The 144,179-nt window shown below is 40.0% G+C and overlaps 1 protein-coding gene across 1 annotated transcript; it reads right to left on the bottom strand.

Annotated features, from left to right (window-relative positions):
- Window positions 1–77,450: 77,450 nt before the first annotated feature.
- Window positions 77,451–139,016, bottom strand: LOC124606881 (cytochrome b-c1 complex subunit 2, mitochondrial). Its single transcript, XM_047138977.1, has 8 exons — window positions 138,863–139,016; window positions 135,367–135,512; window positions 120,232–120,423; window positions 118,446–118,662; window positions 111,573–111,784; window positions 101,805–102,027; window positions 85,125–85,346; window positions 77,451–77,613 (listed from the first exon to the last, which is right to left on the bottom strand). Exons 1-8 carry the CDS (start codon window positions 138,905–138,907, stop codon window positions 77,527–77,529), a joined length of 1,344 nt encoding a protein of 447 aa, XP_046994933.1. The 5' UTR covers window positions 138,908–139,016; the 3' UTR covers window positions 77,451–77,526.
- Window positions 139,017–144,179: the final 5,163 nt, after the last annotated feature.

Genomic DNA, 144,179 nt, shown 5'->3' with positions numbered 1-144,179 from the left:
AGTCATGTGAATGGAGAGGCACCAGCAATTTCTGTCTCTGACCTAGTTTAATTTCAATATCTGTTTACAGATTATTAACAATCTTGAAATCCTTATACCTGTACCAGAAATCTTACTGAAATGACTTTAATGCAGCTGTACCATAGCTCAATTTCTGAAGCTCATTACAGCCAGAATTCTCTTTAAGAAATATTGGACAATAATGCAACCTAGAACAATGTCACTATACCACTTTTCCCAAGAACAGGTTTATTAAATGCATGTCTGACACATCTCCAACTGTGTACAGGAGGAGCACACTGTGCCACTGGTGGGAGTCGTCAAATTCTCCTGGACACTCACCTTGCCAGACACCCACAGCGCGAATTCGGAAGCAAGTCTCATGCTCAGGTAAGCTCACTTCCCAAAGCAGACAGCACTGCATAGATGAATGGTAGAGAAGGTCTTATCGAGATGTATGTTCCACTCAGAGCAGAATTTGTTTCTGTATAATAAGTAAATACCAATGGTGGTTCACGTGAAAGTGCACTGCTAGGTTACAAAGAACTAGTGAAGAGCAAATAAAACAACTGGTGATAGGGCAATAGAAAGAGGAAGTGCATCAGGTGATGACCAGCACATGGCATTATTCTATCACTTCTGTCTGTCATAGGCTCTTCAGGGTTCACACAGAACATTTAGTGTCATTTTTCAAGTGATTTTCAATTGTTGCGTTCATTAAGCATGACATAAAGTAAACAAAAGAAATATTATATGAATAACTATGAGTAAAAGCATCCCATGTATGAAAATTTTAAATAAATGCACCAGAGGCAGAAACCAAGAACTCTCACAAGTGTGCCCTTGCACTCCCTGCTGCATCTATGATGCACAGTACAGGAAAGTAAGGTGACCACCCGTCCAATTTTTTTTTCGGGACAGTCCCAATTTTTGTGTGTCTGTCTCGAATTTTTTCAGAGGTATTTCAGGACACCTGTTTGTCCTGAAATTAACAATCATGACCCAATTTGTCCTGAATTAGACATTCATTTCACCTGTATCAGTATATTTTATTATTAGTTTTAGTTATGGTGGGAAACTGTTTGACAAGAGGGTACATGAACAATATATGGACAAGTGACAAAACACAGTTGGCTGTAGAAACCATGAAACCAATGTTAGTAAGTAGAATAAATTATGATGAAACTTGTGTCGAGTTTTTTCATATGTTGTTGAAAAATACAGACTTGATAAAGAAAATTCACAGCACTGATAAATACAGTTGCCCTGATCACATTCATTCATCTTAGAAGGTATTAATAAAATGTAAATGTGCTTTTCTTTGTAACAAATTTAATTGATATTTTGTATTTATTACATTCAATTGAAACCTTCTTCTCATATAATAAATAAGTATAGCCTATGTTGCAAAATTTTAATGTGTCCCGAATTTGAGTCTAGAAAATATGATCACCTTACAGGAAAGAGACAGAGAGCAATCAGGCAATGCCAAAATGTTTCTCTAACTCACTCTGTGCAGAATGCAGCACATACTCACCTCATGTCTTCAGCATCATAATGTACAATAACTATAAATGAATAATACACAGAATACTATGAGCAACATACAGCGTGGAGCACGGTAAATTGCTGATTTGGGAATGAAATAAAAAAATAATGAACACTTAGAAACTTACATTTTTATTTTTCTCATATTGGTCAATAATGGAAGTTTCTAATTACATGGTTTAAACAGCATATCTGGTAAATGTCTTCCTTCACAGTCCACACACTGCCACACTCATTTCCTGCAGTTCTCATGCACTCTTTCAAGCATGTCTTCTGGTATTCTTGCAATTTCAGCCTCAGAATTGTTCTGTAGGTCTTCCAGGGTGTTGTGATTATTGCAATACACCTTTGACTTCAGAAGAAAAAACTCACATTGGGCTAAATCTGGTGATCGTGCAGGCCAGTTGAGATCCCTCATCTGAGAGATAAGCCTTCCAGGAACCGTTTGCCTCAAAAAATTCATGGTAATGCCTGCTGTGTGTGCATTGGCACCATCGCATTGAAATCAGGTATCCTGTAATTCTATTGCCTTGAAAGCCAACTGGAAAAACTCTTGCAGCATAGGTAAGTAATGATTCGAATTCACAGTTACGGCATGACGATTTTTCTGGAAAAAGTAAGGGCCAATGATGCCAACTCATAATATGACACACCACACAGTGAGGCAATCTGAGTGCAGGGGTCTCTGGTGAATTTGCCTGGGGTTCATATCACTCCATTACCACATATTCTGTTTGTTTACACACCCACTGATGTGAAAATGTGCCTCATCAGAAAAGAACTCATTTGCATCACAGGGTATGGTTGCAAGCATGTCTTCACAAGATGTTCTTCATGTTTCATAGTCCTGTACTGACAACTGATGGACCACGCACATGATACACAGGCGAAAATTCAGTTCAGTATGAATAATCCGGTGGAGAGAATGTCTTGAAAGTGCGTGTTTCTGAGCTAAGCATTTCAAAGATTGAAGTAGTGCTACTCTAACTCGTTCGACATTTTGTGGTGTTCTAACACTTCTCTCAGGTCCTCTTCATACAGATGACACATCCTCTGCTGTTCTCAATACATTTAACCAATTTAAAATTGATTGTTGTCCAGGAACACGTCCATGTGGGGGAACTGCAAAATGCAAATGAAAAGCATGCTGCACTACAACGATCAAGTGGTAATTCGAGAAATACACTTCAACACAAAATGAGTGATCGTCACGTGTCCACTGTATTATTGCAACTGAACAATGATTGAATACAAACCTCCTGTCGGTCACTATGAATCATGTCCACTCCCTGCTTTATTTGACCAACAGTGCCACCACAACATGAATTCTAAAAAAGCAATATACTGCACTCCACTCTTTACTTACCATATACTGAATGCTTAACATTACTCTCTTACTTCCTGCTAATTTGCAAATGACATCTTCCATGAACATTCGACAATGAGAATACAGCCTTGTGACACTGTGTACACCGATGCTGAATGACTGACGTGTTCAGACAAGTGAGATAATGTTTTATAGTGAAAGTCAATGGTGCTGTGTGAACTTAAATAAGAAACTTGCCATGATGTACAGTAACAATATTCTGGATATGTATGGCTGCAGAGAAGAAGATGGCAGAGAGACTGTACTGCGTGCTTCTGCTGAACAGTGATAGCTGACATCTGTAAACCTTGCTGAGTGGTGGTGGCAGAGCATTGCATTCCCCCCCTCCCATATGGAACACTCTGATATTGTTGTTTTCATACCACCGCTGGCAGTTTCATGAGATAGGTAGACTACTTCTGCACCATGGAACTCTTAGTAACAACTGTATCCTATCAGATACCATGCCGCATGTTGCTTGGTTGCCATAGACTATCACACGTATGCCCACAATTTTTTTTCTTTTTGCTGGCTCCTACATCATCATCATCATCATCATCATCGTCATGATCAAATGTGTATGAATTGCATGCACACCTTAGCCGTGAGACCCTACAGAGCTGCCCAGTGGCTTATACCCAGAATCTCACCTGTAATTATCTGAGGCACACTTAGGTTAAACAGTTCCGTGCAAGGCATACTTGTGAACTTTTTGCTGTTTATTCCCTATATTTGTTTAGTTACAGAATCGCCGTATATAATTTTTGAAATTTACAATTTCTTACTTTCCTCTCTCGGAAACCTTCAGTTCAGTGAGGTACCATTTTCTGCAGAAATTATTTCCCTTGTGTCCATTTTTATTGCTATATAATTTCACTGCGTTAATGTTCTCTTGTTAATTTTTATGTAATGGTGTACTAATCCAATAAAGGAACTGAAAAGTTAAAAAAGCATTCTCAATGTCCTGTTCATTTTTTCCCACTAATGCCCATACATACTAATACACCATAGGCAGCTTACATGTCCAAAGTTAATGAGGAATGCCTTTCCCACAGTCTTTTTATGGAGAACGCTGCCAACGCTGTCATATACACCAGAGTGATAATGCTTTTCTGAACAGTGCTCCTACAGGGTACAGAAAGATTATTTCCCCTCAAATGTGGTATGGCAACTATTATTTAGGCCTATACATGTTTAATTGTTCTGATAAAAAGTTCCTGCAAATTATTTTCAACTAATATCTGCAGAACAACCTGTGCAAGTTCTACATTTTTCTCCTGTGCACAGTATCTAAAGTTCCATTCTTAGCTGACAACATTGCAGGAAAAGTAAAAGAAGAAATTTTTCAGGACCTCTGCAGCAATACATGTAGTATATATGGAAAAAATACTTTTCAGATTTGATTAATTTTCAGAATAGTGAATTAGTTCAGTAATCTGTTATTTGGAAGTCTTGTTAGCGGAGCAAACAGGAAACAGAAAAGAACCATACTCTGGTGATGTCCAACAACATGCAAGGAAGCAAATATTTTAGGTGGATGTGAGTGAAAGTATATGCAAAATATCAGACATCTCCTGCCCAGTCGTCATCATTCTGCACCATACCAAAAAAGCTCGTTCCGTTACAAATAACTGGTTTATAAACATGCTATAATCAGCGGACTGACACTTACTAAATAAAATACATTTGTAATGAGACATTAAGCCAAATTTTGACAAAAAGTCACTGAGCTCAGTATGTTATCTAGGATGGAGAATCAATAACAACAGTACAGCTGAAGTATCTAATTTCAGCTGTGTCTAAGGGACATGTAATAGGGCCATTTCAGAATAGTGTACTAGTTTACTACTTCCATGTTATTATATATACTTATATATTATTATATAACTATAATTATACTGAACAAATAATAATAGCTGCAATCACAGGCTTCACACAGATGATGTCTTCAAGAAGGGTCGTCGAGCAGATGCGCAAAACTATAGACCTATATCTCTGACGTCAATCTGTTGCAGAATTTTAGAACACGTTTTTTGCTCATGTATCATGTCGTTTTTGGAAACCCAGAATCTACTCTGTAGGAATCAAAATGGATTCCGGAAACAGCGATCATGTGAGACCCAACTCGCTTTATTTGTTCATAAGACCCAGAAAATATTAGATACAGGCTCCCAGGTAGATGCTATTTTCCTTGATTTCCAGAAGGCATTCGATACAATTCCGCACTGTCACCTGATAAACAAAGTAAAAGCCTGCGGAATATCAGACCAGCTGTGTGGCTGGATTGAAGAGTTTTTAGCAAACAGAACACAGCATGTTGTTCTCAATGGAGAGACATCTACAGACGTTAACGTAACCTCTGGCGTGCCACAGGGGAGTGTTATGGGGCCATTGCTTTTCACAATATATATAAATGACCTAGTAGATAGTGTCAGAAGTTCCATGCAGCTTTTCGCGGATGATGCTGTAGTATACAGAGAAGTTGCAGCATTAGGAAATTGTAGCGAAATGCAGTAAGATCTGCAGCAGATAGGCACTTGGTGCAGGGAGTGGCAACTGACCCTTAACACAGACAAATGTAATGTATTGTGAATACATAGAAAGAAGGATCCTTTATTGTATGATTATATGATAGCGGAACAAACACTGGTAGCAGTTACTTCTGTAAAATATCTGGGAGTATGCGTGCGGAACGATTTGAAGTGGAATGATCATACAAAATTAATTGTTGGTAAGGCGGGTACCAGGTTGAGATTCATTCGGAGAGTCTTAGAAAATGTAGTCCATCAACAAAGGAGGTGGCTTACAAAACACTCGTTCGACCTATACTTGAGTATTGCTCATCAGTGTGGGATCCGTACCAGATCGGGTTGACGGAGGAGATAGAGAAGATCCAAAGAAGAGTGGCGCGTTTCGTCACAGGGTTATTTGGTAACCGTGATAGTGTTACGGAGATGTTTAGCAAACTCAAGTGGCAGACTCTGCAAGAGAGGCGCTCTGCATCGCGGTGTAGCTTGCTCGCCAGGTTTCGAGAGGGTGCGTTTCTGGATGAGGTATCGAATATATTGCTTCCCCCTATTTATACCTCCCGAGGAGATCACGAATGTAAAATTAGAGAGATTCGAGCGTGCACGGAGGCTTTCAGAGAGTCGTTCTTCCCGCGAACCATACGCTACTGGAACAGAAATGGGAGGTAATGACAGTGGCACGTAAAGTGCCCTCCGCCACACACCATTGGGTGGCTTGCAGAGTATAAATGTAGATGTAGATGTAGATGTAATTATTTATGAGCAAGTGTTTTCAAATGAAACTGTAGTAATCTGCAGATACATCTTGCCTAAGTACTAAATCAGTTGTGAAGTACTGAAATGAGATATATTAATATAGAGAATTGTTGACTTATTACCTGCAGCCAGTGAGATATGATGTATTCCACCTTTCATTCTCCCTCACTTTCTACCATTATCCACCTTGAAATGCAACGGTTATTTTTTTGTGTGTGTGTGTGTTTGTGTGTGTGTGTGTGTGTGTATGTGTGTGTGTGTGTGTGTGTGTGTGTGTTTGTGTAGTCACTACATTCTAGAGAAATGTCACTTTATGTCAGCTGCCAGAATGTGTATTGTTCTTACTAGAATAAATGCTTTTTCCTATTTTAATTAGCATGATGGCATTTTGTGTGCAGGTATTCACACGGTACAAAATGACCAGACGATGAGAACAAGTATGCAACTCCCGCCATCACTGTTCCCTGAAGCAATGACAAATGAGTAACAGCTACTCATCTTTAGTGAAACTTCAGTAACATCTGATGTTTCTCAAGGCAGCAGTCTCACCTACATCTCAATGGATGTGACAATATGAAAAATGGGGTGTAGCATTGGTGTAATTCACTTCAATATCCTAATTTGTATTTTTAAAACAACTTTTGTACTTTGAATATACACATTTATTCTGTATGTAGGTGGAAAAATACCCAAAAAATGAACCTGCACCATTACATTTGTTTTCAACAGCAGCAATATGTGTGCAAGACTAAAAACTTCTCAGGTCTCTGGATATTTCTAATCCACGGATGTAACTGAGATCAATAATGTATATGTATAATTGTAATAAATGTTCTAAATTTTTAATAAAAGATATATGAAATGTTGCTCTTTTTCACCAGAAAGAATATTTATTGTTTGATGAATGCACCACATAAAGAATGTATAAATTCACAAAATATCAAAATTTTAATTAGAATATTTGTTGGCACACTATCATGATCATACTAACAAAGAGATAGAGGGGCTGGCCAGTACTTACCTCAGCTCAGTACAGCCGATAGATACACATAAAACAGAACTGAAAATTTACATTCCTAGCTTTCGGAACTTAGTTCCTTCATCAGGGAGGAGAGAGGGGAGAAAAGGGAAGAAGGGAAAGTGGATTCAGTTACTCACAACCCAGGTTATGAAGCAACAGGGAAAGGTAGACAGGGAGGGTAGCAAGGATGGAGGCATGGTTGTCAGAGGGAAGCCAAAGATATTCTACTGTAAGTACTGTGCCAGCTTCAAACCAAAGAGGATGCATACAGAAGTAAAGAGGTATATAGTATAAAGATAAACACAACTATGTAGGATGAAAAGATGCGTGAATGGCTAAAGAGGAAAGGGAAAGAGGAGAAGACTGAAGAGTGAATGGGAGTGAGGTTGTTTAACGTAGGTTCAGTCCAGGGGGATGGCGGGATGAAAGGATGTGTTGGAGTGCAAGTTCCCATCTCCGCAGTTCAGAGGGACTGGTGTTGGGTGGGAGAAGCCAAATGGCACATACGGTGTAGCAACCGAACGTATCTCAGCTCTGGTAGACCAGCACCTACAACCTATCACCCACCCGCAGACTCCCATCCTACATCAAAGACACAAACCACTTCCTAGAACACCTCAAATCAATTCCCACTCCTCTCCCACCTGAAACCTTTCTTATCACCATAGATGCTACATCCCTTTACACAAACATCCCACATACCCATGGTCTCTCTGCCCTTGAGCACTACCTCTCCCAATGCCCACCTGAAGATCTTCCAAAAACCTCGTTCCTTATCACACTTACCAACTTCATCCTCACCCATAATTACTTCACTTTTGAAGGCCAGACCTACAAACAAATCAGGGGAACGGCCATGGGAACCAGGATGGCTCCCTCCTATGCCAACCTCTTCATGGGCCGCATGGAGGAGGCTTTCCTGAAGACCCAACAGCTGCTTCCCCTGGCCTGGTATAGGTTTATAGATGACATCTTTGTGGTCTGGACTCATGGTGAAGAAACACTCCTTAATTTCCTCCATAACCTCAACTCCTTTTCAAATCTGAATTTCACCTGGTCCTTCTCCAAAACCCAAGCCACCTTCCTGGATGTTGGCCTTCATCTTGTTGAAGCTCACATCCACACCTCTGTCCATATCAAACCCACAAACAAACAACAGTACCTTCACTTTGATAGCTGCCATCCTTTCCACATCAAACGCTCCCTTCCCTACAGCCTAGGTATTCGTGGCAAACGTATCTGCTCCAGTGACGAATCCCTCAACAATTACACCAATAACCTGACCAGTGCTTTCCTCTCCCGCAACTATCCTGCAGACCTTGTCCACAAACAGATTTCCCGAGCAATACATTCCTCCCCGTCCAACAACAATGTTCCTACCCCCAGACCACACAGAAGCATCCCCCTTGTCACCCAATATTATCCTGGCCTCGAAAACATCAACAAATTACTCCGCCAGGGATATGACTTTCTCAAGTCAACCCCTGAAATGAGATCATCCCTTGACAAAATTCTCCCCACACCACCCAGAGTTGCCTTTCGTCGCCCCCCTAACCTCCGTAACATCCTTGTTAAACCCTACAATATTCCCGAACTACCTTCTCTACCCAGCGGTTCCTACCCCTGTAACCGACCCCGCTGCAAAACCTGCCCCATGCATCCCCCCACAACCACCTACTCCAGCCCCGCTACTGGTAAAACATACACAATTCATGGCAGGGCTACGTGTGAAACTACACATGTCATTTATCAACTGACATGCCTGCACTGCACAGCCTTTTACATCGGCATGACAACAACTAAACTGGCTGAGCGCATGAACGGACACAGGCGAACTGTCCGCCTAGGAGATGCCCAATACCCAGTAGCGGAGCATGCCCTCCAGCATAATTCTAGGGACCTAGGAACCTGCTACACCGTATGTGCCATTTGGCTTCTCCCACCCAACACCAGTCCCTCTGAACTGCGGAGATGGGAACTTGCACTCCAACACATCCTTTCATCCCGCCATCCCCCTGGACTGAACCTACGTTAAACAACCTCACTCCCATTCACTCTTCAGTCTTCTCCTCTTTCCCTTTCCTCTTTAGCCATTCACGCATCTTTTCATCCTACATAGTTGTGTTTATCTTTATACTATATACCTCTTTACTTCTGTATGCAACCTCTTTGGTTTGAAGCTGGCACAGTACTTACAGTAGAATATCTTTGGCTTCCCTCTGACAACCATGCCTCCATCCTTGCTACCCTCCCTGTCTACCTTTCCCTGTTGCTTCATAACCTGGGTTGTGAGTAACTGAATCCACTTTCCCTTCTTCCCTTTTCTCCCCTCTCTCCTCCCTGATGAAGGAACTAAGTTCCGAAAGCTAGGAATGTAAATTTTCAGTTCTGTTTTATGTGTATCTATCGGCTGTACTGAGCTGAGGTAAGTACTGGCCAGCCCCTCTATCTCTTTCTTAGTATTTGTTTCACATCTTATATGAGATTTTCCATTTATCATGATCATACAGCAGTTTCAAGAGATGGCATTGTAGTGTTAACAGTACGGATAAAGAGCCTAAAGACCCCTCACCAGTCTTCTGTTGGGGCACTTTTACATGACATTTGGTGATGTTCACAAGCAGCTGGGCCCTTGCCTAAACTCAAACAATGGCGAGTGCCTCTGTACCTGATGATCTGTTTGAAAATGAATTAACTGGGTCATAAACGTCCTCAGTGTGTTAAACAGGACCTTTGAATCTTTAACAATTTCATGATTTTTTTACAGATCTCCCTCACGTTCCCCCTTACTCTTTACACAGAGCAAAAGTGATGAATGATACTTGAAACTGTTGTGGCTTGTAGAATACACCACTTTCTTGTGTGTATGTGGGACATTAATACTGTTGTCCTCAGGTGCATACCCAAAACATTTATGTATTAGCAAAATTGTTGCTAATTAGTTTTTGCAGGGAAGCAAAGTGGCTCCTTCTTCCTTGAAGGGAAAGGAAGAGGGGTGAAGGAGAAGGACTGGAGAGGTTTAGGGAAAGGTGTACAGTTTAAAAAGTCACCGAGAACCCCAGGTCAGGGGAGACTTACCAGACAGATTCCCCCTAGACAACAATAACATCTATATCAAATGCTCATAACACAATATAGTGAGGTCTGCTCTAAAACTTTTTGAAAGATATTACTTGCAGCAGACTCTAAAAAAATTCAAGTTCATCTCAATAACTCAAAGTTTAAGGAAGTTTGCTAAAATGTGCAAATATTTTTGCTTTCTAAAATAATGCAATAATATGAAATTAGTTATGGTAATAAGTAGCAGTTTAGAAACAAGATCAAAACATTTTGGAAGTATCTGGATAATAGTTATATATTGAATTATTATGAAATTTTTTGATGGAACTTAATACTGTACTTGTTACTAAAAATCCCGACTTCAACTGGCTGTTAGGCTTTAGTTATTTATATGCTTATACAGCCCACCTGCATGCAGCTTTACTGTATGGATAAATGATGATGACGTCCTCTTGAGTAAAATATTCCGGAGGTAAAATAGTCCCCCATTCGGATCTGCGGGCGGGGACTACTCAGGAGGGTGTCATTATCAGAAGAAAGAAAACTGGCGTTCTACGGATCAGAGAGTGGAATGTCAGATCCCTTAATCGGGCAGGTAGGCTAGAAAATTTAAAAAGGGAAATGGATAGGTTAAAGTTAGATATAGTGTGAATTAGCGAAGTTCGGTGGCAGGAGGAACAAGACTTTTGGTCAGGTGAATAAAGGGTTGTAAATACAAAATCAAATAGGGGTAATGCAGGAGTGGTTTAATAATGAATAAAAAAATAGGAGTTCGGGTAAGCTACTACAAACAACATAGTAAACGCATTATTGTGGTCAAGATAGACACGAAGCCCACACCTACGACAGTAGTACAAGTCTATATGCCAACTAGCTCTGCAGATGACGAAGAAATTGAAGAAATGTATGATGAGATAAAAGAAATTATTCAGATAGTGAAAGGAGACGAAAATTTAATAGTCATGGGTGACTGGAATTCGATAGTAGGAAAAGGAAGAGAAGGAAACGTAGTAGGTGAGTATGGATTGGGGGGAAGAAATGAAAGAGGAAGCCGCCTGGTAGAATTTTGCACAGAGCACAACTTAATCATAACTAACACTTGGTTCAGGAATCATAAAAGGAGGTTGTATACATGGAAGAAGCCTGGAGACACTGAAAGGTTTCAGATAGATTATATAATGGTAAGACAGAGATTTAGGAACCAGGTTTTAAACTGTAAGACATTTCCAGGGGCAGATGTGGACTCTGACCACAATCTATATTGGTTATGAACTGTAGATTAAAACTGAAGAAACTGCAAAAAGGTGGGAATTTAAGTAGATGGAACCTGGGTAAAGTGACAGAACCAGAGGTTGTAGAGTGTTTCAGGGAGAGTATAAGGGAATGATGGACAGGAATGGGGGAAAGAAATACAGTAGAAGAAGAATGGGTAGCTTTGAGGGATGGAATGGACAGTGTCTTGAAGGGAGGATATAAGATGAACATCAACAAAAGCAAAACGAGGATAATGGAATGTAGTCAAATTAAGTCGGGTGATGCTGCGGGAATTAGATTAGGAAATGAGATACTTAAAGTAGTAAATGAGTTTTGCTATTTGGGGAGCAAAATAACTGATGATGAGTGAAGCAGAGAGGATATAAAATGTAGACTGGCAATGGCAAGGAAAGTGTTTCTGAAGAAGAGAAATTTGTTAACATCGAGTATAGATTTAAGTGTCAGGAAGCCTTTTCTCAAAGTATTTGTATGGAGCATTGCCATGTATGGAAGTGAAACATGGACAATAAATTAGAGAATAGAAGCTTTCAAAATGTGTTGCTACAGAAGAATGCTGAAGATTAGATGGGTAGATCTCATAACTAATGAGGAGGTATTGAATAGAATTGGGGAGAAGAGAAATTTGTGGCACAACTTGATTAGAAGTAGGGATCAGTTGGTAGGACATGTTCTGAGGCATCAATGGATCACCTGTTTGAGGGCAGCATGGAGGGTAAAAATTGTAGAGGGACACAAAGATATGAATGCACTAAGATGATGCAGAAGGATGTAGGTTGCAGTAGGTACTGGGAGATGACGAAGCTTGCACAGGATAGAGTAGCGTGGAGGGCTACATCAAACCAGTCTCTGGACTGAAGACCGCAACAACAACAACATTTTTTAGTTGACAGTGGACTACATACATTGATTGTAGTAGTATTCCATATAGCAAAGGGAAAACATCAGTAGGGCTATCAGCATTTTACAATGTTAAGAGGTACAATGGAAAGTCATTAAAATTTTGGCATTTTTTAAAAATCTGCAATTGAGTGCTAATTATTTTGGAAGACAGATATCATTTCACCAGGCTGTATTTTAAAACTACTTTATTAAATGCTTAATAAAGTACAGCCTGATGGAACAATGTCTTTCTTCAAATTTATTGAAGCTTTGGTGCCCGTGCAGAAGTTGAATTATGTAGTTTCTCCCTTCATCAGATATTAAAACACTTTCAAATTCGGCAGTTTTAGTTCAGTTTTGTCAGATGTTCATGTTTCTTAATACCTAACTTGGTTCCCGGTAGGTAACTTGAAAACAATAGAAAATGTCTTCCTTCACCCATCTGTTGTGGTTATAGTTTCAGGCTAACGTTCCATAGTTCTCTGGAAACACACTTGAGCCATATTTCAGTGTAAGACTTATGCATGTTAGTATAATATAAATTCTAGAATGGAAACAATAAACAAAAGTGATAAAATGTAATTACTCGCATAGAGCTGGTTGATGCATGGTGCTGAGGCATACACAACAGTTCAGAGACCATACTAGCTTTTGAGCTACTACTCTTTTTCTTATTTGGGTACACACATAAGAACAACACTGACACTCAAATGCACCGACCATCTGCTGTGGTGACAGTATCACTCTTGAGTACTGTTATCAGTTTTTATGTGTTTCTATCAACTTTACTGGGAGCTATAGTTCTTGTGTGTGTTTCAGTTTATTGAGAGCTACAGTTTTTACGTTTTTCTGTCAACTTTACTGGGAGCTACACTTCCTGAAGGTGAGAGGAGCCAGTCCATCTCTCTTTGTAGAGTTAAGGATTTATTTTGCAGTTTAAATGTATTTTAGTGCAGAACAAACTTTATTTTAATAATTTTGTCATATCTGTGCATAGATGCAGCAGCAGTGACATGGAGGAGAGGGGGAAAGAGATGAGATTGTCAGTGCCTTCAGTCAATGTTATGTTCACTGTGAAACACACACAGAATGTATTTTATAGCAAAGAATTGTGATTAATTGTATTTGGCAGTTATACAGCCAATGGTGTCTCACTGTGAAATTGATGTGGTCACATATTAAAATAGTGTGCACCGCAGGACAGAGTGATGTGAGAGACATTGAAAGAAGAATTTACTCACTGGAAAATTGTAGGTGGGCTGTTGTTGTTGTGGTCTTCAGTCCTGAGACTGGTTTGATGCAGCTCTCCATGCTACTCTATCCTGTGCAAGCTTCTTCATCTCCCAATACGTACTGCAGCCTACATCCTTCTGAATCTGTTTAGTGTATTCATCTCTTGGTCTCCCTCTACGATTTTTACCCTCCACGCTGCCCTCCAATACTAAATTGGTGATCCCTTGAAGCCTCAGAACATGTCCTACCAACCAGTTCCTTCTTCTAGTCAAGTTGTGCCACAAACTCCTCTTCTCCCCAATCCTATTCAATACCTCCTCATTAGTTACGTGATCTACTCATCTAATCTTCAGCATTCTTCTGTAGCACCACATTTCAAAAGCTTTATTCTCTTCTTGTCCAAACTATTTATCGTCCATGTTTCACTTCCATACATGGCTACACTCCATACAAATACTTTCAGAAATGACTTCCTGGCACTTAAATCTATACTCAATGTTAACAAATTTCTCTTCTTCAGAAACGCCTTCCTTGCCATTGCCAGTCTACATTTTATATCCCCTCTACTTCAACCATCATCAGTTATTTTGCTCCCCAAATAGTAAAAGTCATTTACTACTTTAAGTATCTCATTTCCTAATCTAATTCCCTCAGCATCACCCAACTTAATTTGACTACATTCCATTATCCTTGTTTTGCTTTTGTTGATGTTCATCTTATATCCTCCCTTCAAGACACTGTCCATTCCGTTCAACTGCTCTTCCAAGTTCTTTGTTGTCTCTGACAGAATTACAATGTCATTGGCAAACCTCAAGCTTTTTATTTCTTCTTCATGGATTTTAATACCTACTCCGAATTTTTCTTTTGTTTCCTTTACTGCTTGCTCAATATACAGATTGAATAACATTGGGCAGAGGCTACAACCCTATCTCACTCCCTTCCCAATCACTGCTTTCCTTTCATGCTCCTGGACTCTTATAACTGCCACCTGGTTTTTGTACAAATTGTAAATAGCCTTTTGCTCCCTGTATTTTGCCCCGGCCATCTTCAGAATTTGAAAGAGAGTATTCCAGTCAACATTGTCAAAAGCTTTCTCTAAGTCTACAAATGCTAGAAATGTAGGTTTGCCTTTCCTTAATCTATTTTCTCAGATAAGTCGTAGGGTCAGTATTGCCTCAGGTGTTCTAATGTTTCTATGGAATCCAAACTGATCTTCCCCGATGTCGGCTTCTACCAGTTTTTCCATTCGCCTGTAAAGAATTCACGTTAGTATTTTGCAGCCGTGTCTTATTTAACTGATAGTTCGGTAATTCTCACATCTGTCAACACCTGCTTTCTTTAGGATTGGAATTATTATATTCTTCTTGAAGTCTGAGGGAATGTCGCCTGTCTCATACATTTTGCTCACCAGATGGTAGAGTTTTGGCAGGGCTGGCTGTCCCAAGGCTGTCAGTAGTTCTAATGGAATATTGTCTACTCCCAGGCCCTTGTTTTGACTTAGGTCTCTCAGTGCTCTATCAAACTCTTCACGCAGTATCATATCTCCCATTTCATCTTCATCTACATCTTCTTCCATTTCCATAATATTGTCCTCAAGTACATTGCCCTTGTATAGACCCTCTATATACTCCTTCCACCTTTCTGCTTTCCCTTCTTTGCTTAGAACTGGGTTTCCATCTGAGCTCTTGATATTCATACAAGTGGTTCTCTTTTCTCCAAAGGTCTCTTTAATTTCCCAGTAGGCGTTATCTATCTTACCCTAGTGAGATATGTGTCTACATCCTTGCATTTGTACTCTAGCTATCCCTGCTTAGCCATTTTGCACTTCCTATTGATCTCATTTATGAGACATTTGTATTCCTTTTTGCCTGCTTCATTTACCACATTTTTATATTTTCTCATTTCATCAATTAAATTCAGTATTTCTTCTGTCACCCAAGGATTTCTACTAGCCCTTGTCTTTTTACCCACTTGATCCTCTGCTGCCTTCACTACTTCATCCCTCAAAGCTACCCATTCTTTTTCTACTGTATTTCTTTCCCCCATTCCTGTCCATCATTCCCTTATACTCTCCCTGAAACACTCTACAACCTCTGGTTCTGTCACTTTACCCAGGTTCCATCTACTTAAATTCCCACCTTTTTGCAGTTTCTTCAGTTTTAATCTACAGTTCATAACCAATATAGATTGTGGTCAGAGTCCACATCTGCCCCTGGAAATGTCTTACAGTTTAAAACCTGGTTCCTAAATCTCTGTCTTACCATTATATAATCTATCTGAAACCTTTCAGTGTCTCCAGGCTTCTTCCATGTATACAACCTCCTTTTATGATTCCTGAACCAAGTGTTAGTTATGATTAAGTTGTGCTCTGTGCAAAATTCTACCAGGCGGCTTCCTCTTTCATTTCTTCCCCCCAATCCATACTCACCTACTACGTTTCCTTCTCTTCCTTTTCCTACTATCGAATTCCAGTCACCCATGACTATTAAATTTTCGTCTCCTTTCACTATCTGAATAATTTCTTTTATCTCATCATACATTTCTTCAATTTCTTCATCATCTGCAGAGCTAGTTGGCATATAGACTTGTACTACTGTCGTAGGTGTGGGCTTCGTGTCTATCTTGGCCACAATAATGCGTTTACTATGTTGTTTGTAGTAGCTTACCCGAACTCCTATTTTTTTATTCATTATTAAACCACTCCTGCATTACCCCTATTTGATTTTGTATTTATAACCCTTTATTCACCTGACCAGAAATGTTGTTCCTCCTGCCACCAAACTTCACTAATTCCCACTATATCTAACTTTAACCTATCCATTTCCCTTTTTAAATTTTCTGACCTACCTGCCCAATTAAGGGATCTGACATTCCACACTCCGATTCGTAGAATGCCAGGTTTCTTTCTCCTGATAACGACGTCTTCCTGAGTAGTCCTCGCCCGGAGATCCGAATGGGGGACTATTTTACCTCCGGAATATTTTACCCAAGAGGACGCCATCAAATGGTTCAAATGGCTTTAAGCACTATGGGACTTAACATCTGAGGTCATCAGTCCCCTAGACTTAGAACTACTTAAACCTAACTAACCTAAGGACAGCACAAACATCCATGCCCGAGGCAGGATTCGAACCTGCGACCGTAGCAGTGGTGTGGTTCCGGACTGAAGCGCCTAGAACCACTCACCCACAACTGCCGGCCCAGGATGCCATCATCATTTTTGGTTAGTGTTACAAGGCCAGCTCAGTCCATCATCCAGACTGTTGCCCCTTCAACTACTGAAAAGGCTGCTGTCCCTCTTCAGGAACCACACTTTTGTCTGGCCTCTCAACAGATACCCCTCCATTGTGGTTGCACCTACGGTATGGCTATCTGTATTGCTGAGGCACGCAAGCCACCCCACCAATGACAAGGTCCATGGTTCATGGAGGGAAACTAAAAAATATGTACAATAAACAGAAGAAGAGGTGTTAATACTGAACAGTGGGCGATAAAGAGTGGAACTTCCTAAGTCATTTACAGCATAGTAAATGTTGTCATTGTCTGACTGTGAGGAACTGTTTGTCATTTGCAAATCAACAGTTCTGATCAATATAAAAAGTGCCAGAAAACAAATTTACTACATAAAAAGAATTGCAGTATGGTATAAAGGAGCTAGTTTGTATGATCTGAGAATAGCCCATGCATCAACCTCGTACAAGGTGTGAGGACTACATTCAAGAGAATAAAATCAAGAATTTACTATTGAATACAATAAATTCTTAAAACAAGAATTCTAGTTTTAATGAATACAAGACAGAACTTCTGTGCAGTACTTACCTGCCCCTTTATCTTTGTCTAACCATGTTATCACCAAAGGTGGGTCCCTCTCATCCCAAGATTTGAGTAATTTGTCTTTCCTCTAATCTTCACCTCTCTATCTTCCTCTTCTCCTTGAGGAAGGAACTAACAGTTCCAAAAGACAGGCTAATGTCATCTCTTTTACACTTATTTGTGTCTAAGAACAGTACCATACATTTCACCTTCTGAAGGTAATTTATGGTCAGCAATTCTGTCAGATATTTATTAGTCTTCTCATTTGGAAAATTTAATTTTAGGATGCAGACTTAAAATAAGATGTCAAATCCTGTTTAAAGCTGTTTTGGCAAAACAAATGACCAATTCAGTACAATGTATGGCATATCCAGTTCTGAAACCCAAAATTACCCAAACTATTAACACAACACATAATTTAGTCAATACATTATGAAATTATCTTTCTCTTACAATTTTTCCAGGTCTGTAAACTGAGCGAGGTGGCGCAGTGGTTAGACACTGGACTCGCATTCGGGAGGACGATGGTTTAATCCCGCATCCGGCCATCTTGATTTAGGTTTTCCGTGATTTCCCTAAATCGCTCCAGGCAAATGCCGGGATGGTTCCTTTGAAAGGGCATGGCCGACTTCCTTCCCCATCCTTCCCTAATCCGATGAGACCAATGACCTCGCTGTCTGGTCTCCTTCCCCAAACAACCCCAGGTCTGTAAATTTAGTTCAAAATATTAACAATTTTGATTTATTATGCCCACAGCACCACTTCACTCAATATACAGGGAGACAATTATTGAACTATGTGAAAAAACACATAAATTAGTTACAAACTATACCATGCACACACTTTATTCAACATGTAAACATTACTACAGATATTCGGATTTAGGTTATAACATGTTCAATATGCCTGCCATCACTGGTGACGAAGTGGTGCGGACAAATAGCAAATTCTGCGTAACCCGCTGAAGTGTCAGAACAACAATGCAGTCGATGACCTCCTGAATGGCTGTTTTCAGCCCAGCAATGGCTTTGGGTTTATTGCTGTACGCCTTGTCTTTAATACAGCTCTACAGAAAGGAGTCGCATGTGCTCAGGTCTGCAGAATATGGCGGCAACTCGAGGCTCATGCCAGTGGCCTCTGGATACCCCAGAGCCAGAATGCAGTCCCCAGAGTGCTCCTCTAGGATATCAAACACTCTTGCTTCGATGGGGTCAAGCTGCATCTTGCATGAACCACATCCTGTTGAAATCAGGGTTACTTTGGATAATGGGGACGAAATCATCTTCCAAAACTTCACATAACGTTTGGTAATAACAGTGCCATCAAAGAATATCACACTGATTATTCTGTGACTGGAACTGCACACCACACAGTCACCCATTGTGGGTGAAGAGACTCAGTCCCCCAAATGTGCCAATTTTGCTTATTGATGAACCCATCCAAATGTAAGTGGGCTTCATTGCTAAACCAAACAATGCAGCACATACTAATTCTCATAATGGCCTGCGGCCAACTATGCAGTTTGAAAGTCCTAACGCAAACTGTTCAGAAGCCGGCCACTGTGGTCAAGCAGTTCTAGGCACCTTCAGTCCGGAATCGCACTGCTGCTATGGTCGCAGGTTCAAATCCTGCCTCGGGCATGGCTGTGTGTGATGTCCTTAGGTTAATTAGGTATAAGTAGTTCTAATTCTGGGGGACTAATGACCTCAGATGTTAAGTCCCATAGTGCTTAGAGCCATGTGAACCATTTTGAACTATTCAGAAGTTATGAAGGTTTTATTTCATATAGTTCAATAACTGTCACCCTGTATCTTCAAGAGTTACAAAATCGTTGCCATGACAATTTCAGCTTACATTCCCAATACAATCTCTTCAGGCATGGAGATATAAAAACAAATGATACACTACGGTCTTGAGTGATAATCAGCATCAAATACACGAAAATAAACAAATAGTCTGCAGCTTTTTGTATCTAATTCACTTTTCAGATCTTCCGTGTTTGATCACAATAGAGAAAATTGTCAGTCTTTGTGTTTCAGTAACTACCCATCAGCACAAATGCTAATGCATTATAAATAAATGATATTTCATTTACTCTACATGTATTAATTAATTAGTTGCATTATTTAGCTTTGTTTGACCTATCAGCACATACAGTGAAAGTACCAAGCTCAAAGATACAATGTTGAAGAGTAAAATTTTTTGGTATTATAAAATGTTTCTTTTTATTTGGAATATTATAGATTGCAACATGATGTGGAATTATGCAATAATCACATAATTTATCGGACCAAGGTCCTAACAGAGTTACATTTGATCTACATTGAAAATATGTGGATTCCTCATTTAACAATGGAAAATCCAGGATGAAATAATGACAAGGATAGACCATTGCTCACAATATGGAATAGATGTTGAGTCACAGACAGGCACAACAAAAAGACTGCTAAGCATACGAGCTTTGTGGCTGAAAGCTCATGTGCTTAGCAGTCTTTCTGTTATGCCTGTCTGCAACTCAATAAGTACTCTATACGGTTACTAGCAATCTCTTCTTTTCATATTATTGTCAGGGATTCCTGATTTCCTGCATTATTCATTCATCCAACCACGATGTTCCACAGATCCCATCAACAAGCAGAAACTTATGGAATGTGAGCAAGTCAAGGAAACATTAACAAAAATAGAAATAACTCTTAGAAACATCAACATTTCACAATAAAATAATAACCTGTCACTACACGGCTTAATACTAATCATTCTTATGCCAAGTAAATGAAATGTAATAAATTAGCAGGATAGCTGTTCCTTCTCCAGTTACATTAAACAGTTGCTGCCTATTTAGGTATTGGTAGCCTAATACTTATAGGCATACTTTGCTGATTTCCAAAGAAAATAATTCTGTACAAATGTAACAACAGAAACCCGTTTGCAAAACACTATAAGTTGGCCTAAAGCTTTACAATGAACACTGCTACCTGCCACACTCTTAGTACAAATTTTCAGTCCTTAAATCTAGAAAAACAGATAATTTTTAGGAGTATGCTTCCACTTTCTCTTGTATTAGTTAGGATTCATTATTTCTTACTTTATGCTTTATGGGAGCTCATCAAAGACCTGCTCACCAGAGTTTATAGCTTCACTCTGTGTCTGGGCAAAGAGAGAAAATCTACAAGAAAATTATTTGTGCATCATATTGTTATTGTGGAAATAATAGTTCAGCTGGAATTGATTTTTGTTATCATTAAGGAGTAAACATGAAATGAGTGTAAGAATTTCAAAATCCTTAAAGAAACCTCTGTAATATGTACTGCTTCTCCTTTACATAACATTCTTACAGTTTGCTCCTCCTGGGTAAATATTTTACTTACATTAGATGCAATGCTCCAGAATACGGGGTGTACATAAAGTCCGGGAACACTTTCAATTATTTATTGCATGAGAACCAAACATTGTACAGTTATCATACATATGTCATTTTGAAGAGAAACCGTGAAAGTTTTTTTCATGTCTACCACCACAGCATAGTTTGGTAATATGGCAATAGTCAGCGCTAGTCGCAAACGTGGTGAGTTCAGGTGTTGAGTGAGCTTTCTGTGTGTTAGAGTTTGACAAAAACAAGTGGGCTACAGCTGTTCAGTGGATGTTTAGAACCAACTACAGTAAGAAGCCACCAACAAGGAAGGCCATTTACCACTGGCACAACAAATTCATTACAAAGGGTTGCTTGTGCCCAGCAAAGAGAAGCGGATGTCCCAGTGTGAGAGAAGTGAATGTGGAGTGCATATGAGAGACAGTGATAAGGAGTCCAAAGATATATGTGCATCATGCATCCTGTGAACTTGAAATGGCTCCAATGACGGTGTGGAAAGTCCTGTGAGAGAAGCCGTCTATGAAACCATTCAAATTGGAGTAGCTGCTTGGTTGGTTTGTGTGTTGACTCCATTTCATCTTTATATCCAGCATATGTCCCCCATGAACCATGGACCTTGCCGTTGGTGGGGAGGCTTGCGTGCCTCAGCGATACAGATGGCCGTACCGTAGGTGCAACCACAACGGAGGGGTATCTGTTGAGAGGCCAGACAAACATGTGGTTCCTGAAGAGGGGCAGCAGCCTTTTCAGTAGTTGCAGGGGCAACAGTCTGGATGATTGACTGATCTGGCCTTGTAACATTAACCAAAACGGCCTTGCTGTGCTGGTACTGCGAACGGCTGAAAGCAAGGGGAAACTACAGCCGTAATTTTTCCCGAGGACATGCAGCTTTACTGTATGATTAAATGATGATGGCGTCCTCTTGGGTAAAACATTCCGGAGGTAAAATAGTCCCCCATTCGGATCTCCGGGCGGGGACTACTCAAGAGGACGTCGTTATCAGGAGAAAGAAAACTGGCATTCTACGGATCGGAGCGTGGAATGTCAGATCCCTTAATCGGGCAGGTCGGTTAGAAAATTTAAAAAGGGAAATGGATAGGTTAAAGTTAGATATAGTGGGAATTAGTGAAGTTCGGTGGCAGGAGGAACAAGACTTTTGGTCAGGTGATTACAGGGTTATAAATACAAAATCAAATAGGGGTAATGCAGGAGTAGGTTTAATAATGAATAAAAAAATAGGAGTGCGGGTTAGCTACTACAAACAGCATAGTGAACGCATTATTGTGGCCAAGATAGACACAAAGCCCATGCCTACTACAGTAGTACAAGTTTATATGCCAACTAGCTCTGCAGATGATGAAGAAATTGATGAAATGTATGACGAGATAAAAGAAATTATTCAGGTAGTGAAGGGAGACGAAAATTTAATAGTCATGGGTGACTGGAATTCATCAGTAGGAAAAGGGAGAGAAGGAAACATAGTAGGTGAATATGGATTGGGGGGAAGAAATGAAAGAGGAAGCCGCCTTGTAGAATTTTGCACAGAGCATAACTTAATCATAGCTAACACTTGGTTCAAGAATCATAAAAGAAGGTTGTATACCTGGAAGAATCCTGGAGATACTAATAGGTATCAGATAGATTATATAATGGTAAGACAGAGATTTAGGAACCAGGTTTTAAATTGTAAGACATTTCCAGGGGCAGATGTGGATTCTGACCACAATCTATTGGTTATGAACTGCAGATTGAAACTGAAGAAACTGCAAAAAGGTGGGAATTTAAGGAGATGGGACTTGGATAAACTGAAAGAACCAGAGGTTGTAGAGAGTTTCAGGGAGAGCATAAGGGAACAATTGACAGGAATGGGGGAAAGAAATACAGTAGAAGAAGAATGGGTAGCTTTGAGGGATGAAGTAGTGAAGGCAGCAGAGGATCAAGTAGGTAAAAAGACGAGGGCTAATAGAAATCCTTGGGTAACAGAAGAAATATTGAATTTAATTGATGAAAGGAGAAAATATAAAAATGCAGTAAATGAAGCAGGCAAAAGGGAATACAAACGTCTCAAAAATGGGATCGACAGAAAGTGCAAAATGGCTAAGCAGGGATGGCTAGAGGACAAATGTAAGGATGTAGAGGCTTGTCTCACTAGGGGTCAGATAGATACTGCCTACAGGAAAATTAAAGAGACCTTTGGAGAGAAGAGAACCATTTGTATGAATATCAAGAGCTCAGATGGCAACCCAGTTCTAAGCAAAGAAGGGAAGGCAGAAAGGTGGAAGGAGTATATAGAGGGTTTATACAAGGGCGATGTACTTGAGGACAATATTATGGAAATGGAAGAGGATGTAGATGAAGATGAAATGGGAGATACGATACTGCGTGACGAGTTTAACAGAGCACTGAAAGACCTGAGTCGAAACAAGGCCCCGGGAGTAGACAACATTCCATTAGAACTACTGATGGCCTTCGGAGAGCCAGTCATGACAAAACTGTACCATCTGGTGAGCAAGATGTATGAGACAGGCGAAATACCCACAGACTTCAAGAAGAATATAATAATTCCAATACCAAAGAAAGCAGGTGTTGACAGATGTGAAAATTACCGAACTATCAGTTTAATAAGTCACAGCTGCAAAATACTAACGCGAATTCTTTATAGACGAATGGAAAAACTGGTAGAAGCGGACCTGGGGGAAGATCAGTTTGGATTCCGTAGAAATGTTGGAACACGTGAGGCAATACTAACCTTACGACTTATCTTAGAAGAAAGATTAAGAAAAGGCAAACCTACGTTTCTAGCATTTGTAGACTTAGAGAAAGCTTTTGACAACGTTAACTGGAATACTCTCTTTCAAATTCTGAAGGTGGCAGGGGTAAAATACAGGGAGCGAAAGGCTATTTACAATTTGTACAGAAACCAGATGGCAGTTATAAGAGTCGAGGGGCATGAAAGGGAAGCAGTGGTTGGGAAAGGAGTGAGACAGGGTTATAGCCTCTCCCCGATGTTATTCAATCTGTATATTGAGCAAGCAGTAAAGGAAACAAAAGAAAAATTCGGAGTAGGTATTAAAATTCATGGAGAAGAAGTAAAAACTTTGAGGTTTGCCGATGACATTGTAATTCTGTCAGAGACAGCAAAGGACTTGGAAGAGCAGTTGAACGGAATGGACAGTGTCTTGAAAGGAGGATATAAGATGAACATCAACAAAAGCAAAACGAGGATAATGGAATGTAGTCAAATTAAATCGGGTGATGCTGAGGGGATTAGATTAGGAAATGAGACACTTAAAGTAGTAAAGGAGTTTTGCTATTTAGGGAGTAAAATAACTGATGATGGTCGAAGTAGAGAGGATATAAAATGTAGACTGGCAATGGCAAGGAAATCGTTTCTGAAGAAGAGAAATTTGTTAACATCGAGTATAGATTTAAGTGTCAGGAAGTCGTTTCTGAAAGTATTTGTATGGAGTGTAGCCATGTATGGAAGTGAAACAATGATGATAACCAGTTTGGACAAGAAGAAAATAGAAGCTTTCGAAATGTGGTGCTACAGAAGAATGCTGAAGATAAGGTGGATAGATCATGTAACTAATGAGGAGGTATTGAATAGGATTGGGGAGAAGAGAAGTTTGTGGCACAACTTGACTAGAAGAAGGGATCGGTTGGTAGGACATGTTTTGAGGCATCAAGGGATCACAAATTTAGCATTGGAGGGCAGCGTGGAGGGTAAAAATCGTAGAGGGAGACCAAGAGATCAATACACTAAGCAGATTCAGAAGGATGTAGGTTGCAGTAGGTACTGGGAGATGAAGGAGCTTGCACAGGATAGAGTAGCATGGAGAGCTGCATCAAACCAGTCTCAGGACTGAAGACCACAACAACAACAACATGTCAAAGAGTTTTACACATTTAGTTAGTTAGTTACACGCTCCATAAATCATTTCAACAACTGTTTTATCGAAATGATCTGGAACAAGACAGTTTACAGGATACATATACACGATTCCTGTTAACATTAATGAACACATTATCATTTTATTCCTTCTCATGTCTACACTTAAAAACAAGGTGTTTTTTCTTTATATGTGTGGTCAGTACCATTAAGTGTAGGTACTTTGCTGTCAACTCTGATGCTATCAAATAATTTTTTCCATATTTGTAATTGCATAATATAAGCATCTGTGAGATTAAGACAAACTGTTTGCAATGAACCAGCTGTAGTTTCATTCAACTGTTATCTGCGCAGTATCTCATAAGGCAACAAAACATTAAAGACTTTTGCACCAGAATATACAGGGTGTCCCAAAAAGAATGACCCAATTTTAACTCGTAATAATATTGAGACAAATGTTACTAGGTAACTGAAACAGTGCTAGATGTAATCAGCATGGTCTAGAGTTTCAGAAAAAATCTTCTAGATGTCACTACGAGCGTTGACCTGGAGCGTGCAGCCAGTCTTGCGCAATATGGCATCTGCGCAACAGAAGGCATATTGTGTTACTGAATTTAGTCGTACTCAATCAGTGATCGCAGTTCAGTGGGTTTTTCATATTTGATTTCATGCTAAACCACCATCACCAAAGAACATTCAATGGTGGTATAAATAGTTTGAAAAAGCAGGGTGCCTCTGTAAAGGCAAAAGTCATGGCCAGCCACACATTCCTGAACAAACAGTGGAACAAATCCAATGAGCGTTTGAGCAGAGCCCCCGCAAGTCTATGTGTCATGCTAGCTGAGAACTTGCATTACTGCACATGACAGTGTGGCGTTTGTTACAACGCCATTTAGCCCTGAAACCATACTGATTACAACTGGTACAAGCTCTTCAAGATACTGACAAAATGAAGTGAGTGGACTTTAGCGATGCTATTCTAGAGGACATGGAAGATAACACTTTTATGTCATGGTTGATATTCAGCAATGAGGCAACTTTCCATATTCGCGGTAAGGTTCACTGTCATAATGTGCCTATATGGGGGCTCGAAAATCCTCATGAAACAATTGATCACGAACGTGGTTCACCAAGTGAATGTTTTTTGTGCTGTTTCGCAAAGCAAGGTTTATGGACCCTACTTTTTTTGAGGAAGAAACCGTAGCAGGACAATTATATCTTGCAATTCTATGGAACTAGTTAGTCCCACAACTTGACTCTGACAATTTCATCTACCAGCAAGATGGAGCACCACTGCACTGTCACAACAACGTGTGCAGTTTCATCAATACCAATGTGCCTCAACATTGGATAGGGTGTACAGGACCGTGAGATCAGCCTTTACACTCTTGGCCTCCTAGGTCCCCTGACTTAACACCATGTGATTTCTTCCTGTGGGGATGTGGGGATATGTTAAGCAATGTGCTTATGTTCCTTCCTTACCTCATGACATTGATGAACTAAAAACCAGAATATCAACTGCTGTAGCTTCAGTGACAGAAGACACCTTACGCCCAGTTTGTGATGAATTTGGCTACTGCCTAGATGTCGTCTGTGTAGACAATGGAGAACATATTGAACATTTATGATGGATTTTTATAAACTTCCGTCTTTTCTGAGTAATTTAGTATGCAGTTTGTTTGTGTTAAGCACTTCTTCCTAATAAATAATTCTTTTGGGACACCCTGTACATCATATAACTATGAGTTCTGGATAGCACCACACAATCCATGTGGACTGAATCAGCTTATGCAATTAATGAATCCATATGTGGACACATCACTGTAAAAACTATCAATACATTTTTACATAACAAACTGAGTAGCCTTTGTGCATGTGTAGCTGGCAGTTTCAATGCATGACTTATTGTGTGTTACTGTATAATTGTGGTTTTGTAAGACTACAACTGAAGTTTCTATTTAGGAATGTCTGAGCCTATGTGTGTATAATCTAGGGTACATAATCACGAAGTTACTGTAAGAACACAATAATGAGAAACATAACTTGTACTTATGGCATTAAAATAATCTTGTTTTTAACCAAGCCTCCAACAGGGCTCCAGTAACTTCTATTCACAATAGACTAAGAAAACTAATGACAAACACATAAAAAAGTCTTAACACCACAACTTGACAAGAAATATCATTCCAGAGCAAATGAATGACTATAAGTAATGATAACTGCCATAATTTAAGGAGTAAAGCTAACAAGTCTTCAAATAGTAGAGACACTGAGTTGCTGAAGGCACATAAACAAGAAGACCGAGAAATTTGCAAGGTGGAACAAAACTGTCAAAAAGATAGTAAAGTTATCAGTCTTGTTTATGTGCCTTTTAACAACTCAGTACCTATACTATTTGGTGGGTTGGTAACTTACTCCTCAAATTATTGATAATAACTATTGGAATTCAAATTTGTTAAATGCAAACAATTTTTTTTAATAAAATGCTGAATGATTTTGATAGGTTTTATGGTCTTTTTTTTCTGTTTGACATTTTAATGTGTTATTTCAGTGTCACAACATAATCGTCTCTAGAATCTTCAGTAACATTTCACAGACATGTCTCTGCTGCCCGTCCCGATTAATGAAGCACAAATTTTCACAATGCCTCTTATGGTACGTAATATTCCACACATACAGAAAATAAAACATTAGGTGGACAGCCAAGTGTATAATAATAATAATAATAATAATAATAATAAAGATTTTATTGTCTTTAGGCCATTACAGCAATTGACAACGTCAAATGAAGATACAGTTTATAATACAGTGTGATAAGGTATTGACTACTGAAGTATTATAGCTTATATTACAATAAATGTACAGTGGGTCATCTGTTGGATTACTGCATTTTACAGTTGAAGAATTCATTGATATCATAGAACAGGTGGGCAATAAACCATTCATGCAGTCTTTCTTTGTATGTATGTCCAGGAAGATCCTGTATAGCATGTGTCAGCTTATTAAATAGTTTGTGCCCTGTGACTTCATGGCTATTTATTGATTTTGATCATCTGTGGTAAGGTGTGTATATGTGTTTGATGCTTCTTGTGTTGTAACAATGTACATTTTCTCTATGTTTCACATCTTGTAGGTTCTTCTTCATAAAGATTAAGACATTGTATATATAGAGGCTTATTACTGTCATAATTTTTTGTTTAGTAAATAAGGGTTTGCAGCAAGCCTTATGTGAAGAATTTGTAATTATCCTAATGGCTTTCTTCTGCAATAATAGGATGTCATGTATATGACTACAGTTACCCCACAAGATAATGCCAAAGGATATTACACTTTGGAAAAACGCAAAATAAGATGATCTGATGTATGTTTCAGGTACATAATTTCTGAGTTGTCTTAATAAATAAATTACTCTAGATAGCTTACTACTAATATAGTTTACATGTTGGCCCCAGGATAGCTTTTCGTCTTAATAAACTCCCAGGAATTTAACAGAACTAGGGTCATCAGATAGTGGCTTTTCTCTTAGAGTGAAGATAATGTGCTGAGTTTTATTTTCATTTAGCAGGAAACCATCTGCTTTGAACCAATATGCTGCGTGAGTGAGTGTATTTTCAGCACAGGTTTTAAGATAATTAAGATTGTTACTGCTATGAAGAAAAGTCATATCATCTGCATACAATACAGTGGTGGATCTAATAAACACGAACAGCAAGGTATTCCTTTGTACAATACCATTCAGTTCTTATACAGACATGGCACTGAGCAAAACTCTTTTATGAAAAGCAGAATACAAAAAAGAAAGACCTGTAAAAAATTATCAGAAAATTGTTAACATTTGAACAATACTGTGTATAAAAGCGTTACACAATCAAACATCACATTAATTGTGGTACTGAGAACTACAAGGGCCCAAAGCATAGACACAAATTTCTGACAAAAACAAATTTTGTGAAATCAAATCTGTAGACAAACCACCAGTCTCACAGGTCTGAATTATTTTTAACTAAATTTCAATTACTGTATTTTCTATAAAATATAATGTTCCCACTTTATCTTATGTAATACTAATTAACATTCAGGATTACTAGAACAAAATTTTCACTCTGCAGTGGAATGTGCACAGATATGAAACTGCCACATTAAAACTGCGTTCCAACCAAGACTCGAACTCAAGACCTTTGCCTTTCGCGAGCAAGTGCTCTGCCAACTGAACTATCCAAGCAAGACTCACGATCCATCCTCACAGCTTTAATTCCACCTGTAGTTCATCTCCTACCTTCAAAACTTGACAGAAAGTAGCAGACAAGGTCCTGGCAGAAGTAAAGCTTTGAGAATGGGTGGTGAGCTGTGTTTGGGTAGCTCAGTTGGTAGAGCAATTGCTCACAAAAGGCGAAGGTCCCAAGTTTGATTCTTGATCCAGCATGCAGTTTTAATCTGTCAGTTAGTTTAATATCAGTGCACACTCCATTACAGGGTGGAAATTTAATTCTGGAAACATCTTCCAGTCTGTGGCTAAGCCACAGGAGTGCTATTCCCGCAAGTTTCACAGGAGAACTTCTGTGGAGTTTGGAAGGTAGGAGACAAGCTCCTGGCAGAAGTAAAGTTGTGAGGATGGATTGTGAGTCATACTGGGTAGCTCAGCTGGTAGAGCACTTGCCTGTGAAAAGTAAAAGTCCCAAGTTCAAGTCTCAGTCCAGCGCACAGTTTTAATCTGCCATGAAGTTTCATTCATGATTATGTTTATTCTTAAAGTTAATTCACAAAATTTCCATACACAGTGGATGATTTCCATTACGCATATTCTTTTGCTTCAGATAAAACTGCTGATATACCTCAGATTATGAAGTACTACTACTGCATACATGATAGACACTAAATAATGCTGGCAATCCTAGATAAAAATGGGGCAGAACAGAGTAACCAAATTATGGTTTGTTCTTGGGACTCATATCAAAATGAGTAGCCAAGAAATTGGTGGACAGCTTTTTGTGAATGTTCATATATACAGCGTGGGCCTACAGATACAGATAAATCTGGTTCACCATAAGATGTCAGAACTATTCACACATGGTGCAATCTCAAAATTGATGATGGTGTGCTTTAGAGCCATATGGTTATCAGCATCTCAATTATTAAAGGAGAGTAGTGCTATAAATCAATGAACATTTGTAAAAAGTGCATATGTTTAATTGCTGTTCATTTTCCTGAAAGAGTGGGTTCCTCACAAAAAGAAGTCTAAACATAAGCCTCAATTTTAGGAAGAAATTTCTGAGAATGTATATTTGGAGCACAGCACCATATGGAAGTCGATCATGGACTGTGGGAAAACTGGAAGAGAAGAGAATCAAAGCATCAGAGATGTGGTGTTATAGAAGCATGACAAAAATGAGTTGGACTGATGAAATAATAAATGAGGAAATTTACACAAAATGCCAGAGGACCATTATGCTTTCAAAAGCATTGCATCAGAGCATTTATCTGTGCTTCTGTCTCAGCCAGTGACATAAATAATACAATAATTTACATTGGAAGAGGTGTTGTTTCGAAAGAATAAAAGAAGATAACAACTAATGCCAGGCAGCCATGAAGTTCAGCTGCCTCTCTTTCATAAACACACATGGATATGGGATAGACAGTTGTTTTGCTATATTCAAGTGAATGGCACAATCTGAAGAAAAAAAGCCTTTAGACTGTGCCTTTCAGCCAGATAAAAGACATCTCACCTGTGATAAGACCTGGCATGAATGTGGTACCCTTATTGGCAGTCTATTGCATGGAAATCTAAAATTTTCATGCCCACTGCATTGGATATATTTGGGCAATGAACATCTTGGTAATGGTCATATCAGAATATTTAAGAGAGGAGTACTGTTCAAAAAAATAACAGAATTCCCCCGTGCAAACAAGCATGCATACAAGTTACTAAGATATTAAATGGAATAAGCACATATATCTGGCAGCATATCAAATTTGAATAGGGAAAGATATCAGTTGGGCTATATCCTGGTACAAAAAAGGTTTAGGAACTGTTTGAAGAATGCTAAAGCTTATACAGGAGCAGATATAAATTCAGACCACAACCTAGTAATGGGAGAAATACAAGTGAAGTTGAAAAAAGTCTGGAGAGGTAAAGCAAAGGAAAGACTAAACACAGAAAGACACAGAGAGGTAGGAAAGGCATCAGATTTGGAGAATAGGTTTGTGGAAAAATGGCAAAGAGGTAGCGTTGATGAAAGTGTTAATGACAAATGGATAAAAATGAGGGAAGGACTCATGGACTCTGCCAAAGAAGTACTAGAAATCAGAGTATCCCAAAGCACCAGGAAATAATGGATAACAGAAAACACATTGAAAAAGGTGGAAGAGTGGAATGGCTCCAAGGACTATGGGACTTAACATCTATGGTCATCAGTCCCCTAGAACTCAGAACTACTTAAACCTAACCAACCTAAGGACATCACTCAACACCCAGTCATCACAAGGCAGAGAAAAGCCCTGACCCCGCCGGGAATCGAACCCGGGAACCCGGGCATGGGAAGTGAGAATGCTATGGAAGAGGGGAGAAAGTGGAAAGGTGTAGAAACTGAAGAAGGCAAAAAGAGGTACAGGAAACTGAATAATGAGTTAAGAAGAGAAACTGAAGAAGCAAGGGAAAAATGGATGAAATAGAAATGCGATGAAATAGAGAAAAGGGAGAAAGAGGGAAAGTATGAAATGATGTATAGACTGGCAAGTGAGATAGTTTTTGAACGTAAAAGAATGAGAAATAACGTGTAAATAGAAAGAGCAGATGGTACTCTAGCAGAAGAACCACAGGAGGTTTGGAACAGATGGCAAGAATATATTGAATGTCTGTATAAGGGGGATGAAATGCAAAGCGAAATTAAGGTTGAAGAGGAGGAATATGTGCCGGAAGATGGAAAGGGATTCACCATCTTTGAAGCAGAAGTAGAAAAGGTGCTGAAGGAGATAAAGAATAGGAAGTCATGTGGAATTCATGATTAGCCAGCAGAACTGTTGAAGAGTCTGGGAAACAAGGCAAGAAAAGAAATAGTCTACCTCTGTAACGAGATATGTGACAAAGGGGAATGGCCTGATGACTTCCTTGTAACAGTTATGATACCAATAGAAAAAAAAAGAGAAATACTAAAAAATGTGAAGAGCATAGGACCATCAGTCTAATTTCTCATACAGCTAAAGTCTTGCTGAGAGTGTTGAATAGAAGGCTGTATGGCAAGCTGGGTAGAGGAATTGCAGAGGAGCAGTTCGGATTTAGAAGAGGAAAAGGAACAAGAGATACTATTGGCCTGTTAAGAACTATAGGGGAAAGGTATATGGAAAAAGGTAGAGAAATCTTTGCTGTTTTCATAGATTTAGAAAAGGCTTTTGACAGAGTTCAGTGGAACAAGCTGACGGATATTTTGAAGAGGAAAGGAGTAGATTGGAAAGAAAGACGACTGATACAGAATCTATATTTACACCAGAAAGTAAGGATAAGGATTGGAAATGAAATGTCAGAAGGAAGCAGCACTGGACGAGGTGTTAGACAAGGTTGTTGCCTATCCCCACTGTTGTTTAACGCATACCTTGAAGAGATTATTGCAAAAGGCTTAGATGGGAAAAGAGGAGTATGTATTGGTGGAAAGAGAATAGAATGTATAAGATTTGCTGATGACATGGTTTTAGTGGCAGAAAGTGAGTGGACAGTGAATAACATGCTGAAAGATCTGACTGAAGCTTGTGTGGAATATGGGATGCAAATAAACACAGCAAAAACAAAGAGTATGGTCATCAGTACAAGACACAGACTGTCCAATATTAAAATAAGACAATCTACCATTAGCCAAGTAAGTGCATTTAAATATCTTGGCACAATAGCTAAAGACTTGAGATGTCACCAGGAGGTGAATACTCACATTGCCATAGTGAAGGAGGCATTCAACAGGAACAGGAGACTCTTATGTGGCAAATTAGATAAAGGTCTAAGGGCCAGCCAGAGTGGCTGTGCAGTTCTAGGTGCTACAGTCTGGAACCACGAGACCGCTACGGTCGCAGGTTCGAATCCTGCCTCGGGCATGGATGTGTGTGATGTCCTTAGGTTAGTTAGGTTTAAGTAGTTCTAAGTTATAGGGGACTGATGACCTCAGAAGTTGAGTCCCATAGTGCTCAGAGCCAAAGGTCTAAGGAAAAGGCTTGGCAAATGTTTTGTCTAGAGTGTGGCACTATATGGGGCCGAAACATGGACACTGAGACGAGAGGATGAAAAAAGGTTAGAAGCATTTCAGATGTGGATGTGGAGGAGAATGGAGAGAATAAGCTGGATGGAACGAGTGAGTAATGAAAGAGTATTGGAAAGTGTTGGTGAGAGATGTCTGCTGAAGGTTGTAAGAAAAAGGAAAAAGAACTGGTTGGGACATTCATTGAGAAGGGAGTGCTTGCTAGCAGATGCTTTGGAAGGATTTGGTTGTGGGAGAAGACTGAGAGGAAGAAGGAGATACAAGATGATAGACAACAAAAAGAGAAGAGGAAATTATGCGGACCTGAATAGGATGGCAGAAGACCAGACAGCCTAGAGAACTACCATGTGAAAATCTGTCTTTTGGCAGAACACTGATGATGATGATGATGATGATGATGATGATGATATAATTCTGTGTGTGTGTTTTTACGTGCTCTTCCTTGTCAAAGGACTTCTTCAGAATGCTAACACAGTTTCCATTCTATTTTGTGTGTAGCTGTCAACTACTACATGATTCTGCTACTTGGTGAGTGGTCTCCTTTGCTCCTAAATGAAGTACAGATATTGACAGAGAAGAGAGTAAAATACTAAGTAAGATGATTTCACTGCTTGATTACAAAACTAAAAATGAATAAGCTAGCCCCTAAAATCTCCAATATAAATGGTTAGTCTGGAATCTGCAATTTCACAAAATATAAGGCAGGTTCACACTCAAATTTACTGCTGTCTGCTTGTTCATATAAAACATACACTGTTAAATTTTGACATATTGATACATGCAGCATAAACAGGAGAGTCTCTCATTGGAATATATACCTATAACTCCGAAAAAAATGTCCTGCAAACAGACAGGTTACTGTCACTTCATCCAATCTTTATAACTGTAAAGAGGAACATCAAAGACTGAGAGTTTGTTTTACCAATTGCAACTGATTTTCCACCACTTCCTGCCACTTCTTCTCCCTAAGAATTATGATCTTCTGACTCCACAGTGAACAAACACCTTCCATTGTGACAGTATACATTTTTTGCAACCAGATTCCACATTTTCCTGGATTCCAACATGGCCTAGCACTCATGCTAGTTTGTTTCCGTCATTTTGTCACAGAACAGCAGGCATCACCATCCCCACCCCCATAGAATCTGGAGTATAGAGTAGGTATTCACTACAGAATTATCAAACCCTTCTAGAAGGGATTTTACATGATTCTGCTAAACCTCTCTTTTAGCCAATTGTAGCATTATGTGGCTTGTGACATGACACGTCTCGAAATTGACCAACTCATTTCTATCAAAAATATCAATTGTAGAGTCTTCCCCTACCCCACCAGATAAACTTCTGTGGACATATATGAGCAGAACAAGCATGTGTATAATTACCTACATCACAGTCGGTTTCATTTGTGAAGATGCCAGGAGGGAACTGAGAAATTGAATCAGATGAGTAAACTCTTCTTACTGACATGCCTCACCTACTCAGCAACTACAGTTCTGTGCTGGAAGCAGTGAATGTGTTGGAAGGTAAATCACTGAGGGTGTATGTGGAAGGTTTCATTTGCTTGTTGCACAATGAGGAATTGCTAAACTGATGGAAGAGTGATGATATTCCAGTTTCAAGACAGAGGCTGTGCATGGGAATAAACATAAATTCCTCTGCAGCCAGCCTGATTCTCTCATGGTGGACTGCATCAAGGATCTTCAACTACAATGCCTGAGCAGGATGGTACATTGTGCAGCCAAATGCTACATTTACACAATGTAGTTGGACAAAGGCACTTGAGCCATGCATGGCTTGTGTTCATGCCATATCTCATTTGACATCCTGTTTTTACTGTACTACCACCTCATTATGTTAATTTCAATTACTGATGTCACTGAGTTGCCACCTTGCTGGTCCGTCAGCGACAGCAGCAGCGTTTATCGATATAAGCTCTGGCGTATTATCTTTGCTGACTGCTATTACTTCCCAGTTGTCATGTGTTGTGGGTTACTTCGGCTCTACCAGTCAGTTGGAATGTGCTAGCAGTGGAGTTCGAACCTATCAGTGTTTGAATTATGACATGGCAGAAGTTCAAGCAGGGCACGGCTGCCGTGAGGTCCGGACAGCCATGACTCGCCTGATGGTTGCCGATACATATCACTTGAGTGCAGACCACCTTGGTTGGTGGTCAGTCAGTCGTCTGGTCGGATGACGTGTGTGTTGGCCGGTGATCGCTTATGGGTTGGCTGCATGTGCTGATTCACGTTTCATCCTTGTTATTGCATTATCACTGCCGTTAGTATTGTCTAGTTCTTCGTGCAAGTGTTCGTGAAACTGTGTAGTTTGTGTGGTTTCAACTGACAAGTTATTTCAAATGCTGTCGGTGTGCTGTTGTGTACCGAGTCGGTCAGTTGGTGTGGATCAGCCAGGAAATCTCCGTGCGGTGCAGTGGGCCGGGCCCACTGGCGGTCTCTAACAGTGTCGGAGTGTGTGGGAGCTGTTCCGATTGCTACAAGGTTCATGGCTCACCAACCCAGGACATCAAAGTTGAGTGGTGATTTAATTACCGAAGCCAGTCTGTTCACATTGTGCCACTGGTTTTCATGGTTGGCTGTTGGGGGTATTCCAGTGAGCAACAGCGAGTGTTCAAGTTGGCGAAAGTTTGGCCACCATCCAGTGGAGTTTAACTGTATTTTGGTTATTTTATGTCCAAGTGCACCAGTAGAATTTTTTGCCTTGTGGCCATTAGCGTTCCAGTTACCTGCCCTGGCCACTGACGTAAAATTGAGGCAGTGTACTTTCCTCACCATGTTGTCACTGTCCAACACATGCCTGTAGTTTTGACAGCTTATGCATACTTGGTTGTGGGCGGCTATGCCTTTTACATTTTGGCTTTGGAGTTCCTTGTGTACTGGTCAGGTCGTCTTGCCGGTGGGCCCATTGACTCTCTCTTGGTTGTGTTGCCAGCGGATCGGATATAGTTGGGCCAACTACCTGTCTCCCCTAAGCAAACTTTAATATTTCAAAGTGTAGACCTTACCCCAGAAACTTCTGAGCACATACTGCCTTTTCTTATTGGTGTTTGATTGTGTATTGTAATGGCTCATAGCCAATGGTTTGAATTTGTATGCTTTTAGTTCGGTTTTAAATAAAGGGCCTTCAGCCATTTTAAAATTGAAAGTTCCTTATTTGTCAAGTCTTGCATTGTTTGTGCCTTCTGCCTCATTTTAAATATTATTTATGGATAAAACCCTGAACTTTCTGCATTTTGAAAATTTATTGTAGTTGTGTTTTAAATCATGGGCCTTCAGATGTTTTAAAAATTAAAGAGGTTGTGCCCTTAAGCCATAAGATTGTGTGACATATTCAGTCGATGGTTAAGCTTGGAAATTTACACTGTAATGCTTGGGCAACTAAATAAAGTTATATGTGTTCGAGTGTAACTGACGGCCGCTCATTTTTGGCTCCTTTCCACAATTCCAACTACCTGTTCTGTCCTGTAGATCTAACCAGGCATTTCAGCACTCTTAAATTGCAGCAGATGGATTCTGTCTGCTCTGCAGTCATCTGGCTCACACACTTTAAAATACTGAATGATTTGAGAGACCACATTTTCAGATTATGTCAATCAACAAATTTTGTCATCAAATATGAGACCCAGCTACTTTATCAATTTACATTCATATTGTAACTATTCAAGCCTTCCCAGTGATCTAATGACATTTTGGGTTTAGGGTGTTTCACCAGATACCTGCATCGTACTTGGACAATATTTCTGTAACATAGCTTGTAACCTCCATCAGATGCAACCTGAGACAGCTCCTTGAGTGGGCCTTCCCCCTCCACTGGCTCCATGGTCCGCACATGCTTGCTGCAATCTTCTGGAACACTGACATTCTGTTTCCCATCTGCTGCAGTTCTGGGTGTTCCCTCTCTGGTCCGCACCCACCAGACTCGCTCCTTGGTGTTCCATCTTCGGTCTGGTGCATTTGGAATTCTGTCTGAGGTACCAGGTGTTCCCCCTTCAGTCTGCTCCGGCACACAGCGATCTGCTGTAGTGTTGCTGTTCCACTTTCAGTTCACTGCGGTTCTGGATGTTCCTTTTGTGGTCCACATCCACCAGACCCATTCCTGAACATTCCATCTTCAGTCTGCTGTGCCTGGCATTCTGTCTGGTGATTGTTTTCCATATCACTGCCTTCCGTCCTATTTGTGGAGTGCTGCAGCTGCCCTGTTGCTCCTTTAACAATTCCACAGCACGATCCCAGGCTCTACCTAGCTGGTACCCCATGTCACAGCTCATGAGATTGTCAGTCACTTTTATCTCAATCTATTCCCTTATAACATTGTCCCAAAATCTCTGTGTCTGTGCTAGAATCTTGGTTTCATCATAAGTCATGGCATGATCTACTTCTAGACAGTGTTCATCAATGGCTGATGTCATCACCTGTCTTATTCGGGTGTGCCTCTTATGTTCTTTGCACTTGATATACACTGTTGTCATCTGGCCAATGAAGGACATGCCACGTTGACAAGGTATATTATAAATCCCTAGTTTCCATAACGCCAGGTTGTCCTCTGTAAACATAATATCAAGTGTGTTTTCTGTCCATCCACCAAGATCGGGGGAATGGTGGGGAGTGTTAAAGATGACTTGGGGTCGGCTGCAGCAGATGGAAAATGGAATGGCTACGTTCCAGAAGGTTGCACCGAGTGGATGTGGACCACAGAGGGAATGCCTACAACTGCCGGCAGAGAGAGAATGCCACAGACATATGTACTGGACCAGGTATAATGGGTCACATTTTATTTCCTTTCTTCATTCTTTTCTTATTACACATGAACAAAGCCAAACATAAATTAACTAGTAGCTTTGTGGCAGAGGTAATGTTCTGATACAAAAAAAAGAGAAGAGACACGCTCTTCAATTGATTAATTTCTGTATCTCACCTCTCACCTGTTTGTTTCTATAAGTGGTAGCGGGCGGACATATGACTAGCTCCATCGTACCAGTATTGTTTAAAAAATGTGTATTTGAACCATATATTAAAAGGTGTTATGACTGTTATTAGGAAGACCAAGTTTACATTAATCACAGTCGTCTGCTTATCATTTCGTCCATGCCGAGAATCCTGCATCAGGAGGTTCGAAGCAGACAAGAGGAATTTGCACAACCAGAGGAGGGGCGATCCTGTATCAGCATTTCCGTAATGGAACTAATGTGAAGCAGTATGTAACAAAAAATCTGAATATTGATCTTAAATGTATTGGACATTAAAGGTCTGTTGATATTAGTACCAGTTAAAATTCACCTAGGATATGTCTACAAATTTATAAACTACCTTCCAATTTCTTTCAGTTATTCTGTCCAGTCAAGCTTTTTTTTTATTATTCAAGCAACAATTATTAATCAGTTCCCATTATTTCATCCTCCATTCATATGACACTGTTCACAGGTCCACTCGAGGAGCAGTCTCCGGTCGCACCTGATGATATTTTGGGGTAACTCTTCCCATTCTAGAAGGATATTTTTGGCTCAGAAATGGGCAGTTCGGGCAATAAGTTTGTGTTTGTGAACCTCTTGTCGACACCTGTACATTAGTCTGGGTACTTTGACATTGGCCTCTCAACATATATGTTCTTTACTGTCATTTCTTGTTACCAATAGCAGCATATTCCCAAGAATTAGCAGCTCTCACTCAGTTAATACTCAGCAGAAATCCAATCTGCATTGGATCACACTTCCTTAACTCCTGTGCAGAAAGGTGTGCAGTATACTATCAATAATCTACCACAAGAATTCAAAAATCTTAGCAGTAATCCATGCAAAATCAAAACTGAAGAGTTTCCTCATGGGTCACGCCTTCTGTTCTGTTGAGGAGTTCCTTGAAAAATTAAGCTGATTCTTATGTTATACTGTTTACTGCGTTTACTTAAACTTATGGCTTTTTTTGGGTTAATAAACATTTTACTTTATCTGTTATCCCTTTTATTTTAGTAATTTCATGTACTGACATGTTCCATGACCTTGGAAATTTGCTCCTCAACTTGGTCCTATGGAACTAGAAGTGTAAATAAATAAACAAACAAGGTTATGGGCTAAGTTACCGAAATATTATGAAAGTACAACCCTAAAAACTGGCAAGATACCTGACAACCCAAGATACAATCATGTTCCTCAATTTAAGTTCTGGAAGGACATCATCTTTACGCCAGTGACTGTTATAAGTTCTTATTACACTATTGCAATTTCGGCCTTAGGCCATTATCAAGTGCTGATATTATGGATTTATGGCTTTAACCCACAATATCAGCACTTGATAATGGCCTAACACTGAAATTGCAATAGTGTAATAAAAACTTACAACAGTCACTGGCATAAAGATGATGTCCTTCAAAAAAAAATTTATGACTGTGAATCCCAGCTACAACAAGTTTAAGTTCTGGAAGATCAAAATTTCACAAAAAATATAAATAACATAGGAAAATGCAAAACCAGTATTTTCTGCACATTGCTCCAGCATCTAGCAGTTATTTACCACTATCTCCTTGACCCACACTGAAAATGACAAAGGAACTGCCTGGATTCTAAGAACTAGACGAGGTCACAGTTGATCAGCTTCTCTGTTCTTCCCCAGTTTGTGGAGGGAAAGTGAAACAACTTCTTATTATGGACCAGGGAATTTTTATTCCTCAAAGAAAACCACAAACTCAAAAATATTAGGGGTATTTCCTTTAGTACTGCTAGTGAGGTGCTGTAAAATACTGTAATGGAAGCTGTCAAGACTTTGTAAACATTAACATTCTGAGAAAAAAAGTTAATTCCAGTGCCCACATTGAGAAAGGAAACTTCTTAAACTTCACTGTTGGTAGACCTGAAGACCAGATCACTCCTGTCAATGACCACACAATGGTAATGGAAAGCTGCACCCTAGCTGATGTCAGTGGTTACTCAAGTGAAATGGTCCATCACTGTGTGGACAACATCTCCATCGTTCATCTGGAGAATATCATTTACCATTACAGGAGTAACACAACACCTGCTTGAAACATTTCTGACGATCTCTCATAAAATCAATGGATTACTGAAACAAATCATGACTTCAGGAAATTCTGTCGCAATCTCTTCTTGCTCTCCTCCATAGTATCTCAGCTGGTGGTATGCGCTTGAACCTCTGCGGTGTTGTGCACCTGTCCACCAGGGAAGAGTCTATCTTCCAAGTTGTCCTGAGACACATGGATGCATCAGTGGCATGGATCATGTTGGTAACAAGATAAACCCATACTGAAATGTTGTCTGTATGTTCAAACACAGTTGCCTGTAGACTGCCCAGTTTGCCATGCTAAGCACCTACATTGGTAGCTTTGTTTTGAGCACTGCTCTACATAGCAGGTGTATCCCGATCTGGAACTGGCCACTGAAGAAGTGCACATGGGATGTAGCACATAACAGAGAACAATTCAGTAGCAATTCCATGATATATAAGTCTTGTGTGTCTGATGAAGATTAGGCATAAGGTATGGTCATTGAAATGTTGGAGCGGACCAGAAAGGCACAACAAAAATGCCATTGTGTCACCACATGAACACCTCAACGGAAAGCTAGATGTAAAGACAATACAAAATCCCATGAATAAGAAAGGTCCCATTTCATAGTGGAACATAAAAGGATTTGGGGCACTTGTAGACAGTGTCAGACATCTTAACATAGGTTGGACAATTGTGTTCGAGTTTACAAGACACACTAAATTTTTTGACACACATATGTTATGGGATTATAGGGGCTACGGAAAGGAAATCATGGGGGGAGGTACAAACCACTTCCTACCAACACCATCCTCTTTTACCAGTAGCAGTTGCTCCTGTATCATAGGGTTACTATATGTTCCCTGAATCTGTCCCTCCTCTCCAAGCACCTATTGTTGCTGACAGAAAACTCTACATCTTCTGAATGTGTGACAAAGCATGTAATGCTCCCACCACAAGCACATGTATATGTGGAGATGTTCGTGGTACCTCTAGTTGGCAAAGTTTGCAGTTAGCAATCTGTTTTGGTCTCTGAAAGAAATGATTTGTTTGAGCCATACATATGGCTCAAAAAGCACTTAATCTTTGTAATGTCATTTTCTTTTGCAGCCAAATCACTTATAAGAGTTCAATAAGCAATGCAATACATTTTTTCTTCGGCCAGTTTTGGTTCCCTAAAATTGTAATTTTGTTTGCGACATTCTTAGTTATACTCATGTCATCTCATATGTTTCCAGTAACTCCCAGTAGACAGCAGAACTATAACCAGTCTTCTGAATGGTGTCTGCAACTGAAAGGCATTCCAAGGAAAGAAGAGAACCTGATATTTATTATTTATTTTTTTTTGGCGGGAAACGAGACCATCACAAATATTCACAGGCATTTACAGAACATTTATCGACACCAGGCAGTGGATAAATGCGTGGTAAGTTGCTGGGTGAAGCATCTGTCATCAGCACAACAAGAGAAGGAAGTCCGTCTGATCTCTCATGAGCAGGCCAGCCGCTCATAACTATGACCTCTGGAATGTTGCAATATGCAGACATACTTGTTTGAGGAGACCAATGAATAACAATCGAGTAACTCAGCACTTAACTTGACTTCTCTGTTGGTAGTGTTGACTCACTTGTCCATTTGTTAGTGTATTCAAAGGCTTGTGCCTGCTGGGTTCCTTAAGCACAACTGAAGAGCATAATAAGTGAAGCAGGAACATTTGTGATGTGCTGCTTGGTCATTATGCGGCTGACAGAGGTAGTTTCTTGGGAAACACTGTCACAGGTAATGGAACATAGATCCACCACTTTGAGCCGGAAACAAAACAGCAATCCATTGTGTGGCACCACACATCTCCTTCGAAGAAAAAGCTCGAAGTAGTATCCTCAACTGGTAAAGTCATGGATACAGTGTTCCAAGACTCAATCAATCAACTCCAAGATCTCCCGTAGACTCTCAGGAAATTGAAGAAATGATTAGAGCCTTTTTGTGACCACAAAAAAATGAATGCATTTCTCCACAATAATGCAAGGTCACACACAAATCTGTGCACCCAAAAGATCACAAAACTTCGATGGACTGTTCTTCCTCAACCATCTTACAGCCCAGATCTCACACTTCCATCTTGTTAAGACCATTGAAGGAACGACTCTGCAGGCAGCACTGCAGTAATGATGGGGAAGTTACTGATGCAGCAAGAACTTGTTCAAGATGCACACCAGTAGAGCTTCCAGATTATGGTGGCCCAAGGCCACAGAATTGAATGGAGATAATGCTGAAAAACAGGATTTCACAGCCAAAGAATTGAGAAATAATATGGTGTCTTTAAATCATGAATAAAACCATCCTTCACTGGAAAAAAAGTGTTGCATTACTTACTGAATGACGCTCATAGCTCAGTGCAGAATTTACCAACTGAAGGTGCAATGAACACCTGCACATTCCTGTGCACTTACAACATGGTAAACCCCATATTCAAAAGACCTCTACATCTTCTAGCAGTGTGAAGCCCCATACTAATGGTGTGTGTGGGAGGGAAAGGGGGGAGGGGGGAATGCTTTTGAATACTGTATTCTCCTTCTAAATTTTATTTCTTGAATTTGTTTTTCATTAATAAGTGGTTGATAGTAGTGACTCCATACAGCATGACTGCCTCAGCAATTAACGCGAACTAGTGAAGATATGAGCAACATTTTACCCTTCACACACTTGGTGAAATTTTCTACATTTTGGTGGTGTCTCCATAATGCAGACAATTATTGAAACAGTGCACTGAGTTAGGGATGGATCTAACCAATTTTTATCAGATGACCCCAGTTGTTACACACTCAGGAAACTTTAGAGTACTGAAGGTCAGTGTAAGTAGCAACTATCTTTTCTTTTGCTGTTCATTCATTTCACAACGTTTTGGACTTCTGTCATATCAATTCTGCCCCACTTTCTGGGATCTGTATGTATTAGACTCTTGCATAACAACAACTTCGCTACTGGTAAAATTAAGGATATGGTATCTCCATGGAAAATATAATATTAATCTGTGTAACTGCTACAATGTCTGTTGTACCCTTGTATGGCTCCTATCTAAAGGACGAGTACTCCTAATTAGGCGTAGCGTAACACTGAAAACACACAAGAATTCTGCAGGCAGCATAATTAGGCTAACATCTGATGGTTGCTAAAGAATGAAACTTTCAAAATGCTTGGAGGATTAACACTGAATTTCAACTGTTCTTCTCATTTCGAATACTACACAAGTAACATAAACACAGGGACAAAGGGTAGATATTTTACAACTGCATTCCTGGTTTCCTGTGGCTGTCTTCTTGCTTCTCTCACTGCCAACTAGAAGTGGAATCCTGTAATGTGTACCATTTAATATGAGATCCAAGTTTATCAGACAAGATCCAAATATATTCTACTAATCAAACTCTAGGTTTAGGGCTGCACTGTGCACAGCTAATATCACAAAATCAACATGGCAGATGTGTGTGCAAGTTGCTTTTGTGTGTGTGTGTGTAGTGCTGACAAAGGCCTTAATGGCCGAAAGCTATAATTGTGTGAATCTTTTTGTTGTGCCTATCATGAGTCAGCATCTCCACTATATGGTGAGTAGCAACTTTCCTTCTCTAATATTGTTACATAATCAATGTAATCATTCATACACTTCTGCCACTTAATCCATTGGAATGGCTACTGTCAAAACGTACATCACTTGGTTCAAATGCTTTCATGTGTGTGGAACAAACACACACATACACTGTTAATGTTCACATGGATAATTGTTCAGTACTTGATATTTGTCCTGCGACCACCCTGACGCAGTTGGATTGTTGTTCTCCCAACACAACAAATGCTCTCAGAATTATCATTCTCATATAAATAACCAATACTGAATGATCAACACTGATATGCAATACACAACTCCTGTGGTAAGAATTTTAACCACTTACCTTAAAAGCCTGAGAACACTCAGGATTTTAATTTTTATAAAAAACTTAAAAGCCCAAGAATACTCATGTATCTTCACAATCCTTTTCCCCTCATTTTTTTGTTATGGAGATTGGTGAGTTTGATATGGAATTTAGTAGTTCAGAAAGTAGCACTTACGACACTGACAGTGTTAGCGAAGCGATAACAGATCAAAAAAATTATTCAAGTGATGTTGGTTTTTCCAGGCTCACAAAATGTATTAAATAGACATGACCACATAATTGCCTCCCACACTTCTGGCAATTCCCTTTACCAGAATTCAGATTTCAGATTTTTTTCAAATGTGATAAAAAATTTAAGTAAAATAATTGATGATGAGTTGGTGAATATTGTAGTCACTGAGACTAATAGGTATTCGTGATACAAGAACACTGCTGATTGGAAGGACACAAACAGTGATGATATATGAATCTTCTTTAGCATAATACTGTTACAAAGTATTATGAAGAAGAAATGCTACCAGATGTATTGGTATAACATCTACTACTTTCAACTCCAATATTATGCCAGTTACTTAGCTACAAATGATTTTTGATGCTAAAGAAATGCCTTTATTTTACAGACAACTCTCAGGATATGAGCCTGCTATCCATCCACAGCCAAAGCTGAACAAAATCTGGTCCATTTCAGAACATCTCAATAATAAATTAAAATGACTTTGTACTCCAGAGAGGGATGTTACCATAGATGAGAGTCTTATGTTATATGAAGGGACATTAGGTTGGGTGCAGCATCTAATGCAAAAGGGAACAAGATCTGGAATGAAGACCTACATGTTGTTAGATATACAAGTAAGGTCCCAAAATTAGATAATGAATATAAAGATCTGCCCCAGTCACTATTGACCCTAATGAATTCCCTTTTCTCAACACATTTTGTTGCCTCACAGCTGATAATTTCTACACCTCTCTGCAACTGGCAGGTCTCCTCATTGCTAAGAAAACTGACATATATGGCATTGTGCATTTTAAAAATCTTTCACAGTAAGAACTTCAAGGGAGATATTGTTGCTTTTCAGGGGGGTAAGGTTACAGCAATTAGATGCAAAGACGAGTGTGATGTGTCTATTTTGAGCAATATCCACAATGCAGATATGAAAAATGTAAATAAAAGGGGCAAACAAACACCAAAACCAACACAGCCATATCACATAACAACACAAAGGGGGAAGTGGGTAATGTTGACCAGCAAATAGCAAACAGTCCATTAACATGGAAAAAAGAGAGGAAAAACTACTACAAAAAAAATTTTCCATCCACTTACAATAGCTCTCTGGAATTCATTCAACTTGTACAAGAAACTGGGAGGAACAAAGAATGCTCTCAATTTTCCTGTGGCAGTGATTGAGAAGATGACAGCCAAATGTCACAGGAAGGAATTTTCTTTGAAAGTAGCATGTCAACTATCCATAAGCACCAATCATATTTGTCTAACTGACCGTCACTTCCCATCATTTGTCCCAGCTACTGCAAAGCAGAAACCTACCATAATATGTCCGATGTGCAGCCAAGTTCGGGTTGTAAATGGGAAGAAAAATAGGAGGGAGCTATGATATATGTGTGAAGACTGTGATGTAGCTCTGTGGGGTATTGTACCACGCTTCAGAGCCTTTCACAGAATCACAAACACATGAAGATGAATATTGTCCAAAAGTGTATTATTTAATGCTCACTGTGTATCAAAAACACTACAATCAGATTGGAAAGAGGTTCAACTAAAATATTCTGTCCTAAGACATTTTGTTGTATGTGGAGTTATTTTTTAGTAGCAGTAACTCTACTCAATGGTTTTAACATAACCTTTTCTCAGTGTTCTCTAATTATCCTTTAAGTGAATAATATGTCAAACTACTGTTTGCAATAACCTATAATCATAATAAAGTTTAAAATTCAGCAATAAAAAATTGGAAATTTTTGGAAAAACATTTACAGAAAAATTGCTAGGTTAAGGGGTTAATTACTTTGACAAGTTCAGTGTAATTTGCATTCTGCAGCCGCAGCATCAGCACTGCATGATACACACACCATGTAAGCCATGATTCTGTACAATTACACTCCATCTCACCAGAGAGGCGACTATCAATATCCACATGTGGGGTAGCTAGCGATACTACAATATGCTCACACAGTTCACAGTTCTTTGTGAGTTACAAGCATAGTTAACACTTGGTAAGTAATTTTCCTTTGAATCCACTAATATTGGCTGAAGTCCAGGTCAGTGATGGAATTGCTATCAGGTGGATGCTATGGTGAGCCAGGTGCAGCTCCAACTGATGAGGCACTGGGCACAACCGGCGTAGAACCCAGAGTGTGAATTTAGCTTGGAAGGTGAGTGTGGGCTCTGAATGGTGAGCTCCTGGGCACAGCCAGCATGAGCCTGGAGCAAATGCTTGTTCTCCAAAGAGAAGATCACTGAGTGTGGCCAACGTAAAGCCTGGAGCATAAGCAAATGCTGCCTACTAGTCGCTGAGTGGCATTTCAACAGGCAGGCTGATGGATATTCACATGGAGCATATGACTTGCTTGTAGTGTCACAGTCACTGAAGCACGCTCTGCTGTCGGTGAGACTGGAACCTCATGCAGTGGCTGCAGGGGATACCATGGGCAACATGCCAGTATGTTTTGGTCATTGTCCGGAAAGTTTATATACATGCAGTTCAAGCACCAGCCGGTACTGTGTAGCTGAAACTTGGCAGCAGTGCTTGGAGGGAAAGAGCAACCTCTTGCAGATGAAGTTCATGGACAGGACTGGGACTCACAGAGAAGCACAGGAATGTGACATGCATGGAGGACAGGCGAAGCACCTTGCAAGCAGTAGAGCGAGAGCACCTTATAAGAGCATCTTGGAATGGAAGGTTGAGGTTTGGGCCCAGAGGGCAAACAGGAGTGCACCAGGTGTGCAAAAGCACCTGTGAAGGGAAGAAGGAAGATGGATTCCAGGCAGGTGAAAGGGTGTGCCACATAGCTGCAGGAAGAGAAGCAGCTTAGGGCGTGGCCTCACACAAGGGATAAGGAATGGTGGTTCCTGTAGAAATTACAGAGAAAATCCATTGCTGGGCAACTCTGGTAGGCCATGAGTGAAATTATGCAGGTCAAAGTGTGGAAAATGCTGGGAAGTCCAAAAGTCTGGAGCCGTGCCAGGAGCAGGAAGTTACAGTGATGCTGTATGGAGGCAGCTGGTTCTGAAGACACTCCAGACATGGTGGATAGGCACATCAGAGTTTATGACAGACGTAAGAAGAGTCACATGCTACTGCACCAAACGAGTGGAAAGATGGCTGTACTGTCTAGTTGGGGACTAACAATAAAATCCTGTGGCGATTTTTCAAAAACCTCGGCACCAATGATTGAAATAAAATGTCCCAAACATTGAATTTCATTGCTCATGACAGAAATGTAATGTGGAAACAATGGAGCATCATTGCCTCTTGGTGTATCTTGGGCAGCATTTTCACAGTGTGAAAAACTGGCCATGGCTGCATTGTCGGTGCTTCGAACCAGCAGGACAGCATCAGGCATGACTGGGGAAGGGTGGCAGCAGTAGTGCAGGAACAAAGTGGCTGACATGTTCAGGTGTCATGGGAATGTACATTTTATCGCATCACCATTCTGGGGTGGTTCATGTTTGGAAGGCCAGCCATGGCTGCATCATCCCCCAGATGTCGTAGAGTGAATGGTACAGTGTCGAGCATGGCCAGAGGACGGCGGCAGCTGGGTTGAGGAAAGACTGGATGCTGCAAGGAAATAATTTGATTATCATAGTCATCTTGTTGTGATTGGTATACAGTGCATGTAGAAAACACTGGCTCCCAAGTAAACAAAGAATAATGTACTCTTTATTAGGTGTAGCGTAATGCAGAAAGCCATAAGACTTCTGTACACAGCCTAATTGGTCTACTGTCTGATGGTTACCAAACGACGACACTTCACAGTTCATTGTGAGCTAACCCTTGGCAAGTAACTGTCTGTTGAATCCACAATTCCTGGCTGACGTCAAGGACAGTGCTATCAGATGGGCACTACAATGAGCCACTAGGAGCAGCTGGCATACAGCCCAGAGCGCAAGGGTAGCTTAGAAGGTGAGCACGTGCTCCAACTGATGAGCCACCAGGAATGGTCAGCATGAGCCTGGAGCAAACACTTGTGTACTGAAGGAGAGACTGCTGGGTGCAGCCACTGCAAAGCCCAGTGTGTAAGTGAAAGCTACTTGCTAGTCACTGAATGGTGTTTAAATAGTAAGGCAGACAAATACCTGTATGGCGCAAACGACTACATGACCTGCTTACAACACCATGGTCGCTGGGATATGCTCTGCCAGCTACAAAGCCTCATGTAACAGCTGCTGAAGATGTTGTGGAGAAAAAGCCAGCATATTTCGGTTGTTGTGCAGAACATTTACATACATGCAGCACATTTGCCAGGTGGAACTACCGGTGCATATGCTGATACAGCATATAACTGGAGTATGGCAACCCACCGGTCGCAGTTGTTGTGTTTGGTAATAGAAGTAGTTGGCAAATGGCCATGGATATGGCATCCCATCTTCCTTAGGGAAAGGCTGGTAGAGCCATCTTGGTGATAGCTAAAGGTCTTGCAGCATTTATCAGAGACACTGCAAACCACCTGGTATAAGGTCTGCAGCTGCCTATCACTTGAAGTGGGTGGTTACCATGGTCGATAAAAGGCCAATCTAGCCTCAGCCTGCCACTTCAGTCTTGCCTATGCGAATGTTCTGCATTGATCTCCTTGTACCTTAAGTGGTGAACTGTGCAATTCCTTTATCTACAACAGGTTTTCACCTATTTCCAGGCTTCTGATGCCACATTTAATTCATGTTTTGTACTGACTTTTGTGGAAATAAATGTTGCGTACTATTTACAAAAGATTGTGATGAGAGATTTGTGAGTGCGGACTTCACACAGTATGCTAGGATGTGTCGTGATGTACTCCTCGAATTGACTCAAATGAACTTTTCTTTGGTGAACAATGAAGCCATTCAACATTTACTTTAACAACAATAACATAATCATCATCATCACCATCATCAGTGTTCTGCCAAAAGGCAGGTTTTCACCTGGTAGTTCTCTAGGGTGTCCAGTCTTCCACCATCCTCTTCAGGTCTGCATAATTTCCCCTTCCCTTTATGTCGCCTGTCATCTTGTATCTCCTTCTTCCTCTCAGTCTTCTCCCACAAACTGATCCTTCCAAAGCATCTGCTAGCAAGCACTCCCTTCTCAATGAGTGTCCCAACCAGTTCTTTTTCTTTTCTCTTACAACTTTCAGCAGACATCTTCTCTCACCATCACTTTCCAATGCTCTTTCATTACTCACTCTTTCCATCCAGCTTATTCTCTCCATTCTCCTCCACATCCAAATCTCAAATGCTTCTAACCTTTTTCATCCTCTCGCTTCAGTGTCCATGTTTATGCCCCATATAGTGCCACACTCCACACAAAAAATTTGCCAAGCCTTTTCCTTAGACCAGTGGTCGTCAAACTTTTTTGCTCAAGGGCCAAAAATAACAATATTATGTGGCACATCGGGCCGCAGATTTCCAGGTCTTTTATTAACTGGCAAACCATGTAAATGACGTGTTATGAACCTTCAATAGACTAGCTATAGTAAAGAAGCGAGAGGTTTACCACTGACTTTCTAGCACTTATCGTTAAAGTCGATACCATTCGGACCACTACGAGTAGGATGTTCTCTGTTTCAGGTTGTTGCCACCCTCAATGACCCACAAATTGTAACAGTGTAATTGCCCGACGAAATTTTGCTGCATTGTCTTTGTGAACGGATGGTTAATAACAGCAAATGGACTTATACTTAAATGTATTATGTAACATGAGACACGATCACAACTGTTTTCCATATGTTTTGAAAGTCATTTTCCTTCAACTCACTTGACTGAACTACAACAGCCTTCATTTTATTTCATACTAGATGAGGTACCTGGCATTGGCTAGATATGTATTTACTCCAATCTTATGCTATCCTGTCTCTTCCTTTCCTCACTCTCTGTCATCCATCTCGACTTACCCCTCACTCACCATCTTTAAGATCTAAAGACTAATTATTTCTTTTAACAAATATTTACCACATATGACCATCTCTATAATGCTTATTCGTGAATCCAACACACTTGAAACAATAGCAGATAATTGGTACGAGGCACAAGCACCCACTTGTTGTCAGCACTGGGAAACAAACAAGAAAACATTTATGTTATTATGTCCCCTCCCACTGCAACAACAAATCTATCTGCCCCTGTACCAAGTGGCATCTGTGACGGTGATAGAACAACTTTACGCACTCCTAATTACAATTCTTGGAATATCTTGGAATACTTTTCATTTGACGAAGGTGACAGGTACAGCCAACAGTTGCAAACCATTTATTCTTCACCAGATTTGGATATATATCATTTATCGTACTTCAGAAACTGTAAGCATTAGCACCTGTTAAAATGAAATAGTACTTTCAGAAACAAACCACTCGCAACTGTTGGATGTATGTGACTCCTTTGCCAAATAACATTGCTGTGCAGTTGCTGACAACAATAAGCCATGTTTATGACACCGAAATTCTGCAATACAAGGAAAAAAGATTTTTAAATACCCATCTGCCAGTTCGACAACTATTAGATTATGAGGGATATATTTGTAGGAGACATACAAGTAGTTGTCACGTTGTCAACAATTACATTTTTAGTCAGTCTTCACAGGAGTTAAGTGTTGAGACTGACTGGAATAATTGTTGTGGTAGCATGAGTCAATGATGACGTGCCATTCACAGACTTTCACAGAATGACTGTCACCATGTTTATGAGTTTTGAAAACTGCATAAAATGCTGCTGATCAAATTTCAATAAACTGGAAAAAACATACAGTGCATCTGACTAGTTTATTCCAGTTTAATTATCTCTGTGAAAATAAAATTCACATGACTTGCATAATCTTACAATATTCATGTAGCTAGGCAGGAGTATATGAAGGGTAAAGGGAAGGAAGGGAATCATTAGTAATTTTGAGCCACTACCATAAACAATTCTGGGATCAGTGTATCTTGCTCCTGAAATTTATTTTAAAGTACTTTCATGCAAGATGAGATGGATCTATTATTAAAATATTATATTAAATTATTCAAATGGCCACAAAAACTTTATTACGATTGCATTAATCTCAAACTTTCAAAAAATATAGAAATAAATAAGAAATTTAAAAAGTTAGAAAAGGACAGATGCACTGCACATGCAACAGGCTATATAAAGAAGCTACAGGATTGGGGTTAAGAAATGAAAGAGGAAGTCGCCTGGTGGAATTTTGCACAGAGCACAATTTAATCATAGCTAACACTTGGATCAAGAATCATAAAAGAAGGTTGTATACATGGAAGAAGCCTGGAGATACTGACAGGTTTCAGATAGATTATATAATGGTAAGACAGAGATTTAGGAACCAGGTTTTAAACCGTAAGACATTTCCAGGGGCAGATGTGGACTCTGACCACAATCTGTTGGTTATGAACTGCAGGTTAAAACTAAAGAAACTGCAAAAAGGTGGGAATCTAAGGAGATGGGACCTGGATAAACTGACTAAACCAGAGGTTGTACAGAGTTTCAGGGATAGCATAAGGGAAAAATTGACAGGAATGGGGGAAAGAAATACAGTAGAAGAATGGGTAGCTTTGAGGGATGAAGTAGTGAAGGCAGCAAAGGATCAAGTAGGTAAAAAGACGACGGCTAGTAGAAATCGTTGGGTGACAGAAGAAATATTGAATTTGATTGACGAAAGGAGAAAATATAAAAATGCAGTAAATGAAGCAGGCAAAAAGGAATACAAACGTCTCAAAAATGAGATTGACAATAAGTGCAAAATGGCTAAGCAGGCATTGCTAGAGGACAAATGTAAGGATGTAGAGGGTTATCTCACTAGGGGTAAGATAGATACTGCTTACAGGAAAATTAAAGAGACCTTTGGAGAAAAGAGAACTACGTGTATGAATATCAAGAGTTCAGATGGAAACCCAGTTCTAAGCAAAGAAGGGAAAGCAGAAAGGTGGAAGGAGTATATAGAGAGTCTATACAAGGGCGATGTACTTGAATTACAGAAATGGAAGAGGATGTAGATGAAGATGAAATGGGAGATATCATACTGCGTGAAGAGCTTGATAGAGCACTGAAAGACCTAAGTCGAAACAAGGCCCCAGGAGTAGACAACATTCCATTAGAACTACTGACAGCCACAGGAGAGCCAGTCCTGACAAAACTCTACCATCAGGTGAGCAAAATGTATGAGACAGGCGAAATACCCTCAGACTTCAAGAAGAATATAATAATTCCAATCCCAAAGAAGGCAGGCATTGACAGATGTGAAAATTACCGAACTATCAGTTTTATAAGTCACGGCTGCAAAATACTAATGCGAATTCTTTACAGACGAATGAAAAAACTGGTAGAAGCCGACCTCGGGGAAGATCAGTTTGGATTCCGTAGAAATATTGGAACACGTGAGGCAATACTGACCCTACGACTTATTTTAAAAGCTAGATTAAGAAAAGGTAAACCTATGTTTCTATCATTTGTAGACTTAAAGAAAGCTTTTGACAATGTTGACTGGAATACTCTCTTTCAAAATCTGAAGGTGGTAGGTGTAAAATACAGGGAGCGAAAGGCTATTTACAATTTGTACAGAAACCAGACGGCAGTTATAAGAGTCGAGGGACATGAAAGTGAAGCAGTGGTTGGGAAGGGAGTGAGACAGGGTTGTAGCCTCTCCCCGATGTTGTTCAGTCTGTATAATGAGCAAGCAGTAAAAGAAACAAAAGAAAAATTCAGAGTAGGTATTAAAATCCATGGAGGAGAAATAAAAACTTTAAGGTTCGCCGACGTCATTGTAATTCTGTCAGAGACAGCAAAGGAACTGGAAGAGCAGTTGAACGGAGTGGACAGTGTCTTGAAAGGAGGATATAAGATGAACACCAACAAAAGCAAAACGAGGATAGTGGAATGTAGTCGAACTAAGTCGGGTGATGCTGAGGGAATTAGATTGGGAAATGAGACACTTGAAGTAGTAAAGGAGTTTTGCTATTTGGGGAGCAAAATAACTGATGATGGTCGAAGTAGAGAGGATATAAAATGTAGACTGGCAATGGCAAGGAAAGCGTTTCTGAAGAAGAGAAATTTGTTAACATCAAGTATAGATTTTAGTGTCAGGAAGTCGTTTCTGAAAGTATTTGTATGGAGTGTAGCCATGTATGGAAGTGAAACATGGACGATAAATAGTTTGGACAAGAAGAGAATAGAAGCTTTCGAAATGTGGTGCTACAGAAGAATGCTGAAGATTGGATGGGTAGATCACATAACTAATGAGGAGGTACTGAATAGGATTGGTGAGAAGAGGAGTTTGTGGCACAACTTGACTAGAAGAAGGGATCGGTTGGTAGGACATGTTCTGAGGCATCATGGGATCACCAATTTAGTATTGGAGGGCATAGTGGAGGGTAAAAATCGTAGAGGGAGACCAAGGGATGAATACACTAAGCAGATTCAGAAGGATGTAGGTTGCAGTACGTACTGGGAGATGAAGAAGCTTGCACAGGATAGAGTAGCATGGAGAGCTGCATCAAACCAGTCTCAGGACAACAACAACAACAACAACAACAACAACAGGTCTCTCATTTAATCTGGTTTTTATTCATTACAATTGCAAAACAAACATAAATACAAATATAGAATTCTTCATTAATGTGACTTATGACGTTGAACTTTTTTGGCTAAGTCGTCTATATCTGTGCCGTTTGGGCTGCTTGCAATCCTCATTGCATCTTCTAAATGCCTGGACAATGATTATGATATTTATTTTTCGGGTACTTCATTTTTTAAAATGAAGCTTCACAAAGGTAAGTTGAAGGAAATAGTGTTAAAATGAACTGTGCACAGTCTCATAAATTTTTATAATTGTTAGGCACACATTTCCAAAATTCAGTGTACTGTTGTGTTTCATGATGTTCTATAAACAGAACTATAAGCTGTGTGTAATGCTGAAGTTCGATTATTTCATTTAGCAAATTAGTTTTAGGAAATCCAAATTGGCAGAATAATTGAGATCATCCTGTCCAAAATGCCAAGGGTTCCCTACGAGAATGAAACATCTTTGAATATTTCTAACATCTGCAAATCTGTTTTTTATTTCTTCCAAATAAAAAACAAATATTCTTTCATGTTTTGGTAAATAGTTTCAGCGATAGTTAAGTCTGATCAGAGCATAGCAACAGTTGGCAAATTAGACAGCTCTTTTCCTTTGAGTTCATTTATATATAATTGCAGTTTGGCTTCAAATGTAAATATTTTGTTAGTCATTTGCCCAATTACCTTGTTTGCTCCTTGTAATTCCAAGTTAAGTGTGTTGAATTTTTGTGTAATATCGGTCTAAAAAGCTGTTGGTATCCACCATTGATCATCATCAAGTTCAGGACAATTTTTGCCCCTTTGTTGTAAGAATAAAATAATTTCAGATTTCAAATTGACAAACCATTCCAGCACTTTCCCTTTGCTTAGCCATTTGACAGCAGTATGTAGGAGAACATCACTGTAATGAGCTCGCAATTCCTCCAGAAGTTCTTTAAATTTTCGGTGATTAAGTTCACGGGCACGAATGAAATTTATAACGCTTATAACCGTTTGCATAACAATCTTAAGTTTGGTATTTGAAATTTGACATGCTTAACTTTCTTTATGCACTACACACTGAATGGAGAGTAAATTTGGCAAATTCCATTCCTTCTTCATCAGTGCTATCAAACCATTGTTGATGCCCGTCATTGACGGACAACCATCTGTACATACTGATATTAATTTGCTCATAGATAAGCCATTTTTTTTTTTTTTTTACAAATTCTTTAATTGCATCTACAAAATCACATCTTATTGTGTGACCTTTCATGGTTAAAATTGATAAGAGATCTTCCTCTATTACCCCATCATTCGTGCAGTAATGCACAAATAATGGAAACTGAGCCATCGAAGCTAAACCTGTACTGGAATCACATCCAAGACTGAAGTATTTTCATAGTTTGACTTTATTTATTACTGCCTCAAAGATATATTTAGAAATATCTTCTATACAACGTCCACAGGTAGATTCTGAAAATGTGAGCTTATTTATTTCAGGTGATATTTGTTTACTGTTGGAGAAATTTTGAAACAAAGCTTCAGAAACAGTCATCATACATTGCTTCACTAATCCAGCTTCAGTGAAAGCTTTAATACTTTTTGCCAGAATATTACACATTTGGTATGGTGCTCTTGTGACAGCCTCACTTTGCCCAACTGCTGCTAACATAATGTTTTGTTGATGACGAATGGTAGATTTTAAATGAGCAATTTTTTGCTTTCTTTCATTTGAATTCAAAGGAAAAGCTACTGTAAATGAATTGTGTTTACTTGTGTAGTGGCGAAATAAATTGTATCTCTTCAGTCCCACAATTCTACCCTGGCATATTAAGCAAGTAGCAGTACCTTCTTTATGTCCACTTATAAAGCAAAATTCTTCTTCCCATATTTCATGGAAACTTCTTTTCTCTTCACATAGTTTCCTCTTAGTCACTGTTCTTGAGGGTACATCAGACATTACTCATTCCACTAATAATTATATCACCAAATATGAGCACAAATACACTCAATACGAAACAAACGCTCAGGGGCACCAAAACTTAGTTCACAACTGACACAGTGACACGACAAAGCTAACAATAAGGCAGCTGCGGGACAAGCCTGCCGCAGAAAAATGAGCGGGCATGGGCATGCGGCGTGTTTGATGCACAGCTCAAATTGTTGGCTAGAAGGCCGGTCATGCCTTTAGTGCTGAGGAACACCAGCAAGTGGCACGTTAAATGAAAGTGGTGGATGGTTTTCAGTTACCTAATTACTTTCCCGACTTTAATCACAATTCCTCGCAGTTTCCGTAAACAAAACAACGCTATGCCAGGCAAGTAGATAATTAATGCTACCCGTGCAAAGCCGAGGAGGGTCGCAGGCCGCATGAAAACATGATCTGGACCACATGCGGCCCGCAGGCCACAGTTTGATGACCACTGCCTCAGACCTGCATCTAATTTGCCACATAAGTCTCCTCTTTCTGTTGAATGCCTCCTTTGCTATGGCAATTCGAGTTTTCACCTCCTGGTGACATCTCAAGTCTTCAGTTATTGTGCTTCCAAGATATTTAAATGCACTTACATAACTAATGGTAGATTGTCCTATTTTAATATTGGACAGTATGTGTCTTGTACTGATGACCATACTCTTTGGTTTTGCTGTGTTTATTTTCATCCTATATTCCACACAAGCTTCATTCAGATCTTTCAGCATGTTATTCACTGTCCGCTCACTTTCTGCCACTAATACCATGTCATCAGCAAATCTTATACATTCTATTCTCTTTCCACCAATACATACTCCTCTTTTCCCGTCTAAGCCTTTTGCAATAATCTCTTCAAGGTATGTGTTAAACAGCAGTGGGGAAAGGCAACAACCTCGTCTAACACTGCGTCCAATGCTGCTTCGTTCTGAGATTTCATTTCCAATTCTTATCCTTACTTTCTGGTGTAAATACAGATTCTGTGTCAGTCATCTCTCTTTCCAATCTACTCCTTTCCTCTTCAAAATATCCATCAGCTTGTTCCACTGAACTCTTCAAAAGCCTTTTCTAAATCTGTAAAAACAGCAAAGATTTCTCTACCTTTTTCCATACATCTTTCCCCTATAGTTCTTAACAGGCCAATAGTATCTCTTGTTCGTTTCCTCTTCTAAATCCAAAATGCTCCTTTGCAATCCCTCTATCCAGCCTTCTATTCAACATTCTCAGCAAGACTTTAGCTGCATGAGAAATTAGACTAATGGCTCTATGCTCTTCACATGTTTTAGTGTTTCTCTTTTTTTTCTATTGGTATCATAACTGTTGCAAGGAAGTCATCAGGCCATTTCCCTTTGTCATATAGCTTGTAACAGAGGTAGACTATTTCTTTTGTTCAAATGTGTGTGAAATCTTATGGGACTTTACTGCTAAGGTCATCAGTCCCTAAGCCTACACACTACTTAACCTAAACACACACCCTTGCCCGAGGGAGGACTCGAACCTCCGCTGGGACCAGCCGCACAGTCCATGACTGCAGCGCCTTTGGCCACTCGGCTAATCCCACGCAGCTTATTTCTTTTCTTGCCTTGTTTCCCAGACTCTTCAACAGTTCTGCTGGCAAATTATCAAATCTTTTTCAACATGTTTTCTGTAATCCATTCTTTCCTGGTATTTTGGGATACTCTATTTCCTAGTACTTCTTTGGCGGAGTTCATAAGTCCTTCCCTGAATTTTACCCATTTCTCATTAACACTTTCATCAAAACTACCTCTTTCCCATTTTTCCATAATCTGTTCTCTGAATCTGATGTCCTTCCTACCTCTTTGAGTCTTTCTATGTTTAGTCTTTCCTTTGTTTTACCTCTCCAGACTTTTTTCAACTTCACTTGTATTTCTCCCACCATTAGGTGGTGGTATGAATTTATATCCGATCCTGGATAAGCTTTGGCATTCTTCAAACAGTTCCTAAACCTTTTTTTGTATCAGGATATAGTCCAACTGATCTTTCCCTATTCAAATTTGATATCTATTTATAACGTCTCCTTTTGTGGTGTTTAAATAATGTTACGCACTGCTAATGAATTTTCTTTACAGAAACCAATTAGTCATTCACCTCTCTCATTTCTTATTCCTACTGTAGCTTCATCTCTTCCTTCACCCACCACTGCATTCCAGTCCCCCATGATGATAACGCAGGCATTTCAATTTTATTTCTCGACAAGTTCTTGTATTTTCTCATATTATTCTTCCACTTCCTCGTCCCTATGCTGGCTGGTTGGCATATATACCTGCATTAACACCAAATATTTTGAACTACCCTTCAGTCGTATCATTATCAGTCTTCCATCAATATATTGTACCTTCATTACCTTATTTTTCAGCTTTTGCCCTATCAATATTCCTCCTCCATTTTCACCACTCTTGATTTCCCCTGAGTAAAAGAGCTTATAATCTCCACTCTCTATCTCCCCATCTCATTTCACACAAACCGAGGGCACCTAATCTGTTCCTTTTCATCTCCTGTTTTGCATTCTCTAGCTTTCCTGCTTGCAATAGTGTCCTCACATTCCAGTCCTTATCTTTCCTTCCTTCACTGTCCCTTTCTTCCTTTTAAATATATCTACACTCAATGTGTTTCCCTCCCAGAGATCCGAACAAGGGGAAGTTTTAACTCCGGAATCTTTCACATGGAGAGACATACCATGTACTGTTTGGGAATATAATGTGGTAGTTTCCCGTTACTTTCCACATAGGCAGTAGGATTCCCAGCCTCAAATCAGCCATTCACTATGAGTCGGACACTATCTGTAGCCACCCCTCTGGGGTACAGTCGCTACTTGTACTCTTTTTGTACCCAAAGAGAAAAGGTGCCTCTTCCGCCAGCTTCACCGTACCGAAGTCCATCTTCTCCGCCTTTGCTGCTGTTGAGGTCTTAATAACAGAAGACAGCATTAGTGCTATATTTGCTTAACTCCCCCAGCAAGCTCAACAGTGCATTAGTACTACACTTTCTGAACTCCACTACTGACCATACAGCAGTGACAACTCTAGCCAACCGAGCATTTCCATTGTTTAGCAAAGACAAGGGGGATGCCAGAATGAGATTTTCACTCTGCAGCAGAGTGTGCAGTTATATGAAACTTCCTGGCAGATTAAAACTGTGTGCCGGACCGGGACTTGAACTCAGGACCTTTGCCTTTCCCAGGCAAGTGCTCTACCAACTGAGCTACCCAAGCACAACTCACACCCCGTCCTCACAGTTTCACTTCTGCCAGTACCTTGTCTCCTACCTTCCAAACTTTACAGAAGCTCTCCTGCAAACCTTGCACTAGCCCGCGAAAGGCAAAGGTTTAGAGTTCGAGTTTTGGTCCGGCACGCAGTTTTAATCTGCCAGGAAGTTTCACAAGGGGAATGTATTGTCAAAAGCAACTGAAACATTTATACGCATGTCAAATTATCAAAGTAACAGTCTACTTTTCTGCTGTTAGTAAATCCACATTTTTCCATTACCAGGGCTATCTCCCCTCTTACAGGACAGAATCTGACCATTCACAACAACAAATATGTGTGTCGTCACTGCTATATGACAGCTTCTGTGTTGCAGGACAACAGAAATGCAATATTATGCTACCTAGGTTGTGTATTTACTAGGATTCTGCTATATCCATAATTTCAAATGTGCGTGTGGCAAATCGTCAGATGATCCTTATTTAGAGACACTGCGACCCATTTACCACCCAACTAAGACATTTCTTCTCAAACATTATGCAAGTCAGATCCTTTTCTAGCACAAGTGCTGGGAATCACCACAGTTTTTGAGATTTTATGTATCGTCCAGCAAAATTTCTCAATGGACTGAGATTTTTAAACTTTCTCATAAACCTTCCAGGATTCAAAGTCACCTCTCAGTTCAACAACAAGTCTTTCAAAACAGTATTTCTCACAACCGTTGTCATCTGCCAATATACCCAGTGTTTTGTGAAGCATCTACAAGGTTGCCACAAGTTTCCACAAGTAAAATTCCACGATATTTTCCTGATTTCCAGGTAAGTTTCAGCATTTTTCCCAGACAAGTTTTGAGATCTCAAGGGTGAATAAAGACATAAGTTGACAAAGAAATAAATGTAGGGACTTCTGTATTTATAAACATATAAGCTGGGATATTTTTACTTCCCCTCTTGTTTTGCCATCGCCTCCTTAAAATTCATTTTTTTTTTCATTTTTGAACTAATTACAATTGACATATGTGAGTATAATCTGAATTTTCGTATAAGATAACCTTATCAGGGGCAAATTATTTGTTCACCTGAGTGCTTCGGTAGTAAGATTTTTGAATATTTGCATATTACTAGACACAGTTCATGCATTTTCGTCAGGGTCTACAGTAGAGTTGCGCAGCAGGTGCCGATAGTCCATTTATCTGCATGGTTTAGTTTTCCACGGTCTTTGGTATGGACAGGGACTGCGATTGTTGTGTGCAGATGCGAGCCGAGATGGTGACACTTTGCTCTAAGTTTCAGGCTGTGATGGCTTCGGTTACACAGCTTGAGGCTGCAGTGGATGGGCGCCGCTGTTGTGGGCCGTTCGTGGGGATCCAACGGACGTCCAGTGTGTCAGAGTCCTCCGATCGGTCCTCACCAGTGGCCAACCCAGTTACTGCTCGCACTGAGGCTGACCCCTCACCTGTGGTCGAGTGGGAGGTCGCCCCAGGGCAAAGCAGGCGGCAAAAGACTTCCCAGTCGGACGCACATAAGGCCTCCCCGATTTGTCTGACAAACAGGTTCCGGGTGCTGTCTGTGGCTGAGACACTGTCGCTAAGCTAGATGCTATCACCTGTCCTGTTTCAGAGGAAACTACTCAGCCTGCAAGATCTGGCAATCGCAGACGGTGGGATTATTGGTAGTTGGGAGCTCCAATGTTAAGTGCGTTATGGAGTCCCTTAGGGACTTAACTGACAAGAAGGGTAAGAAAACCAATGTGCACTCCACGTGAATACCGGGTGGAATCATTCCAGATGTGGAAAGGGTCCTCCTGGATGCCATGAAGAGCACAGGTGCAGCCAACTGCAGGTGGTTGCTCACGTCGGTACCAATGGATCTGAAGAGATTCTCTCTGGTTGCAAGTGTATAACAGAAGTGGTAAAGGCTGACAGTCTTGCTTTCAAGATGAAAGCAGAACTGACCATTTGCAGTATAGTCAACAGGACAGATTGCAGACCTCTGGTACTGATCCGAGGAGAGGGTCTGAATCAGAGGCTCAGACTGTTCTGCGACTGTGTAGGCTGCAGATTCCTTGACTTGCGCCAAAGGGTGGTTGGGTTTCGGGTTCCACTGAATAGGTCAGGTGTCCACTATATGCAGGGGGTGGCTACAAGGGTAGCAGGGGCTGTGTGGTGTGGACTGGGCAGTTTTTTTAGGTTAGAGGGTCTCAGGAAAACACAACATGGGCTTCAGTCATAAAAGGAGCAGGCTGAACACAGGAAGAACGTAGATACAGAAATCATTGGCACAACAGTTGTAAATTGTCGGAGCTGTGTTGGGAAAGTACCAGAGCTCCAAGCGCTAATAGCAGTCACTGATGCTCAAATCGTTACAGGTACTGAAAGCTGGCTAAAGCTCAGCTGACATTTTTTTGAAGAACCTAACAGTGTTCCGAAAGGATAGGCTAACCACGGTTGGTAGTGGTGTGTTTGTTGCTGTCAGAAGTTGTTTAACTTATCATGAAATTGAAGTAGATACGTCCTGTGAGTTAGTTTGGGCAGAGGTCATTGTTGGCAACCGGAATAAAATAATAATTGGATCCTTTTACCGACCTCCCAATTCAGATGATACAGTTGCTGAAAGGTTCAAAGAAAACTTGAGTTTGATTTCAAACACGTACCCCACTCATACGATAATAGTTGGTGGTGTCTAGTTTACCCTCGGTAAGTTGGCGGAAATGCATGTTTAATTCCGGAGGTATGCATAAAATATCATCCGAAATTGTGCTAAATACATTCTCTGAAAATTATTTCAAGGAACAAATAGTCCTGAGTTAATAACGAGCATCAAAATCGGTTCAGGGATTAATGAACGCAGGATTGTCGTAGCGAAACTGAATCCCCGAAAAATAAGCGAAAAATATATCTATTCAAAAAAGCAGATAAAAATTCACTTCACGCCTTCCTGAGAGACAATCTCCACTCATTCCAAATTAATGATATAAGTGTAGACCAGACGTGGCTTAAATTCAAAGAAATAGTATCGGCAGCAATTGAGAGATTTATACCAAATAAATTAACAAACAATGGAGCTGACCCTCCTTGGTTCGCAAACCAGGTTAGAACGCTGTTGCAGAAACAACGAAACAAACGTGCCAAATTTAAACAGACGCAAAATCCACAAGATAGGCGGTCTTTTACAGAAGCTCGAAATTTAGTGCGGACTTCATTGCGAGATGCCTATAACAGTTTCCACAATGCGAATCAAGAACAGCTGTCTACGTGAGTAATGTAGAAGTAAATATCCTCAGAGTAGTGTAGCAACTTAAATCACTTAATAAAAGCATGTCTTCTGGTCCAGACAGTATACCAATTAGGTTCCTTTCAGAGTATGCTGATGCATTAGCTCCATACTTAACAATCATATACAACTGTTCGCTCGACGAAAGATCCGTACCCAAAGACAGGAAATTTGCACAGGTCACATCAATATTCAAGAAAGGTAGTATGAGTAACCCAATAAATTACAGGCCTATATCGTTAACGTCGATATGTAACAGGATTTTAGAACATATATTGTGTTCGAACATTATGAATTACCTCAAAGAAAGGTGTGTATTGACACAAAGTCAACATGGGTTTAGAAAACATCGTTCCTGTGAAACACAACTAGCTCTTTATTCACATGAAGTGTTGAGCACTATTCACAAGAGATTTCAGATGGATTCCGTATTTCTGTATTTCCGGAAGGCTTTTGACACTGTACCACACAAGCTACTCGTAGTCAAATTGCGTGCTTATGGAATATCATCTCAGTTATGTGACTGGATTTGTGATTTCCTGTCAGAGAGGTCACAGTTCGTAGTAATCGACGGAAAGTCATCAAGTAAAACAGAAGTGATTTCTGGCATTCCCCAAGGTAGTGTTATAGGCCCTTTGCTGTTCCTTATCTATATAAACGATTTGCGAGACAATCTGAGCAGCTGTCTTCAGTTGTTTGCAGATGATGCTGTCGTTTATCGACTAATAAAGTCATCAGAAGATCAAAACAAACTGCAAAACAGTTTAGAAAAAATATCTGAATGGTGCGAAAAGTGGCAGTTAACCCTGAGTAACGAAAAGGGTGAGGTCATCCACATGAGTACTAAAAGGAACTTGTTAAACTTCGGTTACATGACAAATGAGTCTAATCTAAAAGTCGTAAATTCAACTAAATACCTAGGTATTATAATTACGAACAACTTAAATTGGAAGGAACACACAGAAAATGTTGTGGGGAAGGCTAACCAAAGACTGCGTTTTGTTGGCAGGACACTTCGAAAATGTAACAGACCTACTAAGGAGGCTGCCTACACTATGCTTGCCGTCCTCTTTCAGAATACTGCTGCACAGTGTGGGATCCTTACCATATAGGACCGACTGAGTACATCAAAAAGTTCAAAGAAAGGCAGCACGTTTTGTATTATCGCGAAATATAGGAGAGAGAGTCACAGAAATGATACAGGATTTGGGCTGGAAATCGTTAAAAGAAAGGCGTTTTTCATTGCGACGCAATCTTCTCAAAAAATTCCAATCACCAACTTTCTCCTCTGAATGCGAAAATATTTTGTTGACACCGACCTACATAGGGAGGATAAAATAAAGGAAATCAGAGCACGTACGGAAAGATATAGGTGTTTATTCTTTCTGCGCGCTATACGAGATTGGAATAATAGAGAATTGTGAAGGTGGTTCGATGAACCGTCTGGCAGGCTCTTAAATGTGAGATGCAGAGTACTCATGCAGATGTAAGAGAAAGGTTGGCCCTCAGTTTTAAAGAATTTAACACCAGATCTAATTTTGTGCTTGGTTTTAGGCATGTAATTGATTTTGTAATTTATTTTGACTATTCCTAGTTAGTATCTTTTATTATAGGGCGAAATCAGTAATTGTTTCGTAACTAAAATTCTATTGGCTTGTGTCTGTATATGTGTGGATGGATGTGTGTGTGTGTGTGTGTGTGCGCGAGTGTATACCCGTCCTTTTTTCCCCCTAAGGTAAGTCTTTCCGCTCCCGGGATTGGAATGACTCCTTACCCTCTCCCTTAAAACCCACATCCTTTCGTCTTTCCCTCTCCTTCCCTCTTTCCTGATGAGGCAACAGTTTGTTGCGAAAGCTTGAATTTTGTGTGTATGTTTGTGTGTCTGTCGACCTGCCAGCACTTTCATTTGGTAAGTCACATCATCTTTGTTTTCAGATATAAATTCTGTACTAATTATAAACATTTGGATGAACAACTAAGTTCATTCTTAAAAGATGTATTTGGCTCTATTCGAAAACTTGTTAGCAAAGCCAGCCCTTAATTAACTCTGAAGTAATTAACAGTTCTGCCAAAAGTATTGTTTGTGTAACTATATATGTTACTTTCATGATTTAAACAAATAATTCGGCCTCACCCTTGTAGTAGGAGAAACTGTTAAAAACAACTAAGTTTTAGATGTATAAAGTTAATTTAATAAGTTAAGTTTTAATTGTAATTTCTGTAAATTAAACTTCGAACAATGTATAGCTTCAGCACCTATTATTGCGAGGATATATAAGGACCCAATTTTTGATCCCGAGACAGCCAGTCCTTGGCCGAGTTTCAGATGAGAAACCTGTGTTGGTTAGATCAACAACAATCATCTTAACTGTGAAATAATTGTAACACAATTAGGCCATGTGTTAAAACAATGACAGTATCTGTTTCCATATGTACCTTTTTATTCTTCAAGAAATGTGAACTATGTGGTTAGGTTTTTACTGCTTGTAGATGTACAATGGTAAACAATTGTAGCAGTATGTGGATGTTCGCCTGACGCTTAGCGAAAGTTAAACAATAGTGCACTGGCCATATTAAATGTGTATATGGGGGGTTGTGATAAGTGAAAGCAAACAACTGTGAAATGCAAATGTGCACCTGTTGGCTACATCATTTAGAGTAGACAGTACTGCACTTCAACCCCTTATTTTTTCAACCAGTACATCGACACAGAGGACAATAAATGAAGAAACAAAGAAAGCGAATGTCGTCACATTTGAGGCCCTGACATGAGGAATGTTGTATGTGGGCACAATAAACAAGAAGTCACGAACTGTGACAGTGAAGTGTGAATCGAGTGGTTTACAGTACAGTTTTAACTGGAAGAGATGATACAACCAAACAGCACTAGGATTTCATGTCCACAGTATGACAGCAGCCAATCAGCTAGCGGGTTCTATGGAAGTACCCACTGAGTAAGGAGCAGCCAATCAGTACGCAGGTGGACACAGCTGACCTGAGCAAGACACCTTGCCGGGAGAATTACAACTTGCTGCAGCCGTGTGGATCACGATGACAACCACAACAGCAGCAGAAGAAGAGTGAATGAGACTAAGGTAATTTCATAGCAAAAGCTGTTTTGTATTAAGTGATACATAGTGAGTGACCTTAATGAACAAGAGTGTGACTGAGAAAAAAGCTGTAGAGGTTAAGATTTTAAGTGAACAGAAAGACCTAAGTGGGAATGGTTCTGTACATGATTGCAGTTCTAAATCAGACATGAATGAAAGATTGAATGATGAAGACGAAAGTCCTATTATAAAGAGCGAAATGGATGAAAACAGTACTGAAGTGGATGAGGTCGTTAGTTAAAGAGGAGGAATCTAGTAGCAAAAGTCAGCAAGGGCAAAAGTTTATGGCAGACGGAAGTTTGGAAACGATGTTTAGCTAAATTATGAGTAATAAATAAATAAATGTCGTGTGGCTAGGGCCACCGTCAGGTAGACCGTTCGCCGAGTGCAAGTCTTTTGATTTGACGCCACTTTGGCAACTTGAGTGTTGATGGGGATGAAATGGTGATGATTTGGACAACACAACACCCAGTCCCTGAGTGGAGAAAATCTCTGACCCAGCCGGGAATAGAACCCGAGCCTTTAGGATTGACATTCTGTCATACTGACCATTCAGCTACCAGGGACGAACATTATGAGTAATATGTGTACGAAAGAAGACATTAGTAATATTAAAACTGGCATGACTAGCTTAAAAGATGAACTGAAGAAAGAAATTAAAAAGGAAATTAAGGTAGTTCGCTCTAGTCTTTCAGAATTAAATAAGAAGTTTGATGCGGTAGTTAAAGATTGTGATAATACCAATGAGAAATTAACATTGAGCCTTAAATGTGTGGAAGAGCGAAAGAAGCTTTGTGATGACAATAGTATGAAGGTGGGGGTTTCCGAGAAACAAAGTGCTGAAAATAGGGTTAAACTTGAGAACCAAATCGATCACATTAAAATTTATTTATAAACTGAGGTAGAAACCAAGTGTGTAGTAGTGGAAGAGAAATAACTGGAAAAATTAAATGAAAAATGTAGATTCAAAACTGGCTGAAATTGAGAAAAAGGTGGAATAAGTACAAAATCTAAAGCATGGAGAAAGTGACTGTGGGTGGTCTGATACTCATTTTCATACGCAGGATGATAGTTTTTCTAGGGAAAAGATTAATGAGGATTTGTTGCATGAACAAGAGCACACGGTAAGTAAAAAGGAAATGGGGCATTCTGTAGTAACAGCAAGTGTACAAGGTATACATGTTAAGTGCTCACTGGACAGTAGTAGTGATTTAAATGGCATTTTTTTAATCTATTGAGAACACAGAGGATATAGTAGTGATGCATGTTTCTGGAATAAAAATTATTGGTGCTACTGGTTATCACCACAGAGTGTGACACGAGAGGTACTATTAACAGTTTAATTGGCAGGACAGCTGTTGGAGTGCAATTTCCTGGTGATTCAAAATCTTGGGATTGATGTAATATTTGGAACTAATTTCTTGTGCAAATAGCAAGTAGGGGGTTCACCATTCTGTGCTGGATTCATTATGTGGCAATAATGCTTACCCTAGCTGTCTGTCTCATTTTTCATGTTTCCTGAGGCAATCAAACTCTTCTCCTATCCTATATGTAGTTTGTAAGTCAATCAGAGACATTCTATCTTCGACTTTCATGTGATTTTGAACAGTAGGATACTTACATATAGAAATATTTTAGAAAAGTTTTATCCAGAGTTTTCTATGTATACAGGGTGTTCCAAAAAGTTACGGCCAAACTTTCAGGAAACATTCCTCACACACAAATGTGGACATGTGTCCGGAAATGCTTACTTTCCATGTTAGAGCTCATTTTATTACTTCTCTTCAAATCACATTAATCATGGAATGGAAACACACAGCAACAGAACGTACCTGCGTGACTTCAAACACTTTGTTACAGGAAAGGTTCAAAATGTCCTCCGTTAGCAAGGATACATGCATCCACCCTCCGTCGCATGGAATCCCTGATGCAGCCCTGGAGAATGGCGTATTGTATCACAGCCGTCCACAATACAAGCACGAAGAGTCTCTACATTTGGTACCGGGGTTGCGTAGACAAGAGCTTTCAAATGCCCCCATAAATGAAAGTCAAGAGGGTTGAGGTCAGGAGAGCGTGGAGGCCACGGAATTGGTCCGCCTCTACCAATCCATCGGTCACCGAATCTGTTGTTGAGAAGCGTACGAACACTTCGACTGACATGTGCAGGAGCTCCATCGTGCATGAACCACATGTTGTGTCGTACTTGTAAAGGCACATGTTCTAGCAGCACAGGTAGAGTATCCCGTATAAAATCATGATGACGTGCTCCACTGAGCGTAGGTGGAAGAACATGGGGCCCAATCAAGACATCACCAACAATGCCTGCCTAAACGTTCACAGAAAATCTGTGTTGATGATGTGATTGCACAATTGCGTGCGGATTCTCATCAGCCCACACATGTTGATTGTGAAAATTTACAATTTGATCACGTTGGAATAGAAGCCTCATCCGTAAAGAGAACATCTGCACCGAAATGAGGATTGACACATTGTTGGATGAACCATTCACAGAAGTTTATCTGTGGAGGCCAATGAGCTGCTGATAGTGCCTGCACACGCTGTACATGGTACGGAAACAACTGGTTCTCCCGTAGCACTCTCCATACAGTGACGTGGTCAACGTTACCTTGTACAGCAGCAACTTCTCTGACTCAGACATTAGGGTTATCGTCAACTGCACGAAGAATTGCCTTGTCCATTGCAGGTGTCCTCGTCGTTCTAGGTCTTCCCCAGTCGCGAGTCATATGCTGGAATGTTCTGTGCTCCCTAAAACGTCGATCAATTGCTTCGAACATCTTCCTGTCGGGACACCTTTGTTCTGGAAATCTGTCTCGATACAAACATACCGCGCCACGGCTATTGCCCCGTGCTAATCCATACATCAAATGGGCATCTGCCAACTCCGCATTTGTAAACATTGCACTGACTGCAAAACCACATTTGCGATGAACACTAACCTGTTGATGCTACGTACTGATGTGCTTGATGCTAGTACTGTAGAGCAATGAGTCGCATGTCAACACAAGCACCAAAGTCAACATTACCTTCCTTCATTGGGCCAACTGGTGGTGAATCAAGGAAGTACAGTACATACTGACGAAACTAAAATGAGCTCTAACACGGAAATTAAGCGTTTCCGGACACATGTCCACATAACATCTTTTCTTTATTTGTGTGTGAGGAATGTTTCCTGAAAGTTTGGCCATACCTTTTTGTAACACCCTGTATATTATGTTGTGTTAGTTATAAGTAATGGAGTCATAATCGGATGGAAGTAAGTAAATTGGTACCATGATTCCTAAGGAATTCCTGTCAAACAAAGAAGTAAGGTAAACTGAAAATGAAAGGTGTCCGCATATGTGGAGAATAATTAACATCTGAAGTAAATGGCTCATGTGTGAAAGTAGTAGAATTTGATGCAGCAGCAGAGACAATATGCAGTATAAACCATCTTAAATAGTAGATCTTAATATTAATTGTGGCATAATAGAAGTTTTTGTGTTCAGTGCAATCAGAAAAGGCTGCACCGTGACACAGAGAGATAGTTATCTCCATATACTAATATTAAGGAATTACAACATCAAACATAGTTACCTAGAGTAATGTGTGTGGAAAGAGTAAGCAAGGTTTGCATGTATATCATCCTTCAGGCTAGGATCTTAAGCACTTTGATGGAATACAGGGAGATAATAGATTTTCTGAGTGATAATTTTGTGTGGTCAGTAAGGAGAGATAAGTTTGCCTTAGCATAAGGATCAGTTACTGTGGAGTGTTGTTTTAGTAGAATAAATTTTGCATTAGATAAGCAGAGCAGGTGTTCAGTTATTAGACAATGAAACAATCATCAAATAATAAAACAATGAATAATGTTAGGGTCTTAATGGTTAGGGAGCCTGCCTCTGCAGTAGGGATATTTTTTGAGAATGCAATCCACTAACTAACAAGGTAAGATATGTGAGTGAAATAATGGCACTGACAGACATGATTAATGCAAAAGATAACTGTATACTAACAAATGTGGTGTGACTATCTTAATGATCTATTTTTGAACTAAGCAACCTTGGGTACTGTGTATATTCTGCAATTCATGACACTGCAGCTGGGAATGAGAGCTTAACCGAAAGAGCAATATTTTAGTGAGGTACAAGTCGTATAATGCTGCATCACTGGATCTATAGGTTATCTGAAAACTTCTATTTGTTTTCTGAGGAATTATGAGCTTAAAGTGGTATTACTGGAATGAAGAACAATAAGTTTGCTGATTAACAGATAACTGTGGTGCAAGAGTGGTGTGAATATTCGGACAGGTCAACCATTTGGTAACATTTTGTAATGATTTAATTTTCTGGTTGAATGACAGTAGTGCTCAGAATGGAGTAGAGAAGTGGAGCAATAATTTGGTACAACTTCCATCCCCTTAATTTTGATTTGAATAGTAATTAAGTTATATGATGATGACTATTTTTTTCTTTCAAAATGTAATATTAGTAAATCTATGCTACTGCACATCTTCAGTTTTTACGAGTGGTAATGTACACACTTTAGACACTAAGGTGATATTTTGCAAATGGCAAAGAAACAAATGTCTTTCAAGTTTAACCAGTTTCAGACAGTTATCACTTAAAAGAAATGTTTTGTAGTGTAATGTGCACTTGATTTAAAAAAAATTTCCTAGTCCACACCTTTGGCACTAGTCAAATTTAGTGTTAATTATTGTAATGGTATGAGCACTAAGTAATGTATTTATTTATGAAGCAATGACTATCAATTTTAGTGTGAAACATTTTTTCTTAGACTAAGTTACAAGTAAAAGTAAGTGGTGTAAAGTAGGATATTTTGTCTGATATTTTCATGTTGTGTGACAGAGGAGAACCACCTCTGAGGGAATTGATAGCAGTGCATTTACTTACTAACTGCCACTTGGACCTGTTGAAGGCGTGGAAAACTTGGTGAGGTGGTACGTAAAAGCTTATTAAAAGTGTGAAAGTGCTTGGAAAAATACTAAACATTGAGCAAGCGAAATTTTCTTTGTATTCCAACCCATGAGGATTTATTATTTGAAGCAAGACAGGACTTGTATCAAATGATATATATCTTTAAATGTAATCTTCACTTATCCAGAAAGGACACCACTTATTATGAAGATGCCTAATTTTTTTGTTAAAAATACAACTTGTTGATATTTTGTGCAAATATACAATACACTGTATGTAAATTTCTTGCATGGGGATTTTCATATGGCCACTTCATATAAATTTGAAAAAACATATGTACTGTAGTTTTGATAAGATTTCTTGTGTGTAGATTTTAAACCCAACTTCTGGGGTCACTGAATTGCCCAATTAGCTATTTGCAATATCTATCTGGTCAATCCAATGAGGGGGGGTGATGTGGCAAAGCAAGCTGGGATATTTTTACTTCCCCTCTCATTTTCCCATCGCCTCCTTAAACTTCATTTTTGAATTAACATACGTGAGTATAATCTGCAGTTTCATATAAGAGAAAGGTTGGCCAGAAGTTTTAAAGAACATAACACCAGATCTAATTTCGTGCTTAATGTTACGTATGTAATTGATTTTCTAATTTATTTTGACTATTCTTAGTTAGTATCTTTTATTAAAGGGCTAAATCAGTAATTGTTTCATAACTTAAATTCTATTGTTGATGTGTAAACAAATATAAATTCTGTACTAATTATAAACAATTAGATGAACACCTAATTGTATTCTTAAAGGATCTATTTGGCTCTATTCAAAAATATGTTAGCAAAGCCAGCCCTTAATCAATTCCAAAGTAGTTAACAATTTTGTCAAAATTATTGTTATGCAACGATATATGCTAATTTCATGATTTAAACAAATAATTCAGCTTAACCCTTGTAGTAGGAGAAACTGTTAAAAAGAAGGAAGTTTTCGATGTATACAGTTAATTTAGGTTTTAATTTTAATTTCTGTAAATTAAACTTCAAACATTGGGTAGTGTCAGCACCTATTATTGTGAGGATACATAAGGGCCTGATTTTTTGTCCCGAGACAGTCAGTCCACAGCCAAGTTTCAGATGAGAAACCCATGTTGATTAGAACAACAACAATGCATCATCTTAACTGTGAAATAAGTGTAACACAATTAAGCCATATGTTAAAACAATGACTAGCTGATTCCATACATATCATTATTATTCTTCAAGAAATGTGAACTATGTGGTTAGGTTTTTACTGCTCGATGCAGGTGTTCACCTGAAAACTATTAATGAGGCTTATTGAAAGTTAAACAATAGTGTACCAGCCATATTAAATGTGTATATGGGGGTTTGTGAAAAGTGAAAGTAAACAACTGTAAAATGCAAATGTGCACCTGTCGGCTACATCATTTACAGTAGACAGTACTGCACTTCCACCCCCTATTTTTTCAGCCAGTATGTCGACATCAAGAACAACAAACAAAGAAGGTGAACATCACCGAGTGAGAAAAAATCTGAAGTACTATCATCATTATCATCTGTAATGAACTGTATTTAGATGGAGAAAGCAAGCAAAATGGCATGTGTGTTTCATTGAAATCAGTCAGTATTTTATTTCAATTAAATGGAACACATTTGGTGATAAAAATATGTATTTCCTTTGAATCGCAAGACAGATTCAACATACCTTCACTGATTTCAGATATAACCTCAGAGAAAAGTAAGCCTCTCGAAAGAAATGTATAAAGCAGGCACGAGTTGTGTAAACCAACACTATAACACCAATTAAATGTTCATTCCACTATGTTTGTTATTGCCAATTATTACCCGCAGTGTTATGTCTATTATTTTAGTAGTATTGTGTGTCTGCCTGCTTAGCTGGGTGGTAACGTGTTTGCCTACCATGCAGCAGGCCTAGGTTCTATTCCCAGGCCAAGTTGCAGATTTTCTCCACTCATGGACTGGATGTTGTGTTGCCCTCATGGTCATTTCATGATCACCAACATGCAAGTTAGCCAATGTGGTGTCACCTGCATGAAGAGTTGCAACCTGGTGGCCAAATGCCCCTGGATGGGGCCTCCTGGCCATCAAAGCCACACGAGCATTTCATTTCACAGGTATTGTGTGATTTTTCTTTCAAGAGATATACGAGTATACAGCATACAAACCGCCAGCGACAGGCACAATTTTCTTCTTCTTATTGTTCATACTTTCAAAGTGGCAAAATGTGTTAGAATAAATAAAATGTCTATAAAATGGCGCACTGTGCAATGAATTTGCGATGAGACAGTTTTAATTACTGCCAAGGAGCACCTTAGTCTTGGGTCCATGATGAAAATCCACCGCATTACACCACACACAAACAGGTCTGGCCTGCAGGCATATCGGTCAGACTAGAACCAACAGGCAGGGCCTGCACATTAGTGGGAAACAATGGGCTTCAGATCAGCAGGCCCAATCCATTAGAGATACCTGCAGAAATGTGTGGCCAGTTATTCATGAACCACAGACAACACGTTGATCAACTCGTGCAACAGATACCGTATTTACTCGAATTAAGCCGCACCTGAAAAATGAGACTCGAAATCAAGCGAAAAAAATTTTCCCGAATCTAAGCTGCACTTGAAATTTGAGGCTCGAAATTCAAGGGGGGAGAAAAGTTTTAGGTCGCACCTCCAAATCGAAACAAAGTTGGTCCATTGTAATATGAGACACAATTTAGGTCGAATGAATGACGATACAGCTACAGTAGTTTGGTTCGAGTCGTAAGCTTAGCAGCTAAGCTTTACCAGGTACCCATTGCTATGTGTCAGGCGCTTCGTCCGTATTTATACGTGTGCCCTTCCTTTTTCACATGCTTCATCAGGTTTGACTCGATTGCTTATTTTTCTTTGATCTGATAAGTGCCATTCTCTTTGTTATAGGTATTTACATCACTATAAGCTGAAACTGCATTACTGTACTGTGTCATGCATTGTTTGTCACATTCTGCTAATGAGTGTTTACGGCCTGTCGCTGCTGGCGGCATGGCTTGCTTTTGTACCGCCGCTTAAAAAAAAAATAAAAAAAAGAGAGAGAAAGAGAAAGAGAAAGAGAAAGAGAGAGAGAGAGAGAGAGAGAGAGAGAGGGGAATTGTCTCATTAGCGAAACAATGGCAAGAGACTGCTATTTGTTGTTACTTACACTGCTGCTTTCTTTGATAATGATCAACGAGAACCAAATAATAGACTGCATATGATAGAAGTTGTTCTGAATGAGAGCTTAGCTAAAATTTTTCTCCGTTTGAAAATCTTTGCAGATGCCTCTTTAGTATGTCACATTCTGCACAGAAATTCGAGTCATCTTAGATTTAAAAATCTAGTCAATTGCCGTGCTTCATTTCTGACTGCATCACTGATAGGCATAAGAATAATACGAATATAAACATGACATGATATGTATATTCTTCCGCGTTTGCTGTTGCCTCACTCTAGTTTCGTAGTTTATTAGACAGGTAGAATTTAAATGAGATAGCAGCAAACACGAAAGAATACGTGGCAAAATGTGTATATTCGTATTATTCTTATGGTGAAGAGAATACTGCATGTGATTCACAATTCATAAAAGTTCCTATTAGCAACCATCTCTTCTCACAGGTAGGAAAAAATTCAGAACGTAGAGCTGGCCATATTGACAAACATCCCTAACAGTCTTGCCAGTCAGATTTTCGTAGTACATTGAAATGCTGCAACATTCGAAGATGAACAATACGGAATTTGTATTTACTTTGATGGATAATGTATGAAAATGCATTGGTCAAAACTCAGGGCGGAGGAAAAAAATCTCGTCTTCCACCTTTTTTTTTTTTTTTTTTTAATTTATTTACTGACGCAGAGGTTTTGGCGCCAGTATTTATCTTTGTGCTGGCAAAGCCTGCCTGTGTAGCGCTACATATATTTGATGGCAGAAGTTAGTTGTGGTGGCACCTACCAACATTCTTCAGAACTTCCGCTTACTTTGCACACGATTCTAAGCCGCAGGCAGTTTTTTGGATTACAAAAACCGGAAAAAAGTGTGGCTTAGATTCGAGTAAATACGGTAACTTGTATGAATACTCTGAGAATCAATAATGATGAAAATGTGTAGGGACTCACCAAGCAGATTACTGCTGACTGCAGACAAGCATGTAGGAAAGACAATCACACTCTCACAACTAATTTACAGCCATAGCCTTTGTCAAAAAATGAGAGCACTCACACTTCCACACAATCACTTGGACACAACTCATGCAGGCAGGACCGCCATCTCCGGCCGCTGCATCTACAGTATCTGAGAATCAGATCCAAACAAACCACTTCTCACGGCTCCCTGTCTCTCGTCAGCAGCTGCTAGGCTAGCAGCAAGAAGTGGTGGCAGCACAGACTGCAAGCTGAGGGGAATGGTAGGAAGGGCAGAAGCAGTAAGAATGAGGGAGTAGGGAAGCAGTGCACATACTCTGCTGTGTCCAGCCAGTGACAATGGATAACATCTCAGTATCAAAACCACTTCGACTACTGAGATGAAAAAATATTTTTCCAGTTTTTTTTTTCTTTTTTTCAAATTTCCCTGATTTTCCTGACAGGTTTTAAACTCTCTGATTTACAGAATGCGCCCTCATATGAATCCATATGCTGAACTTGCTTCAAGGAAGGCCATATAGTATAAGTTGGCTGCAGCCAGCCTTATAGGCCTTCTGCCTGGAGCTGCAACATGACAGCACAAATGAAGATGCCTACATATTTACTTAATGACCGACCATGGACTCATGGCTGAATCACAGGAACATCTGCACACTGATTTTCCTGGACCTTTTTTTAAGACCCATGTGCTCATTGTGATACATCAATTATCCCATTTTCTGTATGTGGTCAAGCTACAATATGCAACAAAAGCAGTCACCACTATGGTTCTATTGAAGGTGTTCATTCCTTGTGACTAATAAAGGACCACTATTTATGGCATCCTCCATGAAGTGCATCTACACTCATTATGGCTTCAAATATCTAACTATGTCCATGTTTCATCCTGCGACCAAAGGCACCATGATGAGATCTGGTCATACTTTTAAAACTAAAGGTATATGGTATTGTGTGATATCCCTTCTAGAAAAAAAACTATTTTCTAGCAACATAAAGTTTAATACCCATCAAAGCCCACAGTACAGCAAAGCAGCCTCGAAATCAATTTCATCGGGTGCTCCTCAACCCAACCTATGGTTCTCACTACTGTAGCAAGAGGACATCACCACATTGATATGAGTCATCAATCCAGGAGCACAAAAAGTCAAACTAAAGAAAGGGAACAAGTCTGTAAGACTTCACTTTCTCAACGTCAATCACACTGAAACTGTTGAGTAGCCTGTTTTGTTGAGATACACAATCTGTCACCAGCCAATCACAAACACCACCAGGCTAGTGTTACTTCTGAGCCCTAGAAAAATCACACTGAGGACTTCAATAACTTTTGACTGGTTCTCGTGATGCCTCATACCGAGAACATCTACTCTAGTTAAAGAAGGTCAGCCAACACCTCCAATTTTTTTCTCCTGCGACAGGGGATGATCTGGAGCAGAAGAGAGTCAGCCAGCAACTACCGGCAACCAAACTACATCAAACCGCAACATTAGGAGTGCTGGTCACACACCATGCGTCGTCCTTAGTACTGGCCAAAGGCACTTTCTTGGCAAAGGGGAAGAGGGGGGGGGGGGGGGGGGGGGGGGGCAATAGCCTCACGGCCTTTAGTGTTTGCCTATGCTAGCATTCTACAGTGTTCTCCTCGTTTCTTATGTGACAATTGCTTAGGCTGTGTTTGGTTACTAGTTAGGACTTTCCCTGCATCTGCTTCCACTGGACTTTTGTTTCAGCTTTCAATGTAACAGGTTTTCTTCTCATGACTTGCCTGCATTAGTTGAACCTGTTTCCAGGCTTATGATTTCATATTTTTTTCAAATGTTTTTATCTATTGAATTTTATGTGGATATAAAGTTTAAGTAATGTAAAAAATAGGGTGTTGAGTAACTCTGTCACAACTGGGTTTTCACAAAGTACTTTTGTTTTTATACCCGTTTACCATTGTATCACACAGCTGTTCCCACCACAAGTGTATTATACCTCTAGTACTTTTCCAAGTTTGTGAGTGTAAAAAGATGACAACTTTTCAATACTTTGATCCTGCCCCGTAGCAATGACAACCTCATTCTTGGACACTTAAGTCTCCTCTTACCTATCAGAATTGCATAAAAAATGTGTAACTACTCCATATTTAGCAGTTGATCAGTACTTGTTACAACCATTTCACAGATGTTCTTATCATTGATGTTCAAAATTATTTTTTTACCACTGGACATTGGCAATCTGTGTGGCTTGTTTTGGAAAATAGTAATTACTATTTCATTACGTGGAATGACAAGTCGCAGGTAGTTCACACTTCCAACTGTTCAAAAGCTAAGAAATTTTTTAGCACACATTCTCAAATCTATTAAGTATGTGTCAGATCACATTAGCAGGGATCAGATTTTCCAAAATACACTGTTCTCCTCATATCTTTGTGTATTCTGGAATATCTTTATGATATTCTTTCATTGCAGTTAGTCTCAGCCCCTCCCCAAACATATGAAGTTAAATTAGATAATTTAAAGCATAAGAAATGAAAAAAATGAATTAATACATTAATTTATAAAACTTGGGATTGATATTTTATGCAAACAAATGAGAAATGTATTAAGATGTTTCAAAATGACAGAAGAGGGTACGTGGCAAGAAAGAAAAAATAAGAGAGATGAAAGTGCAAAAATACATGGAGTGAGAGGAAGGCATAGGGCACAAAAATTCAACCAAGGGAAGGGAAAATTTTCAAGATATGTATATCTTTCCTTTAAGATCTCAATTTCTTGAAGTCATTCATATTGGTATTACTGAAATACACAATTTCTGCCCCAATCCTACATTTCTCACCAATCCTACATTTCTCACCAATCCTACATTTCTCACCAATCCTACATTTCTCACCAATCCTACATTCACTGTTCACATGGTCCTTCTAAGTGTTAAATGAAGCTTAAAACAGCTATTCTCAACATGCAGATGGAAATTACAATGTATTTTCTCATTAGTTTCCTATTGTTGTGAAAATTTATCTACTACATTTGGTGAAAGTTGGAAATAGAAGGACCAGAAGGACAAAGACAAAGTTGATGGCACAGCATTCTTACGTGTCACACGAACCTTTTTCAGTGAATAATTTACTTACACGGTGGAACTGGATGGGTGTACACATTTATCGTATCTACATTTTCTGTACATAGAATTACACATAGATATAAATTACACAATATTTTACTTCAGCTCATCAACATATGGAACACAATGCAGCTGACCAGCAGCACCCATTGACAACTTGCCATTTGCAATTTTCTTCGCAACCTGGAAAGAAAAAAAATGTGTAATTATAGGAATAGAATACGGCTAACTACTTACGAACTACTTTCCAGTTGAAGCATGGACAGTGAGATATGTGATTAATAAACAGATTATTTTAGAACTAGAACACTGTGTGTCACTAAACAGTTTGCGTATGAGCAGTTTCACTCCACACCACAAATCACAGCACTATCAGATACATGCATGTGCCATGAAACTGTAATAACCCCATATACCTAACAATGTAAGTACAGTAAAACTGTCCTTTCAAACTACAACAAATAAACAGAATAAAATTCTTTCAGGAATATAAAATAGAGAATAAAAAGTATACACAACAACTAACATAAAATAGAAGACAACAGTTCCTCTAGTACTTTCTTATGGTATTACCCTCTAAAATGTAAAGATAAAAAGTGATGAGACAGATGGTTCAGAACTAACGATACCATGCAGTACACAGAAAATGGAGGATTCGATCATATTATTCATCTGCAGAACTGGTTGCTTCAAAAACTTTGTGTTCTGAAACACAGTAAAATAAATATTCAAACAGCCAAGCAAATACCTGAAGGGAACATGTTGAAGCACAGTTTTTCTTTATTTTCTGAGTTGGAAGAGTATCATATTCTATTGAATCAAGTAAAAGTCACTGTTACTATTTCATTTCTGTGCAGCTTTATCTTCAGTGTTTGTGGGAATGAGATGGGAGTCAACAATGTGAGAGACACTGCATAGTTAAACTGGACTTCTAGTTTCTGCATGGCAACTACAGTCATGTAATCGAAGAAATTACCCCGTGAGCATGCACTTCTGCTACTACGGCATGCAGGTGAGCATGCTCAATGCCAACGTAAAGTACTGTAGAATTGTGTGTAGAATCTAATAAATTAAACGTCTCGGAGGCGTTCAAATTCTAGACACATTCATACTGAATATAACTAGAGGTGGGGAGGGAGAGGGAGGGAGGGAGAGAGAGAGGGAGAGGGAGAGAGAGAGAGAGAGAGAGAGAGAGAGAGAGAGAGAGTTGGCACTCAAACACTGCTCAGTGACAGCCACACCACATGCTTTGACTGGCAATGCCGGAGGCAGTCCTCCTGTGTGTTAAATTTCTGGTTCTGCCGCTGTCTTGAAAAATTTACTCAGAAACAAGGTACAGTGTTGATGTTCTATGTGTAACTCCAGGAGTGGTTCTATAATGTCACCCTTAATTACATTAACTAGAGATCTGCAATCACATGGGCACTGACACAAAACACACAACAAACTGATCAGCTACATCAGGAAATGCATGTAATAAGTGGAATCCTCAGAACGGTTCTCCAGGCTGCCATTTCATTCCAGGCTGCTAAACTGCATCTCCCTACCATTAACCTTCCAATATGAACATTACTATATTAGGTTGGTATTACACCATCATATTTCTTTGTCAAAGTTGATATGTCAAATATTTTCGTCAAAGAAATTTGATAGTGCAATACAGAACTTTGTCAAATCTCATCTTTCGCCACAGAAATATGATCAAATCTAGGATCTCACTGTAGATTTGATCACGAAAGTCATTCGTCTTCTGTTCAGTGTGAAATGTGATCGCTTTGAGTGCTGGCATCGCTACAGCTATCTGACGCTTGTAGTGGGTTTGTAAACATGGCTGCAAAGTTTAGTTGATGTGATCCTTCGACTCTCGACAGGGTGGAGGAGTGAGCAAGGGACACAATGCGTGCTATTAATCATGCGCTGGTGGGTTATGCTGCAGTTGACTTCAAAGCCACCACACAACTGCAGCCATCAACCTCTAAATTGGGAAACACCAAGGCAGCTTTTCAGCGAGCCGGAATAGAGAATGACACATATTAAAACAAAATAAAAAAATTCTTAGTTCTCCATTCTAGTTAGTCTATGTTTGAACTCTGGATGTCACCAGTTAAAAGGTACTTCATCTCTTTCATACTTCTCATTAATTTTGAAGTAGATCAAACACTAATTCTGTTAATTAAATTATTCAAAAATAAAAATTGTTCTTAATATCCACCTAGTGCACTAAACATTTATCTTCAGATATTCCTTCTTCAGTGCTTTATAAATCACTTCGCACATTTGTGGAATTATTTTGGTTAATGTGCACTGTGGTATTCAAGTTCCGCGTAGTAAATTAGAGTAGCTCTCTCCCATAGCAAGAAATCAGTGTTATAGTGAACCTGTCTTCTGCACACACAGCATTACTCAGGTAAGTATTCTGCTTTGTAATATTTTACTGAGAAAATACTGAAATGCACATTCTTCCATTTGTGAGTAATTTATAGAAGACTTGACGTCCCACACTTGCAGCACTTGTAGCAAATTTTGATGACTGCTTTTATTATCTTGACATTCACCCAAGTAAGTTTCCTTTCTTTCCGCCATTGCTCTTTCACATGCATACTCAATGCAATCGTGGTACACGCAACTGCGGCACATAATAACCAGTTATTGTTGTCCACCATCCTGAACTTTGACAGAAAATATGATGACAGTGTAATACCCCTTTTTAGTGTCACGTCAAATATCTTCATCAACAAAATTTGACAAATATTTGATCATATTTCTTTGTCAAAGATAGTGTAATACTGCCTTTACTATGGTACAAAAAATACACATTCCAGATGTCTGGCATACAACAATATGCACATTCTAAGAAGAATAACAATGAGGTCACTGATGGGAACAAATGAAATAGAAGAAGAAGAAATAATAATAACCATCATTACCATCATATGCATTACAACAAGAGAATGATTTTATGTATTTAACCAAAAAATACATAAGTTCTACTGTTTACAGTATCTAAACATCGAATAGCCCATGCAACACACGAATGTTGGGGAACCAGACAAATGGAGTGCCTCATCTGATTCTTCATGTAGGCTCTTCATACTGCCAGGGAAATGTCTTTTAGAACACTCATTTACAATGTGGCTTATTTTCTGGATATCACCACAGTTAAACATAGTGAATGTTGTATTTGCATATAACTTCTCCAGTCCATCATTTACCAAGTTGTACTCACATCTCCCTAGGATGACGTAAGCCTGGAACTGTAACAGTTGAGTTGTCAATAAATTCATGGTTCTGTGTTCTCACTGTTTGTCACTCATTCCATTCAGTGGCCAAGCTGAACCCAGCAGTAAGTATTTGGAATCATTCACACGCTGGTCTTCTGTATTTGAGGTGTTTCTCAGGAAGTGACAGTAAATCTTCAAGAAAAGGCATCGATTCATTTTTAGAAACTTACTGACAAAGATTTCAATCAAAGTGAGCTGGACAGATGTTCAATAGTACCGATGGCCAGCACATGATAATACTGATGGCCAGCACATAAATATCGATCTGATTGTGCCACTAATGGTCTCATAGCTGCATTCAAGTGAATGTCAACTTTCTTCACGCGTGATGTGAAGCAAACAAATTGGTGCACAATAGTTTGTTGTGAAGTACATCAACACAGCAGATGCTCTGCGGAGGGGATGGGAAGGGGGAGGGGGGCGAGGGGGAACTGAAGCTACTCATAAGTGATGGGATAGACAAAATATCAGGCAAAATGGACCTCACTTCAGGTCATGGTTTTAGGAAGTCATAATCCTGTCAAATCAAGGTGGTTATAATTAAACTTTCACCATCTAAGCCAGTGTAGATAGAAAACTATTTACCTTATGGGTACCCAACTTCAGAGGAATGATGTTCCGACTGCGTGCAGCAGGATTTGAATTGTTGGTAGTGTTAGTGGCATTACCTGCTGTTAGGTGCTGGTACTGGAAGGCAACTTAACTGTTGAAACGCAAGAATCAGTGTGCATTACAGCTGCAGACAGTCAACATGGGTCTGAATAACATGAGCAGGGCTTTACTCGTAGTAAAGTTGTTTTTATCACAACAACAGCAATAGTGCTCCTGCTCTTCAAGAGCAACGCCACATTAAAGGAAAAAGAAGAGATCCCCTTTCCTCACCAGGGTTGAGTAACATGATTTGGAAATTCAAATTAGCTGGAGATTTTGGAACTGCTCCTGCGAGAAGCCAATAGTCAATTGCGCCACAAACTGTTGCAGTTATTGTTTCCATAGCTGAGAATGCTGGACGCAATGTGCTATCTTCGAGCAGAGAAAGAGCTGTCACAACAGCAGAACATTACATGATCCACCATTCAAAAATTGCTGCGACCAATCTAGTACAGTTCCAGGCTGTCATGGATGCAGACAGCCATCACACTGAGCAACATTTGTGGCCTGGAATGTACACATGGTATGCAATTAGCACACGTTAACCTTTCATGTGGAAATTAAAATAGATTTCTTTCAATGGTTTATTCATTATTTCTCATCTAATTGTCCTTACAAATGTTTCCACCAAGTTTCCCTGTCCTACAATCCCTCTCAAGTAGTGAAAGTTTAGTTATAACCACGCTGTACATTCAATACCACGACAGTACTGAGTGAAAACTCGACAATAGACTACTACTCTACATACTACTAAACAGGAGAGTTTTCCTTTTTCATAAACAACATACATTCTTTTTCTTTATAAAAAAAAATAATTTATGACTGATCACAGAGGAATTACTTATGCAAATTCGTCACAAATTGGTATTCACACAGGGATCAACATAAATTGCAAAATTGTAAACTTTGGCAGCCTAAGTATGAATGTGTGATGCTGCAGCACAATTTCACCATGCAGATGGCAAGGCTAGTCAACAGTGGGCATGTTGATACCAGAGCATAAAGCCTTTGGGAATTTCATTCTGTGTACTCAGTTGTATAGTAACTATGCCTCAAAGGCAGGCACGTGAATAATATATGCAAATATCAGCATTTGTGACAGGACATGAAGTGGGGCTCCATGAAGCTGGTTGGAGTAATTGGTGAATCATTTAACATTTGAATTGGAGCAATTGGCAGGAATGTGTGAACCATAGCCAAACAGAGCATCAAGAAGGTGACAGCCGACCTAGAGATAGATGACAGAACATGAGGACCAAGCAATCTTCAGAGAGGCACTCAGAGCCCTGAATTATTCATCACCACCACCCCAATATGCAACTGGTTTTTCAGCGATCACACTTTAATAGGCGGCTCAGAGAAAGGGGTCTAACCTCACTGCACCCCTTTTGCAAATTACCACTGACTGTACACCAACAAGCCCATTTTGCACAGGTGTCTGGCGCATTTGGCATAGAATCTCACCGACTGGAGAATTGTCTTCAGTGATGAGTCCCGCTGGGAACTGAGCCCTGCTGACCAGCAAATATGTATCTGGAGACAGTATGGACAGTGGTGAGATACCAACCTGTCTGTCACTGCCTTATGGCCCGACAATCAGGAGTGATTGTCTGAGGCTCCATTTCATTTCATAGCAGGACCCCTTTGGTTGTCATCTGCAAAACCCCTACATCACAGCAGTATTTCAATGACCTCATTTTGTTGACATTCATGGCAAGCTATCCTGGCCTTACATTTCAGCAACATAATGCCCCGCCCACACATGAGAGTTTCTACTGTTTGTCTTCATGCTTGCCAAACCCTACCTTCATCAGCAAGGTTGCCAGATCTCTCAAAAATTCAACTGAGAATGTTTGGGGCATTATGAACAGTGGCCTCCAGCCAGCTCATGATTTTGATAAACCAGCATGTCAATTGGACAGAATTTGGCACAATATCCCTCAGAAGGGCATCCAACAACTCTTGTCAAACAATGTCAAGCTGAATAATTGCTTGCATTAGGGCCAGAGGTGGACCAACACATTACTGACTTGCTCAATTTGTGAAGATTTTTCCTCTTGAAAAAATCATCCAGTTTTTCTGAAGCTGTACTCATTTGTTTGCCCGTGCATTACATCACATCGACCAAATTCTGTCCCATTCAGGTAAGTTCTTCATGGTGTATTGCTTTTATCTCAGAGTGTATAATAAAAAAAACTTCAACACACAGTTAACAACTTCAAACAATACACTGTCTACTTGACAAGTGTACCTCAAATACATTTGCAACAATCAGAGTCACAGTTCACAGCAGATCCTACTAATTTCGTTTGTTCTGCAACATTTTTATGCAGTGTCACCGCAGTCTTCTTCCATGGAGGCTGGCCCAACTCCGAGGCAAGGGTCCACAGCTTTGATGGACCATTAAGAACAGCGAGTGTGGCCAAACACAAGTTGCCACCACATCATCCTGTCTAGTAGCAATTCTGTTTCCATTGCCTTTCAGTTAACATGCACAAACGTGGAAACCTCACACTCAACAGACGTGTTCCACTTTCCGATCTAAGTTAAATAAATTTTCTTCATTTGTTGGTCCTAAATACATTGTGCAACATGTTACTTTAACAAAGTGATTGTTACACTACACTGTCAAAATTTGAGTACTGCTGTTAGTAGATTTAATGTGAGCACAAGTGTGTGGCTGACCCTTAGCAAGGATGAGTTCAACTTCAAGGAAACTGGCATGAGATATGCACCATGTGAAATTTTATTATGACAATGCATTTAGAGATTCCAAAAATTTCAACAGGACAGTATCACTTTGAGTCCACATGGAAAAGGTATCATCACTGTATCTAAACCAAATCAGGAGCTGAAAGCTTATAGATCCCATGAAAGCCTCATGCCAGCAATCCATGAAGAGGTTCACACAGGAAGGAGCCATCCTGGTATCCATGCCACCCGATCTGTTTGTTTGTCTGACCCTCAAAGGTCTACTAGTTATAACAAACTTAGCTTTCTGCTCTTACTATTTCTTGATGTCTTTTCTGGAATCTCTGTGTTGCTTGTTATCATATCTTCCACATTTTTAAGTTCTCAGGTTTTCAAATCACGTCCAGTGCACACGTTAACAGTCAGCCTTTCCTTCTCAGCCCGTCCAGTACATCTTCCCTGACCTGTGGTCCACAATTCTTCCCATTTCCTAAACCTCATCAGTCCTCTTCCTTCATGTCTCTCTCCCTTTCCCTTCAACCCTTCTGCCAGAAGGAGCTCGGGCATTTCCAGATGTTGTGTACGATTTCCCCTGCCGCTAATTTGTGAGTAGATTTTTTTATCAATCCATATTATATTTTCGAACACACTCTCTTTGTTGATTTATTGAAATGTTAGACACACAGCTAGCTGAAGCTGGTAACAACTGGGAATCGGTCAATGATATACAACTATCAATTCAGTAGCTCCCATCAGCCACTTAACAGAGAGTCTCGTTAAAGTGCATGCACAGTAATGAAATGTGTTATATTTGCAACTTGACTGTCGGTAAAAACTGTATCACAAGTTGGAGCATGAAGACAGGAAATGCTATGGGCGAAAGGGTGGGGGGGAGAGGGGGGGTGCTGGGTGAAATGCAACTTTCAGATCAAATGCTGAAAATGTTTTTAGTGAAATCAACATGTCTTTTCCTTACATCTACTAACAAATCTCAGGACTGATCTCAAAATTGTGTGATGGCAGATAGTACACTGCAGAAGAGTTTTCTTTCTTATCAACTAGCCTACTTACTGCTGTAACATCGGCAGGCGAGATGCTGTCTATGGTGGCAGCCAGCTGCTGGCCAGTGTGCACATCCCCCCTGAGTAGAGCCTGATAGCCAATGCTCTCCAGCAAGTTATCTCCACTCTCCTCACTCATCAGGACAGCAGCTTTCAACTGCTTCTTCGCACGGTTCACGTCATCTGCAGAAACGCTTCCTCCTCGGAGTGTCTGCACAGCTGCTTTTACAACCTGGTCAGAAGAAAGATTTTGCAGAAAAATTGGAAAATCTTGATCTTAGATCAATTACTGTAACATAGTAAAACCATTAACAAAGCCAGCCGAAGTGGCCGAGCGGTTCTAGGTGCTAGTCCGGAACCGCGCGACTGCTACGGTCGCAGGTTAGAATCCTGCCTCGGGCATGGATGTGTGTGATGTCCTTAGGTTAGTTAGGTTTAAGTAGTTCTAAGTCTATGGGACTGATGACCTCAGAAGTTAAGTCCCATAGTGCTCAGAGCCATTTGAACCATTAATAAAGTCACGCCAAACTCTAAAAATATAACTAGTAACATTAACAGAGAAGAAATATAGCAAAACTTGTTAACTCAACAACTTAATGTGTAAAGGAGCTGCATAATTTATCTATAACTCATTCTGACATTTCAGTGATATTTCATTTATCTTACTTTGTTTAAATTCTACTGGACCTCTTTGACAGGGGCACAATAGTTTATGACATTCTAGAAGTTTTTAAGATGAAAAGAACCATAAAAATAAAATTTTGAAATGCAAAATTTTAGAACCTAAGTAACTACAAAATAATTATGATAATGATTAATTAAAATAAGTTTTTCAATGAGATGCATTTACTCAATTGGTAAGGTATCAACAGCGCTAAATGAACTGTGTCTTTTAACCTTTTGATGACGGAAGCAATACACACCAATTATCAATAAAGCAAAACAGCATAATACATTATACAATAGTGGCTGTGAAAGACAGGCAACTAAATCAAACATGATGATGATGATGATAAAAATTGTATCCCTCAATTACATAATGGAGATTGGGCAAAAAGAAACTCTTCCTAAAATTAAAACTGGAACAAAATCTTCATTAAGAACAAAATGCCTGGGGTTTGTGGGTAATTTAGCTCTCAACTTAGCAGAACTTTGTGCCCTCATCACCACCCTCCAAAAAATTACCTTAAAAATTGAACTACAAGGATTCTTCAAGTAAACTGAGATCATGCCCATGGAACCACGAGTACAAGTCTTCATAAACAATCAAAAAATTACCATTGTTCCACAGTTTAAACATCCTTGAGAAATCATCAAGTACAACTTAATTGAGAAAGGAACATGTATAAATAGAGCCAACAAAATGATAAATGCTCAATTTCTAACTTGGTCAAGTATAATAAGAAATACTTGTCAACAGACACTAAGGTCCAACATTACAGAAGTGTGACTCTCCCAGAAGCCACTTATGCTTGCAAAGTCCAGTCCCAATTCACAAATTAAAGAACTGATCAATTCCTCAAAACTGAACAACCCTCAGAGCTTGCATAAATCAAAAAATACCACATTGGAAGGCACCTGGCCCTCCTCCCCAGAGAAACTATTGAGATATTGTGCCAACTACCCTCACAACGAAGAAGAATATAACTCTTATTTCCACCAAAACTTGAATCAATTTAAACCAAATTTGGTACACACAACACTTACTGCCTGGAAAGAAGTACTGTGGGGTAAGTTAACATCTAGCTCTCATAGGAGTGTGGGTGGTAAAGGGCTGGTAGGGCCTGACATCTACGCTGCCCTGCACAACTGGCATGCTGTGTTGGTAGTATTGGAATGTGTTTCAGGGCTTATATGTGCAGATGGGCACAGCTGAGCAGAAAGAGAGGGAAGCAGGAGGGAGGAGATGGACAGTAAGAGTGGGGGGGGGGGGGGGAGGAGAATGAGATGGATAGTGTAAGGTGAGGAAAGATGGATGGAGGGAGGGCAGAGGTGGGGGGGGGGGGGAGAGAGAAAGAAAGAAAGAGAGAGAGAGAGAGAGAGAGAGAGAGAGAAGGAGGGGGTGGGGGGGGGGGGGCAGGAGGTGATGGCCAGAGGAAGAGTGGGAGGAGGATATGGAAAACAGAAGGTATGGAGGAGACATGGTTGGATGCCTATGGAACTTCTTACACGTACACATTGGCAAGTATGTAAATGTTAGAGAGTTTCAATTTTCTGTAACAGGTAAAAGTGTCACAGTGGCATCTAGCGTTGTTCCAGCCCCAATAGAGTATGGAAGGGGTGTGCTCAGTGTCAGATTTTGAGTGATCACTGAAGGACATGGAGCTGTCATGTACTCTTGAGAGGCAGCATTATCAGCATCTGACAGCATTATCAGCCTCCGTCAGAGTTTAAAATGGGTCTCATGGTGCATTGCCACTTGGCCAGGTTGTCAAATTCTGCAGTACCTGGATCTATGAGGCTGTGGTCCAATGTTCAAATGCATGGGAATATGGAGGCAGGTACACTCATCAAGGTCTGACTGACCACATTCGAGCTCTGCGACTGCCATATGAGACAAGTAATGGACTACCCACATTATTCTGCATCAACCCGCACCACTAGTCAGAGACTAGCAGCTACCAGACTAACGAAATTACCAACACATAGTTATGCTGCTTTTAACCTCATAAAAGAAACAACAGCATTTCGAGTAGTGCTGTGATTGGGAAGCATGGACTACTGATGAATGGTGTTACATTGTGTTTTGCATGTGTGCATTACGATGGATGAATGTCATCGGTAAGTATGAGGTGATCAGAAGAAAGGTCCCATTCCTACATTATTTTGGACAGGCACAGTGGTGTTACAACAGGGAGCATGGTGTGGGGAACAATTGGCTACAATTTCAGATCGCAGCTGATACTGATTCAGAGAACTCTCATGGCACAACAGTGCATCACATACATCCTCATGGGTTACCTCTCATGTGACTGTATTGGGGTGGCATTCTTCAACAGGACAATGTTCCCCACATGACATGTGCCTCTATGAACTGTCTATGTGATGTTGAAGTACTCCCACAGCCAATAAGACCCAAGATCTGTCCGCGATAGAATGTGTGGGACCAGCTCACATGGCAACTCTGTCCCAGGGATGTATTGAAGATATCAAAGACCAATTACAACAATTGTGGGCAACATTGCTTCAGGAGAGGGTACAACAACTTTATGGCAAGCTTAGTTCACCCACAATCTATGGGTAGCACCTTTAACTAGTAATAAAATCCTGGCCCGCCCGGTTGGCCGTGCGGTCTAACGCACGGCTTTCCGGGTGGGAAGGAGCGCCTGGTCCCCGGCACAAATCCGCCCGGTGGTGAACTGGCCAGTCTGTGGCGGTTTTCCACCTGCCTCGGCAAATGCGGGCTAGTTCCCCTTATTCCGCCTCAGTTACACTATGTTGGCGATTGCTGCGCAAAAAAGTTCTCCATGTACGCTTACACACCATTACTCTACCACGCAAACATAGGGGGTTACACTCGTCTGGTGTGAGACGTTCCCTGGGGGGCCGAACCGCACAATAACCCTGGGTTCGGTGTGGGGCGGTGGAGGGGTGAAGTGGACTGCGGTAGTCGTCGTGGGGTTGTGGACCACTGCGGCTGTGCCGGGGACGGAGCCTCTCCATCGTTTCAAGGTCCCCGGCTAAAATACAATACAATACAATCCTGTGTCCCGTGTTAGTACCTACCCACTGCTTAAATTTTCAATTAAAAATCATCCGCACTGGGGGCCAAGGACTTGTGAATAAGAAGTCATCCCGCTCTGCCAATGGCCTTGTCACAGAGGGTGGAGGAGTTGATGGAGGTCCAGGGCACTCTCTCGCCCTTGGCATGAGAAACTGCCCCTAAAAGGTGTAATCATCTACAATGATCAACAGCATGAGGATGCAGAAGGCAATGGAAACCACTGCATTAAAGAAACAGTTCATCCACAGGACATGTCGTCTGTAATTGAAAAAGTATCATGATGATATCTCCATTGGCAAAAGGTTCCAGATTAGTCCCACATTCAGTTCTCTGGGAGGGAACTGCCAAAGGGGCAATGACGATGAGTAAAACACTGAATAGCCCACAACGGGATAACATTCTACAAGTTGGAACTTGGACTGCCAGATGTTTGAAAGAAATAGGAAACGTAGGAAATCTGAAAATGGAAACGCAAGACTCAATCTAGATCAGAAAATTGTATACCGTGTTTACTCGAATCTAAGCTGCACTTTTTTTCCGGTTTTTCTAATCCAAAAAACTGCCTGCGGCTTAGAATCGTGTGCAAAGTAAGTGGAAGTTCTGAAAAATGTTGGTAGGTGCTGCCACAACTAACTTCTGCCGTCCAATATATGTAGCCCTACACAGGCATGCTTTGCAGGCACAAAGATAAATACTGGTGCCAAAACCTCTGCGTCAGTACATAAATTTAAAAAACGGTGGAAGACGAGCTTTTTTTCTCCACCCCGAGTTTCGACCACTGCATTTTCAATACACTGTCCAACGAGGTAAATACAAATTCCGTACTGTTCACCTTCGAATGTAGCAGCATTTCAATTTACTATTAAAATTCGACTGGCAGGACTGTTTGGGATGTTTGTCAATATGGCCAACTCTACGTTCTGAATTTTTTCCTACCTGTCAACAGAAATGGTTGGTAATTGTGAATCACATGCAGTATTCTCTTCACCATAAGAATAATACCAACATAAACATTTTCCCATGTATTCTTTCGTGTTTGCTGCTATCTCATTTAAATCTTGTCTGCCTAATAAACTACGAAACTAGTGAGAGACAACAGCAAACGCTGAAGAATATACATATCATGTCATGTTTATATTCGTATTATTCTTATACCTAACAGTGATGCAGTCAGAAATGAAGCACGGCAATTGACTAGATTTTTAAATCTAAGATGACTAATTTCTGTGCAGAATGTAACGTACTAAAGAGGCATCTGCGAAGATTTTCAAACGGGGAAAAATTTTAGCTAAACTCTCATTCAGAACATCATCTATCATACGCAGTCTATTGTTTGGTTCTTGTTGATCATTATCAAAGAAAGCAGCAGTGTAAGTAACAACAAATAGCAGTCTCTTGCCATTGTTTCGCTAATGAAACAATTCCCTCCCCCCCCCCCCCCCCCCCCTCTCTCTCTCTCTCTCTCTCTCTCTCTCTCTCTCTCTCTCTCTCTCTCTCTCTCTCTCCTTTTTTTTTTTTTTTTTTTTTTTTTTTTTGTAAGCGGCGGTACCTAAACCAAGCCATGCTGCAAGCAGCGACAGGCCGTAAACACTCATTATCAGAATGCGACAATCAATGCATGGCACAGTACAGTAATGCAGTTTCAGCTTATAGTGACGTAAACACCTATAACAAAGAGAATGGCACTTATCAGATCAAAGAAAAATAAGCAATCGAGTCAAACCTGACGAAGCATGTGAAAAAGGAAGGGTACCCGTATAAATATGGACGAAGTGCCTGACACATAGCAATGGCTACCTGGTAAAGCTTAACTGCTAATCTTACAACTCGAACCAAACTACAGTTGCTGTATCGTCATTCATTCGACCTAAATTGCCTCTCATATTACAATGGACCAACTTTGTTTCTATTTGGAGGTGCGGCCTAAAACTTTTCGCTCCCCTTGAATTTCGAGTCTCAAATTTCAGGTGCGGCTTAGATTCGGGAATTTCCCCCCCCCCCCCCCTCTTGATTTCGAGTCTCATTTTTCAGGTGCAGCTTAGATTCGAGTGCAGCTTAGATTAGAGTAAATACGGTAACCAGAACAGGAAAGTACGGCAGAGTGTGTACTACTGTGAACAGTTCACTGATATGGTTGTCATCAGATTCAACTGCCAACCAGTACCAACAACGGAAGTTCAGGTATAAATGCCAACATTGAAAGCAGAAGATGAAGAGGTGGAGATAGATAGAACATTTGAGGATACTGAACAGGTAATTCAGCATGTAAAGGGAGATGAAAATCTAGTCATTGTGGGCATTGGGATGCGGTTGTAGGGAAAGTATTAGAAAAAAAGAGTACAGGTTAATATGGGATTGACTATAGGAATGGGAGAGGAGAAAGTCTAACTGCGTTCTGAACTAAATTTCAGATGGTAATAGTGAATACTCTGCTCAAGAATCAGAAGAGGATGAAGTATACTTGGAAAAGACCAGGCAACATGGGGGCAATCCAACTGTATTACATCATGTCAGACAGAGATTCTGGAATCAGGTATTAGATTGTAAGGGTAGACAAGATTCCGTCAGAATTTCAAAAATCGTTGGGGAAGTGGCAACCACATGACTATTCAAGTTTGTGTGTAGAATCTGGGACTGCCAACGTACTACCAGACTTCTGGAAAAACTTAGAAAATTATACAGATGAATGTAAAAGAAAATTGAGGATCTGTTAGATCATGATCAGTTTAGATTTAGAAGAGGAAAAGGCAGCAGAGAAACAGTTCTGATGTGATTTCATGCTTAATATTGGAAGCAATACAGAAAAAAAAAAAAAAATTACCACGGTATGTTCATTGGATATGTCAACCTGGAAAAGATGTTCAATAATGTAAAATGGTGCATGGTGTCCGAAATTTTGAGAAACATACCGGTAAGCTATAGGGAAAGACATGCAATATACAACATGTATGAAAAACAAGAAGGAACAGTAAGATTTAAAGGCCAAGAATGAAGTGCCCACTTATTTCCAAGATTGTTTATACTAAGCTGCAGAAATTTCGTTGGGAAGCCCTTACATATCCTCTTTACACTTCCAATCTCTTCCCAAGCTATATCAATATTTTTGATGCCCTGAAGAAAGACATTTGTGGCCGTCAATTTGCTTCGCACTAAGAGGTCCATGACTGGATACAGTCTTGGTTCTGTAGTCGACCGCAAATGTTTTTTCATGAAGGCATTGACTGTCTTTCCTCTCAGTGGGATAAATGCATTAACAGTTACAGCAATTACTTTTGAAATAATGAACAGTTTACTAACTATTGTCTCATTTTCATTTGACTCCCTTTTTAACATCACATGCCCTCTCAACGTGTGAAGTTTCATTTTTTCTTTCCTCCTTCCCTTTTGGGTACTTCTTTGTCAGGCAGTGTAGTTGGCATATTAGTAACTTTTCAAGCAGTTACCACTGTGAAAAGGGTGTATAAAGGAGTGATCCAATAAACAAATCTATTTTATAAATCACAATAATGGTCAAGCAAGTGAGAATTCCGCGCATATCTAAACAATTATTAAATACTTAAGCTGCTGAAAAAAATCTTGTCACATTTCTATAATGATTGCAATGATAAAATCTCCTGGAGTAGACATTACTTTTCAGACTCTAAGCATACAGGATTGTCAAAAAGCTTGGAGTTTCCAAGTTAATTGGCATTGAGCTTAGCCTTCAGGTCATTACACGTGCAAATTCAAGCAGTCTACCAGATATAATTAATGCCAGCTGCTCTCATAGCAAAGATGATAGCGCACGACATTGCTCAGCTTTTGGCTCAGGTTCAATCCTTACTACCATCCCATATCTAATTTTTATATCAGATTCTTGATTGGTTTTAGGAAACCAAACCAAGATAATGTTTAGTGATGGTGCCTCTAGCACATCACTTCAGTTTGCGAGCACAACTTGAGTAACTTCAACGCCAATTAAACCACTGGCTTATACAGCTGGCTCACAGCCAGTCACAAGTTACAAGTCCATTATTACATTGTCAGCTGTGAGAATGGCCGAGCAGCTACAGCTTCTTTTTAGTGTTTCTTCTTCTTTGTTAATAGATGGCATGACGGGATACCATTGGATATCTGAGAAATCAATCTATTTAGCGTGTGTAAAACACTATTTCCTTCGATATTTTGTGACTTATAAGCAGTTGGTTGGTTTGTGGGATTAAAGGGATCAGACTGCAACGGTCATCGGTCCCTTTTCCAAAACTTAAAAACTACCACACAGAGTAAAAAACGGATAATAGAGACAACAGACAACACAGGACAAGAAAAACTCAGACAAAGAACAGACATAACAAATTAAAATCACACAGAGTGTGGCAGTGGTTGGCCGACCATAGAATAAAAAGGGAAAAGCCAACCACGGAGAACACATTAAAAACTCAGTTTAAAACAGTAGGCCAAAGGCCAGAATCAACACAAAACAATAAAATAAAACATAAACACTCATATTAAATGATAAAAACCCCCTGCCCAAATAAAACGTAAAACTAAGCCAGCCATAGCAGGGTCATCAGTTAAAAGGGCAGGGAGCGTATCAGGCAGCGCAAATGTCCGCCTGACCACAGCTAAAAGGGGGCAGGCCAACAAAATGTGGGCCACTGTCAAAGCCGCCCCGCAGCAACACAGAGGAAGGTCCTCCCGACGCAGTAAGTAACTGTGTGTCAGCCGGGAGTGGCCAATGCGGAGCCGACAAAGTACGACTGAGTCCCTGCGGTTGGCTCGCATGGATGACTGCCACACAGTCGTCGTCTCCTTAATGGCACGGAGTTTATTGGGCGTGATCCAATCGCGCCATTCAGCGTCCCAAAGCGCAAAAACTTTTCGGCGGAGGACCGCTTGCAAATCAGTCTCTGGGAGGCCAACATCCAGAGATGGTTGCCTGGTGGCCTCTTTCACCAGGCGGTCAACATGTTCATCGCCCGGGATACCGACATGACCGGGGGTCCACACAAAGACCACAGAGCGGCCGCAACGGGCAAGAGTATGCAGGGACTCCTGGATAGCCATCACCAGACGAGAACGAGGGAAATACTGGTCGAGAGCTCGTAAACCGCTCAGGGAATCGCTACAGATCACGAAGGACTCACCTGAGCAGGAGCGGATATACTCTAGGGTCGAAAGATGGCAACCAGCTCAGCAGTGTAAACGCTGCAGCCAGCCGGCAAGGAACGTTGTTCGGAATGGTCCCCTAGAGTTAGCGCATAACCGACACGACCAGCAACCACCGAACCGTCAGTGTAAACAACGTCAGAGCCCTGATACGTGGCCAGGATGGAATAAAAGCGGCGGCGGAAGGCCTCTGGGGGGACTGAGTTCTTCGGGCCCTGTGCCAAGTCGAGCCGAAGGCAAGGGCGAGGAACACACCATGGGGGTGTACGCAAAGTGGCCCTAAAAGGAGGTGGAACAGTGAAAACCCTAAGCCCGGAGAGAAGCTCTTTCACGTGGACCGCGATCGTACAACCTGACCGGGGCCGATGTTCTGGCAGATGGACGACCGATCGCGGGAACAGGAGACGATAGTTTGGATGCCCGGGCAAGCTAAAAACATGGGCAGCATAAGCGGCCAGTAAATTTTGGCGCCTGAACCGCAATGGAGGGACACCTGCCTCCGCAAGTATGCTGTCCACTGGGCTGGTCCGGAAAGCACTAGTGGCAAGGCGTATTCCGCTGCGTAGGATTGGGTCCAGTACCCGCAGCGCAGATGGGGATGCTGAGCCATAAGCCAGGCTCCCATAATCCAGACGAGACTGGATTAACGCCTGGTAGAGCCGTAACAGGGTAGATCGGTCGGCGCCCCATCAGGTGTGGCTCAAGCATCTCAGGGCATTTAGATGCCGCCAACACGCCTGTTTAAGCCGCCGAATATGAGGCAGCCAAGTCAGCCGAGCATCAAAAACTACACCCAAAAACCTGTGGGTCTCCACCACAGCAAGGAGTTCGTCGGCAAGATAAAGCAAGGAGTTCGTCGGCAAGATAAAGCTGCGGCTCAGGGTGGACTGTTCGGTGCCAGCAGAAATGCATAACGCGGGTCTTGGCAGCCGAAAACTGAAAACCATGTGCTACAGCCCAAGACTGCGCCTTGCGGATAGCGCCCTGTAGCTGACGTTCAACAGCTGCAATGCCAGTAGAGCGGTAGTAAAGGCAGAAGTCGTCAGCATACAGGGAAGCGGAGACAGAATTTCCCATCACCGCAGCGAGCCCGTTTATTGCGATTAAAAACAGGCAGACACTGAGGACAGATCCCTGTGGTACCCCGTTCTCCTGGACTCGGGAGGAACTATGGGAGGCCGCTACTTGCACGCGGAAGATACGATACGACAGAAAATTTTGGATAAAGATCGGCAGAGGGCCCCGAAGACCCCATCCATGAAGTGTAGAAAGTATGTGATGACGCCATGTCGTATCGTACGCCTTCCGCATGTCGAAAAAGACAGCGACCAGGTGCTGACGGCGGGCAAAGGCAGTACGGATGGCCGACTCCAGACTCATCAGATTGTCGGTGGCGGAGCGGCCTATACGGAACCCACCCTGAGACGGAGCCAGAAGGCCCCGAGACTCCAGTACCCAATTCAAGCGCCGGCTCACCATCCGTTCGAGAAGCTTGCAAAAAACGTTGGTGAGGCTAATGGGGCGGTAGCTGTCCACCTCCAAAGGGCTCTTGCCTGGTTTCAAAATGGGGATGACAATGCTTTCCCGCCATTGCGACGGAAACTCACCCTCGACCCAGAGACGGTTGTAAAGGTCGAGGAGGCGTCGCTTGCAGTCCACTGAAAGGTGTTTCAGCATCTGACAGTGGATGCGATCTGGCCCAGGAGCGGTATCAGGGCAAGCGGCAAGGGCACTGTGAAATTCCCACTCACTGAATGGAGCGTTGTAGGATTCAGAATGGTGGGTGCGAAAAGAAAGCCTCCGACATTCCATCCGCTCTTTAATGGAGCAGAAGGCCAGGGGGTAATTGGAAGAAGTGGAACTCAGAGCAAAATGCTCTGCCAAACGGTTGGCAATTTCGTCGGAGTCTGTACAAACTGCTCCATTCAGTGAGAGCGCAGGGATGCTGACAGGGGTCCGATAGCCATAGAGGCGTCGGATCTTGGCTCAGACCTGCGATGGAGAGACATGGAGGCCAATGGTGGACACATACCGCTCCCAGCACTCCTGCTTGCTTTGGCGGATAAGGCGGCGGGCCTGCGCACGCAGACGTTTGAAGGTAATGAGGTGTTCAATGCAGGGATGTCGCTTGTGACGCTGAAGCGCCCGCCAGCGATCTTTAATCGCTTCAGCGATCTCAGGCGACCACCAAGGCACAGTCCGCTGCCGAGGGAACCCAGAAGAACTGGGAATGGAAGATTCGGCGGCAGTAACGATGCCCGTGGTGACCGATTGAACCACCGCATCAATGCCATCATTAGAGAGAGGCTCAATAATGGCAATGGAGGAAAACAAGTCCCAGTCAGCCTTATTCATTGCCCACCTGCACGGGCGCCCAGAAGACTGACGCTGTGGCAGAGACAGAAAGATCGGAAAATGGTCACTACCACACAGGTTCTCATGCATTCTCCATTGGACAGATGGTAAGAGACTAGGGCTGCAGATTGAAAGGTCAATGGCGGAGTACGTGCCATGCGCCACACTGAAGTATGTGAAGGAACCATCATTTAACAGCGAAAGATCGAGCTGTGCCAATAAATGCTCAATGGTGGCACCTCGACCTGTCACCACTGACCCACCCCACAGAGGGTTATGGGCGTTGAAGTCGCCCAGTAATAAGAAAGGTGGCGGCAATTGGGCTATCAGCGCAGCCTGGGCCTGCTGCGCGACATCACCATCCGGTGGAAGGTAAAGACTGCAGACGGTAACAGCCTGTGGCGTCCGCACCCAAACAGCAACCGCCTCTAAAGCTGTTTGTAGAGGGATAGACTCTGTTGTGTCGGTAGCTGGGCCGACACCGTGAAGTTGATGGCTGAAAATGAACTCTAGACTAACGCTGTAGCCGATAGGGCACGCAAGGCTAAAGCAGACGGGCGTGAAGTCTGGAACATGAGAACTTATAAATGAATAAGAAGAAAAGTATGTAGATGCTTATTACTTATCTTTTTATTAGTCCTTGGAATACATCTCTCTTGAATACTCGTAAGCTATAGGCACTGATACAAATGGCGCCTTGCTAGTTCGTTGCCATTAACTTAGCTGATGGCTATTCTGTCTCTCGGCTAATGAGAGAGAAAGGCTTCGTACAACTGGGCGGTAGCTAGGTTCTCGTACAACTGGTCGTTAGCTAGGTTCACGTACAACTGGGGGGTAGCTAGGTTCTCGTACAACTGGGCGGTAGCTAGGTTCTCGTACAACTGGGCGGTAGCTAGGTTCTCGTACAACTGGGCGGTAGCTAGGTTCTCGTACAACTGGGGCGAGTCCTCTCTCGTATCACGAGACCTGCCTTGGTGGTGGCGCTAGGTCTGCGATCACAGTGGCGACACGCGGGTCCGACATGTACTACATGGACCGCGGCCGATTTAAGCTACCACCTAGCAAGTGTGGTGTCTAGCGGTGACACCACAGACTCGCTGTTAAGAGAGTTAAGGAAATATATGCAGATGCCACCAGACACCCTTTCATAAGCTGCCCGGTTCTTATAATAACCCCGATAGCCACGGAGGGCAGGGGTTCGCATTGCTGGAAACCAAGTTTCCTGAAGAGCAATGCAGAAGAAAGGGTGAAGGCTGATAAGTTGTCGGAGCTCAGCTAGATGGTGGAAGAAACCGCTGCAGTTCCACTGGAGGATGGAATTGTCCATGGCTGAGAAAGGCGTGACGAGACTGGGAAGGCAGATTACGCCTCTGGGTCACCTGCTGCCTCCGATGGAGCACCCGTGCAAGTGCTATCCATTGCGTCTGAGGGACCGGCGAGATCGAGGTCCTCAGCAGATGCAAGAATCTCCACCGCATCCTCAGACGCAGAGCTTGTAGGTAGCGGTAGAGTACGTGCCACCGCAGGTGTCTTGGTCTTACGGGTCTTCAATGTCGTTTTCTCTCGCTGTTCCTTTGGTTGTCATTGTTGAGAGGGCTTATTGGAGTCAGTCACCAGGACCGAAGATGATTGCGAAGCTCGATGACCAGCGACCTGTGGCTTCTTCAGCCACTAGTTGTTGTCTGCTGTGCCGCTGGTAGGAACCTGGGAAGGGAGTGACCCAAGGGATCCCTTCCGAGCGAGAGAAGCCGAAGAAGACTTACGCTTCTCCTGCTTAGAAGTGGGGACTGGTGTCCCCGGTGGTTTAGTGGGTGCTGCTCCCGAGGTAGATGGTGTGGGAGCAACAGCGAGAGAAGGGGCCCCCATCGTCAAGGGGGCAGATGAGGTCCTCTGACTCTGAGAACTGATTGTTTGTGGTGCAGCTAAAGGAGCTGGAGCAGGAGTGACAGTTGAGGCATAAGATGCCATCATGCGCACAGGATGTAGCCGTTCAAATTTCCGCTTAGCCTCAGGGTCTTATATCCCATGATTTTGCGTTCTTTCTGTAAGATCCTGCAGTCTGGCGAGCGAGGTGAATGAGGCTCTCCACAGTTGACACAGATGGAAGGCGGAGCACATGGAGTATCGGGATGAGATGGGCGTCCGCAATCTCGACATGTGAGGCTGGAAGTGCAGCGGGAAGACATATGGCCGAACTTCCAGCACTTAAAGCACCGCATCGGGGGAGGGATATAGGGCTTGACGTCACAACGGTAGACCATCACCTTGACCTTCTCCGGTAATGTATCACCCTCGAAGGCCAAGATGAAGGCACCGGTAGCAACCTGATTGTCCCTCGGACCCCGATGAACGCGCCGGACAAAATGAACACCTCTACGCTCTACGTTGGCACGCAGCTCGTCATCAGACTGCAAAAGTAGGTCCCTATGGAAAATAACACCCTGGACCATATTTAAACTCTTATGTGGTGTGATGGTAATGTTAACATCCCCCAACTTGTCACAAGCAAGTAACCTGCGTGACTGGGCGGACGATGCCGTTTTTATCAAAACTGACCCAGGGTGCATTTTGGACAAGCCCTCCACCTCCCCAAACTTGTCCTCTAAATGCTCTACAAAGAACTGAGGCTTCACGGAGACAAAGGATTTCCCATCAGCTCAGGTACAGACAAGATACCGGGGCGAATATGTGTCACTGTCATTCATTACCTTTCGTTCCTCCCATGGTGTGGCCAGGGATGGGAACGATTTGGGGTCATAAACGTTACCTTTAAAATGAGCCCTCGAATGCTTAGAGACTGCTGGTGGCTGGCCACAAGCAAGAGATGATGTGCCACGCTTCATTGCGTGTCATCCACCCTGATGCCACCTACTCCGACCAAGGGCCCTCCCCATGGGCGCCACCCAGTCACAGCAAGGGCCACCTGGCAGGATGGCCATTGCCGGGAGTCCTGATGCCCCAGGGAGATGGGCATCTACTCCTTGGCATACATGGGGAGTAAACGGCGCAGGCATCAGTAGAGCGATCCCTGTGCTGTCAGGGGGCTACAACCAACAAGGTACATGGCGGCCCCACCACAACGGACTGGCTACCGTGCTGGATCTTAGGTGCAAAAATGTATGAGGTTTCATTCACTGACAATATTTTAACTGCATATACCAGGGGTGTCCGACCCACAACCCGCATGCGGGTGAAACAAAGTATCAATGCGGCCCAAGAAAAGAGCATCTATCACACGATCGGTAAAAATATAAGCAAACAAATGAATTTCAATGACATTTCTTTTAAATAAAAGATTGATAAATTGATACAGTCAAGAAAAGATCTTTTATTTTATGGCCAAACTTGATGTTATTTTTTGCTGAACTCTGTATTATTTTTTCCAAATTTGATGTAATTTTTGCCAAATTCACTGTTATTTTTGGCAAATTCATCGTTATTTTGGCAAATTCAGTGCTATTTTTCACCAAAGTCAGTGCTATTTATCTTAGCCTTGAGAATATTAGAATTCCAAACGTAATTTTAACACTTGTAATTTTAACATTTGATAACCATCAGTTACGAATATGGAAAAATTAAAAATTTTGCGATATTTTGTAAAAAGTGCGATTTCATGCTATTTCAATAAAAACTGCTAATTTTGCATTACCCCCTCAGTGGTTATTGTTAACGTTATGTAAATTATGTGCAACCTAAAAACACTTTCCTTCCCAATGTGACGCAGATAAGCTAAAATATTGGATACACCTGGTACAGACCCATAACGAAAGTAAACTCCGAAGTTCTGACACCAAACACTCAGTCTTTTTCTAAAGCGCAAGCCACCATCACTTATGATGATATTGGATTCACCCATGGCCAACTGCACATGCTAAACAAGAGTACTCACATTTAGACAGCAGCCACACTTCCCACATGGTAAGTTCCCTGCCTTGCAGCATTAACATCCAGACTAGCCTATCTGTTTGGATGCTGGTACTTATATAAATACATCACATCTCATCTCTGGTAACATTGCTAGCAATTATCCTGCCAGCAAAGATAACCAACACATTACTCAAACCAAAAACAACTATGGATTGTTTTCTCATTACCCCCTATTGGCCTGGCTAGAATATATTACCCAACTTCTTCTCCAGGGCTACCTTTTCTGAAAATGTTTCCTTAGTTTATACTTCCCTATCTTTGTGACTTCCTCAGCTATGACTTGGCTACACTTTCTTGCACAACTACCTGCACCAGACTTATTCTGTCAAAGGGAGAGCAATCTGTGGAAAAAAGTACTGTCATGTAAGTCACCTTTATTGAAACTACTGTCCAGCATTTACATTGGCATAACAACCATCACATTATCAGTCTGGATGAATCGATACAAACCGAGAGCTTACACTCAGAATGCACACTATCCTGTAGTGACGTACTCCTTGAAACAATATCTGTACCCTTGATCTTGTTTTATCATGTCTCATCCCTATACACCCCCCCCCCTCACCACCACCACCACCACCACCACCACCACCACAGTTGCTCCTCAGAATATCACAAACAGGAAATTTCTCAACACCACGTATTTGGGTTCTTGCCACTATCCTGCCCACAACTTACAATTTTCTTTCTGGTCTCATTTTCCTTTCGTTTCTTTCATTTTACTACCTTTTTTATTCTCTGTAGTATTTTTCCTATTTCCTCCATTTTTTGATCATTCAGGACATATATCCACTTGCATAGTGCCATCTCTATATTTTCTATGTTCTCTGCTGTATAGATCTCATCTGCTGCAATAAACAATTTTCCCACTTTCAAACTGTCCCATAAGCTTCTCTTGATCCAAGTTTTGAGTGATCCCTACACTTTACCAGTATCTTTACCCCTTCAACCTTTTTTCTCTTCTTCCAACAGAAGCTCATGGTACAGAAAGTAAACAAGTACATATAAGTTTTCATCTATTATTGCTTACTCAGTAGATGTTATCTACCTCATGTAAAAAGATCTTCCAGTTCACTAGTCACTTTCATATACTTTAGTCTTATCATAATGTAGCATTTCAAACCTGAAGAACAAAGAAAGAATCTTTCACTACATAGCTGTATGTTGTTTTAAAAATACCTGACAGACTAAAATTGTTTGCCAGACCAAGATTTGAAGCCAGTTTTTCGTGGGCAATGAATATTCTTACTGACTGAGCTATGCGTGCATGAATATTTCTCCACAATGTCCTTTCTTTGAGGAATTCTAGTAAAGTAGGGTATGCAGGAGAGCTTCTATGAAGTCTGAGGAGTAGAGAGACACTGGCAACATCAAAGTTGTGAGGGCAGATCCCAAATCATGTCTGGATAGCCTAGTCAGAGAGAGTATTACCCATCAAAGTTTTAATAGAAATTAATGACTAACCTATGAAAGTGCAAAAGTGATCAGTATCACAAGTAAATAAAATAATCACCAGACACTAAAACAGAAACTTACCACACCAATGACATTTGCTGGAGCAGATGCTATGAATCCAAAGAGTCCAGAATCAGTGAATGAAACATTCAGTGCGTTGACAGCAAATGGATCACTACCTGCTGCAGAGGCAGCAGCTTTCTGCAGTAGAGATCCTGCAGGATTTCCCCACTTTACAGAGGGGCCCACTCCTAATGCATACTGTAGCACAGAAGCTGCCAGCACCTGCTTTGAGTCTTTTAAACTGGAAAAGTAATCCAAGAGAGACACAATATAGCAATTTATTCCATTTCTAACAAAAAATGCCGAAATTAATAATATTAATAATAATTTTCCTGCCTCTTAACTCTAGAAACTGACAATCCCAGGTTTCAAGTAAACAAGGGAAATACTGGACAATCACACGCTATCATTATTTGGGAGAGAAAGGGTGGCATTATCCCAGTTGGTAACCAATCCACCTGTCAAGAGAGAGCAACCAGGCACTCAAATTTTGGGGGACCCAGGCAAACATAAATGCTGAGACAGTCAGAGTTCTCTGGTAAACTTCCATCTAGAATTCACAAATATATTGTGCACCTTCAGCATCAACACACTAACTCAATCCTGAAAATTGCACACCCTAGCTAAACTGACAAGAACTCCACACACTAGCCCTCCAAGAAACATGATTCACCGATGACACTATAGACTAGTGGCTCCCAACAGGTGGTCCGCGGACCCCCAGAGGACCGCGAGCTATGCCAGAAGGGTCCCCAAGATGCTATTAGAATAAAAAATATATTAAATATATTACATATGATAACAAATTTTTTGTTTTGGCCACTTCCTGCATTAGCGAATGCTAACTTCTGCGTCTAGCGTCTTCCTAGAGCCAACTGACACTAGCACACTCTAGCGTAAAACTACAATTAGATAGAGGCAAATAGTTCTGCTGTATGCCGTTAGACAGCGCGCTGTCTCTTTGCAGCTGACAACTGACAGTCACTTTACACAGAAACTCACATTTCAGACGACAATCGGCCATTGTTAATTTACTGCCAGTGCTTTCACAGACCGTGTTGTTTACATATTCAATATTCTGTATTAAAACAGTAGTGTTTGTAAAGCATTGTTTTTCATGCAAGCTACAGTTCGTGTAGTTCAAAATGGACTGTTGGTTAAAAAGTGGTTCGTTAAAACAAGAAAGGCCTACAGATGAAGAGGAAGATAATGCATTTGATGTTCAAGCAAGTAAGTCAGTGACTCTCGAACCAAAGCTGTCAGTGTCCATCGAACCTAAATCGTCCGTGTCCCTTGAACCTAACCCTTCCAAGATCAGTGTTAAGCTTACTGGAAAAATTAGAAAATATAATTCTGATTACTTGTACATCGGTTTTACGTTCACTGGACCTGAGCAACAGCCTAAACCTCAATGTGTAATTTGCTATGAAAGCCTTTCAAATGAATGTATGAAATCAGCAAAACTCCGGCGCCATCTTGAAACAAAGCACTCAAGAGTTCAAAAGCAAGTCTTTAGATTTTTTCAAAAATAAATTAGGAGAGCTGAAAACATCTCGTAAAACAATTACCCAACACTGTGGTGCAACTGTAAATGAAAATGCAACCCTTGCGTCTTACGAGGTGGCTCAGCTTGTTGCTAAATGTGGGAAAAACCACACAACTGCTGAGGAACTTATACTGCCATCAGCAAAAATACTCTGCAAGAGAATGTTAGGTGATGCAGCTGCTAAGGTATTATAGGAACTGTCTCGCTCTCAAATAATACTGTTCAAAGGCGAATTACTGATATGGCAGTTAACATCGAAGGAACATTGCTGGTTAGACTTTACATGAGTGACATGTACACTCTACAATTGTACACTCTACAATTGGATGAAAGCACAGACATGTCAAAAAAAGCTACAATGTTGGTTTTCGCACAATTCTTATGGGAGGACGAAGTGTTTGAAGATTTTCTTTTTCATGTGAACTACTGCATACAACAGCAGACGATATTTTTACTGCATTAAATAAATTATCTCAATGAACAAAATGTCACCAGGAAAAAATGTGTAGGCATGTCGACGGATGGAGAAAGTCAATGGCTGGCTAAAACAACAGGACTTCTAGCTCATGTCAAAGCAGTAGTCACTGAGGTGAAATGGACTCACTGTTGCATCCATCGTGAAGCCTTAGTAGCCAAAAGATTGCCTGAACCTTTGAAAAAGATACTTAACGAAGTAGTTCAAATCATCAAATACATTAAAACTCAACATCTGCAATCCAGATTATTTTCTTCATTGTGTAAAGAGATCGGCAGTGAGCATGAGCAACTTCTTATTCACACAGAAGTAAGATGACTTTCTCGAAGTAGGATCTTGTCAAGATTTTTCGAACTTAGAGACAAAGTTCAAGTCTTCCTTCTTGACACAAAGTACGCGGATTTTCTCACTAACTTCTCTTGGCTTTGCTCAGTTGCGTACTTAGCTGATGTGTTTGAATACTTGAATGTGTTAAACTTGAGTTTACAAAGAAAAAATGTAGACATGTTCAAAGTTGAGGATAAGATCAGTGTTATGGACAAAAAGTGTCAGATCTGGGCATCAAGGACAGAAAACGAGTCACTAACTAACTTTTCTACTTTAAAACAATTCTTGGAGTCATCAGAGATCTCTGCCTGACCAGATCAAGATCAATGTAGCCAAGCATCTACGCAGCCTAGCCACCACTTTTAGAGAGTATTTCCCTGAACCTGATCCTGACGACAGATGGATTCGAAATCCCTTTAGCTGTGAAGAAACAGACAAAATCCAAGGCCTCACAGAAGAAGAGCAAGATCAACTTCTGGATCTGTCCAGCTGTGGTACAATGATAAACATTTTCATCGGTGATAAAATTATACACTTCTGGGCATCAGCACGCAAGGACTACAAGAAACTTGGAGATACAGCAATGAAAAAGATCCTTCCATTTGCAACCACATATCGGTGTGAGCAAGCATTTTCGTCCATGTGTTTCATGAAAAACAAATATAGGAAGCGGCTTGACATGCAGTGGGATTTCAGAGTGAAAGCTTCAAGTTCGGAACCTAACATTCAAGATATAATGGACTGAAAGGTCAGATTGAAGTCATCTCACTGTATTTTTTCAAATAAATAATACCTTGTATGAAATTAGTGTTTTCTTATTTTTCACATGTCTACTCAATGCAATCTCAAGTGTAGTACACTTAAGACCAATACAATCAGTTTTAATGTTTTCCTGTCATTTTCAGTTCATACTCAATTTTTATTTTTTAAGGAGTTTGTTATACTAAGCACCCAGATTTGAAGACAAAGATTTTGAGCAATAATCAGAAATTTAACAATAACAATGATGGCTAAATTGAAAAAGTTTTAATCTCAATATTTTTTCAGTAATGAATATGTCAATGTTTTCCTAAGCACCAGAAATAGAAAATGTATAAAAAGACTCTTAATTTGGTGTTTTTAGGTAAATGATACTGTGATATGACTAGGTACCAATCACGCTCAATGAGGGGGGGGGGGGGGGGGGGGGGGTCCTCAAGAAAATTTTGTTGGGAACCCCTGCTATAGACTGTAGTAACAATTGTATTTTAAAACAGAAACTGAGTTACCAATGGCACTCCAGTTCTGGGCATGGTCTTTGTGACACATAGAAGCCTCCCCATAAACAATCACCTCATGACTATGCGCATACAATATGCCAATAAGAAATTCACATTCATCAATGTTCATGCGCCCACTAACAATAACAACAGAAGAGACCCACAAAACACTGAAAACTCTGGGCCAAAGTCACGAGTGTCATGGCACAAATCCCTGCAGAAGAAGAAGATTCTGCTGGGTGACTTCAATGTGCAAATCAGCAAAGAAAGAAAATAACAGAAAACACATGTTCACAAACAAAAATGGCCCAAAGGCTTGCCAAAAGTACAACTTAGAAATCATATCAAAATCATTGAGAAAAGTTCCACGAAAACAAAAGACTTGGAGCAGAAATTGGTGAGTATCACATTGATCATATACCTGTTTCCTACCCAGCACAGAAAGAAATCTACAATGTTCCAGTCAGTGGAGGGGCAAACATCTGTTACGACCACAATTTAACAAGAATAAAAGTCAATTTAATCCAAAGGAAATGAGTCAGAAAATAATCATACCCACCAAAAAATCTGACAAGCAAAAGAAGAGAAACCAACTGTAAACAAGAAGAAGAAATTTACACCTGAGAAAAATTCCACAGAAATGGCCAAAGAATTAACTACACTGGAAAAGAACTTCAGACATGCCTGACGGGATTCAAAATATGTAAAAGAGCTGAAAGAATGCAAAGAAGTTTTCCTCCACTATAAGAATAAGAAAATGCTAGAAAATATGCAACACCTCTATGAAATCAGGAAACAAGTGATGAAAATCATTAGCCAAACCACGTGAAAATATGTGAAAGAACAACTGGATTCCAGCAAAGAAAATTTTTACCACCTACAAGACACAAGATTTCTATAAGATTTTTACAAGAATAATTTGAGAACATACCCCTAAAAATTTAGGTTTCAGAAGATTAGAGGTAAGGCTAACCCTGACCAATCAGGTAAACTGTCAGGAAATGGCAGAGTATTTTTCTGAACTCCTCAGCTGCTTCTATGAAGTTTGAGAAGCATTAGAGATACTGGCAGATTCCCAAAGGATATCCCCACTTACTTCAACACCTAATCCATACCACCCTCATGAGAAGAGAGCAATTAGGATAATAGCGAATATTAGTAAACGTCAATCCTGTAGAGAATACTTCATTAAGTATAATATACTAACAGTGTATTCATTATGTGTTCTAAGGACTATACTGTTAGTAAAAGAAAATATGGAGCACAGTATAATAAATAGTGATATCCATAGTTATAATACAAGGAAGAAAGAGGATTACCACATAAAATTCAGAAATAAAAAAGCAACCGATCATAATCCATTTTCTACTGGAAGATTTTTTTACAACAGACTGCCAAACAAAGGGTGTATACGGGGACAAGGAAAAAAAATTCCCAGATTATTCCCGGATTTCTCCCGGATATCCCGTTTAAAAAATATGCTTTTTCCCTGGCCAAAATACACTTTTTCCGTGCTAAGTGACAGTAGGTTTTCCCGTAGATTTTCCCTCGGAACTGTAAAACTTATCAATCCTTTGAATGGTTAACGTTTTATACAATCGCATAGAACTTCCCGGAAAAAAAAGAAAAAGAAAGAAAAGACGGGGCAGAAAAGGTTTAGGAGAGACTTTTAATTTAAAAAAAGGAGAGAAGTTTTCGAAAGACCTTTGATTTGCAGTAACATATACGCTGCATATTTTTGTATTACGAAAGTATAAATTCAAATTGCACCAAACCACAATCCGTTAGTTTCCGGAGCGTTGAAACCAAGGTTGCGATGTCCTGTAAGCGAGTCGTGTCTCAAGCCACGAGATCTCACCAGCCGATGACAGCAGCTATTCAGAGCTTAGGACACGTGTTATAGTCAGCCAATAGCAAGATCACTGGTTACATAGCGCGAACACACAAGAGGAAAAGTTAACAGTTTACATTAATGTAAACAGTACCGTATATCTACAAGAAAAGCTAAGCTTTCACATATAATATTGGTCTCTAAGATTAACACGCTACAACAGAAGCTAAGCTTTCACATGTTATATTGATCTTTTTTGCGTGTGTTATGCTTTAAGATACGTCACACAAATGTGCCAGTAAATTTAAAATTATGACATAAATGTCTTGGCTCGAAATTCTTGTAAGTGGCTGGTTCTCAAACTGTTCAGTTTCGAACGCTCTGTGATTTAGATATCTATCCCACTTTCTCATGCGTAACATATTTCATCTTGCGTAAAAAGAAATTTACTTTAAAAGTAATGCTTTTCTAACCACCGTTTGCAGTACTACCCGGAGGCTGTTAAAAATAGGTTCGATTTACCAGTTGCCGGAGAGCGCCAGAAAACAGGCATTATTGTGAGTGTGCAACTGCAGCGTGGTGTAGGAAGCCCGCATGTTCGTGTGCATAAAGCACTAAGAGAGCTTACATTACACCATAAAAGAAACCATACTAAAATGCATAATTCGGCTTGGAAGTGCAAATTGGCTTTTTCCAGATTCGCAATGAAGTAGGTCCCATCTGATATTAAGCTTTTCAGTGTGGTTTTTTGGGATGTAAATTCTCTTGGAGTACCAGTACTCTACGACCTCATTTTTGGTTCTTTATTATGGCATAATGCCATACATGGCAGAAGATTATAACGTGCACTTGAAATTTAGCGAACAGTTGGAACTAGCCAATACTGTAGCACGAAACACTTCATTTCAAATAAAATGATTGCCTCAGCGGAAAGATTAATAATGCCAAATTTCTTTAGCAAACTTGCAAAAATAACTTCACTATTCTGCGAGGCGATTAATGCTTGACTGCTACTAACTTGGAAATAAAATAAAATCAGAAAACTGAAATTAATAATATATTTTTGCCCTCCATAATTATGTGAATGTATTTTAATTCACTTGATAGCTTCCGACCACAGAAATCCGTTTTGTTTTCGTTTGACGTGGGAGCTGTACACGAAGAGAAGCAGCGAAATCACTTAACGTAAACACGGGTCAAGTGGAGGCTAACCCCCTCCCCACTGCAACTCAGACAACTCTGTGCAAGCACGAATCTGACAGCTAGGGCGCGTAAGCAAAATTTTTCTCGTTTGCACCTGGCTGCTTGCTGCTACTACCGATACAGCTAACAGCCAAACTTCAAGTAGCGGGAGAAGGTACTGCTTATATGCGAGTCAAATACGCATCCGCAACAGACCGCTGGCAACTGGTCAAACGAACCTAATGTGAACAGTTGTGACGTCATGCTCATAACAAGCAGTTTATTGTTACGAAGAATTACAGTCTGCGCCCTACGGCCTTTGACATATTTTTGCTATTTGCAGACGCTTGTGTGTGCACGGTGTTTTGTTGTTGTAAATTGCACATTTCCTTTGCCACTAAAGTTTTAATTTTTTTCCCTCTCATTTATATTTTATTGCTGCAGTATCATTCTCCAGTAGCAGGATACAATAACATTCTTTGCTAGAGATCAATTATGCAGTCAAAATTACAAAAATTTAACTGAAAGCTAAAACAATGAAAAATTCCCGGAATTCCGAAAAATTCCCGGGTTTTTCCCGGTTTTCTCCCGGATGAAAAAATTCCCGGGTTTTTCCCGGTTGTCCCGGGTCGTATACACCCTGCAAACACCATAAAAATGTTAAAAGGAAACATATTTTAAATAAAATTAAAGCAGCTGTTAATTGCTAAATGTTTGTACTCCATCAAGGATTTTTAATGTTATATGTACTTTATTACTATTGTACATGTATGTACTGACTGACTATGTCCATGACTGTAAAAGTTATTATGGACAAATAAACCATTATTATTATTATTATTAGAAGATATTCACAGGCATATCCTTAAATTCAAAAATACGAGAGCAAATGGATTTACATAACTATCAAGGAATATCCTTTCTGTAAATTACACACAAAATTCTATGAGCATTGTTCCTCAAAATATTTGAGATGCAACTTTATTACAAAATTTATGCCGGCTTCCACACTGGTTGAAATTGTGTAGAACAAATATTTAATTTAAAAACAATGTTAAGATACAAAGGCCTCAGGGACACCTCAATCATAAACTTCTTTGTGAACTTCCAAGAAAAAATAAGATTCAGTCGATTGGCAATGCCTTTCTATCATCCTTGAAGGACATGGACTTCACCTGAAAATTCTAAACCTCATCAAACAAGCAGTCATCAACACAATCTCCATGGTAAAATTCATGGGTGAGGTGTCAGAACCATTTCTGGTCCAACTCAATCTTTGACAGGCTGATGGTCTGTCTCCTCTCCTCTTTCATCTGGTTTGGACTGTCATCTGAGAGTGGGAAAAAGAACTTAAAAACCAAATCTACTAGAAGACCTAAAACTTACATCCATATTTCTTGCCTAGCTTTCACAGATGTCCAGCAATACTGGGGGACGATAAGGCAACAGCAATTAAATAGGTATAAACTCTTAAGGGATGCTCTGAAAGATATGTCCTTGAAATATCCTTCCAGAAACCCAAGTACATCCACTCAAACAATCTACTGAAAAAGAAATCAGTCCTTTATGAAGAGAAGATATTGGACTCTAAGCTGTGCTAAACTCAAATTGTTTCAGCTAACAGTTTTCTTAAAAATGGATGATAAATATTTCATAGTCGCTGGCAAGCTTGAATGGGTGGAATGGGTCACACCTGAGCATCCGCCTGATATAAAACCCTACATAAACAAAACGACATATTGTTCAGCTCTCAATTTTAAATAAAATTTCAATATCTTGTCTACATTTGATGCACTGCTATATCACATGCAAAGTTTACATGAATTTTTACCTCTGCAACTCTTTACCATTTCATGCACTGTTTTGCTTAATTTGATACAGGGCAGTAAGTATGATGGATAAAAAAAAGGAATTCAGTTTTTATCAAATAAAGATATCAGACTGTAAGATGTGCCAAAACCAAATTTTTTCACCGAATAGTTTTCAAAAAAATCAGCTGATAAGTATTTCATTTCGCCTGGAATGCCATCTCTCAGCACAAGCACTAGCATTTGTCAAACAACACGACATAAGAAAGGCGCCTCAGCATGGAATGCTAGAGCACATCTGTAGCAGTGAAAGGGTTAAAAAAATGTTTATGTCCCTTCCATAGATATGAAGTGCACTGGTCCTCATGGGTGCAGAACAAGTCAAAAAACCTTAAACATTTTCATTTAAGAGTTAATAACTGATCTGTCACTGTAGCCACACATCATCACAGAGAATGTGTTTACAATGCTTATTTACACTGATCACATTACAGCACTGAAGATGGAGTAAAAGGGGTTGGCCACCAATAATTCCTTTAAGTTCCTCTTAAATTGAACTTCAGAGAAACTATTTTATGGCTGAAACTTCCTGGCAAATTATATCTGTGTGCCAGTCCACGGCTAGAACCTGGGACCTTTGCCTTTTGTGGGCAAGTGCTCTACCAAATGAGTTACCCAAGCACAATTCATGACTCATCCTAGCAGCTTTACTTCCTCCAGTACCTCATCTCCTACCAATAGGAACTTCACATAAGTTCTCCTGTGAAATTTTCAGCACTAGCACTCTTGGAAACAAGGATAAAGACATGGCTTAGCAACAGCCCGGAGGATGTTTCCAGAACGACTTTTTCACTTTACAGTGGAGTGTGCTTTCTTCCAGAGTGCTGGTCATGTAACTTTCCTAGAACTGTAAAATTTGGAAGATAGGAGATGAGTTACTGGTGGAAGTAAAGCTGTGACGACAGGACGTGAGACGTGCTTGGGTAGTTAGTAGAGCACTTGCACATGAAAGGCAAAGATACCGGGTTCAAGTCCAAATCCCACACACAGTTTTAATCTACCAGTAAGTTTAATATCAGCACACACTCCGCAGCAGAGTGAGAAATTCATTCTGTATTTTACAGCTGCTGCCAAGTTATTGAAAATGTGTTGCTGAATATCAAAGTCTGTCAAACGCACAATTGTCAAAGACAAAGGTAGTATTTACAAAATCTTTTGGTGTGATGATAAAATACGTTGCACTTTTCTATTATTCTCATTCTCTCATTTTAATGGCTAAGTGCACATAATGTAAACCGTTGCAGCAGCCTTCATAAAACAAAATTACACTGTTAAAATAGATTACAATAATTATTTACCTAACTCCTTCCGCTGCAACAGCAACATGCGCCAAACCAGATGTGTTGTTATGTCTAAGTTCTCCACCATGGTAAGTCCCTGATGACTGGGGACCTTCACCACTTTCCAAACCAAGCGACTGGGCAAATGGGAGGACTGTGTCATGGCTAACTCCAACTCCAACCACAGCAGTTCGATTTGTAGTAAAGTAACACTTTACATAGTGCTGCAACTGTGAGGAAAGGAAGGTAGCATATCAGTTCTGGTACAAAGTAATAGTAACTCACCATATACAGGAGACGGTAAGTTACAGACAATGAAATGAGTGCTATATATTTTAGCTTTCAGCCGAAAGTCATTCTTCTGAAGTAGGGAAAAAAAAAACACACACACACACACACACACACACACACACACACACACACACACACAAATCCATTGTCTCTGGCCACTGTGGCGGTCCCAATGGTGGCACTTGCGTGCGCATGAGCATTTTTACTTCAGAAGATGGCCTTTTGGCTGAAAGCTAAAATATATCTAAAATGTATATATTACAAGGTGTGATAAAAAAGTAACAGGAATTTAATTTAACAGGCTTTATAGATTCATTTTAAAAACTTTTTTATACATGAAATTACAATGAAATACAGACCTTTAGCTGCTTACAAGCATTGATAAATATCAACGGAGACAGTTGAAAATGTCTGCCCCAACTAGGACTCGAACCTGGGATCTCCTGCTTACATGGCAGATGCTCTATCCATCTGAACCATTGAGGACACAAAGGGTAGTGTAACTGCAGGGACTTATCTCTGGCATGCTCCTCGTAAGACCCACATTCCCAACTTCCTGTCCACACACTACATTCGTAGTGCCCCTGCCCACTATACTCATTATTCACAGCTATCAATCTACTGATTCCCATAAGAGTTCAGGCAATGTGAGTGCATCCGCACTGAAGAAGATCATTGGCCGATAAGCCTTATCTATATGTCCGAAGAACAGATACCATCTTCATATAGATAAGGCTTATTGGCCAACAATCTTCTTCAGTGCAGATGCACTCACATTGCCCGGACTCTGACGGGAATCGGCAGATTGACTGCCGTGAGTAATGACTATAGAGGGCAGGGGCACTACAAATGTAGAGTGCGGACAGTAAGTTGAGAATGTGCCAGAGCGTGCCCGAGATAAGTCCCTGCAGTCACACTATCCTCTGCGTCCTCAATGGCTCAGACAGACAGAGCATCTGTCATGTAAGCAGGAGATCCCGGGTTTGAGCCCCGGTCAGGGCACACATTTTCAACTGTCCCCATTGATATTTATCAATACCTGTAAGCAGCTAAAGGTCTGGATTTCATTGTAATTTCATTCTTCGAGAGCTGCAAGATCACCAATGGTGTCTGTTCTTTCGGACATGTCCGAAAGACCAGATCCCATCTTCATATATTTTTTATATATTGTTGGCATACATGTTTCTGATGTACGTCTGCATTTTCAACCATTATGAATATTTGGTTTATTGTTTACAGGTTATACATGTTTTCAAGTGCTTGGCGAATTTTCACTTGTGAAAAACATGGATCAAAGAATTTGCACTAAATTTTGCTTGAAAAACGGAGTGAAGTGCAGCATTACATTCAAATGTTGATTGTGGGTTTCGGTGAATCTACGACAAGTAAGACAAGAGTTTACAAGTGGCATGAACGTTTCAAAGAGTTGAGAAGACGTTGAAGATGACGACTGCCCTAGTACATCAATTAATGACAATAACATGGAAGAAGTAAAGAAAATGGTTCTGAAAAATCACCGTATCACCATTAGGGAAGTTTCTGATGATGTCTGCATATACTCTGGCTCATGCCAAGCAATTAACTGAATGTTTTTGGCATGAAGCAGCAAAGTTTGTTCTGAAATTGTTGGATTTTGTCATAAAACAATATTGTAGACATCGCTCAGGAATTTCTTAATGAAGTTGGTGACAATCCAGAACTTCTTTAAGGTTATAACAAACGACGAATGGGTATACCATACAACACTGAAACCAAAGACTGATCATCCCAATGGAAACTACCTGAAAAGTCAAGATCACAACAAATTTGACAAGTCCACGTGAAGGTTATTCTAACTGTTTTCTTCAATTAGAATGATATAGTGAATCATGAGTTCTTACCTTATTGTTGTAAGGTCAATAAGGAATACTACCTGGAAGTTATGCACCATTTGCAAGAAGCAATCCCAAGAAAACAACCAGAACTGTGGCAAAATCACTTACAGGAAACTGCATCATGATAATACTCCCACTCACACCACAAAGCTGGTTCATGATATTTTAGCAAAAAACAAAACTGTCATGTTCCCTCAGCCACTTTATTTGCTGGACATGCCCCCCTCTCCTCCCCCCCCCCCCCCCCTGCAACTTCTGTATATTCCTGAGACTGAAGAGCAGTATGAAAGGAAGTTGTTTTGCCATTACTGATGGCACAAAAACAAAATTGCTGAAGACGCTGAACACCATAACGGAAAGTGAGTTCCCGAGTGCTTCCAGGATTGGAAAAAGTGCTGGCATAATTGTATTGTATCTGAACGAACACACACACACACACACACACACACACACACACACACACTGTGCCCTTCCATTTCTTATCATCAGCTAATGATTGTGCATTTGGAGGTAGTCTGACTACCACACTGTGAATCCCAGAAGTCAATACCCATAGCTTTCCGGCACAGGAGACCCTTCTTTGTGCATTTTCATCCTTTGTCTAGCATTGTTTCAACTGCTCTTTCAACTCTAGCATGTAATGACGAATCCTTGTTTCATCTACCGTTATGAAATGTTGAGGGATTGGGGGGGGGGGGGTGCCTTAATGGAAATTAACTCTTCTTTTACATTTTTCAGGATTAAACCTTGTAAAAGGAGTACACTAACAAAAATTCTCATTCAATTTTACCATTTTCAGGAAAATTTTATCATCAGATTATTTACACAATAGTAACAAACAAGCAATTCAACATGTGTGTCTCTAGATTTTAGGCAAAAACCTTTCCAAGGTACATAGTATTTAATCTGTAATGATGCCATATCTTTTTTAGGTCAAAAACTTTCAGAATGTCTCTAGTAGAGGATAGATTCACTGATGCATTAATATCTGAATTTCATCAATGGGTCTTCATAAATTACCAACAAGAAGAAGGTGTTTTACTCTGTCACAGAGACTCTAGCAACTAGCAACAGTCACCAGTTCCACTGTGGAGACACTACACATCTAGCCTCTTCTTCTTCTTCTTCTTCTTCTTCAAGAGCCATCAGTAAAAATGATTTCTGCATCTTCATACTGTCAGAAGAGAAAAACAAAACAATACTGAAAACAACAGGGGCGATCAAGATTTTAGAGTCTTGAAATAGGTCAAACTGGACCTTGGGTCAGGGTACACACTAGATGGGCGCACATAGTGGTCACCTCATATGTACCTTCAAGTGAAGAAAGATTAAATCTCTACGAAGACTTCCAAATGAATTCCAATTTGGGAGCCCAACCTGGATTGATTGTCTTGGAGCTGACACTCCTCAAAGGAAGAAAGAATCTGATAATGGATGGCTAAGAGACTGGCAACTAGATGATTGATGAGTTGGAGGTGTTGAAACCATAGAGGCAGGTAGAAGCCCAACTTCCGCAACAAGAGTGCCAATTGAGCTTGGAAAGATCGGTCCTTGGAGTTTACACCCAACCAAGACCACAGACAGGGAGCTGTATAAAATGCAAAAGTCATCAACATGAAGGACAGGAGTAACCATCAAGCCCACGGAGTCCACAAGTCCAATGTCGGCTGTAAATTGTAGTTCACACCAGAGCGAAAAGAAGAAACAAGCATTCAGTGTTTACTACAATTCACTTGTACCTATGAACAAGTCTTTACAATGGCGGAAACTGAAGAGATCACAAGATAATGAGAACAATTTTGCCAACTGTACCAACAGAGTAGTTATTTCATGTTGTCAATAATCTTCATTCAGGCTTCACCAGATGCAACACTAGTTAGAGCCACAATGGAAAGCTTTGATATTCGGAGAGAATTATTTTGCATGGTGAGCACACAGTTTTCGATGAAGCAAGCAAAATGAGATAGAAAATTAATTTAGGTGTCTTAATTTGTTCGTGGGCATTAAATGCCTGCACTGTAAATGCACTTAAAACTGAACCATGACTTCAGCTTTCCTTAGCATTATTCCAAAACTTTGCCCATGTGCCAGCTGACACCTTTCACTGGATTCTGGTTACAACTGAGGAGGAAATATAAAAGCAGAACACTAGTTACCAATGATCAACATAGCCTGCCGACAGGGTAGCACTTACGTTCTGGTTATTAGCAAATAGCGATATTTACACTAATACTTGTTACACATTTCAATACCTGCTATAGCTCAGATAGCTCCTAATGTCTGCAGTGACATACATGAAGCACTCCAAGTTTGCGTAAGACAGAGAATATCAATAAAATATAATTAACAAAATGTGAAATTACATAAACCTGTCCACACAGGCTGCTCGATAAAATCTGCTAGATATTTAGTTACAGGGCAGTTACTGTGATCATTGGAAAATTGCTTTTATTAATCTGCTTACTGCATACAAAATCTGTAACATAACAGTGATACACTGAAAAGCCAACGAGAGTGGCACACCTGCCTAATATATTGTACGGCCTGTGCATGCTTGCAGAAGTGCCACAACATGACGGACCATGGACTCGACTAATGTCTGAAGAAGTGCTGGAGGGAATTGACACCATGAATCCTGCAGGGCTGTTCATAAATCCATAAGAGTACAAGGGGGGGTGGAGATCTCATCTGAACAGCAAGTTGCACGGTATATGCTCAATAATGTTCATGTCTGGGGAATCTGGTGGCCAATGGAAGTGTTTGAACTCAGAAGAGTGTTCCTGGAGCCATTCTGTAGCAATTCTGGATATGTGGGGTGTCACATGTCCTACTGTAATTGCCCAAGTCCATCGGAGTGCACAATGGTCATGAATGGATGCAAGTGATCAGACAGGACACTTACATGTGTGTCACCTGTCAAGGTCGTATCTAGATGTATCAGGGGTCCCATATCACTCCAAGTGCACATGCCCCACATCATTCCAGAGCCTCCACCAGCTTGGAAGGTCCCATATTGACATGCAGGGTCCATGGATTCATGAGTTTGTCTCCAAAACTGTACACGTCCATCTGCTCAATACAATTTGAAACAAGAATCGTCTGACCAGGCAACATGTTTGCAGTCATCGACAGTCCAATGTTGGCGTTGATATGCCCAGGAGAGGTGTAAAGCTGTGTCGTACCGTCATCAAGGGTACACGAGTGGACATATAGATGATGTTTTGTTAAGTGGTTCGGAGCTGACACTTGTTGATGGCCCAGCATTAAAGCTGCACAATTTGGGGAGAGGTTGCACTTCTGTCACATTGAATGATTCTCTTCAGTTGTCATTGGTCCCGTTCTTGCAGGATCTTTTTCTGGCCGCAGCGACATCAGCGATTTGATGTTTTACCAGAATCCTGAAAATCACGGTACCTCAGAAAATCCAGTTATAATGCGTGGTTCAGATGTAGTGTTGCCAGTCAGTATTGTTCACATAATGTAACTTGGCAAAAAAAATGGTGACAAGATGGTGCTTGATGCAGGCCTGCCTCATGTCTGTTTCCCACTGCAGCAAGTGGATGGCAAGCCATCAGAGAGAGAATTGCAAACTTGTGGAAAAATAGCACCAGACATGAAATTCTAAACACAAAATACCTTTGAGGTATTTCATACCCCTTGGATAAACTAGAGGGTTTCCATTAGAAGAGGAATGTGTGACAATCTCAACTGAATGCGGGCATTAATGTAGCTGCAGAGCTACCGAACAAAGCATGGAATACCTTTCAAAGAATTCCCTGTGTGGAAATCCACAGAATTCCCCAAAATTTTACAGACACCACAGCGTGAGCACTCAAATGGGTGCAGCCGGTGGATGTCTAATTGCGGTCAATGCCTGAGTACTGCACTTTTATATATTGTTATTTTGAATGTACCTGTTGTTCCGCTATATGAATAAAAAAGTTTTGCATAAACCACATCTGTTTTATTTGTCCATTTTGTCCATTTTTCAAACTGCTCAATCTTCACTTATCTATAATGTTCAAATTACCAATGAAACTCAACTGTTGTGTAATGGTCTGTTGTAAGGTTTTCAAAAGGTAATACAAATTTCCACTTTTCCAAAAAGTGCTCCTCCATATCTCCTCTTTCAAGCTGTGTGTGGTGGTGCATCATCTCAAACCATTTATTGGGGGTTCAATGGAATGTCTCTAAAGAAAGGTATTTGAGAATATTTTGTAAGTAGAGACTGCTACTTCTGAGGATTCAAAACAATGCCCACACTGTTCCTTCACTTTATGGAAAAGGAAAAATCATGTTGGGCTAATTCTAAGCTGTAACTTGAAACAAAAAGCATCAGAAAATACTCTCGTAATTCTAAGTATCATCAGTTGCTTATTACCTGGGCAAACTTACATCTTCATGATAATTTTTTCCAGGCAAGGTGAATAATGCCCAACTGCCGAACGCAGACACTCAAAGCGTTAACAAGGAATCATCAAACTTTACACGTTGACACTAGCCAAGATTTTTTTGCTACTCTTGGCAAACAACATTTTAAAAACAAAAGTCAAATTTCATAAATATACAAAATAAAAATGCTGATTGACAATTTCTGCCTCAGAGTGGACACAAAACATGGAACTGTTTAAGCTTTCCTTCACAAAAATTGCGACTTAAACAAATGCTGTTGCAGCTCAGGAGTGATGCCAGCACAATGGTACGAAAGTACAAAGTGATAACTTACTGTCTCAGAGCTAAGTTTTCCCACCAAATGCGGTGGACAGAATATGGAATTTCCAAGACCCGTTCTGTAGGCAGCTGTATGCAGAAGGTCAAGTGCTCGGACAGGATCTGGAATACTGGCCAGCTCATATTTCAGGCGAGGTAAATTGTCTGACAGTTCCCACGGTTTGAATGCTTGTTTGGTAGCGACATCTTCCAAGTATTTTAAAGTGTCTTCCCTGAAACAAGTAGGAAATATTAACATTGCAAGGTAAGATCAGAAATTTAATTTCTTAATGAAAATTAAGATTACATAAAGATCCTAAACAACACTAATTTCAAAATTAATTACAATTATAAGCAGCAGTCCTTTGGCTTATTTAAATGTTTTAATGAAATTAAAACAACATAGGCAATACTGCATTCACAGAAAGAATTTATTGTCAGCATTTAGTTTTTGCATTGATATTAACTTCATAATTTCTGTTAATTCATCCATAATTATCGACAAATATCATATATTATTTGTGTGTTCAGTCTTTCATTCCTTCCTTCCATGTTTCCACAAGATAATCTCAGCCAATGTTACTCTCACTAATGAAACCAGTGACTGTGTGTTCAGTTTAGATGAATAAATCATCTCAGTAAAGTATAAAAAAATTTTGTTGTTACAATGTGTAGACTACATCATTTCTTTATGCAAGGCGACCATTTTCAACCACACTTCACAGCTGTTGTCAGACCTAATGATAACACACAAAGAAAAATAGTCAGAAAATGCCAATGGGTTAAAATACTACATGCAATAAAGTACCCACAACACAACACAGCTGTTACTGCACTACCTCATCCCTTTATTTAACTACAGCCTGTCATACTGAATGGTGTACAGACAAGTTGTGATTTGCAGTAAAGGCTATTGAGGTAAGTTTCATTTATTTTATGTAGTATTTTAACCCATAGACCTTTATTTCTCTTTGACTGTTATCATTATGCTTGCAGATGACCAGAATGTGCGAGTGAAAACAGTCACTTTATATAAATAGTAGTGATCCAAATAATATTGAAGTTTTTTATGCATATACTTCAAATAATGCTGATGAAATAAGCAAAATTTGAAAGCAATATATTTGGCATTGTGTGTGCATGTTTTTAGAACAAGAAACTTTTAACTGGAACAAAATATAATGTTGCAACAAACATCTTCAACTCAGAATTGAAATTCTTAAAAGTTTTCTATTAATATTTTTCATTTCTGCTTACAGACGATTAAAAGTATATGTAATGCCCACTTTCCTGTAAAATGGGTTTTATAAATCTTTTCTCTGTTTAGTGATTAATGAGTCACTCTGTTCCAATCATCAAACATTACATTAGTCCAATGAAGGAGTATAACTATGTACCAACATGGCATAGTTAAAAAAGGTGTAGTTAGAACTCCTGAGGAGCTCAAACAGTAAGCTGCAAGACAACACATTGCATTCTGGTTAAGACCTTCCTCTGTGCTCAGGTAAGGTCATCCAAAAATATGATAGCTTAGGATATAAGTAAACAAGCTTTTACATTTCAGTGTCAATGACTGGAGATTATTATTGTGGTGAAGATAATAGCAGTCATTTATTGCCCATGATCCTGAATGTAATACTCACAAGAAATGTTTCAATCTGTCTACAATCCCACAAAATTTAAAATGTTCCAACTTCACTACTGTATCATCAAAAATAATAAAAAAGTCACCTTCAACATGGTTGTATTTATCTATTATAGTTTAATACTACAATGTACAATACATTTCATGACAAACTTACAGTGCATCTCTGTTTGCTTCAAGAGTGTACATCACAACTTCTCTGTCAGCCTGGACACTCAGGCTACCCCCAACTTGTTGAATATTACGTACAATTCCAAAGTGGGTGGAATTCTTTGTTGATAGACCTGTTGCTATCCGCAGAACATGGGTGCTGCCATAATTATCCCACGTCTCATTCCGGGAGCCAGCCCTGTCAAAACATAAATAATAATGATAACTACAATAAAATATAAATCAGTTAACAAACTTGTAATCAGAAGTACACTACGTCCAGTTCCCATCATAATGCAAAGAATCTGCTGCTCAAATGCAGCAATGACAACGCTTGAGAAACAAAACAATAGCTTTCAGCTTCAATGTCAATTAACAATAATACAGCATCCAGTCCAAGCTGCAGGAGATGGCAGTCGTGTGTGAGGTGTGCTTGCTTGTGAACGAATATATATCTGTGTGTGTGTGTGAGAGAGAGAGAGAGAGAGAGAGAGAGAGAGAGAGAGAGAGCTTAGTGTATAACAGTCTTATCGTTGTGACTGTCTGCAATTTAACATGTCATCTTTATGGTCAGTAGCAATATATATTTTTCTTACATCATTAGAATACACTATGAGCTACAGATTACAGCAATAAATCTATGGAAAACTACATTTTTTGTAAACACTGCTTACAGCATCCAAGGGCAGTAAACAATTGGGGAATATGAGCCACAGCACAAGCCACTGAGGCTTCAACAAAGGAATTTACAGACAAACAGTTCAATAGTTATTAAACTGGTGCCACATATAGCATAGCTCTCACAAATGTGTGTGCCAATAGTCCAAATGACTGTCCATCACTACCAGCACCCACTGTGAAGTGACTGTAATACAGCACATTCATTTTAACCGATGGCTAGAACTACCATCAATTTATCATAGTATTCATGGTAGAACAGGGATCTACATTGATTCCAGCACCTCAAAGACTGCTTTAGCCAATATAAACTTTTATTAAGGTTCCACAACCAATCAGTCCCAAGAGCATATCCCTCATGCTGCTGCACAAGGGCAGTGTGAAAGTCACTACACACTTATGTTAATTTCTAATACTACGTGTCATTTCCTGTCTCCTACCAACCATATCAATGTACAACGTACCAACCTATATACAAACACTCTTTAAGGGGACTGGTTCATGAACATAAGAGAAAATCTTGAAATAATTGTCGGTCTTCAAAATAGTGTGGCTCAAAGAATAAGAGCTGTAAGCCCATGTAATGCTTACCATCTCTGAACAGAACTTTCGCGGACATTTTGATGTACAAACCACAGCTTTTGGTCTCATACTTTATTTCTGAATTGTATTTTGCATTGCAAGTACAATAAATCGTGAAAATTATTTATTCACAGATTAGGTAAATGTATCTCAGAAAAACAACAAACTACAAGACTGATCTTTTTTCCTGGAAGTTCTTTACACTATTTTCTTTAAGGCAGATCTTTAAAAAGGTGTTGCTGCAATAAATTATGGCTCACAAAATTTATTAATAATGATCATCAAAAATTTCAATAATTACATTCTAGTTTTTTCTTTAAAAAGAGCTTAATTTTGAAATTTAAGTCATAAGGATGGTCTACTTTTCAGTTAACTATGTTTCACGACAACATAAAAAATTTCATCTTCAACAGCTTTTAACCAATGTGTGTCAGAACATCACAAAAGTGAACTTTTGTGGAATTCAAATTAAAGTCAAAACTTGTTTATCTACGTAATCTGCATAATACCAATACATCCCAGGTCCATATTAATCTTGTTTCTGATGTTGTTCTTCCTCCCTTTTCTTTTACAGACAACTTATTACGAGGTGCATTCAAGTTCTAAGGCCTCCGATTTTTTTTCTCCGGACTGGAAAGAGATAGAAACATGCGCATTGTTTTAAAATGAGGCCGCGTTCATTGTCAGTACGTCCCAGAGATGGCAGCACCGTATGGCAGATGGAATTTTACCGCCAGCGGCGAGAATGAGAACTGTTTTAAATACTTAAAATGGCGACGTTTTCCTTACTTGAACAGCGTGCAATCATTCGTTTTCTGAATTTGCATGGTGTGAAACCAATTGAAATTCATCGACAGTTGAACGAGACATGTGGTGATGGAGTTATGGATGTGTCGAAAGTGCGTTCGTGGGTGCGACAGTTTAATGAAGGCAGAACATCGTGTGACGACAAACCGAAACAACCTCGGGCTCGCACAAGCCGGTCTGACGACATGATCGAGAAAGTGGAGAGAATTGTTTGGGGGGATCGCCAAATGACTGTTGAACAGATCACCTCCAGAGTTGGCATTTCTGTGGGTTCTGTGCACACAATCCTGCATGACGACCTGAAAATGCGAAAAGTGTCATCCAGGTGGGTGCCACGAATGCTGACGGACGACCACATGGCTGCCCGTGTGGCATGTTGCCAAGCAATGTTGACGCGCAATGACAGCATGAATGGGACTTTCTTTTCATCGGTTGTGACAATGGATGAGATATGGATGCCATTTTTCAATCCAGAAACAAAGCGCCAGTCAGCTCAATGGAAGCGCACAGATTCACCGCCACCAAAAAAATTTCAGGTAACCGCCAGTGCTGAAAAAATGATGGTGTCCATGTTCTGGGACAGCGAGGGCATAATCATTACCCATTGCGTTCCAAAGGGCACTACGGTAACAGGTGCATCCTACGAAAATATTTTGAAGAACAAATTCCTTCCTGCACTGCAACACAAACGTCCGGGAAGTGCTACGCGTGTGCTGTTTCACCAAGACAACGCAGCCGCACATCGAGCTAACGTTACGCAACAGTTTCTTCCTGATAACAACTTTGAAGTGATTCCTCATGCTCCCTACTCACCTGACCTGGCTCCTAGTGACTTTTGGCTTTTTCCAACAATGAAAGACACTCTCCGTGGCCACACATTCACCAGCCGTGCTGCTACTGCCTCAGCGATTTTCCAGTGGTCAAAACAGACTCCTAAAGAAGCCTTCGCCGCTGCCGTGGAATCATGGCGTCAGCGTTGTGAAAAATGTGTACGTCTGCATGGTGATTAATCGAGAAGTAATGCCAGTTTCATCGATTTCGGGTGAGTAGTTAATTAGAAAAAAAAATCGGAGGCATTAGAACTTGAATGCACCTCGTACTATTCTTGCTTCTCTGGTGACTTCTAAAACTGATTTCTCTGTTTTAAAAGAGTCTCCTGCTGTCAATGGTGATTAAAGCTTTTTGCACACCTAGTTCGCCTGGCACTTCCATCAATTTCATAATATTTAAGATTAACAAGGTTTGATGATTTGAGATGAGGGGCACTCAACATCATGGTCAGCAGCGAATCTTGACACTGCACTATCACTGAAATATAGCAGATCATCCAGCACGCCTTTTTTAAAATTATTTAGTCCTATCACAACAGTTTCTGGTGTCCGTTCCCATATACAGTTGTTAAAACTCTCATTTGGGTCTTTATCCTACCATTCAAACACTTCTCTAATTATCTTCAGTCAAATGGCAAAGATGCTCTTGGTGATAACAAAATTCTGTTTTTAACAGTGCTGTCAGCATGACATGGGGCCATTGTCATGTGCTACTTTTAAATTCCTTTTATTTTGGGGCTTTCTTCAACACGACCTCAAAGCAAACTACTTGTTCAGAAAACCACATAGAATTTTTTTAAGACAAAAATTTCAAAAATCAATATTTTTTAGACTTATTCACGTACTAGTGTGCAGTGACTTCTGTGCTGACCTGTACACCTCTTATTTTAGGAATTATTCTAAAAATCAATTTCACATCTAACTGGGCCAAATGAAGATACTCACTAGCTGCAACACTCAAAATTGCTCCAACTGTTTCACAGCTAGCAATAGGAATAAAGGTTTCAATACAGTCAATGCATTGTTGTTGACTAAATACAGGAAAAACTAGTCTTCTTTATAGTGATCACTTTTACCAACAACTTTATGCTTAATTTAAAATAATAATAATAATAATAATAATAATAATAATAATAATAAAAACAATCAGAGGAAAACGAAATCTTAAGACAGCCACTAGAACAAGCACAAATAGAACATGAAGTGACACACATGTTAGATATAGAAGAAAAATTTCAGTTGACATACGAGGGTTATTCCAAAAGTAAGGTCCGATTGATTGCCAAATTGAAACCACAGTGAACATCAGAAATGTTTTACTTGTAACAATTAGCTACACCTTTCAGCTACTTCTCTACGTAGTCGCCGTTCTGACTTAGACTTTTGTCATAGCGTTGTACCAACTTTTCAATAGCCTCATCATAGAAGGCAGCCGCCAGTGCTTTCCGCCAATTCTCCACGCTGGCCTACACCTCGTTGTCTGTGTCAAAATGTTGTCTTCAAAGACAGCGGTTCATGTGACCAGAGATGAAACTCAGGGGGAGACAATTGCGGACTGTATTGTGGGTAATCTCACATTTCCATTTGAAAACGATGCAGGAGCATCTTCATTGCCCCTGCAGAATGCGGCTGAGAATTGTCGTGAAGACGAAACAGCACGACAGTTATGTAATGTTGGCTGCATAGCTTCAGGCGAAATTTCTCACCAGGCCCTCGTACTTGGCGGCAGACACTATTTTCTAGACATCTTTACGCACTCACTGCGAGCTCAGAAATGAGAAGAGCGACGTGATGCTAACTGGGGTTATACTAGACACACTACCCAACACATCTGTGCAAAGCTTTATCGGATTTTCATAGTCGTTTCCATGTCGCGACCAATCGGACCTTACTTTTGGAATAACCCTCGTATATAGAATACAAAGACACAAATACAGACATTAGACCATTCTTCCATAGACCACCAAATAACCCACAAGTTGAAACAACAATAACAACTATCAACACAATCATACACAACAAAATAAATGAAAATACAACTATGGAAGAGTTACAACTACTGGTTTATGTAGGAGCACTCACTACACTAAATATACACACTAGGCAGAGATCAGAACCAACCAACACACAGAAGAAACCTACAAAACCAGCATGGCAACACAGGCTACAGATCAGAATAGAAAAACTGAGAAAAGACATCGGACAGCTAACACAATTTATAAGAAATGAAATGACAGAAAAAAAGAACAAAAAAGGTTAAGTAAAATCTCACAGCAAGAAGTGATAGAGCAATTAGATGAAAAGAAGCAGAAATTACAAGCATTGGCCAAATGACTTAGAAGATACAAAAAAAGTGAAAATAGAAGGAAACAAAACCAAACATTCAACACAAACCAATAGAAATGTTACCAGACAATAGATAACACACACATTAAAATAGACAATCCACCAAACATAACAGACATGGAACACTTTTGGAGCAACATATGGTCAAACCCGGTACAACATAATAGACATGCACAGCGGATACAAGCAGAAACAGACACATACAAGATGATACCACAAATGCCAGAAGTGATAATTTTGCAAAATGAAGTCACCAGAGCAATTAATTCTACGTACAATTGGAAAGCCCCTGGAAATGATAAAATAGCAAATTTCTGGCTAATGAAGTTCACCTCAACACATTCACATGTAACTAAATTATTTAACAGTTACATTGCAGAGCCATACACATTCCCTGATACATTTACACATGGAATAACTTATCTGAAACCTAAAGATCAAGCAGACACAGCAAACCCAGAAAAATATCGCCCCATAACATGCCTACCAACAATATACAAAATATTAACTTCAGTCATTACACAGAAATTAATGACACACACAACACAGAACAAAATTATAAATGAAGAACAAAAAGGATGCTGCAAAGGAGCGCGAGGATGTCAAGAGCAACTGATAATAGATACAGAGGTGACATATCAAGCTAAAACTAAACAAAGGTCGCTGCACTACGCATTCCTTGATTACCAAAAAGCTTGTGATAGTGTACCCCACTCATGGTTGCTACAGATATTGGTAATATACAAAGTAGATCCTAAATTGATACAGTTCCTAAACATAGTAATAAAACTTCCTGGCAGATTAAAACTGTGTGCCCGACCGAGACTCGAACTCGGGATCTTTGCCTTTCGCGGGCAAGTGCTCTACCAACTGAGCTACCGAAGCACGACTCACGCCCGGTACTCACAGCTTTACTTCTGCCAGTACCTCGTCTCCTACCTTCCAAACTTTACAGAAGCTCTCCTGCGAAACTTGCAGAACTAGCACTCCTGAAAGAAAGGATATTGCGGAGACATGGCTTAGCCACAGCCTGGGGGATGTTTCCAGAATGAGATTTTCACTCTGCAGCGGAGTGTGCGCTGATATGAAACTTCCTGGCAGATTAAAACTGTGTGCCCGACCGAGACTCGAACTCGGGATCTTTGCCTTTCGCGGGCAAGTGCTCTACCAACTGAGCTACCGAAGCACGACTCACGCCCGGTACTCACAGCTTTACTTCTGCCAGTACCTCGTCTCCTACCTTCCAAACTTTACAGAAGCTCTCCTGCGAAACTTGCAGAACTAGCACTCCTGAAAGAAAGGATATTGCGGAGACATGGCTTAGCCACAGCCTGGGGGATGTTTCCAGAATGAGATTTTCACTCTGCAGCGGAGTGTGCGCTGATATGAAACTTCCTGGCAGATTAAAACTGTGTGCCCGACCGAGACTCGAACTCGGGATCTTTGCCTTTCGCGGGAAAGTGCTCTACCAACTGAGCTACCGAAGCACGACTCACGCCCGGCACTCACAGCTTTACTTCTGCCAGTACCTCGTCTCCTACCTTCCAAACTTTACAGAAGCTCTCCTGCGAAACTTGCAGAACTAGCACTCCTGAAAGAAAGGATATTGCGGAGACATGGCTTAGCCACAGCCTGGGGGATGTTTCCAGAATGAGATTTTCACTCTGCAGCGGAGTGTGCGCTGATATGAAACTTCCTGGCAGATTAAAACTGTGTGCCCGACCGAGACTCGAACTCGTGCTTCGGTAGCTCAGTTGGTAGAGCACTTGCCCGCGAAAGGCAAAGATCCCGAGTTCGAGTCTCGGTCGGGCACACAGTTTTAATCTGCCAGGAAGTTTCATATCAGCGCACACTCCGCTGCAGAGTGAAAATCTCATTCTGGAAACATCCCCCAGGCTGTGGCTAAGCCATGTCTCCGCAATATCCTTTCTTTCAGGAGTGCTAGTTCTGCAAGTTTCGCAGGAGAGCTTCTGTAAAGTTTGGAAGGTAGGAGACGAGGTACTGGCAGAAGTAAAGCTGTGAGTACCGGGCGTGAGTCGTGCTTCGGTAGCTCAGTTGGTAGAGCACTTGCCCGCGAAAGGCAAAGATCCCGAGTTCGAGTCTCGGTCGGGCACACAGTTTTAATCTGCCAGGAAGTTTCATATCAGCGCACACTCCGCTGCAGAGTGAAAATCTCATTCTGGAAACATCCCCCAGGCTGTGGCTAAGCCATGTCTCCGCAATATCCTTTCTTTCAGGAGTGCTAGTTCTGCAAGTTTCGCAGGAGAGCTTCTGTAAAGTTTGGAAGGTAGGAGACGAGGTACTGGCAGAAGTAAAGCTGTGAGTACCGGGCGTGAGTCGTGCTTCGGTAGCTCAGTTGGTAGAGCACTTGCCCGCGAAAGGCAAAGATCCCGAGTTCGAGTCTCGGTCGGGCACACAGTTTTAATCTGCCAGGAAGTTTCATATCAGCGCACACTCCGCTGCAGAGTGAAAATCTCATTCTGGAAACATCCCCCAGGCTGTGGCTAAGCCATGTCTCCGCAATATCCTTTCTTTCAGGAGTGCTAGTTCTGCAAGTTTCGCAGGAGAGCTTCTGTAAAGTTTGGAAGGTAGGAGACGAGGTACTGGCAGAAGTAAAGCTGTGAGTACCGGGCGTGAGTCGTGCTTCGGTAGCTCAGTTGGTAGAGCACTTGCCCGCGAAAGGCAAAGATCCCGAGTTCGAGTCTCGGTCGGGCACACAGTTTTAATCTGCCAGGAAGTTTCATATCAGTGCACACTCCGCTGCAGAGTGAAAATCTCATTCTGGAAACATCCCCCAGGCTGTGGCTAAGCCATGTCTCCGCAATATCCTTTCTTTCAGGAGTGCTAGTTCTGCAAGTTTCGCAGGAGAGCTTCTGTAAAGTTTGGAAGGTAGGAGACGAGGTACTGGCAGAAGTAAAGCTGTGAGTACCGGGCGTGAGTCGTGCTTCGGTAGCTCAGTTGGTAGAGCACTTGCCCGCGAAAGGCAAAGATCCCGAGTTCGAGTCTCGGTCGGGCACACAGTTTTAATCTGCCAGGAAGTTTCATATCAGCGCACACTCCGCTGCAGAGTGAAAATCTCATTCTGGAAACATCCCCCAGGCTGTGGCTAAGCCATGTCTCCGCAATATCCTTTCTTTCAGGAGTGCTAGTTCTGCAAGTTTCGCAGGAGAGCTTCTGTAAAGTTTGGAAGGTAGGAGACGAGGTACTGGCAGAAGTAAAGCTGTGAGTACCGGGCGTGAGTCGTGCTTCGGTAGCTCAGTTGGTAGAGCACTTGCCCGCGAAAGGCAAAGATCCCGAGTTCGAGTCTCGGTCGGGCACACAGTTTTAATCTGCCAGGAAGTTTCATATCAGCGCACACTCCGCTGCAGAGTGAAAATCTCATTCTGGAAACATCCCCCAGGCTGTGGATAAGCCATGTCTCCGCAATATCCTTTCTTTCAGGAGTGCTAGTTCTGCAAGTTTCGCAGGAGAGCTTCTGTAAAGTTTGGAAAGTAGGAGACGAGGTACTGGCAGAAGTAAAGCTGTGAGTACCAGGCGTGAGTCGTGCTTCGGTAGCTCAGTTGGTAGAGCACTTGCCCGCGAAAGGCAAAGATCCCGAGTTCGAGTCTCGGTCGGGCACACAGTTTTAATCTGCCAGGAAGTTTCATATCAGCGCACACTCCGCTGCAGAGTGAAAATCTCATTCTGGAAACATCCCCCAGGCTGTGGCTAAGCCATGTCTCCGCAATATCCTTTCTTTCAGGAGTGCTAGTTCTGCAAGTTTCGCAGGAGAGCTTCTGTAAAGTTTGGAAGGTAGGAGACGAGGTACTGGCAGAAGTAAAGCTGTGAGTACCGGGCGTGAGTCGTGCTTCGGTAGCTCAGTTGGTAGAGCACTTGCCCGCGAAAGGCAAAGATCCCGAGTTCGAGTCTCGGTCGGGCACACAGTTTTAATCTGCCAGGAAGTTTCATATCAGCGCACACTCCGCTGCAGAGTGAAAATCTCATTCTGGAAACATCCCCCAGGCTGTGGCTAAGCCATGTCTCCGCAATATCCTTTCTTTCAGGAGTGCTAGTTCTGCAAGTTTCGCAGGAGAGCTTCTGTAAAGTTTGGAAGGTAGGAGACGAGGTACTGGCAGAAGTAAAGCTGTGAGTACCGGGCGTGAGTCGTGCTTCGGTAGCTCAGTTGGTAGAGCAATTGCCTGCGAAAGGCAAAGATCCCGAGTTCGAGTCTCGGTCGGGCACACAGTTTTAATCTGCCAGGAAGTTTCATATCAGCGCACACTCCGCTGCAGAGTGAAAATCTCATTCTGGATAGTAATAAAAATTGGAAAACCACACTTAATATCCAAACGAATTCAAATAATATCACATCAAAGCCAATACAGATTAAGCGTGGAATATACCAAGGAGACTCATTAAGTCCTTTCTGGTTCTGTCTTGCTCTGAACCCACTATCCAACATGCTAAATAATACAAATTATGGATATAATATTACTGGAACATACCCACACAAAATCATACATTTGCTATACATGGATGATCTCAAAGTACTGGCAGCAACAAATCAACAACTCAACCAATTGCTAAAGATAACAGAAGTATTCAGCAATGATATAAATACGGGTTTTGGAACAGACAAATGTAAGAAAAATAGCATAGTCAAGGGAAAACACACTAAACAAGAAGATTACATATTGGATAACCACAGCGGCACCATAGAAGCGATGGAAAAAACAGATGCCAATAAATATCTAGGATACAGACAAAAAATAGGAATAGATAATACAAATATTAAAGAAGAACTAAAAGAAAAATATAGACAAAGACTAACAAAAATACTGAAAACAGAATTGACAGCAAGAAACAAGACAAAAGCTATAAATACTTATGCTATACCAATATTGACCTACTCGTTTGGAGTAGTGAAATGGAGTAACACAGACCTAGAAGCACTCAATACACTTACACAATCACAATGCCACAAATACAGAATATATCACATACATTCAGCAACTGGAAGATTCACATTAAGCAGAAAGGAAGGAGGAAGGGGATTTATCTACATAAAAAACCTACATTATGGTCAGGTAGACAATTTAAGAAAATTCTTTATAGAACGAGCAGAAACTAGCAAAATACACAAAGCAATCACTCATATAAATACATCGGCTACACCACTGCAATTTCATAACCACTTCTACAACCCCTTAGATCACATAACATCAACAGATACGAAGAAAGTAAATTGGAAAAAGAAAACACTACATGGCAAGCACCCGTATCATCTAACACAGCCACACATCGATCAAGACGCATCCAACACATGGCTAAGAAAAGGCAATATATACAGTGAGACGGAAGGATTCATGATTGCGATACAGGATCAAACAATAAACACCAGATATTACAGCAAGCATATTATTAAAGATCCCAATAGCACAACAGATAAATGCAGACTTTGCAAACAACAAATAGAAACAGTAGATCACATCACAAGCGGATGTACAATACTAGCAAACACAGAATACCCCAGAAGACATGACAATGTAGCAAAAATAATACATCAACAACTTGCCATACAACATAAACTAATAAAACAACATGTTCCCACATACAAGTACGCACCACAAAATGTACTGGAGAATGATGAATACAAATTATACTGGAACAGAACCATTATAACAGATAAAACAACAACACATAACAAACCTGACATCATACTCGCCAATAAAAAGAAGAAATTAACTCAACTAATTGAAATATCCATACCCAATACAACAAATATACAGAAGAAAACAGGAGAAAAAATTGAAAAACACATCCAACTGGCTGAGGAAGTCAAGGACATGTGGCATCAGGATAAAGTTGACATTATACCAATTATACTATCAACTACAGGAGTCATACCACACAATATCCATCAGTACGTCAACGCAATACAGCTACATCCAAACGTATATATACAACTACAGAAATCTGTAATTATTTATACATGTTCAATTACCCGAAAGTTCCTAAATGCAATGTAAGATATACCGTACAGGTAAAAGGAAGTCACGCTTGATCAAGGTCCGCGTCACTTTCCATTTTTAACCAGACCTAAGGTCTGAGAAAGGAAAGAATATAATAATAATAAAAAAATGATAGTTTGTAATGGGCTTACAATCTTGTGACAGAAGTTCCACAGCTCATGTAGTATTTTTCTCCAATAAAGCCATTTCTTCCTCCATTGCTTTTCTGCAGCACTCATGGCCTAGAGACTTAATAGCCTTTGTATAATTCTAAGTTCTTATTTCAACTGGTATTACTTCAGTAAGATGATCTGATTTCTTCAGTTGTTGCGTATTTAATTCTCTCTCACTAGAACTTCCTTGTACACGATTTTTCATCATTCATTTTGCTTGCCATTGTCCTTCCAGTTTCCTCGGACTCACAGACAGCATCCTTGCTCTAAATAACCTGTTTTTTCCTATTCAATCCAGACTCTAAAGCCACCAGTTCCACTGAAGCAATCACTAAAGATTCCTTCTGGATCCAATATATTTCACCTTCACTTTGGAATATGAATTAATCACTTCGTTCCAAAAATATAACTTTTTTGTGGATAGCTTGCAAAGTATATTGCCACTCACATGACTTTTACTAGTTCTATTTAACACATAAACAGCCATGTTTATGTTTCTGCGGTTAAAAGCTTAGGCCAATCCTGAGCTAGCAAAATGGTTCAAGCTAGTTCCACAATAGTTCCGCTGGTACGCTCAGCGCATCTGTTCAGCTCTGCAGTGTGAAGATTTACGTCAATATTGTCAAATTCCTAATCGCCATCAAATTAAATGCTTTTGGTCATTGTCCACAAAAATTCCTCACACTGTTCAGCATTTCCGTAGTCTTCTCTGCAAGACTTCTGATTGACAAAATGTACAATTTGCTGTTTTGAAAAATCACAGGTAAAAAAACAAAAAATATTCAGCTCCTCTTAGCAATTTACATTCCTTAGCTACATACATGTCAGCATGAATCACTTCTCCAGGTTGTGTAATACACTGCCTTCATGACCAAACACTGCTCTGATGCTGCTTTTCCATAACACATGCCAAACAAAATTCTTCACCAAAGTGTTCTAATTATACACTTCATTGCTTCAATAATTGTTGAACAAGGCATTTGTTCTGATGACACTGGCGTTCATACCAAATCTGCAGAGATTCCTTCGACTACAAGGATTAACTGGTATTGTCATTCATATCCTTATCACCTTCAACAAATCCCCAATGCATATGCCACACGCCTTAACAACATCATTGTGTTGGACGTCAGGCTCGTCTTTTGATGAATACAAACCTAGCTCCTTGTCCACAGCAAATGATACAGAAAGATTTTTTTTCACCCTTCTGGAGTATACACAACATTGTCCATACGGCATAAAATCCACTCAAAAAAGTTTCAAAATAAATAGTCCCTTTTCATAGTCCATTCATTGTCAAAAGTTGTTGCCCATATGTATCTTGTAACCCCCCACTCCTTCGCAAATCCAGTTATTGTCCACAATAAGCAAAGTCTTTAATAAAAAATTTGAGAGGAGTGAAGATTACAATAAACTTTCTAGTTAACTTAGCTTTTCATGCAGAGTTGGCTCCAGTTCTTCTTGTCTAGGGGTCCGATTCTTCAAGCTGAAATTCTAACATTTTAGGTCCTCTTGGTTGAACTGATCTAAATTTGAAGATTCTTGTTGCAGAATTTTTGTTGTTACATTAATACATTTTGTCACATATTAATATAAATGAATTTCTATTAAATTCAATTATTATTTCATAAATCAATGCAGAAGTAAACACAATAAACAGTCCCAAATTGTGTAATTATTAATAGAAATTTTAAGTGTGCCAAATAATTCATAATTTTAACTAATAAAGTAGTTCCTTCTCAAAAATATTAGCTTGAAATACAACAAACTGTGGATAAAATTATATCAAAATTTTCAGAAAAGCAGCTGTGATAATATTGACCTGTCCAAAATTCAAAAAATAATACTGGTATCAACAACCAGTTGAGGAAAAGTAATGCTAGAAGAGGATGTCCTGTTACAACCTGTAGTGGTTTTGTGAACTTAACCAACAATGTGACCACTCAATTTTCTTAGTCATGTGATTCATCACCTCACAATTAGTGGCCCACAAGTCCTCATCCTATTCTGCTCTTATTACTTCACTAATGAAAACCTGGCCAGGTAGTTCATTTTTATTTTATTTAGTGACACTTCTTTGTTTTTGTTTAGCACTGACTCTTTTATATGGCAAATACACCAAAAACAAAACAATTAACCTTATTTTTGTTTGTAGACATATATATTTGATGATTTAACTTCCCTACCAGTGGCATCATCTGCATTTCTCATTTCTTTAGCATTTTCTTTGGTAGCCAATAGAGCTACTAACTTGGCCCATGTACCCCTCCAATAAGCACCATGATTTTCATCACATGCTAACATGTTCATTACATGTTTTAGTGTCTTATCTTCAGATCTGGCCACAACAACTGTCATAGGCTCTCTCCACCATCTGGCAATGTGTCAAGCAGTCACAACATCAAGGATATTCATCAGATTTCACACTGAGCCACTGCACGCAAAGAACCAAGTCTTCAAGATTGGTGAGATCTGTAACGATGTCATCACCTGGATCCATATGAAAACTGAAAAATTCTGACTCTAAAGAACATGCAATTTGTTTTGTTTTCTGTTCAAACACAAAATGTAGCTTGCTCGACATACCTTTCGTACCCACACACATAACCAACACCACCATTACTTTTGCTTCAGCAGTTCTGACTTTCCATGTTTTTAGCACTGCATTAAACATGTTTAGTTGGGCTTTTGTTGCATACACTGTCAAAGGCTCAGATCTTTCGTACATTGCCAATAAACACATCGTTTGCATCTTCTGATATACATAATAATTTTCTTACTGCTAACTTCTGTATCATCCAGTTTTCACCCTCTCACTGTTTCTCAGTACCATGGAAATCCACTGTAGCCCCATAAAACAAGTCAGATTTACAGCTGCAAAAAATTCACACTAACAATTTACTGTGTAACAATATGAACCATGCAAATAAAGCAACACATGCAAACATATTTCTGGTATCACGAGATGCAAAATGATAGTCCCAAATTTCTTTCTTCGAAAGAGCTACGGACTGGGTCCCATAACATACTGTAAACATTCAACAAAAAAGGCACAACATATATTGTTATTGTTAAATTACAAATGTTGGCAATAAAAGCACACTGCAAACACTTGTGTACCAAAGTTTTATGATACATTTTGAGAACCATTCCTGCAATGAACACACACACACACACACACACACACACACACACACACACACAAACAACTAAGGGCATCACACACATCCATGCCCGAGGCAGGATTCGAACTTGCGACCGTAGCGGTCGCTCGGTTCCACACTGCAGCTCCTAGAACCACGCGGCCACTCCGGCCGGCTTAAAATAAAGTGTTCAATCTTTTCTGGATATAGAGTCATATCATATTGAAAATTAGATATCACTAATGGATAAAACCAACATTTCATAGTCTCTGCTGTGCACCGTATCACAATTTCAAAAGCTGTCCGTTTGTTTCACATGTTGAGTGGACGGGGGAAACTTAATTTGTTGATGATGGGAGGAGCAGCAACCTGCTGTTGCCCATTGGCAAACACTGAGAAAACTTTTATGTTATCTCATTCAAGCTGCAGAAGCCTACACACTCAGCATCCAAATTTTTAAAACATTGTGTAGATTACTGAATCTAACATAATGCTATACCTTAATAAAACAATTATTATGTCCTCATTTATTTGGCTGAAGTAATCAGTCCGAAACATTGGACAGTCAAACCTGATTCTTTAAATATACTTACCGAAATAGAACAGAAACTCTGGAAATTGGAGAATAGTTCTCCAATGATGCCACAACCAGTTTATTCGGCAAAACTGTTGTCTTCACACCTTCCTTTGGTGAACCTGGGCTAGGGTGGGTTGCGGCTTGTGCAGCAAAAGTTCGAACCTACAACAAACATTTTCAAAATTAGGTGTGCGACAGAGGCTTCACACAGAAGGCAATGCTTAATATATCTGAGATCAGTGAGACAGAATGGGATACCACTGTGGCACTGGTTTGGACTGAAAAGTTTACTGATGTGAGCTAAGGTAACTAACAGGTGCAACTTCTAAGTTTTGAAGTCAGAATAATTACAGTCATTCCCAACTTCTACAGCAGGAGACCAAAAGCCAACATCCATTCATTAGTGACAGCAACCAATATTGTCATAATTTTCAGCTCACCTATCAAGCAACATTGCATGGTGTCAGTGGCAGATGCAATGTGATGGTACCACCTTCTTCCCCATCCCCTAATACATTTTGTACTTATGTGCAATAAATGTTCATATATGCATCAAAATACGGAAATACGGAAGCGTCCGATCCCGCCCGTCTGCTTTGACCCATGACGTCACAAATATGGCGGAAACAAAAACAAACACACACACTTTCCACAAGAAGCCTAATGACACTAACGGGACAACTGCGGGAAATGGGGTGTTTTGGGTGGGGGCAAACTAAATATAAACAAATTTAGACGCCTTGCGTAGCTACAATGTGTAAGTGAAGACAGCCATGCATGAATACCCACCCACCTCCCCAGGGGTCGTAACCCCTGCAACCTATAGAAGATAAAGATGCTTCAGTAGCTGATTAGTGTTTTTTGTCTTTTAAAAAAAAAAATCTCACGGGATAGAACGAACAGATCAGAAAGATAAATATAATAAACTAAAACAGAAATTGGAGGAAACAGATAATTAAAATAAGTAATAAGTGTTTTTAAATTAAAAAAAAAAAATCCCACGAGATAGAATGAACAGATCAGAAAAGTAAATAAAATAAGATAAAACAGAACTGGAGACAGCCACACTCAAACCAAACTCCGCGCCGTCATGACGTCACACACGACAACACCCTTACGTCACGGGTCAAAGCCGACGCGTGGGATCGGACGTTTCTGTTGACCCCAAAATACTCCGAGAGATTTGTTAATTCTCTGTGTTTTCTGGACTTACCTCACCATTTTACTTTTTGTGGCTAGAAGTATGTAAATACGACAACAGGTATTAAGTATGCCGTGAATGTACAAGCAGTACTGTCAATATTCAGTAAATTATGGCTGCCAGACTACAATCATTTCCCAGAAATAACAACAGTCTTTCCTCTGCTCAGTATGGTTTCTAGGAAAATAAAAACACAAATCACAAAGCCTTTTGAGATTCGTAAATCACAATATACTTTTACAAAAGTTGGATTCTTATGGGACAAGAAAAACTGCTCATGGCTGGCTCAGCAATTATGTAAAAGACCAAGCACAGTACGTTCATAGAAGTAAAGACAATCAATTAGGAATCCTAAATAGGGTGCATTCATCTACACAAGTTGTAAAACATGGTGTGCCTAGGCCTCAGTTCTAGATCCTTTGTAATTTCTACTTTATATAAATGACCTACACTCCTCCCTACCCATTAGTAAGGAGTTTCAGTTTGCTTGTGACACTATTTCCATATCTCAAATACTAAGTCCTTATCTCAAATACAGACAGATCTACCCTGTCAGTAGTTAATAGAAATACACCCCAAAGAGACTCATGGCTTGTGTAAATGGACTCCTCCTCAACGCCAAAGGAGACATTATGCCCAACATTCCACACCGTTCAGATCAGAACTCCCCACTTCAGACAAATAAGTGGCAACAATGTTGAATTTGTAAATGGGACTAAATCCTTAGGGATTTACATCACTGACATATTCACATGGAAAAATCACATCGACATTATTAGGTGCAAGCTTAGCTAAGTCTGTTTTACACTCCACTCAGTGAGGAATGTGCTGAATGCCAGCACATTGCAACACATGTATTATGAACTTTTCCATTCAGTACTACACTATGGAATTATTTTTGGGGTCATAGTACTGAATCAGTTAAATTAGTTATGGAAAACAATAATCGTGTAAAAACAACAGAAACCTGTAAACCACTCTTTAAAATATTAAAACATACTACCTGTCTCTTTCAACTGCTCTGTTATATGAAATAAAATATCAGCAGATTGCATAGGATTCTGGACAGCGCCCCCTGTCAAAAAATTAGTGAAGACTCGTTCCTCATTCTACTAAACTGGGTAGTAATGGTGATGAATAAATGTGAATCAAACAACACAAAATCTCTTGAAAGAAGTAGGAAACATTCAAGAACTAGTAAAATTAAAAAACTTAAGACCCTTCCTAACAAAGCATTGCATGTACAGCATTAAAGACTTTCTTCAATGTGACCCATCATAAATTATATCATATATCTTTCAAACTACACTCTTTTATTAGGGCCAGTATTTTTATTACTACTTATTAAAATTATTTTCAACAAATATTTAATATTTTCAGTGTGATGTACACTGTGAGAAACACCGTTATGTCTGTAGATGTTCTCATATCATCTGTTTGACTATGCCCGTAACGTTTTGTACACTTTAGTATATCAAATGACGGAGTGGATCAATAAAGATACAACACAAAACGACAGATCAGTCTGTTACCCCAACCTATTTTCTGCTGCTTCTATGCTGAAATTGGAACTTTTTTAAAAATAGCAGTTTTGCTTAAAATTTTATTTTTCTTTCTTTTGTGTGTATTATATACCAGAATCTTCAACAATCGAAAGTGGTAAATCACAGCTGCCTGCTTCCTTAAGACTATGAATGGGAAGACTATGAATGGATGAACACTAACTGAAACTGGAAATCTGTATCGTTGTGCAGAAATAGCCTGAAGCAGCTGCTTCCACTTGTTAATGTGTAATTTCATTCGTTAAGACTCATGTTCATATTCCTTTCTTATGGTGTTTACAGAACAACCAAGTGTGAGTGAATAGATGACCAGTGATCTCTGTACACGAAACATATTAGTGTCAATTGTTGAGGTACTACTCGGCTAGCAAGAATTAATTGCATTGCTATTCTGTGAACATATTTACAATGTCCGTCCATTCGGTGCACTGACAACAATATCTTCAAGCATAGTTATTTAACCTTCGAGGTCGTGAGGTTAATAATTTCGGTTTTGACCTGGTATACTTCTAGTTTCCTACAACGTAATTAGCACTGGCAAAGCTTCCACAGGAAACAAAAAAAGTCTTAGTTTGGTAAGGGACAAATATGAAACACTACGATAACTTTTTCTCTTGCTGCATCGTCTGCAACCTCTCCACTGTACTCAAAGTCACAGGTTAAAAATGATTCAGAAGGAACAGATTCCCTCCTTCTTAACCGAGAGCACATACACAATAACCTATTTAATAAACTGATGTAAAACTTACTGAAGCTACTCGTAAAATCGGTTTTTTCAAAGCGTTGCTAGCCATTCTTTACTATTTTTCTGCCCCAGCCGCTAATGATAGAGCTAGAGCAGCGTTATTATAGTATGGAAGAACACCTTACAGATGTTCTTGCACTAAGCGCTTGCTAATCCACCAAACGCTTTCGAAAACCTGCAATTTTTTCAATGAATATTCTTCAAATTATTTGTAGCGTACCACTGAATTTTCTTTAACCATTCATTGGTAGCGCTTTCGTAGGAAACTACGGGTTTTTGAATAATACAATCTCTACCGAAAATACTCGAGCATCACACCGATGGAATCAAAACTTAAATCGCTTTCAGTAACAAAGGAACCAAATTTAAAATTTATCAGTTTATAAACGTATAGGGGAATTGGTTCCAGTAGTTAAGAAGAAAATGCGAAACAAGAAATTAGAGAAGCAATACGTAGAGAATTTAATGAAATTATAATCTTTATCAGTGTCCCATGTTAAATAGGAAATGTGATCATGACTCTCAAAAGTAAAACAGGATATGGGCTCAGTAACATTTTCAATAAGACCAAAATTTGTTGATCCTATGATCTGTAACGTCCGCAATCAGTACATTTGCACCCACAGTCTCCAAGCTAGTGTTCGGAATGTAGGAGATAAGGAACTGGCGGAAATGAAGCTTTGAGGTCTGCTCGTGAGTCTGGTCGGTAGATCACTTACCCGCCAAAGGAAAAGATCCCAGTTTGAGTTCGGCACACAGTTTTAAGCTGCCACGAAGTTTCAAGTGATTCTCGTACGAAATTTATCACAAGGATACTTCCACAGCCAACTATACACAAACTAGACTCATGTAAAGTGGCAATACTGTAAAGACGGCCTACTAACATGCAGTACTCATCGTGAATACCGTATGAGCTGTAACACTTCTGATTTCAACTGTTGTGAGAAATGCAACGTTTGGTAAACTGTTTCCTTAGACGTCGAAAGACCACGGATCTGCCTTTCAAGGCGACTTTCCTTGCTGACTCATTATCATAGAAACGATATTTACAGATAATGCGAAGCGAAAATTTTGCTGATATCGAGTCAATTTGTAACTGGGAAAAATGGAAATGAAGATGTGATGTAATTAAATCAGTAGAAAAATTAAATGGCTCCAAATCAGAAAATTCTGTGATTTAAAAATAATGGACTTAATATCACCCCCTGTCTACACACTTATGAAGTGGATGTTTGTTAGTATTAGTTTTCAAGAATGTCTAAAAAAGGCAGTAGTCATTCCATTACTCAAAAGGTTGATAAATCCTGCACTAATTACTACTGTCAAATTTCTCTGGTACCTATTTCCTCAAAAACAATTGAATATTGCATACAAGAGAAAAAATTAGTATGCATTTGTCAAAAACTATATATTGACTAAAACCCAATATGGTTTTAGGTTCCATTTGTCAACAGTTCAAGCTGTTGAAAATGTTGTTACCATTGTGCAGTCTCTTTTAATGTGCAGCAGCTAAAGCCACATAAGTGGACCTGAGCAACACATTTGGTTCTGTAAACCACAGAATATTTTTCTGGGGAAACTATCGTGTTACAGCATTTGGGACTTGATATTCTCCCTCATTAAATTCTATCTCAGTAACAGGAATCAAATTGTAAGCTACAATCATCACAAGTCAAAGTCACTGAATGTTACTAAGGTATTCCCCAAGGATCACTACTTGGTCCACTACCTTTAATAACATCAATGACCTACCCAGCAATATGCCATGCAAAACTCTGCTTTATACAGATGATACGATTTTCTTCAATTCTGAGAAGATGTTAAAAAACTGAAGAAGCAAACTAAAGATTTCCTCGGATTATGTAATATATGGTCTGAATACCTACAACTTGACTTAAAAAACACAGTTCAGTTATGAATAGATAAAGCTTTTCAATACTTTACCTGTCCAGATACATGCTTCCTCACATAATATCCTTAAAAATAAGAGCCAAAAAGACTGACAGAGAAAGCTCTTTACACACTTAAACAAAGGGAAAACGCTTCAAAAGCAGACCTGTTGTACTAAATAACTCATAATACTATCAATTTTTATCTTATTTCTATGCCATTGTCGCTTCTAGTATCCTGTCTTATGTTCCAATATATAATGAGTATGCAAGAACTAAATAATGTTCAGCTGATATTTTAACATTAAACATTTTGAGAAATTTCTGTGTTTGTTTCGTATTCTTTTACTGTCTATAGCTTAGTATATAACTTAACAATGTTTAATTACATATTTACCTATTTACCTTGTGGAGAAATCTTTATGTATCAGCTTCATTGTTTGTTATGTGTGTTTTAACAATTTTATTACTTTGATTAATGATGATACTATAGCATACATAAGTATAATTCTTAATGTGTCATTCATAAGTTATAACACCTCTTGTGCATTACTTATGATGACATCAATTGTATGCAAATGCAATGTGAGATGGATGAATAAATAAATAAGTAAATGAGGCACATTATAAACTGTATACACAAAGCATGTATTCTCCTAGATAAATAGAAGTTTTATAGAATTGATGGTATAGCCAACGAATGGATAGTATCATATCTAACCAAAAGAATGCAGAAAGTTGCACTTAGTAATTCAATCAGTATAGTCTGGGGACATAATTTTGACTGGGAGGAAATTACATATGTGGTTGCCCAAGGTTCAACCTTAGGTCCACTATTGTTCCTAATATATATAAATAATAGTCTGCATAATATATAAAAAGCAGAATTACTTCTTTTTGCAAATGACACCTGTATTGTAATAGTCTAAGTGAACCTATAGAAACATAAAAAATGGTAAACAAAGTTCTAAAAAGTGACAATGGCTGGTTTTCTGCGAATGGTCTCACCCTAAATTTTAAAAATAAGTATCATATTCACCTCTGCACACCTAGGGATACAACACCAATGGTAAGTGTAACACAGGGCGAGGAAATAATAAATAAGGTGGAAAATTCAAAAGTCTAAGGAGCCCATATTGATGAGAATTAAAATTGGAAAAAGGAGATTTGGAACTCCTAAAACAACTTAGTTTAGCCACATTTGCACTTAGAATCATTTATTATCTTGAGGAGAGAAATACAGACTAATGTTCTGGGGTATCTTATCTATAAGAAAGAAAGTCCTTAATGTACACAATCGTGCTGTAAGAATAGTATATGGTGCTGACTATCATCTTATAGACATCTGTTTAAAGAGTTGGGAATTCCGACTACCATTTCACAGCATATTTTTTCTCTCATGACGTTTATTGTAATTAATCCATAATAATTCAAAAGGAACAATGATGAACTGTACTTAACTACAATACCAGGAGGAAAAATGAGATTCATTACTCCATGTTAAGGTTGTCTTTAGCACAGAAAGGGATGTACAAAATGCTGCAACAAAAATATTTGTTCACTTACAATAAAATGTTTGAGAGAAAACAAAGTACTATTTTTAAAAAACTGAGAAAGTTGCTTGTTGACAACCTCTTCTATTCCACAGAAGAATTTGTATTATTCTAATTTGTACAAGGTGGTGTGTAGGACTTACTAACTCATTATATATATATATATATATATATATATATATATATATATATATATAATGAGTTAGTAAGTCCTACACACCACCTTGTACAAATTATATATATATATATATATATATATATATATATATATATATATGCACAAATTAATTTGCGATGTGGCTGTAAAATGACTTGTTCCACACCAATACGATCTATCATGCCAAATGACCCACTGAACATGAAACCAACTTACAAACTAGTAAAAAGTGGTCTGTTATACTATTTATAATAAATGTGTGTTGTTATTCATTAAACAATATTTCTCAGATTACAGGCAAGTAAACAGTTATCATTACAGTATTAATAAGGGCTGCAGCATAGCATTTTAGATCCCAACAGATATGGACAAGTATAGAACAATTCTGAGAAAAGACTGGATAATTACCAAAAGAATCATGGTCTACACAAAGCTTCTTGAGGAAGAGGACATAGTAACATTTGATACTTTTAAAGATATGCATTGACATTAGAAGAAGTAACTATGAGCTTGGACAAAACTACATGTATGTGTGAGGCTAAGAATATACATCTACATACATACCCTATAAACCACTGTGAAGTTTTTTCTGATTCAAGTTTTTACACATTGGTTCTGCTGATTAAGAAAAAGGGTCATGAAAGAGCACAAAGTAAAAATTATATCAGTTTCAAACAACACCATACAAAACCATAACCTAACACAAAACTCATAAAACATTTATTTAAAGAGATATTGTGTTCACATTGTGCAATTTTTCCAGTATTCCCTTTCTCTCAAGATGTTTCTTTCAGTAACTGCCTCCAGAAATACAGTCACACAGAATGAATCTATCAAAATAGCTCATTAGATATATGTTGTTTCTCAAATAAGACATCTCACAAGATCTTAAGGCTCTTATAAATGATCAAACTTGACGGTCACATTCTGTCTTAGCTGGCCACAGATTTGTCAAATAAGCTGGTACTTGTGTCAACAAAGTTTGACAATTTAACTTTACTTCTGAAGCAGTCGAGTCTCGTGTATATTGTATTTTGACACTAGTTCGAATGGCTACAGATGCAGATAAAGCATTTCTAACATTGACTCTGGCACTGTGTCTAAACAAGAAGAAGAAAACAAGACGCTGATCTAGGGAACTGTTTAAAATATACACATGAAAACCTTTTAAAGGAAACATTCAACTTTCTCTGAATGGACAGCGAAACGTTTAGTAACTTGTGTAGAGTTATGTCGCTCTCAGACTGAAAAAGAAGATACAAGTACGCGAAAATTTATTCTCTTCCTCTTGGTTCTCTTATGACAGTGCATTAAAATACCCATTTTGGGAACATATTGCTTACGTCGTTCGTTTCAGGATGGTAGAACATCGACTGTTTTTCTCTATTGCGCTCCCACTTGTATCTTGTGAGTAGAACATTGATTTTCTTCTTAATCTCTTTCTATGTAATAAAAGTATGCCAAAGAAGCGACACTTAAACCATACTAGTAATTCAGGAATTGTCTATAGTCTACATTGCCAGTGCTACTATTTATATATTTGATCATGTTATCCATAGTTGTGGAAACCCACGATGCAGTGAGGTAAATTGTTTCGTTCACTCATTTTGAGAAGCAAGGTGTGATCAACGATAATGCGTTAGAGAAGACAAACTTCTCTGCCAAGATCTAATGTTACCATTCATTCTCAGCAACTAGTTTAAGTAATCAGTGCTACAACCT

This window comes from Schistocerca americana, chromosome 3, assembly GCF_021461395.2.
Source record: "Schistocerca americana isolate TAMUIC-IGC-003095 chromosome 3, iqSchAmer2.1, whole genome shotgun sequence".
NCBI lineage: Eukaryota > Metazoa > Arthropoda > Insecta > Orthoptera > Acrididae > Schistocerca > Schistocerca americana.
This window is presented reverse-complemented; position numbering and strand designations above follow the sequence as displayed.

Bases quoted from the DNA above. Each gene is read 5' to 3' on its own strand.
- LOC124606881 (XM_047138977.1), bottom strand. From the start codon at position 138,907: ATGGCTAGCAACGCTTTGAAAAAACCGATTTTACGAGTAGCTTCA. The intron at 118,663-120,231 runs GTAAGTTTGTCA...TACTTGTTTCAG, and splicing joins GAAGCAAACAGAGATGCACT to GGAAGACACTTTAAAATACT. The intron at 102,028-111,572 runs GTAAATAATTAT...TTACTTTTCCAG, and splicing joins GTTGCAGCGGAAGGAGTTAG to TTTAAAAGACTCAAAGCAGG.